This window comes from Xyrauchen texanus, chromosome 12 (genome assembly GCF_025860055.1).
Source record: "Xyrauchen texanus isolate HMW12.3.18 chromosome 12, RBS_HiC_50CHRs, whole genome shotgun sequence".
NCBI lineage: Eukaryota > Metazoa > Chordata > Actinopteri > Cypriniformes > Catostomidae > Xyrauchen > Xyrauchen texanus.
This window is the reverse complement of record NC_068287.1, coordinates 4,727,150-4,849,045: the sequence shown is the minus strand read 5'-3', so window position 1 is coordinate 4,849,045 and position 121,896 is coordinate 4,727,150. Positions and strand designations below refer to the sequence as shown.

Here is a 121,896-nt window from a genome sequence, read left to right as displayed (position 1 = left end):
GATGTGTTGGAAATTAAAATGTCATGACAAAAATCTACTGTGGTGCATACACTGTTTGACATTGTTACAAACAAATAATAATAATAATAATAATAATAATAATAATAATAATACATGAATGTGTGTGATAACTTCTATTACTGGCACCTATTTATTTATTAAAATGTATTATTATTATTATCATCATCATCATTTTCTTGTCTCTGCTTTTATTGTGTTATTGATGCTTTGGCAACATATGTAAATCAAGCCAAAAAAGTACTTAAATCTGAAAAAAATCATAAAATTAGAAATAATAATTGATATTCAACAAAGTGTGACATATGTGCCAACCAAGCCCGGTTTCCCCCAAACATGCTGTGAGTGTCATCGTTTGTATTAGGAGGAGTCTGTGCCCAGCCCAGAGATAGAGCAGCAGATCTGCGGCACATACAGAGACATCTCTCCGGCCGGACAGACTGCATGGGCTGGGCTGAAAAGAGCGGGTGGATTCTTTCATGTTTTTTGCTTTGATAGCCGCACGGAGAAACACATTCACTCTTCCTGCGGCAGGTTCAGTCAGTTGGAGATGGACGAGGAAAGCTGTGGTAGGACATGCGCTTGAATGTCTAATTCGTGTTTTCAAATGCGAAAGGCGGCATTGCGTGTCAAACTGCGAGGATGTGATTTACCTCACTGAGCAAATTCAGTCTCTTGCGTTGTTTCGCTGTACTGTGATTTTGTCTGTTAGACAGATGTATCATTTGCATGGTAACAGGTTTGATGTCTATGGATGTGGGTGTTTTAAGTTTTGAGAATGTCTCAAACAGGTCCTTTAGACTCACCGCGGACTCTTAATTATTGAAGAGCGCAAGCAGCGCCTCATTCTGCATCAAACTGGCGTACTGTACTGCAACAGTGGGGAGACCACATCTATTCAAGTCGATGTTATCCAGGAAATAACAAACGTTGACCCAGTGGGGCATGTTGTCACACTGTAAAAGCTGTCATAGTGCACTGCTGTTTATTGACACTGATTTGAGAAAAATACTTGAATTACAATCTAAAGTATAAATAATAATAATAATTTAAAAAAGTAATCATCTAATCTAAAACATTTTTTACTTGGTCTATTGAAGGCTATTTGATTTGAGAAATATTTAAACTGTAAACAATTATGAAATATAAAACAATTCATTAAAGACACCAAAAATTGTCTGATGACTTAAATAAAACATTCAAGGCAAAAAATATTCTTCACAAATATCTTTCATTTTGGAGTCATGAACTTTTATAAGGTTTTAGAATATGTAAAAATATATATTTATATATATATAAAAAAAACAAAGCTTCACACACAGTCATGAGGGTCTAAAGATGTCTGTTTTTTTTTTTTTGTCACATGACAACAGAGTATTGGTTACACCACCTGACTTAGATTTGATGGACTAAAGTTTTTTAAATATGCATATTTGGCTCATATAAAATGTATAATGTTTTTCTTCAGTTTTGTTCATGTCAGAGAATAGCATCTTACCCAACAAATGCATTTAGATCTTCACTTCTATCACTTTATAAATCTTTTTCTGATGTAAACACAAGTAAAATCCCAATGTAACTTTAACTAGCACACCAATGAAGTTACGCAGTTTACTATCACTGCAATCCAAATAGCAATGAGAACATTAATTCAGTTTGCCATAGTATGGGATTACATGATGGAATTCACCAGCTTTCAGTTTGTGTGTGCTGTTGTATGATGTTCATAACTTGATGAAATAGTCCTTTCAATTATTCATCGTTCAGTTTGCTGAGATCAGAATGCATCCTGAAATTGAATAGTGGTAGCAAAGAGGCCGGTTACAGGATACTGTTTGCGGTAGTCTCTTAAAGGATATTACATGGTTAATGGCATTAACTTGCATTTCTTTGATTGATAGTTCACGGAGATTTGTGCTTGAGTTGAGATCAAATTGGCTTTTTGTCGACAGTGGCTTTTTGCTGAGCTTAGCACTATTCGTCCCATACTGTTTATGCTACGGACATGAATGATACCAAAGTCTTTTTTAGCAAGTCAGTCTACTGGCGGCCATCTTTGGAATGCTCTCTGGCAGCTATTTTTCTATGTAAACAAACAGCATACAAGTGCAGTTCCTAAATGGGAAAAGACCGAAATCTCCAAAATGGGAACACAAGAACATATTTCAAATCAGCAGTAAAATCTGACAACACTGGTATCATAAATTGTGCTTCTTTGCCTCAGATTTTGCTATTTTCCCAGCTTTTATAGCTAATGCTCATGCGAGTTCTTGAGTTGATTGACAGGTGATGTCTGTATCTAAAAGGTAATTGGCTCTTTTACCTGTAAGGTGGGACTTTCTACATCCGTTGTACATCCCATTCATTTTAATAGAAGTGGCAAGTGTCTGCTAAAAAGTATCTAATGATACTTTTAAAAACATGCGGCTTGTTGAAGAAAGATGTGCTTTTACTTTTCTAAATTACCAGACTCACGATTTTTGCCTGGTTGATGATAAAACAGGTGAAAACAATCCCATAGGTTTACCTTGAAGGAGGGATTTGAGCCATATCTAGAGACTAGAATATTGTAGAGACTTGGGAGTCGGCTCTGTTGGCTTGGATCAGTAACCAACCTCTAGAATACCCAAGCAACTAGTGATGGGAAGATCGGATCATTTTACTCACTTGGATCTTTGAGTGTTGTTCAGCAAAATGAATTAATCTTTATTGAAGTAATTTCGTTTATTTCGTTCATTTGAGCAGAATAAAATGAAAATGTTGCATTTTCAATAGCCAAATCCCCCCAACACGTCTACTTATGCAAACTTTGATTATAGTCCCAATAAGGAAAAATTTTAATGCAGCAAAGGACAAATTATGAGAAACAGAAATCATTAGTTCGCCTCTGAAATTTCTTGTCTGAGCCATTCGTAATTTCTGTTTCCTGTGTGAGCAATGCATAGCGTATACGGCTGTCACGTGACAAAAGGAGGAATGACTCGGACCAAAAGAGTTGAAAGGTGAATTAACAATTACAGTTTCCGGTACAGCGCCTATGCGGTTTTCACATAACAAATGAATGGAGGTTGTGTAATGCACATTTAAAAGATGCTGTGTCAAGTTCACTCAGATGCCATTTGCTGCTACTGTCAAGCAATTATCACAATTGCTTGACAGCGCTACGCGCGTTCGTGGAGAGATTGACAGGCAGGAATTTGGTCAATAGTTGCTGCAAGCCTCTTATAATCGACCGATTGCTGTACAAGAAGGCGGGACTTACAAAGAGGGGTTAAAGCAATACAAATTTGTGCACACATACAATGAAGTATTAGACCAGATGCACATCATAATTCAACTAAAGCTGTTTCCCGGACATTTTTGCAAATTTAGAAATCCCCGCCGGATGCTTTTTTAAGGTCTGAAAAAGAGGACATATGGTCACCCTAGCCAACATAAACCATTCCTAACACAAAACTTGAAATATATCGCACAAGTTGTATGGACTACTTTTTGTGCTTTTTGTTATTGTTGGAGCTTTATATAACTCACCATTGACTTTTGCTGGAAAGCTCAAACATTCTCCCTAACATTTCCTTTTGTGTTCTACAGAAGCAAAAATGCAATATGGGTTTGGAACATAGAGTCTTTCGTCTGAAGTACTAGTCAAGTCTCGAGTTTTTCGTCATGAGTCCAAGTCGAGTCTCAAGTCACTAAAGGTTTCATCTTATGAATATATATATATATATATGTATATATATATATATATATATATATATATATATATATATATATATATATATATATATATATATATATATATATATATATATTTAAGCACTCTACTTAAAAATTATAAATGTATGATCTTTGAAAAATCTGGGATACTAATAGGATTCTACCTGACCATGTAAACATTTTATTTATTTATTTAATGATTTCACTTTTATTACTTATTAACTTATCCTGTTTTTTGTTTGTTTGTAATTGTCACAATTCACTGTTGTTTGCTATGTATTTCTCCCCTGTCATCTGTTGCTCCCGGACTACACTTCCCATAATTCCCTGCCCTCATCACTGCCAGCTGTCCTCGATTGTCCTCACCCGTGTTTCATTAACTCATTATCATTTGTTTATATAATGCCCTGATTTCTGTTCAGTCCTTGTGAGTTGATATGTTTATGCATGTGATTCTCTAGTTCATGGTCCGGTTTATTTCTTGTTTTTTTTAACATTTTGACCATACTTCCTGGTTCCCAGTTTTACCCTGTTTTGTATTTTGATTTATTCTTTTAGCATTAAAAACTTGCTGCACTTAGATCAAGCTCTCGTGACCTCATTTCAGACATTACATTAATAAAGGTGCCTTATTTTTTCTCATGGTCAGTTCAACAAGGCTCACAAGCAATGCAATATGACCTCTGCAATATGATTATCATTAGGTAGGGCTGGGCGATTTGGCCCAAAAAAACAATCGCAATATTTTTTTCAAATAGTTATATTTTGTACATTTAATATCATTAATGGGGCAGAACAGCATTCCACATGTTTGTTAGACCGCAAGAACGAATTAAACATAACTTGTTTGTTTACAAGTAAATTCCAGAGGGTAAGCTATATTTTAAGTACACTCAGTTTAGGATTTAAACCTACATGAGGTGTGTGACCTATTTTTCATGAAATTGAGCCAATTTCATAATCTTCAGCTGATGTTTGACTCCACTGAAAGACTTTATGACAATTCACTCAGTAGGTGGCGGTAATGCCCATAAACTGATTTGCCAACCGGCAATAAACAGCACCAGAGTAAAAATATGTAACAGTTAAATTGGCCTGGTTGTTTTAGAAGCAAGCTTCCAGTAGCTGGTCAACTAAATAAAGTGAAGCTTTCAAACAGAGTATAGAGTTAACGGAAAAAAACGTACCATCCTCCATCGTGGCTGAGTCTAGGGCACTCTCCCTCCCATTGCTCGCTGGTTTAGATAGCATCCATTTGGTTGAATCACTTCCACTTTTCCTTGATGTTTCTGTAGTCACTTTAATTTTTTTTTTTACTCTTCCTTACACTGTTGGTAGGTCCGGTGGTAGCCGTGTGCGGCCAACAGCAGAGACACTTCCTGAGAGACATTTTAGTTTCGCTAATCTCTAACGAGTGGACCGTCTGCACCTCGTTTATTGACCACAGCGTGGTTTTTCACACAGCCATTTCTTTTTTTCACAATTCGAAAGTCGCATGAACAAATGATACTGTTATCGCTGTTGCTAACTTTAAAACTAGCGGGTTGATGTCGCGTGTCAGAAATCCAGTGACGCTGGTATTGATGATTCTCCCTGACCAATCAGTGATCTGCAGGGTTTGACGTCACATTTAGTTCGGCTTGGCTTGCTTGGGTCCTCGACCGAGGTGGTACTAAAAAAGTATCAGGTACCAGGTACTATCCACAGTGGAAAAGCCCAAAGAGTTGAGTTGAGTCGAGTTGTACCGTGCAGTGGAAAAGCGTCATTACTTTGCTGAACTGGTTGTGTTTTTAGCGACATGTACCTGTTTCAATCAGCTACTCTAGATGTAGAACATAGGCTAAATATAAAAAATTACTCAAAAGTTTATCATTGATATCAAAACTTTTCCCCCCCGATAAATATCAATATCGTTTTATCGCCCAGCCATATCATTAGGTATAATTTTGACAAAAACATGCCAGCTGTTTTAAGTCTACAAATAACTGTACATGTGCTGATTGCAAGATGCTAATATACAGGACAAATCTCTCTCTCACACACACACACACACACACACACAGAGAGAGAGAAAGAGAGGGAGGGGCAACATATACACTACGAAATCATTGATAAAAGTGACAAATTGACGCAACCTCTGGTCAGCGACTGTTCGATCCTAATGAGCTATGTAGCTACTCTGCCCAATGTTTGCGACAGTTCAATATTAGCTAGCTTTGTGTGTTAATTAATGTGATTAACCTTTGAGAATGTGTTCTTCCTGAAGTTTCTGCTTCTGAGCGCACAACCAAATTTGAGCACAAATGGCACAACAGGCACCGTCAAGTTTAATGGGACTCTCATCAAATTTAGATTTTTTTGAGTCCTTTGTGTCGAGTCAAAGTCTATTAAAATGCGACTTGAGTCAGAGTCTCTAACTCTAGTCCCCATCTCTGGTTTAAAATGACTTGACTGAGAAAAATGATCATTTTATGAAGCCGTGGCCCAATGTGAGCTTGTATGCAGTAGTTTGAGCTGCTCTGTGTACGTTCACAGATCTGCTGTGAGGCGCGCAGGAAAATGCGTAGGAGGTTTTTCAGCACAGCATATTACACGTCTCTTCTTTCTGAGAAAGAATCTGTTTGTCTGCTAGTTGGGTGAATCTCATGAAGAAATGTATGGCTCGTTGCCTATTTCACCTACAGAAAGAGAACTCTCTCATTTTCATGACAATGAGTAGAGCTGGGTAAATATGTAGATTTCTCCAATTAATCAGTAGATTGATTCTTTAAAGTTGCACTCAGTAATTATTTCCTCATTAAAAGCTTTTTTGTTTTGTTTTATTCTACATGGTGAGGGTCCGCACATGGGGGCTGCCATTTTACAATCACATGTTTATTATTATGACAGTTAAATAAATAGTTAATGAACTGTAAAGCCCTATGTTGTAATATGTAGGTATTTTTTTTAAATAAATATTTTCATGATGTACCAAGTTAGAAGGTTCCTTGAATAATTAACAACATTAGATGAGAGGCAATTTCTTTCATATGTCAGGCAGGCACTGCTTATGCAAAAGGGCTTTCTATTCTCTTTTGAAGGGCTGTAATAACTTTTGCCACTCTGCAATTTATTCAACCTCACTGCTGAATAGAGTTACTGGATCACAGTCTTGCTCTTTCACTTTTGGGCCTGTATGAAAAGCTCTTAACTTAAAGTTTGGCTCACAAGTTTATCCAAGAAATCTACTGTGATTAATAATGAAAAAAGACCATCTAATAAATTTGTTTTTAATCTCTTCACATCTATTTAGGCAAAGTTCCTCAAGGCTTCGACAAATTGGCATTACAGTTCATGACCACTAAGGGGCTACATTGTAGCAAAGTTAAAGAGCCCTATGTTGCGGTTTAATAATGCAATTCAGTGTAAATTATGAGTTGTAATAAGGCTTTTTGGCAGTTGGAGCAGAGGGTTTTTCCACTGTGGACAATAATTTCGAATTTAAAGGATTTCTATTATTGCTTGATGCTTTTTGCTTTTGATAAAACTCCATAATAAAGTTTACAGACAGATAGGCTTCTCTATATTCAGGATTTTTAACCAGAGGGTTCCACGAAGACACCAAATATCTAGAATTAAAAAAAAACATTTTTACTTCTTAATATACACCAAATAACATTCATTAAATCGTAGACATTGGTTCCACACAATTAAAATGAGTTTCTTTGATATTAAATAAAAATGTAGGCTCTACTCATATACTTTGTGTAGAAAAAACCTAAATGGTTTGAGTAAACTTAACTTAAACTGGGCAATATTTTAGATGATATAAAAAAAATCCTGATTAGAGGTATGCATCCATTTGAACATTTCATAGCAATGTGACCATTTCACTTTTTAATGACTGTGTTGAATATCACTTGGACTTCACGCAATTGTAACCAGTTCCTACTTGACCCGCTCCGAGTGGGTTTTGAACCAACATCTCCAGCATGGTAGGCGGGTGTGCTAACGAGGATGCTAAAGGATACAGCCTCTAGAATGTCACTAGTGCACCTCTTGAGGCCAGGGGAGTGAGGTTTACACATACTGCATGGTACCATTACATAATATTTTTATATTCTCATCATCTCAAACATAAACGTATTAAGTTGATTAAACATGTATTGGTTTAGTATTTTCAGTAGAGCTGCTTTCCCTTTTTTCCAGTGTAGTTTTACATACACATATCATCACCCCATCTGATTCTAGCTCTCAGGAGACATCCCTTACATTCTCATTTTATTTCCCTTGTCTTTTGACCCTCTTTTACAGGCTTATGCTGAGGAATGAATAGCACATGAAAGGGAAGTGAACAGTTCAATGTGAAGCAAGCTGCTGAGTTGATAGAACTCTGATGTCATGTGACATGTTTGATGTGTAGCTGCAGCACTTTAATCCCCATGACTTTGCAGCTTACACAGAAGAAATGTGTCCCTCCACTTCCCTCTGTCCCTCTCTCTGTCCTATCTGTCGGACTCTTGTTCTATGTCCTTGTGGTGTTCTCACCCTTGTTGACTGTGATTGACAGACATACAATCACCATGCTTGGCCAACAAAAAGTCATTTGTCTGTCCACACTGAATGTGAAACTGAATAAAACAGCGCAGTCTTCCAATTGTTGTCAAGGTTTGCTGTAGGTTCACTATTACCATTGAAGAGCTGCAAACTTCTGACAAACATTTGCGGCGAATCACAAGCTCATTTGCATGTGAAAATGAGGCAAATTTGCAGCTAGTTTGCCAAAAATGTAATTTCAGCATTTTAGGCGTTTTCCCTAAAAATAAAAATGCTTTGCATGACTATAAAAAAAGGAAACAATACATGCCTAAAAATTATTATGAGTGCTGATTAGGGATGTCATAAAACATCGATATATCAGTTATTGATCGGCACGTTATTTTAATCAATATATTTTTGAGGCATCGAATATAAAAATTAGCCAACATTTCAATTAGAAGCCCAATTTGCATGCTTTCCAACTCACTCAGTGTCCCTCTGTTTATCAGTGTGGAGTAATAGCATTGGGAGACCGCAAGAGGGCGATATACCATTTACTGAAGCGCACGCACACACACACACACACACACACACACAGGACGAGCTTAAATGGCAAAGGAGATGGCAGTACAAAGTTTGGTACTTCTTCAAGACTGAACAAAGTGACATTGATGAGTTTGCTGGTCATTAAAACTGGTGTAACTTTGCAAATTGAACGATTAGAAATGGCGACATTTATTCAACAAGCTGTCAAACCACAAAACGACATACTTGGAATTGGAAAATACGTAGTGTAGGTTCTATGAAAAATACATATAAACAATATATCATCCAGTTATACTTGAGTAAATAATCTTTGTCCTTTGATAATGATTTGGGTCGAATTTAATAGAAAACTCTGTTGACGATGAGCATTGGAGGTGTGCATGTACCTTTTGTAGAAAATAAATAGTTGCTTTGAATTTAGAACATGCCATGTCGTTCACCAGATGTGTCCGGTGTGCGACCATCTTTAATTTACCCTATTTACAAAAGTTGTCTTGAGAAATATGTCTGAAGAGACTAATACTATTTTGAAACAAGCAGCCCTATTTACTGTAAATCTGAAAAAAATCGTGATATATATATATATATATATATATATATATATATATATATATATATATATATAGACGCCAGCTTTCACTTTAAACAAAATATCACATTCACGCTTTTGTCCCATGACACTTTTGCGTTAGTCTCCACTCACGTTTTGATGTTCAGCCATCTCTATCATGAGTGCATTGTTGTGCTTGACCCCCTCCTGCTCCTCCTTCCTACCCACTACCATCCCAACTTTTTACGTCTTTCACACCCTATTCATCAGCCTTTTTTAAGTCTGAGGTGTAAACGACATGCCTCCTCCTCTCCTTCAGTCGGTCAACAGATCCTGATACTCCCTACTTCATGAAGATGATGACTGATTCTTTCTGTTTAGATACAAATCACAGACTGTTCAGTGAAGTGACATATTCTTTCAGTGGGTCAAACCAATGATATTCCTCATTCACAGCCCGCATTTGAATGCTATTGGCTCTTTACAGACAAGAAACGTCAGCAAAGGAGTCTTGCACTGCAAACTAGCTCACAATGAGCGATCACATATTTGCGTGCTTATTGCAGTGTCACAGATTCTTTTTGGGGAGTCTCGTTATGCCTATTTTCACAGCTTTTGACAGAAAATGACATTTAAGGCAAAACTGTCCACTTCAATGATCCATTTGTTACAAAGTTGCTTGTTTCGTTTCAGCATGTGTTTATATGCAGATATGCAATAAGAGTTTTATTAACTAAAAGGGGTAGAATATTTATGGAAGTCAAATGTGAGAAAACTTATGCTGTATGCTTACGCCAAAGTGTCTGATTAAAAATAATGGATTCAAATAACAAATTAACCAAACAGCTTTACTGATTCCCACCCAGTACCACAGCAGTTGCCATGTGTTGCCAAGCAACAGTATCATTTTGATAGTATTCAGAGGTTTTAAAAGATCTCAAGTTGTGCAGATTTCTTTTGGAGAATATATTGGGGTGGGTGAGCGCCACAGTCATTATTTCTTATTATAACACAATATGTCATCTCAGTGTCAACAATGAACATGATGTAGGTGGACTACTTTCTGTAATTATAATTGTGGTTATGGATTACAAATAAATCTACAAAATTCCCAGATGGTGTAATATACTCAAAGCATTTCTAAGACAAATAGAAAAGAATATATAAACAGTATATTGTAGTTTTCACATATCAAACAGATGATGCAACAAATGATAGAACAGGATTAATGAATTCTGCACTGATATATATGAGACTCAACTGGCTGTCAAAAACATATTGAGCCACACACAACACAACACATTTCTCAGGCATGTATTGGGTCTAGACTCACATCTTTAGTAGTAGCCTCAAATGGCATTAGTCAAATCACATTGTTCATGTGTTGTACTTGCTATAGTTTACTTCTATGTTATTTCTTCATCAAACAGCAATGTCAAATGTAAATCAATTCAGTTAGTGAAACAACAGCGGCACTTTGAGAAACAAATAACATTTAGCATACTGATCATTCACAACCATTGCGCAGAAAACTGACATGGTACAGTAGTCACTTGTATTAATGTAGTATCCATTTGTTATGTAATAAAAAAGAAATAGATGTCCTGTGGTAGTAAACTTATATAGATATGAAAATATAATTTACGGAAGTCCAAATATATATTGTGGCACTATTACATATCTCGAGTCACAAATACGCATTTGGTAACCACGCAAGAAAAAACAATATAGAAAAACATATGTCTCTAAAGACTCAAGATATGCATTTAAGGGTTAAGCCGGGTTGGGAGAAAGTATTTTAACATTGGAAATATTTTACATTTAATTTTTAAAGTCAACATGAAACTTCATTTGAACTCATTTTACTTCCATAATATGACATACTTTAAAGTGAAATGAAGTAAAAAAAAAAAAAAAGAATGTTGTTTTGAGAGCAGAAGATGAGAGGGGAATAACACTGAAAAAACATTGAGTATTATTAGCAGTGAGAGGAGAGGAGAAGCATTGGACATTGGAAAGAGGAAACAAACACAAAACATCATTGTGAGGTATTGAGACAGAGTGTTAAAGAGAAGTTGTGGGTTTATCTGACAGCACAAATTTACACACTCACACATAAATGCGAGAACTTAAAGAGGAAGAGTCCTGCGCTCTGTACAAACGCTACGAGATTCTGTAAGAGGACCAGCATGCTGATGTTGCTAGATGTGGGCTCTGAAATTGGGGAATAAAAAGAAGAGGCAAAGACAGAGGAAAAAAATACATTTGGCTTGCAGTCATGGGGACAGTTACTGAACTGTGTGTGTCCAGTTTTCAGACTTTCTTGTGTCCGACGGTACGAAGCAGTCCACCAGGTAAGAGCTGCTTAATAATCTAGTTATCAAAAAACACACTATTATTCTCTGGGTATTTGTCTTGATCATCTGAAATACAGATGTAGTAGCACTTTTTGATTGAAGAATTGCAATGTAAGTGAATGGGGCCAATTTATAAACCTTAAAATACTCCCTGTTTCAAAGGTATAGTCACAAAATGTAACCATTATACTGTAAATGTTAACATGATTTTTGTGTGATAAAACACTTACTAACCTTATCTGTGTAAAGTTAAATTCAATAATACAATTCACTGGCATAAAGACACAATTCCAGTAAACCAATCATGTTACACCTATAATGTTTACGTTTTGTAGCTATACTTTTGAAAAAGTGTGTATTTAATTTTTTTTGTAATGTACTGGACCCCCTTCACATTTGAATGTGTCCATATGGGTGACAAGTCGAAAATCTTTTTTGTGGTAATCAACATTATGCTACATCTGCTGTTAGGCTACTTCCCCATTAATACTGAATACCGGATAAAACTGAAAATGACGTTTTCGTTTTCGAAACGCTCACCGTCCACACTACTATTTTCAAACATTTTTCAAAAGTTGCTTGTCCCAACTGAAAAAAGGCACGCATACCTTAGCATGGCGAAATTTCACAGGCGAAGATTACGTGGGCTGATGTTGAGCGCATGTGAAACCAGCAACAATATAATTGGCTGCACTTTAAACTCTGTGAGACTTAAAGGAGCTGTAAGTGATTTTGGCCATTCTACCTTCCACGAGACTGAGCCGTTGATTGAGCCATGCCCCCTCTTTCCAAAACATTGCACCGATACCGATATTGAAACTGACACAAAGACTGTTCACACGGTTGTCAAACACAACAGTAGAGAAATAGTGCCCTCAACTGACTAATTATGAATCAGAATATGGCATTAAGCCTCAATAATTCACTGCAACTACAACACTATGAGAACGGGCAAAATTATTGACAGACAGAAAACGTCAGAGGCCGCGGTCCGTGGACACATTTTTGTTTGCTGTTTACAAAGTCTAGATCGGTCATGGAGACCACTAGAGTGGTCCTTGTCCATTGTAAATATTCAGTGTATAGTAGATCTACAGTATACGAAGTACCACCCATAGAGAGGTCACTACCAAACCAAGCAGCTTCCTATTGGTCAACGCGGCAAAATTCACATATCAGCATTACCCTGCGTCATTTCCATGTGTAGTCTAAAACATAAGCGTTCTTGTGTTCTGCTGCCAGACAACAATTCTGAGTAAAATTTCCTTTGCCTTTGAAGGAATGCAATGTCAAGGTTGTATAAAGTAAAACATTTTTTTGATTATTTTCTCCCCAATTTGGAATGGCCAATTACCAATGCACTCCAAGTCCTCATGGTGGTGTAGTGACTCGCTTCAATCTGGGTGGCAGAGGACGAATCTCAGTTGCCTCCGTGTTGGAGACATCCGTGCATCTTGTCACATGGCTTGTTGAGGGCGTTATCACAGAAACATAGTGCGTGTGGAGGCTTCACGCTTTTCCCAGCTGCATCCATGCACAACTCACCAGGCGCCCCACCACATTATAGCAACCACGATGAGGTTACCCCATGTGACTCTACCCTCCCTAGCAACTGCGCCAATTTGGTTCCTTTGGAGACCTGGCTGGAGTCACTCAGCACGCCCTGTATTTGAACTCGCGACTCCAGGGGTGGTAGTCAGCGTCTTTACTCGCTGAGCTACCCAGGCCCCCTAAGTAACATTTATCTTTAACAATGCCATCGAATTGAATAACAGACACAACAACACTGCTACAACATGGGCCTCCATCTTGATTATTTTGGGTTGAATGGATCACATGACTGCATTCCTTACAATTTGAACTTGCATACCTTAAAAAAATATATGAATGGACTTTCATTGGGAATTGTTTGGACAAGCGTTGTTGTTTATTATTATTATTTTTTTATCATTCACAGGAATATCAGAAATGTGTAAATTAAATATGGCCAATTTCACTTAGCATGTGGCGTGTAACAATAGTTTATGCACTAGAATCAACAGTTCCTGGAACAGCAAGAAGAAGGACTGTAATAGAGGTAGCGTGTTTGTGCCGAATGAACTTGTAGTCTGTCAGTCAGCTTAAGGGATCTGTTTCAGGAGCTGATGAGAGAGGACATCAGATAATATCATTAAGGTCTGTAAGCACATGTAATCCTTCATGCTCAATGGTTCATTTCATGAGCGTCTTCACTCACAGTCACTTATAGCTATGCTAATGCTAATCAACAACCAAGTTTATGTCATAAAGGAACATGACAAACTCCAAAAACTCCAAAACATTTAACTGTTACATAAAAGCCATTTTAGAGTGTTAGTGTTTGTGTTTTGCACAGGGAGATTTCAGAGGGCTGAAATGGCCTTTGGGGTAATGTCCGGTTTGCACACTCAGTGAGCTGACAGACTGAGGAAGTGATTTGAGGATTTTGTCACCTTGCTGAGATGAGTTGAATCAGCAGAAGATTGCATCCAGGCAGAGGGTGTTTATGGGGTAAGGACAGGAATTTCTGAACCTGAATGTTCTGGTTTGAAGCAGCAGAACTAGAGCTGGTGTGATGCAAATGGACAGAGTGCCATAGGGGTTATGGTCCTGTCACAATGAGCAATGGAGTACAGTACAGTAGGGAGCAGCGTTAAGGCCAAGGGACGTTTGTTCGGAAATTCCACCATATGATGGTGTAAGTGCTGAGTTCACTTGAGTTCATGTTGCGTCTCCCTCAGATTCACTGAACACTGTCGGAGAGCTTGACTGTATGACTCATCTAATGGATAGATCACAATTTCATACTCTTAGTCATTGCTAAATTGCTGGTGTGTAACTGTTTAAAATAAAGTTACTTCTTATTGCTACAATGAGTAGTAAGGTACTACGGTCTTTTTAAATACTTTTTTAAATACTGTAACCAAATGATGTTCATGACTTTTGGTTTCATTAGCAGTACTCGCATTTTCCGCCAATGAGAGGGAGTACATCTAGGGGGCCGTGAAATGGCGAATACAATTTTCCTTGATGTTTAGTCATATAAGAGGTAACTGTACTATAAAAACTTTCTGTACATTTCAGAATTCAAAACATCCCCGGTCTAAATGAGCCTTTTATAGTTGTCACCCCGCTGAAAAATCTCGTTTTGAAATCTGTCTGTTGGTGATGTCACGAAAAAATGCTCATTTGTATTTTCAGATTCCACAACAAGCACCCTTGTCCCCGCCCACTCGCACACAGTTCAAGTCAAGATGGCAGGCCTTGTGTAGCTAACTATTCCTAACAGAACACCAAAGGGGACCCATCTGGACTATTTTGAATTATTTAGTACATAAACATGAACTACACAGACTCTTTGACCACTGCTATGTATTTTAAAAGATGCAGTGTCAAGTTACAACTCTGAAAGGGAGAAGCAATTCAATCATTAAGCTGCTGCCTCTGTCATGGATACATTCTTTAACCCATCTGCACCATTTATAATTGTTGATGTACACTGGCGGCCAAAAGTTTAGAACAGTTTTTGCTGTTTTCGGAAGGAAATTTGTTCTTTAATTCACCAAAGTGGCATTCAACTGATCACAAAGTATTGGTGAATAAAAGTACCAATTTCTTTCCATTAGAGGATAATCTGTAGTCCAACTGTAATCTGCATGTATGTAAATGCACTCAGTGTTTCCTGCGGTACTATTGAATCAGCAGTGCCAAACATTGTAGTCCGAATACTGAACGAATTACAAATGCCGGTTCTTTTGAATCTACAGCACGAAACACAGCGCAACCAGGGTAGAGTCGGTTCTTTGAATCAAACAGAACTCAGATGACTTAATATCTTCTGCGGAACACACGTGAAGATATTTTGATGGAGATGTGAATATATCCAGTCAATACATGTCAATGGGGTCCAACAATTTCAAGCTCCAAAAAGGACACAATCCAGATGGCTTCAGAAGACATGGCTTAAACCACTGGATGAATTGCCTTTATTTTTTTAATTTGAAGGTTTTGGACTCAATTGACTTCACATCATAGCTCCATCAAAATATCTTTGTTTTATATGGACACTGTTAAAAAAAAAAAGATCATCAGGGTATTGTAAGCACACAAAGACATGTGCGTAACATGCACAGCATACAAACTTTACACTGCAGAATTAGTGACAGTTGTATGATATTCTGAACATTCATTTAATCTCTCATCCAGCCCAATGGTGCTGCATTAATGTTCCCACAACAATCTTCAGCTCATTAAGCAAGTCCCTCAATAACATGTGCCCTCAAGCTCTATGTGCTGCTGACAATAATTAGGAGAGTAATATCACTCTAATTAAATCCTTGCATCTTTGTATGTCAGAGCAGGTGCGATGAAATTACAGCTGCTGTCAACTGAATGACATGGAAATTGTTCCTTACGGTAAGATTTGGTTGAAGACAGCTGGAGGCGGCAATGAGGGAACAGCTCAAGACAAGGGATCATTACTCCTCTGACCTCTGGAAAACAACAGGGGCATATGAAGTACATTGCAAAATATAATTTTAGAAGTATTTTTGTCTTATTTTCCTGTAATTATCTTAACATTCTTAAAACGTGATTTATTTCATTTACAAGCAAACTGGCTTGTAATTTACAAGCAAATTAGTTCTGAACCCAGGTGCAGGAGCTTTATTCGAAGAGTGCAGGACAACTGGGCAAACAGGATACAGTCTTTAGAATAGTTCAGAAGTTTAACATAAGCATGCCCACAGGAGATTCTCAAAAGGCAACTCAGCATTCATCCATTAAGGTAATTTCAGGAACCAGTGGGTGAAGACATAAACCAAAACTCATGACAGGTTAAGTATTCATTAGCGACTATCATCAACATCTCCTTGGATTATTACAGAACTCAGGACAGGTAAGGATCACTGGTAAGCATCAGATTTCTTCAGAAGCAGGGATAACAAAATCTCAAATGTGGAATGAAACTCAAACAGAAATGCAAACTCAGGCTATGTATAAACTCGGTCTCTTTGCCCACAACTGAAATGGAGAACTGAACATAACATAGATGAATAAACGTAGTAGTTCCAAATATATATTTCTAGGAAAATCTAGATAATATCCGTCAGGAATCAAAGAAGGAAAGTCTCTTTTTCAATATAAACAGCACTCTGAAGTCCAATCTGAGGCACAAATAACATCCGGGAAAACATAAGACGAAGAGTCCTTCCATGAGTGCACAGAGAATATTACAACATTCAAGGCCAGACAAAGACTGATTGTCACTGCAGTGTTTTAAAGCACACCAAACTCCACTAACGAGCATCTGGTGTGGCTCTTTAATGCTCTTGAGGCATGAGCAGGCAAAGGAGGTAGACGAATAAGCCTAAATGTTTCCAATTTATGCAAGGAATACAAATGCCCCAACATTTAGTGGATAGATATAGTAGAAAGATATATAGGGTGAGAAAATTACCCCTCAAAAAAGTCAGTAAGAAGCTTTCTCTTCCCGACAGTGAGTGGAAGTTTATTATTCTCCATTGTTTAGCTAAAGTTAGCTTCACCGGACCGACACTAAGCAAGCAGTCATGTCAACGATGTCATGCGCTTAGCGGTCTTTAGATGTGGGACGGGGCATTTACATTTGAAAGAGACATGACAACTAGCCTATGAACAAACTTAATATAAATTATCGTAAATAATTCAAGAAATTTCAGCCGTTCACCGTATCCACTGCATGAATTTAATCAGATTTGTCATTACTATTTTTACTAAAATATAAGTATCTTGGGGCTCCCCCTAAGTCTATTTTTTACTTCTTATTGGGGGTCCCTAATGGGTGGTATCATAAGGCGTAGGGTACCACTCCTATTTTATCCCAAGAAATTGCAAATAAATCTATTTAATAGAAGTATCGGTATCGACGATATTGGACTTGAAATTATCAAGTCCAATTTCAAAAAGAAAATAAGTGGTATCGCCCATCCCTAATTTAAAGACAGGCGTATGATACAGTCATTGGGGTAATACAAGAGGTGGTTATTCTAGATTTGATGGTATAATTCACCCCAAAAATTACAATTCTGTCATAATTTACTCACCTTGTATGACTTCTGTGAAAACCAAAGGGAGATTTTTGGAAGAATTTACAAGCCCTTCTTTTCCATATAGTAAAAAGCAATACTTCTCAAAAGTATTTAATGTCAACTACACTATTATACACTGGCGGCCAAATGTTTGGAATAATGTACAGATTTTGCTCTTATGGAAAGAAATTGGTACTTTTATTCAACAAAGTAGCATTCAACTGATCACAATGTATAGTCAGGACATTAATAACGTGAAAAATTACTATTTCAAATAGATTTTTTTTTTCAGAACTTCTTAAACAACTTCAAAGAGTTCTCATCAAAAGATCCTCCATGTGCAGCAATGACAGCTTTGCAGATCCTTGACATTCTAGCTGTCAGTTTGCCCAGATACTCAGGTGACCTTTCACCCCACACTTCCTGTAGCACTTGCCATAGATGTGACTGTCTTGTCGGGCACTTCTCACGCACCTTACAGTCTAGCTGATCCCACAAAAGCTCAATGGGGTTACGATCCATAACACTCTTTTCCAATTATCTGTTGTCCAATGTCTGTTTCTTTGCCCACTCTAACCATTTCTTTTTGTTTTTCTGTTTCAAACGTTTCTTTTTCTTTGCAATTCTTCCCATAAGGCCTGCACCCCTGAGTCTTCTCTTTACTGTTGTACATGAAACTGGTGTTGAGCGGGTAGAATTCAATGAAGCTGTCAGCTGAGGACATGTGAGGTGTCTATTTCTCAAACTAGAGACTCTGATGTACTTATACTCTTGTTTAGATGTACATCTGGACTTCCACGTCTCTTTCTGTCCTTGTTAGAGCCAGTTATCCTTTGTCTTTGAAGACTGTAGTGTAAACCTTTGTATGAAATTTTGACGAGGAGGAGGGCGTGGCCGGGCCATGATGGAGCACGGCCGGCGCTGAATCAGCTGATCAGCGGGGAGCGAGATAAAGGGCAGCCGGAGACTCCAGTTTGGGAGAGAGAGATACGCACCAGGGGCTGGAGGACTCACTGTTGTCCGCCAGGGGAGGAACGAGCGGGCATCCGCCAGTGGGCGTAGGAGTGGTTGTGGGCCGGGCAACCTGGCCCTCTGCCTACACCTCCCCTTGTCTCTCCCCATGGTTCGTAGGAGGCGGGGTGGACCACCGGCTGACAGAATGGCCGGAAGGGCAGCATCTCCCCTCCAGAGATGGGGAGAGTTTGTCAGACCGTTGGTGCCCCAGCCTGAATCAGCTGGCGGGGGTTGGGGATGAGGAAGAGGGCATGGCCAGGCCGTGATGGAGCACTGATCAGCGGGTGAGCGAGATAAAGGGCAGTTGGAACGTTTCATGTGTGTCTGTGTTTGTTTACATTTGTTTTAAGTTGAGTTTCTCATTAAAACTTTTGTTACAGTTCAGCTGATTCCAGTCTTGCCCGTCCTTTAACTGTTACAGTGGTGCTGAAAACCAATGAAATGCTGGTTTATTCTGGTTAGGTACTGGTCTAGCTGGTGTAGGTCATCCAGTATGGTGTTTCTTTTGTTATGCCAGTGAACCAGCTAGCCTTGTTAGAACAGTAGCACACCAGCTGTGTTGTTGACCAGCATTCAAAACACAACATATGCTGGCGACCAGCTATGATGTTTTTTTTTTCTCTGGCGGAGATGGTAAGGTTACTCTAAACAGGTAAAGTTCTAAAAGAGAGGCGGTGCATCATTTCATACTCGATATAAGCTTTGATTAGATAAGGTCAGAAATACAGGAAACTCTCTCGCCTATGAATCTGTAGCATGTGTGTGAGTGTGTGTGTGTGTGTGTGTGTGTGTGTGTGTGTGTGTGTGTGTGTGTGTGTGTGTGTGTGTGTGTGTGTGTGTGTGCTCATGGCAGAGCATTGGCATTTAACCCAGTATCTCTCTGCTCTGGGGCTCTTGCCAGGAATGCCTACTGCTCTAATCTCTTTAACAGAATCACAAACTGAGCAGAACCATCTGGAGAGCCAAATCCAAGACTAAATTGATTACTGAGACTCTAATGGCCTCAAAACAATCTTGATTCCAATTAATTCCAATAAATCAGCATCTAACATGAGCTATGAAATTGACATTATGTGAGTGAAATATGACTAAAATTGTCTTTGCTACATGTTCTCCTGTAATATGGTTTGTTAGATTTGGCTCGAGTCTGCATATTTGAGTCGCCTATTTGCTCAATTTCTATTGTCTCACCAGAAAAAAAAAGGTGTGTAGGTACATATTGTATCCATTAGTGTACTTCTAATTATTATTCCTTATAATAGCTGAGGCTTTTGGTGTATTAACATGAAACTTTATAGTAATTTTACCCATACCCTGACTGCCCCATATACATTTGGTGACAGCGCCACCTATTGGTCAAAAGTGCTTGTCCCCATATTGCTGCTTGAAGCTATATTTTACATGTGTTTATTTTTGCAAAAAGGAGGGAATGTTCTAAAACGCTTAGCAGGGCTTAATGTACTAAAACAAAACCCTATTATCTCACATGTCGCTTGTTATCTACTGCTAAAACAGCAACATTGTAATCCAAAGGGAAATATTTTTTTTGTGTTAAGCGGGTTATTATTTTATAACAGTTTTCTATAGGAAAAACCTTAAACTAGATCTTGACACGTTGTGTTTATATTATGGACACATCAGCTTGCCTATTAGGGATGGTAAGATTGACCAATTTGCATTGGTGCATCAGCATAAAAGTTAACGATGCGATGCATCGATTTAAAAAGTGTGCATCAGATTCAAGTTGGCATTTGTATCGCGATGCATCGTTTCTAAAATATTTGCATCGGTAAAAACAGATGTATTTATATATAATTCTTAGTAGCTGCGCTATACTTTTATTATTTAGAAAGTGACCAAATAATTTGTGACCAATATTATATATGTATAATATGTGCAATACCGCCCCCGCTGCCCCGATTCTCCGGCCAACCTCCCGCTCCATTGTCCCCTCACTCGTGAACAAGACCCCGAGGTACTTGAACTCCTTCACTTGGGGCAATACCCCCTTCCCTACCTGGAGAACGCACTCCATCGGTTTCCTGCTGAGATCCCTGGCCTCAGATTTAGAGGTGCTAATCCTCATCCCAGCCACTTCACAAATAAATAATGACATGGTAAATAATCCCTCATTGTACTGACAAAATAAGACCTGAGCTCTCTTTGACTTTTCTCTCTTTCCTTCACCTCACAGTGAATGCCCCCTCAAACTAGGCACTAGGTTTCTTGATCCAGCAGGTGACGCTCAAAGCATTTTATGGTGCTCCTTTTAAATGGGAGTTTACTTGTACGTTTTTGGTAGATATGCAAAACTGTTAGTCAGCTAAATATTGATCATATTAATTTCATTCATTTACAATGATATCCTTTTTGATGAAGATGAATAAAAAATTGATTTAATGTATAGAATTAGAAACATTCCTCATTCTCATCCTTTTCTATAGAGGCACATCTATTTACCTTTCTTCCTCTGAACTGAACAGGTATAGGGTTACTCTCTTATTGTATAATTATATAATACATATATCCTATCAGAAGAGGAGTGAATGGTGTCATGATCTTCTAAGGTAACACCACACTCCATTATACAGTGGAAACCAAAGCTCATATTTGATCACTTTCATAATGCATTCCTGACACTTCATCAGTAGAGCCTGTTTCGTTTAAACTCAACTCTCTTCTCTAATGTTGTTAGTTTGAAAGGCATATTATAGTTAAATACTGATTGTGATCTGAGGGGGTGTTCATGACAGCCAGTCCTCGTTCCCACAGCCACATTCCAGTGTTCCTGACACTGCACTGAGAAACAATACAAGGAAAAACAACATTCCACAAATAGCTGTGCTTGTACCAGTGCTGCCATGATAATAAACCAAAGAATACACTCAAAAAGCCATTTAGAGGATCTCAAGGCCTTTTCACGTAGAATCATGTGGAGGATATCAATTAGATAGCTATCATTTCATTTCCACAAGATAAAATGATCGTTCTCGAGGTCAACGGTGGAATTACTATTTAGTGAAAGTGCTTTTATGATATCAGTAATTAGGTTTGCGCTAGTATAGACATTTATTCTTGATTTCATAAATTTCATTACTCACAGAAGTGACCGTTCATGTCATTAAACAGGAGTGAATGACAGATTATTGTGGCATTTTATAAGTGAAAATGCAGCTACAGATATCAAAAATGGAATTTTAACCAGTAAAAGCTGTCATTTTTTATATCTGTAGCTGCATTTTCAAATTTAGTTGGATGAACCTAATTAAGTTGAGATAAAATATGCTACTATAGTACATTAGGTTGACAGAACATTTCTTATAATATCTGCAATTCAATTAAGTAGGGAAAATGCCATTTTTGTGTGATTTTAATGATATATCTGCAATTGTGATTTGAACAGGAGTGAATGACAGGCCATTATGAAATTCTACTAGTAAAAATGCAGTTACAGATATCAAATATAGCTGCAAGCAGCAATACTGGGGTCAAGACATTTATCAGCAACATAAGCAGCGAAAGAAGCATCACGACACATTTTAAGTTAGAATTCTGATGAATGGTGTAGGAATTAAAGATAAAAAAACAAACATCTATGGACATGTTTCTCAAAATATACTACTCTTCTATTTGCATTGTATTAGTTGCACATTAAAATCTCTATCATTGGCAGAACAAAAGTGCTTGTTCTTTTGGCTATTAGTGCATTGATAATGAGCATTTACTTGAGGTTGTGCAGAGGGTGTTATGTGCAACATTGAACACTATACAATGTTTTGTGCATTCTCAAGCACTTTGAAGGATTTTTTGGAAAAAGTGGAAAATGCAGTTTTTACAATGTCAAGTTTGTTGATGATTGGCCAATGGCTGCCATGTTTTTCCATATATGCAACTGTCCTCATGATCAATGATGGCAACTCCCACAAAGACACTGAATGCAAAGACACTGCATGTACATTTTTCCATTAATTGAACCAATGTTTCTATATTTAGAGCCACTTTCATATTGTTCCCTGTTATAGCGCCACCAAATGGCCAAACCCCACAACTCGTTCTCTGTGTTCTCAGGTTGAGCCCTTATGTAAGTGTGTCAAGTTTGGTAAAAATATCTCATTTCACTTAAGAGTTATATCAATTTACGTTAAAGCAGAGACCACTTTTAAAATTCATCTGCCTGTTTTTGGCATTTTACAAGCAAAAAGTGCACTCGGACATTTTTACTGAGTGCAACTCCTAAAGACATGAATTGTAATTTAGCAATTTTCACTTCCTCTTGCCAGAGAGGCAGACACAAATGTAAGATCTAAACATGATACATTTCCTGTATTCTAGTTCCTCTCCCATTGTTTAGGCAAACAAGTGTCTGATCTTCTGTAATATCTTCTACAAACCTTCCATTTGCATCTGTGACTATACTTCCCCATAATGTATAGTGTGCATTGATGTCTCCACACCATCTCTAGGCCTTTATAGAGCTACTAGAGCTAGAGTGAGACATGGATTATATATATTGTATCCTGTAATATGGTCAGAATGCCTATATACAGTATTTCTACTATTGTACACTTGATGTTATCTGAGATACCTATCTCCTGTAGAAAACTGTAACAAATGTGAGTACACCCCCGCCTCACACTTATTGTCAATCCTTTCTAACAACACTGTATCCAGATAATCATAGCCATGTTTCTCGCAAACAAATAATATCGGGTTTCTTGTTAAGCTCAGACACGTATTACTTTAATTCTTGTCCATTAGCGTATATACTCTTATTATTCCATTGCAAATTGGATAAAACCATTACTTTAATCAGTAGACAGAGACAGATCCTCATGTGTCGGTTGGGTAAGCAAGTCAGTCACACTACTAATATTCAAGAATTCTGCAGCTGTATCCACCACTGTTTTCAATCTATCTAAACGGCTCCTTTGAACCGACGTGTTCACCACTTTAACTATAAATGCGTGAAATTTTACTTTATCCACAGCCAATGTTTTTTTCAGATTATTCTCTACATCTATGTAAACATCTCTGTTATTCTTTGTCATAACTGACATCCCCACTAGAGGAAGGGTGTCCCCGTCGGGATTATTCACCGATCTCTACTTTTGGATTTTTTTTAAATATTTTTTTGCATGCTTTGACTGCATCACCTCACAGCTTCCACAGAACACTTCAAAATAAAAGCTCTGTCAAAATAAAAGCTCTGTCAAAATAAAAGCTAAATGTATATAAAAAAAGTATGACAGAAATTTTATATTCACTGTTTTAATACCACTACTACTACTACTACTACTACTAATAATAATAAATCAATAGTGATTGTAATATATTTAAGCAATAACGTACATCTGTGATGCTCTTTTATGCAGCACTTTATTTGATAAAATACAACTCCAATGTATTTTAGATTGTGCAGTGAGGTTCTGAATAAAAGCACTTCATTTGATAAAAAATAATACAATATTATGTTGAATATGAATTGTTATATACTTTTATTTAATTAAAGTTTTAATTAATGTATTTATTTAAACACAATTTTGATGATACAATAGAAATAAACTGTTGATATTCAGTTCATAAAAAAAAATTAAAAAAACAGGCAATGGACTCAAAAAAGAAATGGTATCGGGACATCCCTACATTATATAACACTTAATTTTAACATGTACTCTCTGTCAGGTGGTATGCAAAGCATGCTGGCAAAGTGCCCAATTTCAGTTCAATTTAAGTTCCTCAAAATTTAAAGACAAGTTCATTAAACTCAAACCAATAGAACAATTCAGGTTCATTTAAAGGTGTCAGTTTTGTGAACTCCAAAGAAAGTGACATTTCTAAATACTCATCAAGGTTCTTATTTTTATTTTTTTTTTACAAATTTTTCCCTCCTCAATACAATGAATTATTTGTGTTTACAGTGCAGCCTTGAACGCACACGTACGTCACCCAGGCATCTATTTGATATGTGTGTTTACATCTGGAAGACATATTATTAAGATTGTTTGCTCATCTGCAATATGTCTATAACGACAATTCCTCTCGGATGTCAATAAGACATTCAGCAGATGTCTTTAAGACGATTATGACTTAGAATGTTTGTAAATCGGATCTTTTTAAGATGTTTAGCAGATTTTAATTAGATTGTGATGCTTTCCAGATTAAATGCTCTTAAACAGAGATCTTGGAGATGGACGTGTGCTATCTTGGCAGCCTGGCCAAGCAAATCAGCTTATGCTGGTTTAAGCTGCTTTTTTTCAGCAGGGTTGTAATGGGGCATCAAATTTAAAACTAAGTGTTACAAATAAAATGGCCTAATTTAATCAGATTTATACTGCAACTGTCAACATTTTCAGATTTAGCTACCAAACCAGAATAATTGTGTCAGTTTTAATTACAAAATTTGCAAACTTTTCAAAACATTTCAAGTCACGTGGTCTCGGGTACAACTCAGGATTTTAAAGACCAAAGTATACTGTGGTTGTCCGCTTTGCTGATCGCTCTAAAAGAGTATCACAAAGCAGTCAGGGTGTGCATGCGTTGAAGTATTATTTCATAGTCAAAACAACAACAATACTCAAAAGAATGAAAACTATATACATGTTTAAATATAAATTATTAATTTTGTACATAAGTTTCTTTGTTTTGACCAAACATACATAATTTATTCAAGCGCAAGGTCTTTTGGGTATTCTACAGTGCTGCAATTTTGTACTTGATCATTTAATTGTATTCGAAGCCAGTTTACATATGTATTTGAGAAATGTGGCATTTCAAGTACTGTTTACTGTAATATGGACCACTTAAATGTTGTTATTAATGAACACTTTAGGATTTAAAGAGTAAGTCAACTTTATTAAAATGGTCACTTAATCGAAACTAGTAAGAACAGTCCAAACTTAAGCTTAACAGGAGCTGTTTGTTCTGTTGGGCTCGTGTTCACTTGGGTTTTGAGACACACCCGTGTGTAAGGAGCTTAAGTGTTTGTTCTGTTAGGCTCATGTTCACTTGGGTTTTGAGGCACGGCTCGTGTCTTGAGGAGCTGAAGCATTTGTTCTGTCGGGCGCATGTTCACTGGGGTTTTGAGGCACGGCCCGTGTCTTGAGGAGCTGAAGCGTTTGTTCTGTCGGGCTCATGTTCACTGGGGTTTTGAGGCACGGCCCGTGTCTTGAGGAGCTGAAGTGTTTGTTCTGTCGGGCGCGTCTTGACTGGGGTTTTGAGGCACGGCCCGTGTCTTGAGGAGCTGAAGGGTTTGTTCTGTCGGGCTCATGTTCACTGGGGTTTTGAGGCACTGCCCATGTCTTGAGGAGCTGAAGCGTTTGCTCTGTCGGGCGCATGTTCAGCTGGGTTTTGAGGCACGGCCCGTTCCTTGAGGAGCTGAGGTGTTTGGTCTGTCGGGCTCGTGTTCACTGGGGTTTTGAGGCACGGCCCGTGTCTTGAGGAGCTGAAGTGTTTACTCTGTCTGGCTCATGTTCACTGGGGTTTTGAGGCACGGCCCGTGTCTTGAGGAGCTGAAGTGTTTGGTCTGTCGGGCTCCTGTTCACTGGGGTTTTGAGGCACGGCCCGTGTCTTGAGGAGCTGAAGCATTTGTTCTGTCGGGCACGTGTTGGCTGGGGTTTTGAGGCACTGCCCGTGTCTTGAGGAGCTGAAGTGTTTGCTCTGTGGGGCTCATGTTCACTGGGATTTTGAGACACGACCCGTGTCTTGAGCAGTTGAACCGTTTGTTATGTCGGGCTCGTGTTCACTGGGTTTTGAGGCAAGTCCCGTGTCTTGAGGCACTGCTCGTGTCTTGAGGAGCTGAAGCATTTGTTCTGTCGGGCGCGTGTTGACTGGGGTTGAGTTGTGATTCCAAAATGTGACATTTCAAGTACTATTTACTGTAATATGGACCGCTTAAATGTTTTTATTAATGAACACTTTAGGATTTAAAGAGTAAGTCAACTTTATTAAAATGGTCACTTAATCGAAACTAGTAAGAACAGTCCAAACATAAGCTTAAGAGGAGCTGACGCGTTTGTTCTGTTGGGCTCGTGTTCACTGGGGTTTTGAGACACACCCGTGTGTAAGGAGCTTAAGTGTTTGTTCTGTCAGGCTCATGTTCCCTGGGTTTTCAGACACGGCCCGTGTCTTGAGGAGCTGAAGCGTTTGTTCTGTGGGGCTCATGTTCACTGGGTTTTGAGGCATGGCCTGTGTCTTGAGGAGCTGAAGCGTTTGTTCTGTGGGGCTCATGTTCCCTGGGTTTTGAGGCACGGCCTGTGACCTGAGGCGCTGAAGTGTTTGTTATGTTGGGCTGGTGTTCAACTGGGTTTTGAGACACAGCCAGTGTCTTGAGGAGCTGAAACGTTTGTTATGTTGGGCTCGTGTTCAACTGGTTTTTGAGACACAGCCAGTGTCTTGAGGAGCTGAAGCGTTTGTTCTGTCAGGCTCGTGTACAGCGCTCGCGATTGGCTCGTTACGATTTAAGACACTCCCTTGATTATAGATGTACACCATTCCTCAACTGCAAGGCTTCCGGTCTCGAGTAATATGTATAATACCTGTTCCTGATCTCCAACGTTGACGTTAAAGTTTAGTTGTCTCTGTAAATTGAGCCGTTTTGAACTTTTTGTTGATATACAGTATTATTAACTGACCGAAGAGCGCGCGCGATGGTGCTGAAATCTGAAGACGGCGTCGGTGAGTGATGATCGTCAACTGTTACTTTCAGTTTTTCTCCGTGAAAAACACACACATTCACGAATTCACCACATCGTGCGTCCATAGATTGTGTCATTTCAGATAAATAAACTTATGTTCAAATAAACTATTTGATATCTGAGTCGCTGTTCCGACTTGATAAAGTTTACAGGTTGTTGTATTCTCGTCAGAATGTAGTTATTCTTTACCTATCATATTGTTTTATTTCCACATTGTTTTCAATATCTCTTACAAAGTAAATCGTTTGAGTCGTGTTTCTACAGTGCTCATGCTTTCACAAAGTTAACAAAAATATGCTAAAACATTTAACTTCTCCAAGCCTGCTCGTGGTAAAACAGAAATGCATAAAAAACGTGTCTTTGAGGATAATCAGAAACTGCAGGGTGTTGTTTTATTCAAGATGAGTGTGTTAATACTGTCATATACTGTTAGAAATGGGTCTCTGTTGAACTGTCCATCATATCATCTTTATTGTTTACGCAGTAGTATTTTAAATGATTCATTATGAATAAAGGGTCTGGTTGGTTTTGATGGTGGATGAAAGTAGTTTTACGGTCTTCTAACTCATAAATGTGCAAATGTCTGAGCTAGATTCTATTCCTTTGCCAAAAACACAAACCAATCCATCAGAGGATTTTTGGCAGAGTTTGAAGGGATGGTGCAATAAATACGAGCTGCGCATTTCGCGTTTAAGTTGGGTTTGCTAAGATATTGCAGTACTTTTTGAATTTTCATGTGTTTTGAAACGGTTTGCTCTGCATTCAGGCTCACGTCAATGTAAAACACTTTTAGCCTTTTAGTTAACATAAGTTAAAAGGTAAAGTTAGAATAACTGACATGGATTGATCTTGTTGAGAGAACTCCATTATATAAGTTTTTGTTGGCTGAACTTGTAATAAATGATTGTACTAGTTTTTCTAAATTCAAGTCAAAAGAACCATGCTCGTTATCACGCTCGCGTATTTGGATTCCCAGCATGCACTCTGGCATGAATAAATTATGCAAATTGCAGTGTTACTGTATTACAGTTTGCTGCTTTTATGCTGTTGGTTGTGTTTGTTGTCACTTTCAGTTATTTGTCATGTAGCAATAATTCAGAACTTTTTATTTTATTTTTTATTTTTACACTGACGTACAAGTTGATACAACGTCAAATTTTAAGGTAGCACAAAGGTTGTTTTTTTTTTAAGTTGAAGCAACAAGATTTTATTTTTTATTTTTTTTTCAAACTGCGAGCTATGCTATATGTCTTTACGATATGGAGTTTTGTGAAGTCCTTATTTGTTGGGGCCACTTGTTTTTATACCATAAAATGTATAGTGTATATAGTAATGATAGACTAGAAGATAGTTCATGGGCTAAAGGCCATGTGTTTTGTCAAACAAATATGCCTTTACAGTTAACCTCAAAATCTAAATAAATCTGTTAAGTGGAAGTTCTACACTCAAAACAAGTGTTTGCACTTGTTGTGGAATTGCAATAGTTCACATAATACTCACCTTAATCTCTACTGATGGCCCAGGTTTACTTAGTTTTTGAGCATATCGGATCGCGCCTGGCCGACCGTGTTGCCTTTTCAAAGTATACCCTTCTGACCGTGAGCAAATACCAACACTTTCGACGCATGTGCACTACTGTTTGTTTTATACACTTTTTGTAAGTCAACGGCAGGTACATGCGCAGACAATGCACACAGACAAGGACTGTCCGCCTGTTGAGAATATCTGGGCCATGCACGGATTGTGCAGAGGATGAAATTTGCGTCACCCTATGCGTGGAATGATCACCAACACAGATAACCGAAGTATACTTTGGCCTTAATTCAAGAGTCTGTGCAGATTTACCTGCAGTTCCTCATTCTTGTGTTTGTGTTTTCAGTGAGCCTCAAACAAGCCGCAGCTTGTCCATACATACTAATATTTCTGAGCATACCTTTAGCATTATCCTCAACATTTTCCTTAGGAATCAGGCAGAAAGCCAGTGTGAACAGAGGTTCACGTTCAACCTATTATTTTAAAGCAACATGTTTCCTGTATCGCTACAAGCTGTAGTCATGTGTGTTTTTAACATTTGTGCCAACTGTGGTGTCTGATTGAGAGGAATATGACCCAGCTGTCTGTGTACTGTGTGTGGGGAGGGGATTAATGCTCATAGCTTAGATTTTATGTGTATCGTGTAGCCAGGCTTTTCAGTATTGGCAGTCTGGTTCAGATTAATGGAAAAGGATTAAAAACATGGTGCTCATGGCATAAGACACTGGTCCAAGATGCCAGACTCGAGCATGTTTACATAGAATATTGCATAATTTAAATATAGTACAGATGGACCCACAAACATGTCTGCTGTGAACAGCCCCTTAAGAGAACTGCTGCAGAAATCTGTCTTTTATACGTGTGCGACCCTGTGTCAACATGCTTGGATGTTGTATTTTGGCTTTGCTATACACAACGCATAATTTAAATTCATTTAAACGTGACAAAACAACACGGTGCCAACCACAGCGGAGTTTGTCTTTGGGAGAAGCGCAAAATTCTACATCTGGAAAAGAAACCTAATTAAGTTTTTAGTACATTGACTCCTGTTTGAGTAAAAAGATGAGAGTCTTTAGTTTCATCCAATTAGCCATTTAAGAAATTGGAGCGATTTTTATCACAAAACGATGCATTGCTAAACACAATGTACACCATAGTGGACCATAGCACTAGTATTTCATTAGAAATTCTATATTACTGTACATCATAACATTGAGAAAACAAATTGCTTTCAGAGGCATTATATGGAGTAACGATTACAATAAGGTGCATTTCGAAGTTTTCCGAGACAGACAGCACACTGAGGTTAAGTCATTCACTAATTAGGGAGCGAGGAGCATTAAATAGGTTTCCTATGCTGTCAAGTGCATTCACTCCTAACATCTGACCATAAGTTCAGTTTCAGTCTGTAGATGATGTTTGGACCACTTAACATGTTTGTCAGACATGGAACAGTGTAAAAGGTAAAAAACCAAAAAACATTTCTCGCACTAGTTTATTTAGGCCTAACTGGTCTACTGATAATCTCCAGCAATGTACAAGCATCACAGAAGATTTGTAATTTTTGTTAAGAAAATACTCCCCATAAGTGTAATTCCCATAAGTGTAATTTCCAGCACATCTCAAAATCTTTGTGTTTAATAGAATTCTGTGCTGGAAATGGATGAAAAATAAATTTCTTTTCATTTTTTTTAAATAAAATGTCCGAAACCTCAGGCTAATTTCATAGCTAACTTTTTATGTATCATAAATGCCCTAGGGATGCGCCAATTGTGAAATTGTGGGCCGATACCGATGTTTAAAATTACAATTTGGCCGATGCCGATTTAAAAAAAATCATAAAAATAGTAATTATTTAATCCCTTTTGTGCCAGTGAAACATAGAAATCTTTAAGTTTTCTCATTTTTAAGTCTTAGAGCCCTGCATCACACTATCTTTGAATGAGCACAAATTCAATCATACAAAGTTTAATGTAACCTTCTTTCAAATAACAAGGATTCTTTTTGTGAAAAATTACTTTTTAAGAGCCTTTTTAGCCTGCCATACAGCAAAATTTCTCACTAAATCACAGACCAGACAGTAAAATACTCCCACACCACCAACATTTTCTTGCACTTATTTGAAAACAAACCACACATGTGCACGGCATCCGTTGCCCTCTTACCTCATGCCAGAGTCGTGTCCAGTAGTGGCTGTGGGTGATATTATAGTACCACCTGATGGATCTTCTCCGAAACAGCAGCTGGGTAGGCAACTGTTGTTCAAGTCAACCGCAAATAACCAAGACATAAACAGATAAACATCGGCCACTGCATCGGTGAATGACATCGTATTTGCAGATAGGCCGATGTCAGTCAACAAGGCGAATATCGGCCGATGCAATGTTTGGCCGATACATCGGTGCATCCCTAAAATGCACACAATTAGGCAAATTTAAATCTTTTAGTTTTGATGAAAATCAACCCCTTGGACATGAAATGGCGAGTTAAAGAAACACCAATATGTTACAAGTGACACTATGAGTGGCATCCAATTACACTTGTTTTGTTTTCTTTCCTTATATAGGAAAACTTTCTGTAGGAAATGAAATCCTTGACTTGGGAGAATACGGTGGTGGATGGAGTAACCGGGCCCCCCCTACTTGGAGTTCAGCTTTAAGCCCAGCGAGCCTATGCATTAATACGTCCCTTCCTGCATCAGACAGATGCTTTTGGAGTGTATCACTTTGGTTGCGTCGCGTCATAAATGCAGTGTTTTTAGGCCACTGTGCTAAGTTAAAACGTAGTTTGAAATGTCTCGAGGCCCGAGTTGTGCTCTGTACAGCTGTTTGAGCTATCTGCTTTCAGTAAATGTGTTTTGCTGCCTGAAAAACTGGCGTTGCACTTACTGCCCCTTGCTGACTGAGATGCATAAAAACGTGAAGGTGGGACAGTACTTCAAGCTTAATTTGCTCTAGTGGAAGAAAGATTACTTATTATGGTCGTGGGGCATGATTAATTGAGTTATATTTCTTTAATATAATTAATCCCACTTATTAATAGACTTATATATTACAATAAGTATAATTACAAATTATATAATTTCATTCTTAACAGATCAACAGTCAATGTACATTTCAAATAGTTAGAAATGTCCAGAAACTGATTCACACAATTACCTTACATTACATAAATTCAAGGAACTGGGTTGGGTGTTAAAACGTAAATCTTGTTGTCTTTCCCATAGTAGTGGTGTAAACTCATTGACCTTCCCTCTGAGAAAGTAACTTAACAGGAAATGCTACCACCTTGCATTTAACCCCAGACAGGAAGAACTGTTCCCCTTACTGCCCTTTAAATCTTGCAACTATGAGAAACGGACTGCATTCTGACTTATCATAGCATGTGAACTGTTTGTTGAAGAGCTCTTGTGCAAAATAGGATGACATTGATTATTTTATTTCTCAGCACTGCTCAATTTCCTGTCTGTGCACACTGTTGATAATCTGTTGTGGCTACGGTGGTCATGTAACTTCCTGTCATGTATGCATAAGGCATCCTGTGCTTGTGTTTAACGGCTGAAAGGCATGTGGGATGATTACTTTAGGCCTGTATTCTCAATTTCAGTAAATGTCAAAATCCAGCACAGAAATGTTTTGCACAAATACTAAACAATATTTACACTAAAGCCTGACCGATATGCATTTTTTTTTTTGTTTTTTGTTTTTGACAATACCGATTTTAGAGTGAGAAAATTCATTGATTACCGATATGGTGGACGATAGAGTAAAATTTTCAGTCACTTTTCAGCCATCTGTAGGTGATAAGAAGACAAGAACATTTTATTTAAGCTGGGCATTTTTAAATGTAGAGATAGCAGTTCATTTTAACTGATCACATATTTTACATATTAAATATTGATCTGAATTTAACTAGTAACTATAGCTGTTAAAAAAATAAATGCAGTGGAAAAAGAACAATATTTCCCTCTGAATAGTGGATATAGAAAATGTATAAATTAATAGAAAATGCCATTGTAATACTCAAGTACAAGTATCTCTAAATTATTACTAAGCTTATCTAAACATCATCAGCAATATTTTGCTGTTAATGTATAACAAAACAGTCACAAACAATAACTCATGGTTTGCTGCTGCCGAGTCAAGAGATAAACAACAGCAGCAGTGGTGTTACACCGTATTCTGCTATACAAGTTCAGGGGAAACTTTAAATGGTGGAAAACCAGACTTTTAAACATTACACTGTAAATGTGTGTATTAACTGGAATTGTTCGGTTGAAGGGGTACCAAACCGTGAATCCTTAAAAAAACAGTTTGGTGAATGCATGTTTACACATGGGCTTCCACTCAGCTGACAAGGTATGAAAGTCATGGAGAGTAAAAGATGAACATTGTTTATTTACTTTCCAGCATTGCATCTCACCAACTAGGTAACAGTGTAGCGTGAAATCAACACTAGACAGACACAATCCACCACCGCACCACTGTCTGCTGATACCGATATATCTGAAATGATAATATCGGCTGACTGATAAATCGGTCGGGCACTAATTTATACCAACCAAACTAAATGTGTCATATTTGTGATTATCAATTAAATTAAAGCTTGTATCTTTACACTTCTATGGACTTAAGAATAAAAATTAGATGGTGTGATCAACTGTCTCAATCATGGGTATACATTTTGATTTATTCATGTGATTTTCTCTTTTTGAAACTGCAGGATATTTACTCTGCAGAGCTTCAGTATGTTTGCTCAGCACAGCGTGCTCCCCTCTCACTGATCCCACATCAGATCTGCAGTAAAATTACTCCAGTGCCTCATAAATCTTTAGTTAGATTAATGATAATAATAAAACGCATTGCATTGTGGACCTCAGACGCTTTATAGAGTTTGTAAATTGTTGTAGATGTTATTTTTGGCTCATTTAAATCTCGCTCCTATGATGTTGAAATGGTCTGCATGAAACAGAAACGTGTCATCTCCTCAGAGATCTGTCCTAGCTGAGGTAAGACCCTGTCAGGACACAATGGGAAGGTCTGTTTCCAGTAAGCACTAATAAATGAACCAGCTCGCGCTAATGATCTGCTCTGATCTCTGACGCGTGCGTGCAACAACCGGGATTCCCTCGATATTGCGGAGCGCAGACCTCAAAACTAAAGTGACCAAGTTCAATACTATTGAGACTTCTAGTTTAAAGCGTTGCAGAGAAAGTCAAGTCAAACCTCTCAAACAGTAGCTGCCCTGACATGCCAAACAGCACTGAAGAGGAAAAGAGCAACACTGTGCTATGGGCTAAATTTATTTTCATTAGATATCATCACCTTTACAAAATTGCTTCAAGATTTTACCTGATTAAAAGTAACTGTTATATTTTGACAATTTTATAGTTTCATATGAAATAATCTAAAGGTAGAATCTATCTAATAATGTCACTTGATGCATGTCCTTATACTTTAAAACCATGAACATAAATGGAAACTATGCAACATAAAAGGAAATGCGGCCCAGGATACATTAAGTACAGGTTACGGTTTTACTATTGTGGGTCGCCACTTGATGTTAAATCTGGTCCTGAAGCAAAACCAGTTGAGAAACACTGAGTTTAAGGTACAGACAGGAGCAGTATATATTAATTATTAATAATCATAGGATCATTTATTAGGTTTATTATTATAATTCTTTTGGCTTTCTTATTTATTCTATTTATTTTCAAAAGGGATACTTTTGTTTACACATACTTTCATAAAAAAAAAAAAAAACAGTTTTACGTTTCAATTATAATAAAGTGTTTGTTCAACCAAAATAAAATTAATAATTGTGTGATACCGTGATATTTTCGGAGACTTTTATTGTACCATGAACATCTCATACAACCCTGATGAGCTGTCACATTGATCGCTCTGCTGTTATAGCTTTATCTGCATAGATGAGTTCACATTGAAGATCTAGGATTCAAAATCTGATTTAAACCTGGAAAAAAGTGAAACCAAGAAATGTAAAATGATGTGTTGGGATTAACATGGATCAACAGGAGTACATTTAGCCATTAAAGCAAAATAAGGACTCCAAATAAAGAGTGATTCTCAAGAAACCTGTCAAGACCATTTAATTATAGATTTCTTTTTAACACTGTGACATTATTTTCATGACATTTATGTATCTCACCCTCAATTGTCATTACAACAATGTGAAAAATATCTATTAATTAAATTGTGAAGCATTTGTTGGGGCTGTAAAATTTAGCGCGTTCATTTCTGCGATTAAACAAAAAAATAAATGTGTTGTAAATTGCGGCAAAATTTGTTTTTTAAACTTCCTAAAACTTCACTGGGGTTTTTCCCCACTTCCTGTGATGAAAATGGGCATATATACATATATTGACGGGGGACATGCTCGACTGTACTACACATCCTAACATAGAAACTGAAGTGCATTAAAAACATGAGCGAATCTACTGTATGCAAACTACAACCGCAAGTGAAGAGCCAGGTGTGGGAGAGAAATGGGGAAGCTGCAGTATCTCTTCAAATTGCCTGAAAGCACTCACTCACTTTCATCATATGAAATGAATCTGCCCATTTGATCCTATTATTAAAAAAACTCCACATCAGTTCTTCAGAGCTGATGATTAGTATGTGCGTGCGCGTGTAAGTGATGACACTCTGACTCACTGGCCTGAGTCACGATTGATGCCCTCATCACTTGACCACACACACAAATAAGCGTACGCCACACCCATACGTGCTTGATCAGTGGACATTAATATGGAATTGGTCATCCCAATGCTGCTACAACAGCTTTCACTCTCCCAATAGCTGTTGGATTATGGTGGCTTTGGGCTCAGTTACTGATATAACTTGAGCCAGATCAATGAATCTATTTGTGGACAACAGATCTACTTGATCTACAAAAAATTGGGTGAACTGATTAGGACTAATGTCTGACAGAAGGATCGGAGAGTGACCACTAGATGGGGCTTCCTTGTTTGTGATGGCATGATCTCAGAGAGAGAGAGAGAGAGAGAGAGATGGAGTGAGTGTGGGATGGAGAGAGAGGACCGTCTCCAGATGGACTGCAGCAGAATGTGAAATGTCTCTTTCTGTCTCCTGATCTGTGGTAGCAGGAGTCTCTCTATCATACTGGACACTTAACTGCCACTTTTTGGCTGGACGAGCTGACTGGTGTGAGTTTACCTTCAGCTCTGGTCCAGATTGTGAGAAGAGGAAGAGTGAGTTTTGATGAGTAAACGGAAGTGGACGGATATCAGGAAGACCAGATACATTCCAGTAAAGACTGCAGAATCAGGTCAGTTTGATATAAACTTAAATGGTTGCTTGCTCTGCCAGTCTGTGACCGAGAATCTAAATTGAATGACATGCTTATCAAGACAGAACTGACTTGAAATACAGCTTTAATGCATAAAACATGACATAGCCCATGACTGTTGTGGCATTTTACGTAAACCGCATTACACTATATTCTGTTTAGAATATAAGCGTCTGTAATATGTTCTCTCTTATATTGAGTGGTTTGATTTGTAAACAGTCAGATTGTTTGTAGACTCTCAGCAGTGTTGAATGTTCACATCGCATGTGAGGCAAGTGTCACATGGCTTCTGACATCACACTGTCATTTGTTCCATTTCTGCAGTGTCTAGCAGCCACTGGCTGACCATTAACTTCATTTAATCCATCAGGAAGAATGGAGTTGCATGGACTATTACAGCTGTGAGTTTGTTGATCACTGGTTCATGTCGGCTGAAAAAGTTAAATAAGAAAACATTATGGCAATGTTTATTATTGGATGGGTTTTAGAGTGGATTTTTGAAGCAGTCCTCAGCCTCATAAAGAAAGGTATTGTCTCATTCATCTGGAGGATAGATGTATTGAGAGCTCAATAGAGGCCAATGATCTGTAATCTGCCCACTGTGTCTGTGTTCCTCTGCCATCAAGTCCCATACATCCCACTTGAAGAGCTGAACGTGGCCTTTTTGAGACCCCAGTCCATTAGAGTTTAGTGCTCCTGTGCAGACCTTTAGCAATGACACAATCCAGTGAGTGTGTTTCTCAGTGATTCAGTTATACGGTCAATGGTCAAGGTATCAGAGTTGAGTTATTTCTTGACGCCACCGCAGTAATCAACAGCAAGTCTGTTCGCTTTTTGGGAAAATTGTAAGAAAAAAGCTGTTGTATCTCAGATGGTCTTTTTAAGCTCTAGTCTAAGGCTGAAATCTGAAAAAATCACTATCACCTCATAAGAATCATTCGTTCGGGAATCACACTACACAGGTTGCACTAGATTAAAAAGAATCAGCTCAGAAGAGTCATTTGTTTGTGAATCGGACTAGACTGGTCGCGCTGTATGTTTTAGCCCTGTTGATTCAAGAGTAATTCATTTGGGAATTAGACAACACCGGTTGTACTGTCGATACAAAATAAATGACTCATAAGAATCTTTAGTTCTGGAATCAGACAACACCAGTTCCATTGTTGATTCAACAGAACCTGCTCAAAAGAGTGTTTAGTTCAGGAATCAGACTACACCGGTCACCCTGTAGATTCAAAAGAACCAACTAATTTGAATCATTCGTTCGGGAATCAGACCACACCGGTTGCATTGTTGATTCAACAGAACCTGCTCAGAAGAGTCATTTGTTTGTCAGTCAGACTAGACTAGTGGCTCTAAGTTTTTTTTTTTTTTGTTGCGCCCTATAGATTCAAAAAAGTAATTCATTCAGGAATCGGGCTACAGCGGTCACACTGTAGATTATGAGCGGATTCTTTTTAAGAGTAATTTGTTTGTGAATTGGAATAGACTGGTCATGCTGTATGTTTTAGCCCTGTAGCTTCAATAGAGTTATTCATTTGGGAGTCAACAGAACTTGTTCATAAGAGTCATTCGTTCGTGAATTGGATGACGCTGGTCGCGCTGTATGTTACGTGCTGTTAACTCAAAAGAACCAGCTCATTAGTGTTATGAATTGGATTTTCTGTGGCTGATTTAATGTTTTCAGGTTTGCACAATAGATGTCGCTTTTAAAGCAGAGAGATCTTCAGTCAGGGAGACAGCAGACAGCAAGGTCCTGCTGAAGACAATATGGTGGGACAAGGCTGTGTTTGAGAGATAAGATTGTGTGAGATACAGAAAAGTAGCAAATCAAACGGATGCAACCGAATGGTCCTTGCAGCAAGCAATGCGTAAGAGAATCTGGTCAATAAAAGATGTGAGTTGGGCAGAGTGTTCTCTCGTTCACTTTCTAAAAGAAGGTTACATGATGGATCTAATCTCACATAGACAGGCTTTTGATTATCAGCATAAAGTCAACATTGCTGCTTATTCTGGCCAAAAACCATCAACTTTGACAGGAATAGGGTGTATAAATGACATGTTGATAGCCACAAATCACTGTTAGTTTAGGTGTGCCATTTGAGGCTCAATAAACATAATGCCCACTGTTTACTAGTTGGTATAGTTTACAAAGTATACTGCTAAGTATTCAGTACTTTCCTAACTAAACCATGGTTTCAAGTTGATGTAGACAATATATCGGTTTTATCGATTAATCATTACTGATAGTTGCTTTTTGGAACTATCGGTTATTGACAAAAATCTATGCCGTTAGTTGTTTTGTTTTCTATTTTTGTATTCCTCATCAATAAACCTTATCTGATGTAATATACAGTATACATATCAACTCTTCATCTGGTGAACATATAGGTATAAAAAGTTTCATTTGGTAAATAGATGCATAAAGAGAATTGTAAGTCTGTTTTTTCAAACTAAGAGTCCCTGGTATATTTCAGACTTGTTTATAGTTCACAGTCAAGTGTAATGCACCAAATCTTATTTTTTTCTGGTTAATATTGAGATTTTAGTTTCTTGTAGCCTCAATGTCTGTTCATTAAAGGTGCCCTGACATGAAATTTTCACTTTCTGAGGTTTTTTAACATTAATATTAGTTCCCCTAGCCTGTATTTGGTCCCCTCGTGTCTAGAAATTTCAGTCGGTGTAAACCGAGTTTTGGCTATCTTTCTCTGCCTGTGAGAAAATGAGATCTCAGACGGGCTGATCTTGAATCTCCCCCTATATGACGTCATATAGGGGGAGGTTACCTCCCCCTTCTCTGCTTTGCCCGCCCAGAGAATTTGACCCGCCAATAAGAAAACGAGCTAGGAAGTACGAACGCGCGCTCGCGATTTTAGTTTATCCTCGAGAGATATCATGGCGTGTGACCGATCGAAGCACAAAAGTTGCTCAATAATTGAATGCACAAATGATCACATAAGAATTTTTTTTTACTTCCTTCATCCAATCCCCAGAAGGATCAATGGATATATTTCATTTACTCGGTCACAGTAGAGCGAAGTTGTGGAGGGCTTTCTCGGTTACCATGGATTTCTAAAAGCTATTGACTGCGTTCGCAGCTCTTTGACTGAACGTAGGCTATTTGTAAGAGAAATCCCACCACTTTGAAGGAAAACGACCATCGCGCGAAACATTGCTCTGACAGTTCTCATACGCACTGAATAACAGCTCACGCGCTGCGGTGTTCGCACTTCACGTACGAAATCACTACGGCAGCGACGCGAACAACTCCGAAAGGTAGGTAATTTTTCTTTCTTTTTTTAGGAGAGGTAAAGGTTTTACTGTTGATATTTCTTTAAAGATGTAGATATTAACACTTTAATATCGTCTTATGGTGTGAATGAGTGTGAAAAGATGCGTTAGCAACATCTGAACGACTGTGTGTCTAAGTGCCATTGCAATATTTCCAATGTAAACACCCACACTACACCTTGCCCCACCTTTCTCCTCCTCATTAGCATTTAAAACTACAGACACCGAAACGGCACGTCTGAAGGAAAGCTCATTATGGGTTGGCTTGTAGTGGCTATAATTCTGTACCAAGGCTGAATTTTGTAAAAGAGATTTCAGATACAGTACTAGGGACCACTAAGGCCTATATCAAAGCCTACAAAAAGAAGCATGTCAGGGGACCTTTAAGGAAAGACTATGACATTTTATTTTTATTCAATTTTATTGATTAATATTGGCTGATTAATCAGCCTTTTCCATCATCCTAGTTATCATATTGGCAAAATCCACAATCAGTCGAACTCTAGTTTCAAGGGCATGTTATATATCCCATGGTGCCTTGGTTTCCATGTTAGTACATGATGAACTAGGTTAGATCAGAGTGAGATGTTTTAATTTCCTGATTGTCAGAGGAAAGTTCTGCAGTGAATCTGGATTGAAAGTGTATGTCAAGCCTGCCAAGATGGAAATTGGGCTGGGTCTTCAAGGGCTTGTTTATGTCAAGAGCCTCTCAGTAATTGTGGTTTTCTTTACTGAGCCACAGTGCCTTGGCAATTAGGATGGGCACCACCCTTTCAACCAATCAGAGCAACTGTAGAGCTGCTCAGTTAATGACCAGAACAGCAACCACATTACCTGATGGCATACATAAGGATATTGGAAATGGATGATTAAAATCTCTTCTGTCAGCAGGGGAATTCAGAGCAGGGATGTGAGCGTGCTCACTAAATATGTCAGCAAAAAGCCCAGATCAAATGAGGTCAATGAATTAGCAGCACATTCTGAAAACATCTGAGCGCTCTTCACAAATCCTGAACCTAGTTGTGTGAGACTGGGCAATAATACAATCTTGATATTTAATAAAGAAAGCAATTGTGTTTAAAAGTTTCATCCAGTATGTTCTACATCTACACATTCAGGTACATGACACCTAAAATATAAGCAGTTCAGTGAAGTTTTACACAAATAGCTAACTGAATCACAGTCATGAAATCAGCCAGTTAAGATGTATTAGCTGGTTAGCGGCTAACTAGCCCTGCTATCATGTAAACCAGTAATGAGGCGAGGTTGCTAGCTATCTGGATATTATGTTGTCGCATATCGAACAAGACCGCACTGTCAATGTAACTCCACTATTGACTGAACAGAACCACTACACCGTTGCTTTTTTTATTTAACTACTATTTTGTAAAAATATTTCATGATCCATAGCACTATTACGTCCTAATTTTTTGACCCCGGCAAGGCAGTCTGTCAGTGGGTAAATTACTTTTAGGCTATGGCAATTATGTCATATTGTTTTAATATTGCTGGCCACATTGCCCAGCCCTAGTCTTGAGGTGTATCTTTGAGTCTTAAATTTCTGCCTACGATAGGATACGTGTAGGTTCTCTTTGAATTGGAACCTTTTCCACTGTTTTTATTCCAAGCACCATTTGAACATGCGAGAATAGTTTGACTGAAATTCAAGTGCTGGGAAAGCTTTTCAAGGCTAATTTAAAGTAGTTAACTTTAAACTACAGTCAACCTTAGCAAAAGTAGCTAGCAGCACCATAAGCTTCTAACAAAAAGCTAATAGTGGTCGACCGATTGCTGAAGCCGATAAATCGGACCATATTCTGGCTTTTTTAATCATATGCATCGGCCGATTTATCGGCTTCGACAATCGGGACAACCACTAGCTAATTTTGTTTTGAAGCTTTTAGTGCTGCTAGCTACTTTTGCTAAGGTTGACTGTAGTTTAAGATACATTTTCCTGTTTGGCCATTTTTCCTGTTTGTTTAGTTTTTCTTGAGGGCTCTGAGAATCGGCTGCTTGCATGTGAAGACTGAGACATGTAAACGACCAGTCACAGTTAGTTTTGTTGTTACGTGCATCGTGTTACTACAATAATAGACCAATGTACATCACAGTCTCATTCCGCATATCAGAGCCATGTCAGACACATTTGAGCTCATAATGTTAAAGTGCTCACCTGTTTAGTTCTCTCTCCTCAACAGTTCCCTGTAACTTGGCTATCTTGTCTAATAATAAAAAAGCAAATATCAATAAAAGTGTCATACCATCTGCAAATATGCACATGTCTAGTTTAAACAAATGTAATAAACCAACCTCACACAATTTCAACAGATCAACATCCTGTGGAGCGCCCATTTATTTACCTCTAAAGCACGTATTCAATCAGCCTCACCTCAGCAGTTCATTTTTAACTTTCTTTTCTAATGATTAAAGGCAAATAGCAATGAAACGTATATTATATACCATTTGCAAATGTGCCATTATCTCGTTTAAACATGTAATTCATTAACCTCACGAAAATCCAGCATTTTCTTCCCGTCTTTTACCTATAAGGTGGGAATTTCTATCTACATCCGTTGAACATTGGCTGCAGTTGGCCGTTCTAATTTCTCCCTTTCAGTTGAATAGAAGTGGCTCGTCTCTGGTGCAACTTCAAAGTAAAAGTGCTTCACGTGCACTATAAGTAAACGTCTTATTCAATATGCACTGTGTGTACAATTGGTTTGATTTGGTATTTGAGTAAATGCAATAGCTAACATGGACATGCCATCCATGGTTGCTGGACTACTGCGAGTACTGTTATTTCCTTAATATATTTACAATTTCTTCATGTACAAATTAAGTTTGATGACTAAACAGAAATCAGAAGAAACTGCTATCTACCATTTTAAAATACAATATTTTTTTATTAAGTAAAATTTTTATGTGACATTTTTTGTTTTGTTTTTTAGCAATTTTATGTTTGTTATTTACTATATTAAATTGTGTGATATATCGTTCACCCTGCTCTCTGGATATCGGCATCAGCCATTAAAAAAACACATATCGGTTTACCATTAGTAGCTAATAATGTTGAATCTTTTTAAGGGCACAATGCTTTTTAAATGTATTAAATATGTCAGATTACATAATTAGGTTAAAAAAGATGGCAGATTACGTAATTATGTAAAAACATTTCCCTAAAAATGCAAGCAGTTCGGCAAAGTTGTACACAACTATCTAACTGATTGCTAACAGCCTGTTAAGTATTAGCACGCAGCCCTGCTGTTATGGAAACCGGCAACAAGGCTCAGTAGCCTCTAGCTAGCAGCTAGCTATCCATCTAACATATCAGCGACTTGTACCGAACAAGACAGCACAAACAACGTAATACAGCTATCGACTGAACACCACAACAACTCCGACATCAACACCATTGCTGTTTATTTATGTACTATTTAGATATTCGTTTCTTTAATGACCCATAGCGCTGTCACAGGCAAGAAAGTGTTTCTTCTTCTTGAGATTTTATTGGCAGTCGGCAATCCATCTTATGGTGCATTACTGCCACCTACTGAGCTGGAGTGTCACAAAGTCTTTCAATGGAGTCAAACGTCAGCTGAAGATGATGAAATTGGCAAAATTTCATCGAAAACTGTCACACACCTTATGTAGGATTAACTCCTAAACTGAGTGTACTTTAAAAGTATTTTACCCTCTGGAGTTCATTGTAAATAAATAAGTTATGTTTAATTATTCTTGAGGTCTAATAAACATGTGGAATGCAGTTCTGCCCCATTAATGGTATGAAATGTATATCGTGATACATCGACATTGAAGGATAGGGATGTCCCGATACCACTTTTTCCACTTCCGATCCGATTCCGATATCGGAAATCTCAGTATTGGCCGATACCGATCCCGATCCAATACAGTATTGTTTTTTTACATAATCAGTTTATAATATCTTTACAGTATTGTGTGGAAATAATTGGGTGTACTCTTTAATAGGCTATGTAAAGAGTTAATGTGTTAACTACACATTATTTCAATATAAATGTATAGCTTAAGAAACACTTTATTATTAACTAGCATACTGGCACTCCCTGAGTTCTGATTACACGCACCTGCATATCATTAGTGGCTAATCAATGACTGCATAAATAAGTACCCCGCTTTCGCATGCGCTCACACACACACTCACTCTCTCTCTCTCTCTCACTCACTCTCTCTCACTCTCTCACACACACACACACACACACACGCACTCACTTTCTCACTCTGTGCCTGTTCTCATCGATAGTATTTCTGAGACTCCAGAACTTTCTACTATGTCAATCATGTGTCTTCATTATTGCCTGCATGTATCATAAAATTGTTTTGAGTTATCTCTTTCATCATATCTATACACTGTCTGGATATTACTTACCTGCTGTTTGCCACTCTGCTTAACTGAATTTACTCACAATATTTACATCACTGTTTCAATCCTCTGCTCAATAAACCCTGCTACTGAGTTCATATCTCTGCCTCTCCGTGAGTCTCCCGTGACAGCTTTAACTTTTAAACCCTCACCCTTTTTATTCACAGTTTAATTCGCTTCTTAATTAAATTCTGGTTAAATGCACCTCCATTGCTTAAGTCCATATTATAAGTGAACCAAACTGCTGAGCATCTACATCTGAGATGTTCGTTTGTAGCGCACAAATATTGTGCACGGGTGAAGGCTATAAATAGCAGTGCGCGTGTGTGCAAAAGCACCATTCACTACCGCGCTGAAGCTGCGCGTGCAAGAACTTATATGTTTACTTATTAAACACAGCCTATTGCAATTCACAAAGCTATCACGTGGCTTCAAGTGGCTTTGAATAAAATGCACTAGTCATATGAACCGCTTTAATGGTGTTTTAACAGTTCTTTTATGTCATTTTTTTAAGCTTGATAGTAACGAACATGACTAACACAGAGTATCGGATTTGGGTCGGGCTTGTCGTACCGATACCCGATCCGTCTAAAAACGTGAGTATCGATGCGATACCGATCTAGGTATCGGATCGGGACATCCCTATCGAAGGATATGAAATATATTTTTTTTTGCCATATCGTCCAGCCGTAATATAAACAATATTCTTTAAGATTACTGCAAAATATCCAGATATGAAGGTGGGCGGTCGCTGCAGAGCTCTTTTGGTGTGGTTTGTTCACCACGATTCTCTGATTGGTGGATCTTTCTCTTCAGGATTCACCTGGAATTCCGCTATTAAACATGATTTTGTTTTATGAATTTGAAATAATGTGGACTGTCCAATTAACAACATCAGAGCTCATGTCTGTGGAGAGAATAAATTGGATTTTTACTTGCGTAACCAGACTATTGCGCTCTATTAGGGCAGAAAGGGCAAGATGAGATTTCTTTTTTTTATGTATTATTCTTGTGCTGTATGTGTGATATGTAGGCTACCTCTCCATGTGGGGGATTTTGTTTGCCACCCACAGACTTACTGTAGCTATAAATGACTCAATTTCAGGCTTAACTAATCCTGGAAATTAGATGTTGAAACTAAATCGTTTATCAGTATTGTACAGCAGCAGATAGCTTATAAATGCACCGATCAGCTACAACATTAAAACCACCTGCCTAATATTTTGTAGGTCCCCCTCGGGCTGCCAAATCAGCACCAACCCTATTTTTTCTATTATGTTTAACAAGTTGACTTTTGGAGGTCTGTATTCATTTCTGAGTGTGGTATAAGTGGGCTTACTGAACTCTTAACTTTTTTTTTTGAGTGTGGTGTTGGCAATAGGGTTACAAAGTCCTTGTCATTTTGAGAAAACAGACTGGTTTTGAAGGAGTATCAATGCGCCAACCTGCATTTTCAGGAAAAGTTCTGATTCTGATCTTCATGTTTTAGCAACTTTTCAATTTAAAAGTATATTAGTAAATGGTCTTTTGAATGAATCTAGGAAATCTAGACTAAGTTAACTTCGACTGTGATTTTTTGGTTTTGTACCTTTTTATGGAGCTCCACAGAGGACTGGGTGGGTATTTATTTTCTGAAATCCTTTTGCGTTCCCTCGCAGTTTCTTTTTGGGTTACCTCACAATACCACCATGCCTTACGGACATTAATTATGGACTTACTACAGTATGCAGATGACTTATGGTATTGTAGTAAAACCATAGTAACCACAAAATGTACCATTTGTTTTTCTACAGTAAGCATATTTTAACCTTGATGTTAATAGTAAAACCTTGGAAAACCAAACTATAGTAATACAAATCAAAATAATTTGACCAAAAACACGGTTGGTTTTAAAATGGTAACACCATGGTTACTTTGTGGTACCATGTTGTTGTTTTTTTTAAGTTAGATGGTTACTGCAGGTTTACTATAGTGAAACTATGGTCAGTTTTTTTGGTGGAAACCATGGCTTTAGAAACCATACTTGCGCCAAAGATTTACGAAACTTTTGGCTCCAATGGTCTATACCATCAACTTAAGCTTTCAATGATTTGGGAAACGGTGTTGTTTATCAGGATGAGGCAAGTTGCTAAATACTGAATAGATGTTGATAATAAAAAGTAAATACAGGTGGTCATGTTATTGGCAGGAATTATCCTGTTTTCCATCACTTTAATGCAGCATGTGTGTGTACAGTTCAGAAGGAATATCTGCTGAGAAATGGGTGCTTAGGAGCATCTTGAATGGCAGTATCTCGGACACAGAGTTCTCGGCACACTCGCAGATGGATGAGAGAGAGTGATGGGTTGCCGTGGCTACAGGAGGATGCTGAGAGTGAGATTTGTCGGGGACATGGTGAATAAAAGTTTGTGAGATTCTGGCAAGAGAGCAGGAAGTCCATTTCTGTGATGCTGAAGAGATCATTCATCGGCTGTTGAACTTGCATCTAAAGGATGGGTTTATAAGTTAATTGATTTGGATCAGTTTGAGTGAAAAAAGCACAGCTGCAAATATTAACAAATGGATTGTTTTAAAAATGGCTCTTTGTTTTTATATATATATATATATATATATATATATATATATATATATATATATATATATATATATATATATATATATATATATATATATATATGGGCCAGTGGGATCTGATTTGAAGATAATTTTCATTGTTGTAGTTAGAGATGTCCAAAACTATTTATTTTCAAAATGTAATAGTCACTGGCTTGCCTGAACATCTAGGTGATCAGACTTAAGGAAGCCTTTTAAAATTAGGTTGGTTCAAGTTCACTTGACCCTGTTTGGATACGTTTCTTAGGGGGACGTTTACGTAAGATGTTTTCTTGCATTTGAAATCTGTTGCAGGTGTCTCGGTGTGTTTTTAAAGTTGGACAATTATTTTATTGGCTTAAAACACTCGTGGCAGAATGCTCAAAAACAGCTTGAGACGTGATGCAATGTCTGAATTCCTGAATGTGTAATGCTGTAGTAACAGGGCTTTAAAGGAGATGAATTTAAAGACAATTTTCTGAGGGTCTGCGACTATTTCAGATGTTCTAGAAGCATCTCTGGTTCACAGAAAATTTGAGTTGAGAAGATGCAACTTGCTCACTTGAATAACCATATGTTTTATTGTTGTTGTCTCCAGTGCCTGACGACCTCACGCCCGATGAGCAGAAAGAGCTGGAGAACATCCGGCGACGAAAGCAAGAACTGCTTGATGACATTCAGGTAATCAAAAATTATTTCCGGAACTAATGTGTGCAAAATGTTCGATTTTGCCCTATGATCACAATGTGTGAAACATGGACAGAATCACAGAATCCACAAACATTAGTGCACATTAGGGAAGAGTATGACGTTTTTCTTCAGGAATAGATTTAGAGGTGATGTGTCATTGGTTTCTGTAAATGAATATTGGGATTCATGTTTGTGCGTGTGATTTTTGTGTGTTTGATGTTGGATGTAGCCAAGCATCTCAACATATAGAAGCCTCCAAAAATGACAAAACATGGCATCCAATGGCAAGTTGAGTTTGGATTAGAGGAAAACACAAAGGGATGCGTGTCCAATCATACATTTCAATTAGGACTTCTCAAATTTGAAAATGTAAAGGAAAAGAGGAAAACATATTATAAATGTTTACCATTTGATTTTAAGTGGTGCATTTAGGCTCTGTGTGGAGCTCTTATACAGTGGCAATAAAAAGTATGTGGACCCTTAGGAATTAGCTGGTTTAATTTCTGCATTAATTGGTCAGAAAATGTGATCTCATTTTCATCAAAGTCACAAGTGTTGACAAACACAATGTGCTTAAGCTAACAACACACAAAAAATTATATTCTTTCATGTCTTTATTGAACCCATCCCATTAAACATTTTAGTTCAGTGGAAAAAGTAATTGAACCCTTTGATTTGATAACCGGTCAATCCTCCTTTGGCAGCAATAACCTCAACCAAGCATACCGGTAGCTGCAGATTAGACCTGCTCAACATTTAGAAGGAATTTTGTACTATTCTTCCATACAGAACTGCTTCAGCTCAGCCATATTCTTAGGATGTCTGGTGTGACCGGCTCTCTTGAGGTCATTCCACAGCATCTTAATGGGGTAAAGGTCTGGGCTCTGACTGGGCCACTCAAAAAGATTTAATTTTCTTTTTTTGAAGTCATTCTGTAGTGGATTTACTTAGATGTTTAGGGTCATTGTCCTTCTGCATCACCCAACTTCTACCGAGCAGCTGCTGCCACACAGCCACCCTGACATTATCCTGTAGGATATCTTTATAAACTTGAGAATGAATTTTCCCTCAGTGATGCCAAGCGGTCCAGGAAAAGCAGCCCCAAATTATAATGCTCCCTCCACCGTACTTCACCGTTGGGATGATGTTTTCATGTTGGTATGCGGTGTACTTTTTATACTATATGTAGTGCTGCGTGTTCTTCCCAAACAATTCAACCTTATTTTCACAAGTTCACAAACATTTTCCCAGTAGCGAGGTGGAGTGTTAAGGTGGTCTTTGGCAAACTTCAGGCAGGCAGAAATGTTTTAGTTGGAAAGCAGTGGCTTCTTTTGTGGTGTCCTGCCATGGACACCATGTCTGTGTAATGTTTTCCATGTAGTAGTCTCATGAACAGAGATGTTAACCAGTTTCAATGATTCCTTCAAGTCTTAAGCTGTCACTCTAGTGTTCTTCTTTTTTTCTTTTTTTTTATCTCATTGAGCGTTCTGCAGTGGGCCCTTTGAGTCATCCTGGCCGGATGGATCTTGGCCACAGTACTAAATCGTCTCCTATATATAAATCGTATTTATAGACCATTTGTCTAACTGTGGACAGACGAATATCTGACCTCTTCGAGATAACCCTTTCCAGCTTTATGCTGGGTGTTCTGATATCTCATTTTTGCGAGGCATGGTCCATATCAGCAGATGCTTGTCAAACTTAAAATGCTTGAGTGCTTTTTATAAGTCAAAATAGGTCTAACCCACACCTCCAATCTCGTTGAATTGGTTGCCAGGTTTGCCAACTCTTTACTCTAATTAGATTTTGTTGACATCTTTAAACTAGACAGTCTGCACTTCAATTACTGTCTGGTTTGGTTCAGCTACAAAATTGGATATTAGAAGACTACAAAGGACCGTTCCGACTGCTGAGTGGATTATTGGTTGCCCCCCCTGCCCTCCCTTTAAGAACTGTACACTTCCAGAGTGAGGAAAAGGGCTGGAAAAATCACTCTGTACCCCACTCACCCAGCCCACTACCTTTTTGAACGGTTGGTTGCCTTCTGGCCTACGCTAAACAGTTGAACAGTTAAAACTGCCTCCATTGCGAATCTCAGGAAAATAAATCTCACACATTTTAAAAGTGTGGCATAATGTAGTAACCTACTTTTGGCCAGTAATTCATATAGAATGAACAGAATTTATCCAAAAAGGAAATGACTCAAGCTGACAGGAACAGGGTGGAATAGTTTAGAAAGAGTCACTCGCACACGAGCCGAACGCTGATCACATTCAGCTTTCACTTCCATAAACTCTAATATACTACATACTTAATTCCTTTAGTTTTTCATGAGAATGCTTGTCCTGTCATATGCTATGGCATGCTCTATTTATATTAAGTAAACAAACGTAACTTTCTAGCTCTTCCCAGACTCGCTCACTCACACACGTTTCTCAAGGTCTTCTGTCACATATGCAATTGTTTAGTTGTTTTCCTTTGGCAAGACAAACGCCTGAGGAATGTGTGTTCTGTCAACGGCTTCATTTCTCATAAATGTTCTTTTCTAACTTACTAATTTACTTGCACTTCACATCATGCACTCACACGCAACTGAATGAATTTTCATAAGCTAGTGCCATCTCAAATGGAGCACCAATGTGTTTTTTTAAACTGAAAAAACTTTTATTTCAGAAGTATGTTCTCTTGTGTGGTCTTGCCACTAGCTTTAGCATGTTAGCTAACCTGTGTTGTTCAAAATGAGTGCCCGAAAATGACTTTTTACATACTTAAAGGAATCACACAATCATGGTAAAGCATTTAACATTTATAAAGTTGAGTAAACTGACTTTTCAGAAGTATGTCCTCTGATGTGGTGTTGCTGCTAGCTTTAGCATGTTAGTTAACCTGAGTGCCCAAAAATGACTTTTCCATACATGCATACAAAGAATCACACAATGATGGTAAAGCATTGCTACCTTTGCCATCATGACAGGACTTATCAGGCAAGAATTGTCTGCCACTATGTAGGGAAAGCTGTGGACCTACTTGTACTAAAAAAATGGCATAGAATAATGCAGAAACGGGACAGACCTATACAAACAGAAACCAGGGATGAACACTTCAGAGAATTTAACTGTACAACAGGTGTTAAAGTAGGATAAATGACAATGAGAGGTGAAAACTCTTCATCGTGTGACCTCAGGGCCAGCTGACTCCAGACGTCAATAAACTCTTGGCAGAAGAGACGGTCCTGTGTTCTAATCCCATTCATCTCTCCAAAGACACCAAAAAATAGTTCAGTTTTAATGTCTCTAGTCTTGACTCAGGGTCTTTCTCCAGTGGTCATCATATAATGAGCCATTATTGTCAGGACACATGCAGCCAGATCTAGATAACAGAAGCATGAAACTCTTTACGGCAACATGTTTTAATCATGCACAATGTGATAAGGCAACAATAAATCCATATATTTTCATTGCTAATCTGAGTTTGTGTGCTAACCAGTAGCAACAAGTGCTACTCAAAAGCCATGTATGTTTCTGAAATTTGGTTGATTTGACATTGAATAACCATATATGGTCATACTGCCAGTCATAGCGAAGTTGTTTCTGCAACACCCCACATTGTGTGTCTTTGTGTTTCATATTTTTATGCCATTTTTCAGCTGGAAAGCTGACGGTTGAGAACTCTGGAGTCTTGTCTGAAATGAATGTTCTCATGTCTTCTCACAGCGTCTGAAGGATGAGATAGCAGAAGTGACCAGTGAGATTGAGAACCTGGGTTCCACAGAGGAGAGGTAACTGAACGCCCACTCACCCACTGCTCTTACACATTGTATTTTCACTCAGTCTTTTCACTTACAAGCTGTGATACATGCATGAGGTGCCTGCTTGACTCTCAAATCTGGCTTGCATCTTAAAGTCAGTACGACATAAAAATTGACCCTATTTCACATTTCTGGTCTTATTAGCTGCTTTTCCACTATTGGGCCAGGGCTATCAACTGGCCAGTCAGGCCAGTAGCCTTGGACCTCAAGCCGCAAGACCAAAATCGATCTGCATTCCCACCATAGGGCCAATAACTCCGCATCGTTACCCAAAAACCCGCCCTTAATACACCGCTGTGGTGCCAATGCCATGCACCCTGAACATATATCGAATGAATGCAAACAGCAAGGTAAGTTAGCGTTTACAACTCTCCGACTGTAACTGCCTTGATGTCCCTAGTGGTCTCTCCACTAACAGTGGGTTGATGTCCAAGCTCACTATCTATGAAAGTTCAGAGAACCTTGGAAAGTAATTTCTTTGGGCACTGCTTTGTCCATTGGCCATTTTAATGGATTTGTACTGTGCCTGCATTTTTTTAATAAAATTTTTTCCAGAACATGTACTGTTGTGCTGTGCGCTGGATACACAACCTGGGAAGTTTGGCAAACTCTCTTTAATCTTCCGTTGGCCTTGTTTAGACCAAGGGTAATCGGTGGGCCCGAGAAAGCACCGTGGAGGCACAACGAAGCCCTGGAAGTGACCTTGGGAACGCAATGGCCCGCACTAGTATGCCCTCATTTGGCCCGATAGTGGAAATGCGGCTATTTTAAACTATCTGTGCTTGTTTTGTTTTTTTTGTCTCCGTATTGATACACTTTTTATATCTTATCAGTCAGAGGTTTTAGAAAGGCATCAACATTGCTGTATATGAAACTATCAGTGTCTAATGTTAAAGTTTAAGTTATAATTAGCATTAGAAATTGTAGAAAACTGTTTTGTTGTATATCTGCTATCTTTTTCCTACAGGAAAAATATGCAGAGGAACAAACAAGTGGCCATGGGCCGCAAGAAATTCAACATGGACCCCAAAAAGGTGATTTAAGGTGCCCATTGAAGCATGTTCCCGAAATGAATGAAATCATGAATTCACAGGATAAACATGTTGAATGTGTGTGTGTTTGCAGGGGATCCAGTTCCTTATTGAAAATGACCTTCTTAAGAATACCAGGGAAGACATTGCACGGTTCCTCTACAAGGGTGAAGGTCTTAACAAGACTGCCATAGGAGATTACCTAGGAGAAAGGTCAGTGTGTGATTACCAGTGATTCCTGTCTGTACCATAAAGGGGCGTTCACACTGATAGCTATTTGCAGCAAGAAACTGGTCTGAAGTTGTTTAATTTCAGTGAGAATTAGTGATTTGAGGCAACATAAGCAACAGTGATCAATGGTGCTGTAACAAAGTTGAGCAGAGTTTATTTGTGAGGCGAGACGTATGTAGACACCACAACCAAAGTGCCCAAAGTTGAATAAACACCCATATTCTAATCAATAATAAATTAATAAATTGCCCATCACTTCTATTTTAGTTCCATCCAAAATCACTTGAATGGACTTCACGCCATAATTACGACTTCCAAACTTATAAGAACAAACTTTCTTGGTGGACTTGAAGCAATAGACTGCTTCCACATCTCATATCTCCATCATCAGTTAGCTGTAGAGACATTAGCCTAGCCTGATATGTATGTCAAATGGCCTTTTGTGCAGGAATTCCTGGAAAACAGTCTTCTTCCCACTGTGGTTTGTACCGAGATGACAGGATAAAGTTAATTGCTCAATCTGTCTTTTATTACCCTTTTATTTTGACTAGGGCTTTGAACTTTAGTAAAGCTTTATATATAGCTACATAAAAGATGTAACACTGGGATGTTTCCTTTATAGATGCTCGACACATGTTTTGCTTCAGTGACGCGGGAGCTCCAACACTGCTTATTTCACAACAAGAGTACTTATTTTGTATTATTCCCTCATACTTTACGATCTACATCACCTGAAGCTGTTTGAAAAATTAGGAGTGCATCTGGAATGTGAGCTTTTTTTCTTCCTCTCCTCAGTCAGGTGCAAGCTGCAGTGCTGCTCTCGTGCAGCAACATTAGAGTTAAATGTGATCTCATGTTCCATTTTAAATGAGATCAAATGACTATAATTGTTGATAACGTCGACTAATCGTTTCAGCCCTAATAATGACACTTATCTCATTAAACGCTTCATATTTAAGGAAAGTTGACTCCGACTGGGTTGAAACTCTTGAATTTAAATTGTTATTCTAGAGAGTCTTTGGGCAACACCTAGTGACTTTATTGCATGTGCTTCAGAATTGTTTTTCTTTCCGTCTCCCCTTACTGCAAAAATTATTTTCTTACAATTTTTTTTTCTTTTTTCACAGGTAAAATATTAAAATATCTTTAAAACAAGACACATTTTACCCATGTTATTTTCCTTCTCAAGTAAATGCATCTTGTTTTAAGGATGTTTTGATATTTTTAGTGTAAAACAACAAAGATTGATTAAGAAAATGCTTGCAGTGCATCCTGGATTTCTTTCCTCTTTGTTTTCGCTTCCTCATTCTTGATGTGTCCGCTGGAACAGTCAGGAAATGGAGAGCAGACCTCTGTGAAAGATCAGATCAGATCAGTATCGCTAAGTGTTATAATTCATCTGTTAGGGAGGGGCTCTGCAGGGCTTTTTCCCATGAATAGACTGTCACCAGATCACCGGGGTGGGAGCAGAAGATCATCGTCAGTTCCACTGAGGGATATCACTTCCTCTGTTGGCTAAAGTCAAATGTGATATCATGCTTTTGATAAATGATACTGATACACTGGATGATCTGATGCATTTTGTCATGGTTTTTTTAGTGTTTGGACCAGTGGACGAATGACTGGACAACTAAACTGTGGATATTTAAGTCACACTAAAAATGTCGGTCTGTCAATATAAAATCAAGTGGCACATATTTAAGGAAAATTGCATAAGAATTTTTTTTTTTACAAAGACCAGTTTCTTTAAGTTTCAAATTATAAAACAAAAGATGTGCCCTTGAGCTCTTATCCTCAGGTTACAACACTAAGTTGCTTTGGATGAAAGTGTCTGCTAATGGCAATTTACTTACTACTTATTTAAATATTCAACAGGGATGACTTCAACATCGAGGTCCTTCATGCGTTTGTGGAGCTGCATGAGTTCACAGATCTGAACCTGGTCCAGGCCCTCAGGTAAAACTGTCAGACTACAGTAAAATGTCACTTCACAACACTGTTTGATCACTGTCAGGAGACTTGGGAAGTTTTTATACAATAATTTTTTTTTTAATTGTTTAATTTGCACACACTAATACACACTTAATTTGTGCTCTGGTTTAGTACATTATTATTTGTGTCTCCTCACAGACAGTTTCTCTGGAGCTTTAGACTTCCTGGTGAGGCGCAAAAGATCGACAGAATGATGGAGGCATTTGCTCAGCGCTACTGCCAGTGCAACCCCGGAGTCTTTCAGTCCACAGGTAACGCATTCATTAGTTTGCTTTAGATTGTTCCTACCAATACTTCTCTCCATATTAAAAAAAAGAAACACTGGCCATATGTTTTTCAATATTGCTTTCCACTGCAATAAACGCATTGTGATTTTTATGTGCCTATGCATGCGTACTTGTCAGAAGTGCTGCAATAGCAAGTAACATTAGGCGCTTTGACACAGGAGTGGAGTAAGGAGGAGTGTTAAAAAAATCTCTAAAAGACGAGATGTGTCACAGCGTTCTGGACCATCTACAGTGGCTTTATCACACTAGCTGAGAGGGCAGCCAGAAAGGTCCATGTTGTAAAGCAAAAACCTGCAAAACTGGGGTGGTTAATACGATGATCCCTGAAGAACACCAGATGTTAGCTGGTGTGACTTGGACACCTCTCCTCTCTAGGAGACCATGAAGGATGTCTTTTGATGTATGACTCAAACCAGCCAAGCACAGTTCCTTTTGATAACTAGATTAGAGGGGGAGGAAAAGAGGATCTGGTGGTGTGTTACTGTGTCAAATAAACACTGGAGGCACTACAACAACAATTACTTTTATTCCCTTTCACACAAATCAGAAGTAAACAAGTCAGTTCATAAACAATTGTGAAGCAGCTCAACTGATGGAGCATTTTAATTGCAATGCAAATAACCGATATACAAGTCCTGAAGAGCATGCAAATTTACACTTGAGACAAAAGTGTCATAGAAGCACCACAAAATGATGTGGTTACTTCAGCAATTACTTTTTTCATCTCACATTAGTTTTTTCTGAAATTATCAGTAAGGTTTAGGGTAGGGAGGCAGTTGATTTTAAAACTCAATAGAGCATTTCCCTTAACCTCATCTGTTTGGGAGAAAATTGTGCTTTTTGTGGGAGTAGTACAACTTGCCAGCATCTTAAGAGCTGCCAATACACAAAAATAGCTGCCGATACTGTGACCTCAGTTTCACATCATGGCAGTATGGTGTTCCGGTTCTTACTCACTCACTTTGAGCACTGGGATTGTCCATACAAGGATTGTCTTGGTGCCCTAGTCACCTTAAGCTTTTTCTTTTACCTTTTGTTTGCCCTCTGTGTTAGACTTGCTTCCCCTCCACAGTCTTGCTCCGAGGCATTAACTTTGATATTTAAATTTTTTTTATCATAATGATATTGATAGTGCAGGGTAAATGTGATTTTCACTTCTACAGTTTTATGTTAATGTGGATGGTTGTGATAAATTCTTTGCAGACACGTGCTACATCCTGTCTTTTGCCATCATCATGTTGAACACCAGCCTTCACAACCCAAACGTTAAAGACAAGCCCACAGTGGAGCGATTCATCTCTATGAACAGAGGCATTAATGATGGAGGAGACCTGCCAGAAGACCTGCTCAGGGTTTGTTCTTTTTCAATCATTGTTATGTCATTAAATGTATGTACATTGTTATGTCTGAGAGTTTATAAACTCTCTTGGATGGTGTTAATGTCCTGCGTGCCTCTGTCATTTCTTCTTTTTCTTATCCCGGACAAGCCCCCGATTTAAGCCCCTGCCTGATACTAAACTGGGGGACATAATGCTCCTTTTGAACTTTTTATCTCATTTGAATGCCTATTATCTCAAAAATATGTTCTCACCCTGTTTCAAACCTTTCTGTAATGACTCAGTCTTTTACCTTGACTCATGCAGAACTTGTACGATAGTATCAAGAATGAGCCCTTCAAAATCCCTGAGGATGATGGCAATGACTTAACTCACACTTTCTTCAATCCAGACAGAGAGGGTTGGCTGCTCAAACTGGGTAAGTGGAACTCAATTACCATTAATCCTCACTCCTGAATTTTTTTTTATACCCCTAATTCAGACCAAGACAGTACCCAAAAGATTGATTAACACCTGCTCAAAACGGAGTAGATCTCATTGCTATTTGCTTCAAACCGATGAGGTTCTGTCAAGGATGGTTCTAATGGTGGTTGATGATTCTTAACAACTAATGTACACTGAAGACACAAATTAGTAAAGGATAATGTACAGCCAGCCAATCATTATTGCAAATAAACCCCAACAGGGTGATCATAAAACATTCCTAGTAACAAATGACTTTAATCAGCAAGTATTATAACATTCACAGAAGTAACCTGATGTGGAAGCTAATGGCTATGTTTTTTTATGAGAGATGTCTCTGTTTGCTATAGCCTTCAAAAATTTGAGAGTAAGTTAAGATTTCAATGTAAAAGATCAGAATGCCCCAACGAAGATCATCATCTATGTTATTTTATTGATTCTTAACTCAATTTGTTTTGGTTGCATTAGCCCCATGAAATGGATGTTTAGTTTAATTTGTATTCTATCTGAATAAATGCAAATTTGAAGGTGAATAATCTGATTTGTGAGACCAGTTTTTAGCTGAGAAGTTTAAAACATGCACACACAGTAGCACGTGTTCCTTTTTTTCACAATCAAATGAAGATGATCCACCGCTGTAGATCTTCACAAATGCAATCATTCATCTACTACATGAGGTTTTGTTCTAGAAAAACTCATCGCTTCAATCCAGTGCAATGTGGAATTGTTTATCTAGATAATCGATCTATTTTAAAGGTATGTCCAGTAATGGGTAATATTATAATGTGTTGTAATTGTTAAAACATTTACTTACAAGAATGTACAAATGAAGTACAGTTTAAGCTGTAATAAGAATGCATTTTCATTGCCTTTGTTGTGCATTATGGAAGTTTTATAGAAATTTCACAATTGTTCATGTCAGCAATTTGTTTTTGTTACGAACAAATGGACCAAACCAAAAGGAAAATAAATCTGTGTTAAATTTATGAGTTGAATGTCTGTTGATTCTATCGTATATTTGTGCTTTTACCCCCTCGTTAATTCTTTGAGTGGTCCTCGTCAATCGATTAAGAAACAAATAATTCAAAGCAACAAGAGAGGCACAAGCACTTCCCGTGATCAGAGAGACAGTGTGTGTGTGGAGGGGGTGATTTCCTATTTAATTTAATTTAATTTTTTTGTTTCCTTTCTTCCTCATTTGTTTGTTTGTTCCCATGATTTTGGCTGTTCTTTCCCTCAGGAGGTATGTACACTGTTCTTCCGAAACACTCGCTCATCTCCGCGCTAAGGTGCTTTTGGTGATCAGCCTTGCTTTCTGTCCCCTTTATTTCTGTAATTAGCCACTGTAGGTTTATTTTTTTTACCATGGGGTTTGTCTTTCCATGACTTTGATTTAGTCTTTTTACATGTTTGTCCGATTTCATTGAATTGACTGAACCAGCGGTTCGTCCGTGTGGTGGCGGGGGCTTGATATTTGATTTTGTGAGCACTGTTGTGAAGAGTACCTTTCTCTGTTTGCTGTCATGTTTGAAATGTTTTCTTACGGTGTCATTTTTACTTTGGGAGCTGCAGTATTTTCAGCTAATGCTCAGTCTGAATGGAGCCCAGAAAACACCAATGAAAACCTACAGAAGGAAATATCCACAATATAAGAAGTTAAACAATATATTCAATATATTCAGTTAGAGTGGGCAGCATTTATGTGGTGTTTATTATGTGATTACACTGAAACAGAATACTGCATCTGGACCAAAGACGTGCTGTTCACTATGCTGTATGTAAAATATAGAATTGTGTGTGTGTGATTCTGGACTGCCGTGCTGATGGTGTATGTGTGTGTACACATTGGACTCACCATTAGGATACTGGGTGAGGGTGGGTTTTAATTGATATGACAGCATCTAAAATGTTTTATTTTAAGAGTTTGTCATTCTCTCCTAAAGCACACAACCTGTCAAGAGCATGTCCTGGTCATAATTTACCCTAAACTTCAAAAGAAAACCAAATAAGAAAATGAAGCAAATGAAGCCGGTTTTTAAATTGGGACATTTTCATTTACAATTGAGAACATTTCGTCCTCACATTCTCATTAATGTATTTTTTGGGTGGTTTACTTGGAATTATATATTCCCATTATTCTCAGTGGTGATCGTTATAACCAGCAGAAATGTCATTCAGTGCTGCAAATTCAGTTCAACAATTCAAGCTCATTTCAATTCAGTAATTACTGCAATGATGTTTAAATACTATTTAAATAATATTAACAAAAAATTCATTACACTAATGACTTTTTTTTATTATTATTATTATTATTGTAATGAGAACTGGGCAGAAGTATTACAATTTACATAATGTTACATTCCAAAAACATCTCGAAGACTATATACACAATTGTACAACAAATTCTATGATGTATAAATACATAATAATTAAAAATATTTATTTTTGCATTTGTGTAATTAGAATCTGGGGGAAAATATTACAATTCACAATGTTACAAAAATCTGGAAAAAAATCCAACAAATTACATACAAAATGTAAATTGTTTGTTAAAATCAGAAATAATTTATTGTTCAGTTCAACAAATTGTACCATGAGGTTTAAATACTTTACTGTACCGCAAAATAATCATCAGTAATTAATATAATTTATATGTACAATTTTTTTTTTTTGTACTACAGTACTTTGAATCAAATAAATAAACAAATATTTTCCTTAATGGGCTTCATTTTCTTTATGCAATGTATATTTTCTCTCACTCTTACTCTCAATTTTGGGTGAAATGTGACCCGGACGTATCTTCGCAAATTTTACCCGCCCATCCATCACCCAGCCCTGAATGAGTGTCTGTCAGTCACATGGTTTTCTGGGTGTCCATCTGCCTCCACTGCAGCCCAGCATGACCTCCGGCCTCTCCACAACTCTGTGTGTGTGGACGGGTCTTCTGTTTTGCAGCTGGACTGATCAATTATCACAGCCCATAACTCAGCCAATCAGCTTGCTCAGAAACCTCGCACCTGCCAAAGCGCTCTGATTTCTGTTTTATGTTTGTCGCTTATGCCAGTATTCAAATACGATCTACAGTGCAGGAAGATCATTTACTGTTCAAAGGCCTCAAAGTCCAGAAAAAGTGCTTTTAGTCTTTAAGATATATCTGAATTTTCAACCATGTGCAAGTCTCTCTGCTAGTCTGTTTCTTGTGTCTTTTCTGAGAGAATTATTATAGATTTTTTATTATTAATTAATGGGTAATTTACATAATGTTTTTTGATGTTCTGCAGTGTGACCTGCTCTACACCATTTAAAACTATTTAAGCAGCCTTTAAAAAACAATTTAAATAAAAGATATATATAGGGTGATCTGAGGGGGACCTACACAATATTAGGTGGTTTAAATGTGGCTGATCGGTGTATATTAGTGCTGTCAGTTGATTGAAATTTGTAATAGCTTAATTTTTCGTAGTTAATCGCTTGTCGCATTAAACGCAGATTTTAAGTGCTGAAATTCGACACTATATATATTCTTTTCCTGTCAAAATGCATTTATTCCCATCTTATGAAAGAAAACAAAACAATACTTTACAATATAATGCTTTATTAACATTTTCCAAACAAAGCCGTCCACAGTATAAAGATAGAAAAGCACTAAAATATCCCCAATTCAAGTAACATTACAAATTTCCCAAAGTCAAATTGGGAGTTTGACAAATCGAAAGAACTACCCCCCCATTGGTTGCATATTAATTGCAATGGGCATTCAATCTCTTAAACTCTCATCCTCCACAATATTAATCTGGCAGTAGACTGCGGCTATCCGCATTGTTACAGCAATCGTGAAGCTGCATTCATGACTCACGTCAGTGTCAAACGCCGCTTTGAACTCCACATGAAGAGTGCTTGCAGACAAAAACATCTCATTCTGCGTTTTGTTGATGGTCAAGACTTGACGTGCTTCTGTGGTAATTAAAATATACCTTACTTAAACTCTTATACCTTACTTCATCAACACATCAAAATGGTTCCACCCAGTGTTTATGCTGGTTTATGATGTATTAACGAAAAATACATTGTGATGAGCAAAAATTTAAGCGTTTTTTCTAATTAATCGTGTGCGTTAACGCGTTCATTTTGACAGCACTAATACAAAGTGTATATATAATTATTAATCATGCTGTTTTTATGCTGTTAAATATACATGTTAAATGCTGTTATATAGTTAAAATACTGCATAGAACTTTTTAGGAACCTTTTAAATGAACTAGTGAATGTAAAACGTTGATTAAAATGGTGACCAGTAACATGACCTAAAACATACATGTTCCCTTATAATTAATACATTTTTATTCATTTTTACCTTATTAAACAGTCTATTTTGATTATGAATAAAAATATTGATGATAAAGTCCATGGACATGTTAAGCATGAACTACCCTAATACACAATCAGTTAAAAGGAGTTTTCAGTGAACTAAACCCATAATCAACAGTCCTGGATTCCAATACTATTTATTGGGTGTGTATGATGCTGTCCCGGCTGTTTAATGTGCCATCAGTCACAGTGATCAGGTTTCATTCCAGAGGAAACCAGGCTGGCACAGTTCAGAGGTCAACCTCAGATCATAGAGCGCTGCGTTTACTCTACAATCCCTGTTGAGCAGGATGTGAGAGAACATAAATCTACAAGATCTGGAGCTTATCCTCAGCATCTTTTACTGCAGATCACTGAACTCTTAACCTGTTAGTCATTTGACTTCAACCTGTATTGAATTTCATTACCTGAGCTTTTATTGTTTTTGTTTTATGCTTTTCTAAGGCCAGAAACGTACTTGAAAAACTTGTATTTCTATAGATTTCACTGCTACAGTATACTACATCTTTAAAGCTAGTTGCATTGTAACTGTGATAGTGCTCAAACACATTTGACTTTGTGCTGGGCCTCCAAGAAGGACGTTTTCAGTCAGGTGAAGATGAATGGTAACTGTCGTGTGATGTGTGATAGTTGTGAGGTTCATCCGTGGAGTGTGACAGCGCTGGTTTGAGCATGGTGTGGTGCTGGTGAGGAATGCTGTGCTTGGGCCTCATTGAACATGGAGTCCTTGTAGAAGAGCTCTCATTGTCTGTCTGTTCATCTGTCTGTCTGCTCGTCTGCCGCTCGACTCTTCAACTGCACGCTGTTCTCAAATCTGATGTTTCCTCACACTGGGAGTTAATAAATTCATCTTTTATTTTTCAGGAGGACGTGTCAAAACCTGGAAAAGACGGTGGTTCATTCTCACTGATAACTGCCTTTACTACTTTGAGTACACTACTGTAAGTACTGAGAAACTAATTAGGTAAATAAAACCGTAAGTGGTGGGGAGTGTTTTCTAGAGATTAACCGATATATGATATGATCACAAAGAAACTCCTGAGTACTCGTGAACTAACATTAGATTTAAACAAATGTCACATACATGTGATTTTCTGTGTATGCTAATTAGGGTTGGGAACAGAGAACCAGTTCTTGTTTAAAACGGTTCCATATTTAAAAAAAAAAAAAAAAAGCTGTTTGATTTTCATGAATTTCGGTTCTGATAAAATAAAACGTGCACTCAGTCTTTAAAATGAATATATTAACATTTATATATAGTACACATGTAAAATGTGTAAGAAAAAAAAAAATATATATATATATATATATATATATATATATATATATATATATATATATATATTGGCTTTTGTAATTATAGTCCCACATGAAAATAAATATCAGGGTAGGTTTCTTGCTGGCATATGGTGTACACTACTAAGAACCATAGGTTAAACATGTATTTAAATCAATAGGTGTCATTAATGATCTTTAGGCTTCTGTGAAAATTGTTAATGCTTTATAATTACTGTACTCTAATAAACTAAATCATAATACGCAAAAAACTGTTAATCATTGTTGCTAATATGAGTGTAGTAATGTTCACGTTAACACGTTATCTTGTATTACCATGTGTAGCCTACATAAAAATTCATTGTTCTTTTATTTGTTAACTATAAAGCGCTTTTCTGTGTATAGTACTGTAAACAGTTTTCCTATTTAGAAATCTAAATTGAAATGATTTGATATCACGAGAAAAGGGCCCATCGACAGCAGTAAAAGGCAAAAAAAACAATGTAATTTTCAGCTGCACTGGAAAGGGCTTTGATGGCTTGCCGTTGGGCCTGGCCTCGGATTCCCATGTCCTTAAGCAGCCTGGTAGTTGACATGCCTACGAAGCCTCTGCAGCCAACTACCACTGGACAGACCTTAGCTTTCCAGCCATTTTGTTCAGCGACGGCTGCCAGCTCAGCATCCTTAAGGCTCTTCCGTTCATAGGCCTCGTCCACAGCATCTTCCCAGGGCACTGTAAGCTCTATGATGTATGTGGTGCGAATTGAGGTGGACCACAGCACGAGGTCCAGTCTGTGGTTGGTCGTGGCGATCTCAGCTGGCAAGCAGAGCCTCTGTTCCTGGTCCGCCAGTAGCTTCCAGTCCCGTGCCGCTCCCAGATGCCCGGTCTCTGGTTTTGAAGTGCCAGCCTTGGGTTCGCACTTTCCCGAACAAACTCTCTTGCTGATGCAGGATGGGATGACTGAGGAGGCTGGGCATTAATGGCTGTCCGTCTGCTCTCCAACATAGCTGATAGACACTTCAGTACTTGGTTGTGCCACCCAGGTATAGCGTCCTTGTTTAAGGCCTGTCTTGCAGCCAACGAGTATGTGCTTCATGTTTGCTGGGGATGGACAGAGTGGGCATGTAGGGTGGGTTTTTGGTTTTTGGGAGATGGCAGGACATCATATGTGGCTCGTATAATGAAGCTGGTTCGAAATGCTTCCATGTCCCACAACTCCTTCCAAGAGAACTTTCTATTTTCTAGAGTAAAAACGTAATATTAGAGGGGAAAATGCAACCTCCAAATTGCACTGATTATGCGACCCCTATTTCTAGTACCTTTTAGCTACTTTCTGCTGATGCAACGGCCTTCTTTTCACTCACAGATAAAGGTAAAAACATTGGAGCAGATGCAAAAATGTTTGCTAGGGGATGGTGCTTCTCAGTGAGTCGGCGTAATATGGCAGATCCTAGGGTACTGTAACTCTCGGAAACAACATACCGATTTCTCCATGTGATCCTGTTAGAAACATGTAGACTACAGTGTAGTCTGATTCCTGAACGAATGCCTCTAACGAGCTGGTTCTTTTTAGAGAATCCTAAACATACATTGTGACCAGTGTAGTCCGATTTACTTGACTCATGAGCCAGTAGTGTAATGTCATACAAAAATAATCGTTAATGGAACCTATAAGGAACCTCAATCATTAGATTCCACAAGATTCCCGTTGCCAATGCTAATTTCCATATTTGTTTTGCGCTGTCTTACTGTTAAGATTAAAATGCTGTTTCTTACTCTAGAATGAAACTAAAAAGATTTGTGCAAACAATACATTAAATTGACCTGTGAATACTGTTGTTACCTTTGAATACACAGTGGTGTAAAGGTGTTGTATGCTGGTTTTTAGAACCCAATAGTCCCATTTATAGGTTGACATGATTTTAAAGAATTAATAACTGGCCACGTTTACATGGACTTAAGCGGTTTATTCCAGGGTATTTGCAGAAAGCGGCATTCTGAAATGTCATGTAAATGAGAATACTGGTCTCCTTGCAATTCTTAAGGGGATTAAGAGAAAGAGTTTAACACACCTAAGGTTTCTCCCAGAGAACGTGGCTTAATGTGATCATGTAATCACATAAACGGCATTCTGAAGGATGTTTGAAGAGTGCACATGTGAATGAACAGACTAAATAACAAACGTCATAGGATCGAGCCCAACAGCAAGTCAACACAGCGGAAGGAATTCAACATTTCTCAGACTACAGTGGGAAAAGCACATACACTATAAACTATACCCATTTATACACACCAGTGTAAAATATTGAAGCATTTGCATATATGTGTTTGTACATTGAGGGAATCCCAGAGATTTATGAAAGAGGGAATCCCCACTATTGCAGCACAATGCTGCTGTTTGCAATCTAAAGTTAAGGAAACAAACACTGCTATGACTTAAGACTATCTGGAAATAAAGTGAAGCAACGGAGAATACAATAGTGAAGTCGGATGCCATGTTTGTTAAACAAGCATTGCGGGGAAAAGATTGCTGTGGAGAAAGCTGCTTACTGACCGAGCTGCATGTATACGGGAGTAAAGTGTACACCGCTATACAGTGCATGTAAACCAGAACGCTGCTTTCTCACAATAAGCCGCTTTCTGGTATCCATGTAAATTTAGTAACTGATTAAGTTGAAAAGGTTGAATTTCTGTAAAAAATAAATAAAAGTATCCATCAAACGTATTATCGGTCTGTCTCGATTGTTGTCACTGGATGTTCCTTGTCATGTGATTAGTCATATATTCTAGATGGATACAATTCACACTGATGTTTATCATGTGATCTATGGTGTATAATGATGAATGGAGACTATTGTGCCTCTTATGTAGGACAAAGAACCACGAGGCATCATCCCACTGGAGAACCTCAGCATCCGTGAAGTAGAGGACAAGAAACCGGTAAACTTTTTTTTACAACTGTTGGAATCATTTGTCATTGCAAAATACATATTTCTTCACATAAACTTAAAAAAATAGTAGGCAGCACAAAGTATTTATTGTGCAGTATGCCTCAAGCAGTACATTAGAAAAGATTTACAAACGTTGCACCAGACTTCACATATTAAGAGCTTTGGCTCCCCCTAGTGTTCAAAAATGGGGTCATGCAAATGTGTTTGTTCCACAGAACTGCTTTGAACTCTTCATTCCTGACAATAAAGATCAGGTGATCAAGGCCTGCAAGACAGAGGCGGACGGACGGGTCGTTGAAGGCAACCACACATTTTACCGCATCTCTGCTCCAACCATAGAGGAGAAAGACGTATGGATGAACAGCATTAAGTAAGTCTTGCTCCTCTAAACCCAAGAACCTTCATCACTTTTGGATAAAGAGAACATTTGAAAATCACACGTACATTTTTTAAAGTAATACACTTGCTATAAAAGCCAGGTCAGCAGGACGGCAAATAAACAATTAATAATATAGACTTCTACTGTAAAAGTATTACTGTAAAGCCTTTTTTTGTTTGTTTATTTTACAAACTGAGGCACAAGAATTACTATGAACACATTTTTGTTCAGTTTTACAAACTGGAGCATAAGATAAATGTATCAACAGCATGCAACCCAGAATATTACTTCATTCCACTCCTCTCTGAAATACTCAATAGAGTGCAGCAGTCTAGTTCCAGAAGTAAAAATATAGCCCTTTCAATTTCTCCATAGAGGGATTGATTTTTAACGCTAACTTTTAAACCATTAAAGACAGACTTTCCATGAGCTCAGAGGTTGTTCATTGAAGGTAAATGCATTAGTTGAAGCAATCAGACCGCATTATTTTAACTTCTTTTAAAACAAATCATTTTTAATAGCGCAATTCCTGGTGAGGAAATACACTAACCATGATCCTGAGGGGGAAATCCACCAATCATAGAATAGAACACAACAAGTTGTTTTCAGAAATAAAAATCCCATTAATTTATCCCATCAACGATAACTTATAAACCTTTAAAGACAGACTTACCATGAGCAATGTTGTTCATCGATGGTATATTCTTCCGTTGAAGCCATCCGTCTGCATTATTTCAACTTCATTGTTTAAAAATAGCGTTTAATGGCAGAATTCATGGTAAACAACTACATCACCCATGGTATATATAGAAATATCCACCAATCAGAGAAACAGCAAAACGTGGCTTGGTGTGACCGCGTGCTTCCATGACACACTGTAAATGAGTCGGCCTCCCTTCACCCTTAAACTACTTATATATTTGTACATATTGGGATATTTTGCAATAAACGTAAATTATTTTGTTTCTATACTTATAAACAACCTAAAATATTTTTATATATTTCCATAGTTTTATTTTCAATGACATCATTCACAATGCTTTATGGGATTGTAGTCCATGCCCTCATTAAAGACGGCAAGTACACAATCTTGTACCTTTGTCTTTGTCCGATTTTCAAATATGTTTTGTCTTACAATAAAGTTTGTGATGATGTGATTCACCTTGGAGCAGTTTGGTTTGGTCTCAACTCTTTAATGAAGAATTTTATTAAAAGTCAATGGAAATAATGAATGGGGGAAATACTTCCGGAACCCAGACAGCTGAAAAAGTAGGTGGTCACTGCTCTCTTGCGGCAAACAAAGCACGCCAAAAGAGTTCTGCAGCGACCGCCCATTCTCATGACACACTGTAAGTGATGCAAATGAGTTACAATCTACTTATACATTTGTATATGAATATTTTCCAATAAAGTTTAAGTGTATTGTTTTAATTCTTGCACCTTGGCGCTGGTTTGTTTATTTCATGGCTTATAACTCTTATGAAGAATTCTGTGAATTCCTAATTGAAGAAATTAATGGGAAAAATTATTCTGGAACTAATGGGGTTTTCCACTGTGGATAGTACCACATCGGTCGAGGTTCCAAGCGAGCCGATACTAAATATGACGTCAAAACACTGCAGATCACTGATTGGTCAGAGAGGATCATCACTACCAGCATCACTGGATTTGCAACCCGCTAGTTTTAAAGTTACAGCAGTATAATTTGTTCAAGTGACTTTCGAATTTTAAAAAGAAATAGCTGTGCTCAATACCACGGCGTGGTCAATAAACGATGTGCAGACGTTCCTCTCGTTAGCTGTGAACCAAACAACGTGAAACTAAAAAGTATTTTAAGTGTCTCAGCTGTTGGCCGCACACGGCTACCACCGGACCTACCAACAGTGTACAGAAAAGTTAAAAAAAACTAAACGGAAGTGACTACAGAACCATCAAGGTCCACAACAGCCGGAGTGGTTCAAACAGAAGAAAGTGGAAGTGGTTCGACCAAATGGACGTTATCTAGACCGGCGGGTAAGGGGAGGGAGAGTGTTATGGAGGATGGTGCGTTAACTCTATATTCTGCTTGAAAGCTTCACTTTCTTTAGTCGACCAGCTACTGGAGGCTTGCTTCTAAAACAACCAGGCCAAATTAACTGTTACACTTGTGTAAAATCACCATGCAACAACTGCTTTATGCAGCACAATGAGCTGGTAGCTAACAGCTAGTGGTCTTGTTATTGTTTATTGTTTTGTGTGATGTTTACGATGATTTCACGGCAGTAGAGGCGGCACAACTATGACGATCAGCCTATAATCCCACCCACATTTAGGCTGCACTAAACTGCAGTGGAAAAGCAAAGCAAGCAAGTAGAGTCGAGTCGAACCGTAACGTGCAGCAGAAAAGTGCCATGAAAAAGTGTGCGGGAAAAGTATGTAGTTTCTACATACTAGTTTATGGTTTAGTTCTTAACATTTAGTACAATTCTCTGATTTAGGGATGTCATAAAATATCTATATATCGATTATTGATTGCCATTTCTGTGGCATCAATATACAGTAATATCATCAGTTGACATTTAAATTAGAAGCCTTATTTGTGTGCTCTCCAATCATTGTCAGTTGCATTTCAATGTTGTCTGGCATAATAGCTTTGGGAGACCACAAGGGGGCAACATAACATTTACTGAAGCCAGATATCACACACACTCATTACAAGCTGATGGCAGTCCGAAGTACTTGAACAATGTGGTGAGAGTTTGCAGGCTAGTGTATGAAACTGGTATAACGACGCAAACTGAATGATTAAAAATGGTGGCGTTTATTATGCAGTTTCTCTAAGTTTAGCCTTAAATATGATTAGTTCAAGCTGTCAAACCACTAAAAGACATACTTGTAACTGACAATACATTGTGTAGGCTTTATTAAAGATACTTATACACATTATACACTGCCTAGCCAAAGTTGCGGTTTGGATTGAAATTAGCAGATACTTAAGAGCCTATGATTGGATCATTATTGCAGTGATTAATATGTTTCAGCTGGCAACAATTATTTCAACTGATGCAGTGTGTAGCTTCTCATTTCTTAAACAACCATGTTTGAAGACGTATCTCATGGTCGTGGAAAATGTTACTGAAGATGTTACTGTTTCAGAAGGGGCAAATTATTGGCCTGCATCAAGCATAGAAAACAACTAAGGAGATTGCTGAAATCACTGGAATTGGGTTAAGAACTGTCCAATGCATTATTAAAACCTGGAAGGATAGTGGTAAACATCAGCTTCACGGAAGAAATAGGATCAGAAAAAAATCTTGAAAGGTCTTGATCGGAGATCACTAAAATGCTTTGTGAAATCGCATTGTAAAAAATCGACAGTAGAACTCACGACTGTTTAATAGTGAAAGTAAGAGCAGTTCCACATGCACAATGCAATGAGAACTTTTATGTTTGGGAATAAACAGCTGTGTGGCCACAAGAAAGCCACTTTTAGTGAGGCTAATCGGGAAGAAATACAGCTTTATTTTGCTAGGGAGCATAAAGATTGTACTGAGTAATAGAAAAAGGTCATGTGGTCTGAATAGTCCAGATTTACCCTATACCAAAGTGATGGGCGCGTCAGGGTAAGAAGGGTGACCTTTGTTTTGGCCAGGCAGTGTATTATCTAATAATGACTTGTGTAAATAATCTTTTTCCTTTTTGATAATGATTTGGATCAAATTTTATGGAAAACTATTCGAGTTGAGATCTGTGACACTAGATTCTTTTAAAAGCCTCCAGAGATTGTGAGCCTGTGCTGTGTACGTACGAACCTTCACTTAAAATATATAATTGTTTCATTTTAGAACATGTCCGGTGTGCAACACATTTTTATTTAACCAGCCACTCACACTTTACTAAAGTTGTGTTGAGAAACATGTTTGAAAAGACAAAGACTTTAGTTTGCTAAACAAGCAAATTTATATCTTGAAAAAAAATAAAAAAAACAATCAACATTGGGAAAATCTTCTGATTATCGATACGTGAAAACAGCATGGATCCTAAGCCTAGTAACGGTCTTTCTAATGCCCTGTTTCCACCTGAATAGGTGTATGAATATGTGTTTTGGGTGATCCATCACATGTGGTCCGCCATAAATACAGGTCTAAAACTTTGTAATCAGATCATAGAAACCACGTACGAATGTGGTCAAAAACACATGAGATCACATCACATGTGAGGTGTAAATGCTAATCGTCCTGTAATCATCCTTGCAGCAGTAAAGCGAAGGCACCTCACCTGTCAATCAACCGCTGTGCTAAAACAAGAGTTTAAACCATAATAACTGTCTGATCAGAACATTTTAAAAAGCGGATACATAAACAATCACGAGAGCTAAACGGATCTTCTTTAGTGTGTCTGATATGAACACAGAAAAGAAGCAAGAACACTTAAAGCTCTTTTAATACAGGTAATCCACTAAAATAACAGATAATTCTGCTTGACATGTTGCTTTTGAGCTTTGATTCAATTCTTGATTTGATTCTTGCAGTAACACACTGACATAGTGACTGATGACTGGCATTTAAATGACCAGGTGTAAACAGCCATGTAATCACCGAGATGCATCGTAACACCAGGTTGAAACGGGGTCTTATGTATCCGTGGTCCTGAATACCAACTCAATTCAGGACCGGCACACTATTTGACTGCTTTCAAACGCTCATATAATGTGGTTTTCTCTCCAGGGCGGCCATCAGTCGAGATCCCTTCTATGAGATGCTGGCTGCTAGAAAGAAGAAAGTGTCATCTATGAAGAGACACTAAATCTGCTCAGGACGCTGGTGTTAGAGATTCAGGGCTGTGTGGAGCTGCTCCCCCTGCTGGAGAAGACTGAGCTATGCAGAGAGTCAAACACAAACTTACTGCACAAAGAAACCAGAGAAAATCATTTACCGGATATGTGAGATTAAGTCTCGCAAAGCTAGTCTCTGCCCCTGTCTTTTTAAATTTCTTCTCGCTCGGCTCAAGTGTGTGTGGGCATGTTTGTGGTTGAAGGAAGTCAGTGGGCTTTTTGCTTTCTGCAGCTTCCTTTAAACCCCCAAAGAATACATTTTCCACATGCTTAACCAAAATGCACTCTCTCTTTTGCTCTCTTGCTCTTTTCTGCCTCTATCTCTTGTCTTTTGCACATGTGCACACTTGCATTATCTGAAATCAGCAGGTCTGACAGAATGTGGAAAAAAGGCGGGAAAAGTTCCTACTTGCATTGGAAAAGGAAGATTTCCTTTTGTGCTTTGATATGTAACGGCATTAAGTGTATTTTTACATTTTTACTGTGCACAAGTCCTCAGAAGTTTGTGTATTTAACTGTTGACTTTTTTTTTTTGCCAAAGAGACTACTACAATTTGCAGTAAATTCAACTATTGTAGAGAGGGTCGAAAATCACTTTCGATGCAACCTTGATTTTCTCCTGAAAGTAAACCGATCCGTGGGCATTTACGATTATTTTGTAGGCAGATGTCAATGCATTTCTAAATGCGACATGCATATAATGTGTTCTAAATGTTTGTTAATGCTGCAGTGGTTTGAATGTTAATATCTTTGATTGCATTGTGCCATTATGCAGCCGTTCTGCACATTTAAAGCAAGGCTGTTTGGCAGCCAGCTAAAGATTATGGATAGCGTCATTACCAGGATATCTTATAATGGTACTACCACTCCAGGGCTCAACAATAAGGATTGCCGGTTGGCCTGGGGCCAGTTTGAGGGAGTTTGGGGCTAGTGCTAAACATGTGGTTTTCTTTAAGTTGAACATTGTTGTTGTGAATTCTAACCAATGGTAAATTCACCCAGCTCGCCAACACAGATTAGTTTTAGTCTAACACCTGTTACACACACATCTAAAAATATGTTGTTAAAATATTTATTATTTTTTGAAATGGGGCAAGTGCAAATGTTGGCAAGGCAAGTCCAGGTCAGCAGAAAAAATCCTTATTGTTGAGTTTTACTCTCAAACAGACAGTACTGTAATTTACAGACAGAAATGTTATTGTCTTTCTTTTAATCAGTCAATACAAAAGAGTTTGTGTGTTAACCGCCAAATAAAATGCTTTTTAAAAATTAATAAATATTCCTAACAACAGTTACAGTAAAACTGAGATCGAAGATTAATTTGAGCTTTTATGTCAATAACTACGTTTCTATCCAAGGGTTTTTTTTTTTCAAAAAGTGTAGTGCATACCGATATAGCTGATGAAATGCAAATTATCGCAACAATTTCACGAGTGTCGACATAATACTTTTCCGTTTAACTCTAGTGCATAACTCTGTTGTACTTCAAATGTCCCGAAAAACTGGTTTGTAAATGCTTTTTTGAGAAAATTGGCCTTAACGCAAAATGTAGTCACATGACAGAAAATTAGTTAGCATGTGTTAATCATGAAGACAAGGTATACATAATTGAAAGCCAGTTTATTGTACGTGAAGCTTTTCTTGCACTGTTATGGATTGGTCTTAATGGCTTACATGCACAGATCCAATGCTTCAAACACATCTGCATCACGACACTTCCAGGAGTGCCAACACAAATATCTCGTATCATGCACCTGTTATCGACAAGTACAAGGAGAACAAATGAAAGGCCGCTCTTTGTGATTTATTTAGTCGCGGTAGACAACTGTTTATTCAATATTTGCTTTTCCACATCATTCAAAATAATAGATGACAGTCATGGAATTAGCCCACAATACAAAAAACATAATGTCTGTGCACAAATATGTTTTAAATTAAAAAATTTAATAAAAACAAATGCACAATACTAGGAGAAAAGGTTCAATGTGCTTTTTTGGAACACTAACATATAAACCAATTCTATACCTAACCTAATCCTATACATTCTTGTTTAGGTTACTTAAAAGAAAATGCCATGCACATTCCCTGTATTTAAATTAAATTACCAAAATGAAAAAATTATATTGTTAGGCCTATATAATTACCTTTTCTTTACACAAACTTAAATTAGCTTTACCCTGTTCTGTAGACCAAAAAAGTCGGCTGAATGACATTCTCTGAATGTTCTACACTTTATTTCAAGATTATAAACTATCAGAACTATTTGTGCAAGGCTGAGTTCACATTCAGAAAATGAGCTTTTGAACATTTCATCATTTAACATATATTAAATCTAACACGCTTTACCTCAGATTGCATTTGCTGAGCTTTTTCAGAAAATGTAAATTACATTATGATTCTAAAATTAATTTTAGATGACAATCAAGTTCAGTTGGTTAAAAGTTGCTAGATAAATATGCGCAACATAATGCAGTTGTTATGGCGATGCTTTAGATTAGATGATTGTTCAAAATAGCCTGTTGAATATCGGAATGTATCATACATATGGAAACCCTGATATTACACCGCATCAGTTTTTCTTTAATAGCTGTGCACACCGCATATACACATCGATGGATGGCCCATATACTAAGCCAGAAAGTTTCTCCAATACTTTGTGCAGGTTGCCAGCTTGAACAGGGCAATGACGATCCACTTCCGGGTCTGTACCAGTGGCAACCTGCAATAAGCACAACATCAGGACCAATATTACAATCCTATCAGAAGGGCAACTTTTAATCCCTTTTAATCGCAATTCCTCCTCTTCTGATTCCATTTATTTGAGAAATTAAAATTACTGTAAAATGGCTAATTTCAATCAATTGTCTCCATAATCTCCCCATTTTACCAAAACTTTTGGGGGAATAAAAAAGGGGGACATCTGGGAGGTGAAAGGTACACAATTAGTGATATACACACATTTCTGTATGGAAACGGCATAAGGGCAGATTTCTTCATGTGAAAAATCAAAACTTATGACTGTGTTTTTTTTTAAGCATGACATCACGCACTCCATTTTTATCAATAAAAGGCCATTTGAATGGAATCAAGCAGAAGACGGCAAATTTCCCAGATATATATTTTGTGCATTTCCACTGTCGATAACAAAACGTGGATGGAAACTAGGTTAATGGCAGTTAAATCAGATGTTGTGTAGTTGCTCCAGTGCCTGCTCTCATATTTTCCACTCAATCCTCGAGTCTTTAATTTCTCTGGTTTCCATCTGTCTAGCAGTTAGTTTTAAAGCAAAATATCCAGTCTTAATCAGTATTGGTTTAATTTATCAAAGATGTACATACTTTATTGTATAGAGAATTTTGGTTTCTGTTTTATAAATGTGTGTATGTAGCAGTATTGTAATACTTCAGTGCCATTTTTTTTTTTCTTAATTTTCTTTTTTCTTTTTGTTGGAGGTTGATACCATTGCAATGGTTGCTAGACTACACTGAAATAAAGATGATATTATAGCAGCAGTTTGTTTGTTTTTCTTTAGTTCTTCTCACAAAGATTGACGATTGTAGTTGATCACTAAAGATAATGTGAAAACCTACATATTACTAAAAATACAACACTAAAGGTGCGTACACACTGCCAGCGACTTTATCGCTGCAGGTCACCAGTGGCTGGCGGTGAAGTAGCTAGTGGGTGTTCCCACTACTGGTTGCCTAGTAACGTTTATAAATGACATTCACGGATGTCATTCCATTGCTGTTGACAGCGAATCTCTTTTCTTGCCACTAAAAACAAACATTTTGGAGGGAAAAGACTAAATATAAATGGAATCAGTACATAAAATGCTTTATATCAAAGATGAATGAGAAACAAGTCGTGCTGTTTGCCAGAGTGGCTGTTTATCTGCGGCGAAAATGCAAATGCAGTTCTGTCTGGGTCCATAAAATCCCCGCGATCTCAGATACACCTTTCCACGCAGTATTTTTCTTAAAAATGTCCTTGTACGTGGGAAGAGACATATCATAGAGCACTGGAAAATTTCTAACAGCAAGAATTAGCCTTTCATTCATCTTTCCGTTACTGCAGGAGCTGAGAGAGAGAGAAAGGATCACGTGAGCTCTCCGTCGTCTCTCCTATTGGCTGTCGCTTCCGTTAGTCGCTCCAAAGTTGAACTTTTCTCAACTTTGTCGCGTCGCTGGACACGCCCACATCTAGCGCCAACGGTCGCGACAGCTCGTGTCGCCGGAAGTCGCTGTGCTCGCATTGAAAATGAATGGTATTGAGTCGCTGTCGCGCGCGATGTCGCTGGCAGTGTGAACGCACCTTAATGCGAAAAAAAGGCTAATTCTTGCTGTTAGAAATTTTCCAGTGCTCTATGATATGTCTCTTCCCACGTACAAGGACATTTTAAAGACAAATACTGCGTGGAAAGGTGTATCTGAGATCGCGGGGATTTTATGGACCCAGACAGACCGACATTTGCATTTTCGCCGCAGATAAACAGCCACTCTGGCAAACAGCACGACTTGTTTATCATTCATCTTTGATATAAAGCATTTTATGTACTGATTCCATTTATATTTAGTCTTTTCCCTCCAAAATGTTTGTTTTTAGTGGCAAGAAAAGAGATTCGCTGTCAACAGCAATGGAATGACATCCGTGAATGTCATTTATAAACGTTACTAGGCAACCAGTAGTGGGAACACCCACTAGCGACTTCACCGCCAGCCACTGGTGACCTGCAGCGATAAAGTCACTGGCAGTGTGTACGCAGCTTAAATGTCATGAATTCTGAATGGTCCTTATGCTATATCTGGTAAATAACATCTGTTTAATTATGGTTTAATGGCATCTTTTTGTATTCGTTTTCAAAAGATGAAGTTATTGGTGAATATCTGTACTGCTGGGATGTACTTTATACGTTTTTAATTTAATATATCATTCATGTTACGACCTAAATCCAAATGTTAAAAGAATGCAAGGCTCTGAGGTCGCAACATTGGTGCTTTGTTTAACAAACGTTTTGTATAAAGCCGGATTAGTACTGTGTAACACTCTTAAAGGGATAGTTCCCCCAAAAATGAAAATTTGTCATTTAATGAGCCTCATGCCATCCCAGATATGTTGGACCAGGAGCACTTGGGCATGCAGTTAAGGATGATGTGGGGCCTGGATGATTCCACTTTGAGAAGTGTAATAAGCAAGTGGTGTAACTACAGGCAGTGCAGCCCAATGGGAGATGAAAATGACCACGGGGGCCCACCATAACGGAAGGCGAAAATGACCGAGGGGCCCAACAGGTGCTTTGCACTAGGGCTTGTAAGATTCAAGGTACGGCACTGATCAAGGGTCTTTTTTTCCCTCTGTCTATGGGGACGTCTTGTCTTGCAGGATGATTGCAAAGAGAAAGGGTCAAAGGGATATGGATTCACCCTTTTATGTGTCCTTCAAAGCTGCCAAGAAGGCCATCAAGACCCTTGATGGCATGCTACTCAATGACTAGCTAGTATCCATTTCAAGACAGACGAGGAGCGTCAGGCTGAGCAAAACGTCAAAAGAGTCTGTACATGCAGAATCAACTGTTCAACTTGAGCTGCGACGAGCTCCACATGCTGTTCTCTTAATTCAGGACCGTAAACTGCAATTGTGATAAGACATTTGTTGACAATGAATGGCCATGTTGTCGGAAAAAGGTTGTAATCTATGAAATTGCACTGCCCGTCTTGGTGAGGATTTAATGTAAACGCAGTCATTTATATCTCAAATGAACTTAAACAGTGGGACAAAAAGCATATTTGCATCAAAATGTTGGACTTGAAGTGTACGTGTAACTGAATTCAGCACTGTTGAGTAGGCTATATATAATATAAAGGATATTATTCAAACACCATTAACAAGGAAATGAGAAAAACACACACTACTATTGGCTGAATAACTTTAGTAGCTTTAAAAGTATTATTGTAATAGAATACATTTAATAATAAAATTTTTTAATAATATTGTAAATGTTTTTAATAATACTTACCCCTGATGTAGAGTGTGTTAATTGGTATAATAAATTAATAGGAAAGTAAAGATGATAAAAAAATGTATAATAATGATTAGCCTTTATAAAGATTGAAAAGTATCAACATTTGCAGAGCAATACTTCAGCAGAATATTACACCAGTCACAAACTTCAGAACATTGTGCATCATGCATTACAATGAACATAACTATTTCTGGGCTTAAAAGATACAAGAATTAAATCAATGTGGAACATTGTATCTTTAAGGAGCTACTTAAAGAAATAATTCACACAAATGAAAATTCTCTCATCATTTACTCACCCTCATACCATCCCAGATGTGTATGACTTTCTTTCTTCAGCAGAACACAAATTAAGATTTTTAGAAGAATATTTCAGCTCTTTAGGTCCAATGTAAGTGAATGAAAATTGTAAATCACATAAAAGCAGCATAAATTAATACATCCAACTCCAGTGGTTTAATCCATGTCTTCAGAAGTGATATGACAGGTGTGGGTGAGAAACAGATCAATATTTAAGTCTTTTGTTGCTAGAAATTCTTCTCTCTGCCCAGTAGGTGGCGATATGCATGAAGAATGTGAATAAACAAAAAACACAAGAAGAAAGTTAAAGTAGAGATTCACGGAGCAGAGAGGAGAATTAATAGTAAAAAAGGAATTCAATATTGATCTGTTTCTCACCACATCTATCATATCACTTCTGAAGGCATGGATTAAACCACTGGAGTCACGTGGATTAGACTACTTTTATGCTGATTTATGTGATTTGTTGAGCTTCAATATTTTAGCACCGATTCACTTTCATTGTACGGACCAAAAGAGCTGAAATATTCTTCTAGAAATCTTCTGCTTTTCATTTCTGTTATGTCTCTATTTTTTGGAATCAGATTCATGTAGTGTTTATCATAGATAAGTGATGCATTTTAGAAGTTGGCGTACAGTGTTCATTATAATGGGGCATAGGTTTTGCAACTCAGTACTCAATACTCACTACTCATACTTTTAAATGAGCTACTCTTTAACTCTTACTTGAGAAGTTTTTAGGACCGCTACTTTTACTCTACTCACACTACATTTTTTGGGAAGTAACAGTACTTCTAATTGAGTATGATTTTTCAGTACACTTTCCACCCGTTTACATGTTTAGTAGCTATTAGCTAAGAACTTTCAACAAAAGACATTTAGAAATGTTGTCAACACTTTCCAAACGTAAGCTGCCATTTGAATCGCTAGCATTAAAATACCCTCAATTAAAGCTGTTACGCCAGTCAAATGACAATCCCCAGTGATTTATTAAAAACAAAATAACTGCAGTAAACCAAAGATGACAATCCAGAAGCATGGTTTTATTTTAAAGTGAAGTGTCATGAGTCATGACATGCCTAATTTTATTATTTTAATATTTTCCTTTTCACAAAAAACAGTCATATATTTGGATTTGATAGGCAGCGAAGGATACATCTATGCTGCCTTCAAAAATCAATCAGATGAAGGTATCTCAGTAGACAGGAAGTGACATGAACATTGGATTCAGACATGTCTTGATCCCTTCCTATCTCCGTATACAGCCTCCAGATGCAGCATATTCCTGATTTCAGATGAAGCCATTGCCATCTCACTTGCTCGCCACTACTGGGTGGGATACGGCAGTGATAAGGTAAAGTAGGTGTTGATGTACATGTGCTATCAGGGTATGTTTTTATAGTACAATGACATCCTGTATGTCAAAAATTTTATTCTTGTACCAATGTATCTTGTACCAATGTGTCAGAGTGTGTATTAAACTGGTCAAGTCATGTGATTTCAGTCTTCATTACATCATACGGTTTCAAAATGTTTTGAAAATTTGGTAAACTAAAAAGAAACCAAAAAATGGCCTGATGTTAAGGGTTATTTACATAGATGAGAACTTTGGCAATTCAGTGTTTTGGTTTTTTTGCACACCATTTGTTAGCAATCTTGTAAAGTGCATGATTTGTGACCAACAGATGTCAAATCACAATAATATAATCCTTGATGTTGTGACACCTGCGCTCCAGCAACCATAATGTTTTATCTGATGGCATACATCTGTTGAATCTGGAACTGCTGGTGCACATAGACAAGACATTTTGATACATTTAATATTTGACACTACATTTTCTAGGTGTCTAAAAGCCTAAAACTATACACATTAAGAAGAGAAGTTTTAAAACTTCACACAGTATACAGTGTAAGAAGTTATGATTTCAGTCGTTTTTCACCGGAATGGCAAAACAACATTGATGATTCTTTAGTGGATATGACGAAGTATTCCCAGTTTCAGTGGTGGAGGATGAGGGATTCAAGGCATTTTCAAGAAGCATGACACAACATATCTGCTTCCTACAAGGCATGGCCTGATGGACAACTAAATGAAAATGTAAAAGGACACTGTGACCAGGACAATGCAAGACAAAAGCAGTCAAATCATTTCCATTACCGACACAGGCCTTATAAAGTTTAATGCAAAACGCTTAAAACTTTAAGGTCTTACATTTTTTACCTGGAAAAAATTGAAATACTACTTCAAATAAAAAAAGATATAGAAGCAAATTTATCAAAAACAAATTAATTGTCACTAGGCTACTATTTTTTCCCTCAATACCGTTTCTAACACTGCCGTTTTCACTTTGGCTGCAAGTTTATATATATATATATATATATATATATATATATATATATATATATATATTATCATTATTATTTTAATTTTTTTCAATGACAAACGTGTGTATAATGAGAAAATTAGAGTGATAGTTAATTGTCTCTAATTTGGCCTGATTAGCCAAGGCTTCCCCAAAATACACAAAACAAGAAGTTCAAAATAATAAAAGAAAACATGATTCAAACACTTGTACACTTGGTTTAATGGTATTTAATGATTTGTAAATTACACTTAACAGATTACACTTTCATGGAAACATTTGCAGTTGGTTTGTACAAAGCGTCATCCATAGGAGTCACAAGAGTACGGTAAGGCGGAAATGCGTCATCACAGCCTCATAGTGGGTGCGGCAGACTACCCAATAAATATTATGAGAGCTATTAAGGAAAAACAAAAGTTATATCCTTTTTAATACGATATAATGAGGGTTTTCTTGACCCATGACTTTATAAAGTATATTTTTTTATTTTAATACATTTTAGCTTGTTTTTATTTGTATATGTATTTATTTTTATTTTAATGTTCTTTTGTTTATTGAACATTTATATTGTTATAATTGCTTTTCAATAAAATAAAAATAGCTGTGGCCATCTATCCATCCTTGTCTTTACATGTTGGCAATTTTATAAATACCCAGATTCGTTATTGTAGTCATTTTTAGAAAATGTTCTCATATTACAATTTGGTTTAAGCTATTCGGATAATGCAAAAAAATATATTCTTTATTATGTTTACAAAGAAATAACACTATTGTTTCTTTTTGAAGGATACAAATGGAGTATAAAGTGTACTTAAATGAAGAGGCACCTGTTCCAGCAGCTACAAAAAGGCGATGGACACAGAATATAATAGGTTGCTGAATTCAGAATAATATGCAAATAACTGTAATTTCAGCAATTGTTTTCTTATTGTAGAATTACATATTGACATTAATCAAATAAGCAAGAATTCTGCTCTTCTTCTTCAGGTGCAAAAAAGAGAAGATCATACAAGACATGGCTTATTCCTGATATAGTTGAAGTAATTCAGGTTTTGATGTTGGCCTAAAAACATTTTCAGTGATAAATACATGGCCATTTGTTGTAGTCAAGAAGTCTAACTAGCTCCTGTATGTTTATAATTTCATACTTATAGGAAAACATTTCCAATGATGACAGTGGTGACAATATCAGCAAATCTAACAGGAACTCCCCTGATGCTCATGTGAGAATAGTTTTTTTTTTTTTTCAAAGTTAATCTTCTTTAGAATTGCGCTTCTTTATTGTCATAAGGTTGGCAATTCTTTGTTCCTTTTCAGCCAGTACATATAAAAATGTAAAAGTATAGTACATGCATAAAACTAGTGGTCCAATAGCTGTACATGTCTCACAGGGAAACGTTTCTACTGATGATGAGAATGAGGTCGATCAGCGATGCTGATGGGAACTTTTCAGATGCTGATGTGAGAAGAATTTCTGATCTTTTCTTTTTATCCAATGTTTTTGCATACATTTGTAAATATCTGTGTTCATATCTTTTGTTTTAATGTGTAATAAATGCACAATTTCTGACAGGAAAGCTTTTCTGCTGATGATGAGGATGATGTTTTTAGCACAGCTTATGAGAACTTTCCACAGACTCATGTGAAAATAAAGTTTAGAATATGTACTAGTCTATAGCCTCACACTTTTTTTTCTTCTTTATGTGTCAGCTTGTAATAAGTGCAATATTTACTTTCTAGATTGTCAGAAACCACAGTGCAGTTTGTGAGGGAAGCACAGAAGAAAGAGAGGAGTGGTGTGCCAGTGAGGAAAAGATATATCCAAATGCCAAAATCACTAATGAAGAATCTCTCCTGTCTATACTTGCCTACAGCCTCAGGCATACAACATCCAAAGTGGCTTTGAGTGACTTGTTAGATCTTATCAATCTCCACTGTCCTGATTCAACCAATGGTGTTCCAGATAGCTTATACAAGTTCATGAAATCCTTTCAATGTGACACTTTTGAAGTCCAGTATATTTGCCCATCCTGCCAATATTTCTTTGGTAATGAAATCCCCACCCACTGTGCTTCATGCAATGGTGCCCCAGGGGACATGGAAAACCTAATCAAATCTGGCTCTGTCTTTATCAAGTTATCTATTGCAGATCAATTAAGAGGTAAATTTCAGAATACAGATTTTTGTCAGTCTTTGAATTACAAATGGTCAAGGACAAAGCGCAACTCACAAAACGTTGAAGACATATTTGATGGCACTATGTACAAATCTATTGATGCACTAAATGACCCAAATTTGGTGAATATTTCAGTGTCATGGAATGTTGATGGTGTTCCAATTTTCAAATCTTCTCCTTTTCATATCTGGCCACTTCAAGTTACAATCAACAAGCTCCCCCCTAATCTGAGGGCAAAGCATGTCATTCTTGGCGGTTTGTGGTTTGGGCCAAGAAAGCCAGAAATGAACTCGTTTCTGCAATCATTTGTTAATGAATTGCGAAGTCTTGAAAACCAAGGGTTACCTTGTCAGTGGAAAGGTGAAAAATCAGTAGTCCATGTTTACAGTTTGCTTTGCATTTGTGATTCAGTGGCTCGTTGTGCTGTACAGAACGTCAAGCAATTTAATGGAGAGCATGGTTGTAACTGGTGTTATCAAAAGGGTGAAGTTGTAGAAAAGGGTAATGGGTTTACAAGGGTGTATCCTTTGCTGTCAACGGAGCCAGAGCTAAGATCACACAAAAAACACACTAAAGATGCTCAGCAAGCTGTGGATTCGGAAACATGCATAAATGGTGTAAAAGGTCCATCTCCTCTAATGCTGCTGATGTTTTTTAACATGGTTACTGGATTTGGATATGATTACATGCATGGCATATTACTTGGTGTTTGCCGCCAGCTGACTACCCTATGGTTTGACTCCAAATACCATACAGAGTCTTGGTACATTGGAAGAGAAGTCGAGCAAATTGAAAGAAGGTTACTTGCCATTAAACCACCTGCAAGTATAACAAGACCACCCCGTTCAATTTCTTTGCGTAAATATTGGAAAGCTTCGAATACAGACACTTTTTCTTATTTTACAGCCTTCCCTGTTTGTTCGGCATTTTACCCAGAAAATATCTTGACCATTTACTACTTCTAGTACAGGCCACATACATTCTCCTTCAAGATTCAATTCCCCCATGACATTGACAAAGCTGATGGCCTTTTAAAATCATTTGTGGGCCGCTTTGAGTCTCTGTATGGAAAGTGTCATGTGTCTTATAATGTCCACATACTTGTACATGCAGCAGCATCTGTAAAAAATTGGGGTCCTTTATGGAGTCACAGTGCATTCTTATATGAGTCCCAGAATGGACACCTTCAGAAACTCTTTCATGGCACACAAGCTGTAGCAGAGCAAATTGTTAACATGTTTAACCTTTACCAGCATGTTCCACGACTCATTGCTGCTGTAATCAATGATGAACAAACACAACACAGCAAAAGCTTTGTTGAAAAAATGTTGGGAGGCACCTAGATTGTGACAAAGTGTATTGGTAGTTCTAGCGTGATGTTTCTTGGATGCCCACATGTACGACAGCCAACCCCAAGAGAGTCTTATCTCCTTCAAGAGTCAGGTTTTAGTGCAAATAAAGCTTTCAGTTTTTATTCTAGGGCTGTGGTATATGGCAAGCGAATTCATTCAAAAGGAGCAAAATCTTTATCTAAAAGAATCAACCATGCAGTTCAAACCAAACATGGGTCTGTAGCATTAATACGATCATTTATAAATGTAGGTAATGCGCAAGGAGAGGGTCATGCCTTCATTGATGTTATGAAAACAACAAGTAATGACATCAGCAAAGACAGAGAATCAGGGATAACAGCAACAAGCATTTTAAAAGAAAGAGGGATAGACTCAGTTGAACTAATCAAATGCACAGACATACATTCAACCTGTGTCTATCTCAAGGACCTGCCAGGTCTTGCAAATAATTTTTTTGCATCCAACCAAATAGATGGGAGTTGGATTAAAAATAAATTGCTGGTTTTGATCTTAATGTTATAAAATGTAAAAGTGTACAGTACACAGACTCATATCTCTTAAATGTTGAAATGTCTTGGATGTTTGCATAAATGCATAATTTTGAAATGATTTAGAGTAATGGTTAATTTTTTATTTTTGCCTATATCTATTCTTACTCTTAATTGTATTTATTTATTTGTTAAGACTCATTGTTTCTATTGCTGCCAACAGAGCATAATATATCAAAAATAGTTCAATGAAATGTACTTGAATCTAATTAAATAAAAATTGTATAACTAAAACTACAGCAACTATCACAGTTTTATTCTCTAGTCATTATATAGTCTATCCTGAATCCAAAACCTGTAGGGTTTTTTTATATTTATTTTTCATTTTGTATTTAATTATTTTTCATTTACAGGAAAAAACTCCTGTAAGAAACATTTTGTTTCTGCAGGAATTATAAAATCCTGCAGGATTTTTCACTTGTGCTGATTTTTTTTTTTTAAATCCTGTAGGATTTTAAACTTCCTGCAGGACTGCTGTGCAGCACAAGAGAAAAATCCTGCAGGATTTTATCATTCCTGCAGGATACCTGCAGAAAAAAAGAAAATCTTGCAGGATTCCTGTAGGTTATTTTTGTAAGGGAACAAAACATCTAATAAAGAAATTATTAGAATATTCCATGTTTTTAATTTAAAAAAATAAATAGCACACACTGAAAACTGTGATACATTATAATTATTAATTTTCAAACTCAGAAATTGCAGCATCTCATGCCAAGGAAGTTGAACAGGAACATTCAAAAAATAAATGGACAATAGCAGTATGACTACAGATATAGGTGGGTCAGATCTTGTGTAATCACTGGTTTTGTGTTTGTTTTCTTCCTGACATAATGTGTGGTGTCCCTGCATTATTCCACCACAAGGGAGCACCAAAAGAACATAATAATAATAATAATAATGTTTTAACTCACATTAGAGGTGCTGCAAGCGATACATTTTTTTCATGGAAAGGTATGCAAAAAATGTCCTACTCTCTGAAAGATATTAATGAAATAAATGTCCTGAGATATCTCTGTGACAGGACTAGACTTTGTAAACAGCTAACAAAAATGTGTCCGCGGTCTCTCACGCTTTCTGCCTGTCAATCATGTTTGCGTCCTCGTAGTATTTTAATTGCTGCGAATTATTGAGGCTTAATTCCATTTTTATGTCATGTTCCTCTTTGAGGTTGTCATTTGAGGGTGCTATTTTGCTGCTGTTGTTTTTAGCAACCGTTTATGCTCATGTCGGTCTCTTATTTGGCATGTTTGGAGTGTGGGGTTTTGGGAAGGGGGCGTGGCTAATCCAACAGCTCAATTTGTGGTAATTCTAGAACATCAAAAATCGCTTACAGAACCTATAAATGTCATGTTGTAAATAGGTTAGCAGTAGAAAGGTTTCAGATCACATACACCTAGTACGCCCCTTGCAAAATAATGAAAAAAGCACATTTACATGACATTTTATTCAGGTCAGTGCAACCAAGAGCCAAGGCCTTTTCACATACAGCTCATATGTCTTAGTTGTCACATCCCTTACGAAAATGGAGAGTTTGCATATTCGCCACTGATCATTTTGACATGCAAAGGAGCTTTGTGGCAAATTTAGGGCAAATGGTCCATTGTTGCCAAAGGTTTTTACCAAAGAGCTGCAAACATCTGGCCAGCATTTGCAGCGAATCTAAAGCTCATTTGCTTGTGAAAATAATGAGTGGCAAATTTGCGGGAAATGTTAGAGACATTACAAACTATTTTTATGTCTGGCTTGTCAGGACCAAATTGTTTGATGGCCAGTTTGTCTTCAGTTTGCAATAGAAATGACATGCCGTTACACACAAGTTTATTGATATCACTTACCATGTTCACAATCTGTCAAACTGCTGCCACGCACTAATACTAAAGTAAATCATTCAGACTGATTCATGAACTGATTCAGAACATTATCCTAAGCCGTTTGATCAATTTGTTGTAAGAAACTGACTCAAAAGAGTGATTCATTTGCCAGTCGGACTTCGAGTTTGATTCAAAACATCTGATAGAAAATACGGTTTGCCAGACATCACACATGCATCTCCGAGATTTCTGTTTAAGAGCGTTTCATCTGGAAAGCATCACATTCTAATTAACATCTGCTGAACATCTTAAAAAGATCAGATTTACAAACATTCTAAATGATAAACACCTCAAAGACATCTACTGAATGTCTACAACTCAGTGTCCAACTTTTGGTTGGTTTCTATGTAAAATCCCAGGCCGATTTCTCTTCCCAGTCCGCCCTTGCCACTGAGGCCACTTGGATATCTCTGGACATGTTATTTTTTTTACATTGTATTGTGCATTAATGTGTTTTCTTTCTAAAATAATATAATAAAACATTAATACTCTAACTGAATTCACTATGAAGTTTAAAGGCTATATTGTGACCCTTCTCTTTAGTCACTTAATAGACACCTAATAGACTTTATTCACGCTTGTGCCATCTTTGATTTTGAAGTTTCAGTCTTAGCATTTAAGTGTCTTTGTATATGTCCAGAGCCCGACGATTTTGACTTCTTTGCCATGCTGACTTCAAAGAACAAATATGTAGCAGGATGTGTTGAATCTCACTGGTTTATGACACAAAAATAATCAAAAACCAGCAAAGTGCGTAGAGCTCGTCGTTTACATGTCCGACCCTCGCATGGCGCCACGTGACTCCCATATGAAACACACTTAACAGTCATACAAATATACTACATTGCTTATATGATGACCAGCAGTAATACCAGACATATAACCTGATACTTTCAGGGAAATTATAACCTTGCAACATGATGGAATGTAAGCTATTTATCATATCCTGCCAAACTGGCTAAGTAGTTGGTGAATGTTAATTTCACACCCCGGATGTACCCGATTATTCATGAAAAATAGCACTCACAAATGCCATCCGGGAAGGAAGCTGCAACACATTTCCTTGTCCTATTTTATTTCCTGGCCACATCAGTCTCAAAAAAGTATTGCAACACAATTTACTGAAAACTGTCAAAACTGGAATCTGTGTTAAAGCAGCACTGTGTATTTTTATTGACTACTATTGACTACTGAACTTTCATTCAGTCAGCTGGCATTCAGAATTTCCTCATGACACTCTATTATTGTAAACACACACACACACACACACACACACACACACACACAAACACAACATTTTGAGTACATCCCCTTGGAGAACAGAGGGGAGTTTCATGTGCTTTGTTGAAATAGGACATTTTTGAGAAACCGGGAAAGAATAGAGAACAAGTGAGATATAGGGTTGAATAGGGTTGTTTGGGGAAGGACAGTGTGTTTTGAGTAAAGGCTTCAGTAGAGCACCCAATCATTCTTCTATTGTTTTATAACTGGCTGTCTATCAGTATTCTTTTATATTTTAAAGAAGAATCTGTGTGTGATGACGGCAAATGGCAGAATTGTTCCGTCTTAATGTTCATGTCAACTGAAATACGATTAAGCAATATCACACGAACAAGTGTGCTGTTGTTGTGTATATCAGCATGGCTGTAATTTGGGTGCAGGTAATCAAAGCCATGCTGTTATTCAGAAAAATTGTGGTATAGCTTTTATTCAACCAAGTCTACAAACAAGTAAATAGTAAGCGTGTTTGCATGCACGCCAAAACACTGATAACTATGAAAATCTGCTTATTCATTAGTTTAATTTCATTTATCAGCATAGAAACATAACAATCATTGTACACAGCTTATAAAATTGTCTTTTCAATAAATAAACTGAATATTAACAACAACAACATTATGTGAAGCAGGGGTAACCTTCACCCCATTCAAGTTCAATCGACAATTGTGTCATAATTATAAAAAAATCACAAAATCTTTCCTTTTCTTTAAAAAAAAGCATAAATCAAGGTTATGGTGAGGCACTTACAATGGAAGTCAATGGGGCCAACCGTAAATGTTAAAATACTCACTGTTTCAAAATTATAGCCACAGTATGTGTGTTAACATGATCTTACTGTGAGAAAATCACTTACTAACCTTTTCCGTGTAAAGTTTATATCTAATTTGACGTCCTAAAACTAAAACAACCACAAAAATTATTTAAATAACATTATAGTTCAAACAATACATGACCTTTAACATAATAAACGTCACATTTTTGCCTTTTAACCCTGTAAAAAACTGGCCCATTTACTTCCATTGTAAGTGCCTCGCTGTAACCTCCATTTTTGCATTTGTAAAGAAAAGTAAGGACGAGTCGAATTGTTTTTGTGGTAATCAACATTATGCCACAAATGCTGTCGATTGAGCTTGTATTGAATCTGGAATATTCCTTTGATACAACATTAAAATCAAACTATTAAAAATGCAAAATAGCATTCACATTTATTTTCGATGCAGGGTGCAAATACAAACATCTCAGCATTTAGTTCTGCTTTCATTTCAAAAATGTATTTAAAACAAAAACGAAATGCCTTGTGTGGATTTATGGATTGTATTGTGAGCGTTCAATGTGCTGTTTTTGATTTTGTTACATGCACAAATGGCTAAATGATACATAGATTCATTATGAAAGGGGTCATGATATGAGGAAGCACTTTTTCCTTGATCTTTTGACATATAAATTATCATTGTACAATGAAAACACACTGTAAGTTTCAGAACTCAAAACTTCCTCCTCACGGCAAAAAGAGGATTTGTTGAAATCAAGCCAACAAAACGACTCGTTCTCTTCTTCCTCCACACTGATGTCACTTCTGCATCAGACCGCCTCTCCTGTATTGCACCCAGTAATGGTGAGCCGTGAGATGGCAATGAGAGAGAGCCAATCGGAACAGTGGGTGTTTAATGTCAAGTCTTAAAGGAGATTCAGTGCTATAAAAATGTAATCATGTATTTAATAGAAAAGTAACTGTAATCTGATTGTGTGATTTTTAAATGCAATGTAATCTAATTATAAGAATTTGATATTGTAATCTGATTATGTAATCCATATTACATGTAATTCATTAGTACCCAACATTGTGAGCAATACTAATAGTGAGGAAAAATCTGAATACTAATGCAAAGGAAGTTTGAAATACTGTGGGTGATTTATATGCTGTGTTTTGCTTGCTTTATTTTGCATCGTGAGTCCCAGAACTCAGTGTGAATGAGTGAGTGTGTCCTTGTTCAAGAATGGGAAACAGAACGGCAGCAGTCACATGTAATTCCTGCCAACAGACTGGAATTGCCCAGCAGTTGATGTGCACTTGGCAGCTGCTGCTGAGAAGAAGCCATTAGTTTCATGTCTCGTGCTTGAGTGAGGACAGATATGTGAACATGAGGGATTCCTCGTTTCCATTTTTAAATAGATCCATGTGTGAAATCTCAGGCTCCAAATCTACTCCAGCCTGTTTCCCAGAAGAGAAGCGCTTCTCATGGCCTCTCACACACTCCTGCCTGATTCAGCACACACACACACACACACACACACACACACACACACACACACACACACACACACACACACACACACACACACACACACACACACACACACACACCAACCAATCTTTACTGCTATAGAGATATTATTGTAGGAAAGCAGAAGAGTGCCAATGTTTTGCTCTACACTGGAGGCATTGTGAGAATAACAATAAATTCCCATTGTTTGGGAATGGTTTGAGGAACATGATGAAGGGTTCAAGGTGTTGCCCTGGCCTCACAATTGGCCAGATCTCAATCCGATTGATCATCTGTGGGATGTGCTGGACCAACATGTCCGATCTAAGACAGCTCCACCTCACAACTTACAGGACTTGAAGGATCTGTTGCTAATGTCTTGGTGCCAGATACCACAGGACACCTTCAGGGGTTTTATAGAGTCCATGCCTCAATTATATGTTAAAATGTGTATGATATATCAAACAGTGACAACAGCTTGTAGGGTTATTATAAATGCAATTTCATCATATACATTTATTTTTTTAAATCAGTTAAAAAAAGCTCAAATGTGATAAAATTATGGAAAGTGAAGGTATGAAATAAATTATACACTTACATTCTATATTAAAGGCTCGGAGGATCATCAGAGACTCCAGCCACCCGAGTCATGGGCTGTTCTCACTGCTACCATCAGGCAGGCGGTATCGCAGCATCAGGACCCGCACCAGCCGACTACATGACAGCTTTTGAACACTTGATCTCTCACGTTACATATATCACCACTGCACTTTATATATCTTATTATCTTATATCTCACACTAGACAGTCATAAATTATATTCTCTCTTAACAATACTGGCAACTGACTATCAACTGAATGTCAATACAGTACAATACATCCTACTGTATGTGTTATATATACTATTTTTATTTTATACTGTGTATTATTGTGTTTATGTGTATTCTATATTGTGTCTATTGTATATTGTATACTGTACATTGTATATTATTTATTGTATATTGTGTTGTGTGTAATTATGTGTATATTAGATATATAAATTGTGTAAATCTGTGTCACGAACCCCGCTCCCTCGTTCCGCCCCCTCGAGCTCGCACGCTCTTTTTGCTCGCTCAAGCCCTCATGCCCACTTTGCTCCTACTCGCTCACATGCTCGTAGGCAATCTCCCTTCCTCGAGTTTCTCACGCGTTTCCAATCCCCCAGAACATTATGACCACCTGCACTCGCGTCATCTGCACTCCTGCACATTAGTTTCACCTGCACTCGTCTCATCACCTGTCATGGTTTACACCTGCACTCGCCCCTATATATATCACTACCCTTTCGTCTCACGGTTGTTGGTTATTGTATTTAGTTTCCCGTGTCTTTGCCCCCGCTAGTCTCGTCTAGTTTTGATCCCCTCTTGAACTCCTCTTGATTACCCCCTTAGCTTGCCAGCTCCTCGTTCCCCTAGTACCCCTGTCTAGTCCCTTTGTTAGTTTACCCGCCTCTCGATCCTGTTTACCCCGGCTTTGACCCTCGCTCTCATTGACCACTCTCTCCTGGATTTGCCCCTTTACCCTCTCTTTGATTCCCCGGCTTTTGACCCTATGCTTCCCTCGACAACTCTTCACTGGATTTGCCCATTTGTACTTTTGCCTGCTTTTATTGTTAACAATAAAAGCAGTTTTTGACTTACATTGTGACTGTCTCATCTTGTGTGTGTGTGTCCGGGTTACAGAATAACCAACCTCACCGAAGACAGTCACAATGCATCACGCGGAGAATTCGCGCAGCTCACTAGAGCGGATGTTTTCAGCGCACTCTGCCACAGGATCTACCGGTGGGAGTCATGATCGCGCGCTCACAGCCCAGGGACAGCAGGTACGTGCGATTTTTGATTTTTGTCACCCTGCTTCACCTGTGTCTGCCCCTGAGCCCGTTTATGCTTCCCATGCATATTTGAGCGCCGTGAACTCTCCACCCCCGGAGAGGTTTTTTGGCTCTTCGGACGCTGACCAAGGGGTTTTTATGCGAGGCAGCGGTTGTGTAACTCATAAGCCCGCCCTCGACATTAAGGAGCCAGCGGCCCGACTCTTGGGGTTGCGTCAGGGGAGTCAAGCCTTGGAGGTTTTTGTTATGGATTTTTGTGCCCTGGCGTACCAGGTGAATTTTGATGAGGTGGCTTTGAAAGACATTTTTCAATGTGGACTGAATGAGCCAACCTCATCATTCATGCCAGGTGGTCGCTGCTCTCTCAACCTGGCTCAGTTTATTGACCTCGCCCTACTGTACGCTGGTTCCTCGTTTACTGTGGGGGAGGCAGAAACTGAACCAGCGTTCCATACCACGGCCCCCGTCTTGAAGCCTACCACGGCCCTAGCCCCGAAGCCTTACACGGCCCCAGTCCCGAGGCCTGTCACGGCCCCAGTCCCGAGGCCTGTCACGGCCCCAGTCCCGAAGCCTGTCACGGCCCCAGTCCCGAGGCCTGACACGGCCCCAGTCCCGAGGCCTGTCACGGCCCCAGTCCCGAAGCCTGTCACAGCCCCAGCCTCGAAGCCTGTCACGGCCAGCGAGTCATCGCCCATGCCTGCCACGGCCAGAGAGTCAGCGCCCATGCCTGCTACGGCCAAGGAGCCAGCGCCCATGCCCGCCACGGCCAACGAGCCAGCGCCCATGCCCGCCACGGCCAACGAGCCAGCGCCCATGCCCGCCACGGTTGGCGAGCCAGCGCCTGTAGCCTCGACCGTCCCCATGGCCATGTCCCCTGTTGGCCGAGGACGCAAGAGAAGGAAGAGGGCCCCTTCTCCCCAGTCTCGTCTTGTGCTCAAGACCGCAGAGGTTCCCTCAGAGTCTTCCACAGGTCTACCGACCTCTGCTCCGCCCCCAGAGTCTTCCACGGCTGTGCCGGGTTCTGCTCCGCCCCCAGAGTCTTCCACGGCTCTGCCGGGTTCTGCTCCGCCCCCAGAGCCTTCCACGGCTCTGCCGGGTTCTGCTCCGCCCCCAGAGTCTTCCACGGCTCTGCCAGCCTCTGCTCGCCCCTCAGAGCCCTCGCGGCCTCCACCTCTCGAGTCTCCCAAGGCTCCTCCTCCCAAGCCTCCCAGGGCTCCTCTCAAGCCTCCCAGGGCTCTTCCTCTCGAGCCTCCTAAGGCTCCTCCTCTCGAGCCTCCCAGAGCTCTACCTCCCAAGTCCCCCAGGGTTCTGCCTTTCAAGTCTCTCGAGCCTCCCAGAGCGCCACCTCTCAGGGCTTCTCCTCCCAAGTCTTTCAAGGCTCCTCCTCCCAAGCCTCCCAGGGCTCCTCTTCTCGAGCCTTCCAAGGCTCCTCCTCCCAAGCCTCCCAGGGCTCCTCCTCTCGAGCCTCTCAGGGCTTCTCCTCTCGAGTCTTTCAGGGCTCCCCCTCCCAAGCCTCTCAGGGCTTCTCCTCTCGAGTCTTTCAGGGCTCCACCCCTCAAGCCTCTCACGGCTTCGCCTCTCGAGTCTCTCAGGGCTCCTCCCCCCCTCAAGCCTCTCAGGGCTCCGTCCCTCGAGTCTTTCATGGCTCCACCCCTCAAGCCTCTCACGGCTTCGCCTCTCGAGTCTCTCAGGGCTCCTCCCCTCTCAAGCCTCTCAGGGCTTCCCCTCTCGAGTCTCTCAGGGCTGTACACAGTTACACCTGATGCTCAGTGGCACCTTTCTTATCAAGTCAAGTCAAGCACGTTGGAACGACGGCGCTGCTCTGAGAGATGTTGAAGATGTCGGTAAGAACATCTGCTAGCTGGTCTGCACATCCTCTGAGCACTCTGCCAGGAATGTTGTCTGGTCATCAGAAAATATGTTTTCTATTGATGATAAGAAATGTTAGATCATTGCAAAGGGGAGGATTTCTAATGACATCTATATTGAGCTTCTAGTCCATTCAGAGGCCGAGATATTCAATGAAACAATGAAGGTGCTTGAGCTGAAAATTAGACTGAATGTCTATGTACGAACACATCTGTGAGGGCTAAAATGTGTTAAAGCGCCACATACATTTCAGATCTGTATATAGTGATGGAATGTGATAGAGAAAACATATTTTTTCTAGTTCATTCTGCCACCTAGTAGAATAAAATGAGACTTTTCAAAGTGAGGTGGAGTGAACGGAACCAGAATTACATGTTTACAAAGTTAGGACAACAACTACAACAACAAAAAATATATAATCATAAGATTATAAACATATACAGAATAATTTATGAATAATTTTAGTCTTTTTATTTTATTGGGGTGGTTCTCTAAAAAATTTGACACATTTTTTGCAACTAGTCCACAGTATGTGCGAATGGTGAGCTTTTAAATTTGAGTGAGTTTTAGGGATTAATCGAACACTGACTTATTAACGTAACAAAATGACACATTTCAAATTGTAGTATATCAAATTATTCTATCCAGTTTTGCCACTGCACTGCAAGGTTTCTTGGGAAATTTGATTTAGCTAGTGTTGTATGTATGTGTTACATACATACAACACTAGCTAATACACACAAGGAAACAAAACACTCACAATGGAGAAAACAACTGGAGAGAAAAACAACAATGACAAACCAGACTGGAGTCTGAGCAAACAAAACAGAGACTGAACATGGGGAACAAAAGATTTGACAAACACAAGAGGAAAGGGAGCACAGTATGTACAGGTAAGGCACAAGAGGAATAGGTGAGGACAATGAATATAACAAGGACAAGACTAGGGGTGAGGCCAGAGGAAATGAGGGGTGGAGTTGTGACAGACTCAGCCACATGAACAAACACACACCGAAAACAGACAAGGACCACGGGGCAAACCGTGTGCTTAAACGGAAACGTATAACATTTAATAACATGAATGAAATGAATAATGTATGTTATAATTACTTTGTTTATTCTAAATGTAATGCACCATCAGGTGTTTTTGATCCTAGTAATGCTGCTGTGTTTAGTCCCACGTTGCTCCATGTAAAAGTTGCTATACAGACAGTTCATCAGGTGATCGTTCATCACATCAGGTGAAACTGGTCCGGGTATCGTTCATTCATTTGTTTTTGCTTTCATATATAAAAACGAAAAAACGAGAAAACCACTGTGACAACTTCAATGCGTGAACATGTTTACATTTAGGCTATTTCAATAGATTTTTTCAGTCAGTGAAGCCAAATAATTGGGTGACAAATAGCATGCATATAGACTATTAATTTTACAGGCTAACAAATACAGTGTTTGGAAAACTCTTAATTTGAAAAACAATGAATGCATATCCTGCCAATCAGATTTAGCCCCACCCACAGGGGAAAATCGGAATATCAAGTCGTTTTTCTGATTTCCGTGCAAGAACGGGAAAACCAAAAATCAAGTCATAATTTAGTTTTTTCGTTTTTCAGAAAAAACTAAAAAACGAAAAAAGGAGTTGTTTTCTCGTTTTTTCGTTTTTATATATGAAAGCAAAAACAAATGAACGAACGATACACGGACCGAAACTGACCAACTTTACTGGATTTACAGAGGTCATGATGGCATGAGTTGAAAAGTTGGATTTAATTTAGCACAGACTAAAGTAGTTAGTAGGCACTATTATCACACAGCAGAAGTTACTGCCCCTGAGCAATGATGGCAGAACTCAAATAAAATACTTAATTCCAGGGAGTAACTTGCTATCTCTATATCTGAACACCAACAATGTTCACAGGGAGTAGAATGTGTCCTCAAACAGCGCCACAGGGCTGAAAAGATTGTTTTGAGTTGGTACTGTTTAGACAGATTGTTCTCGTTCTCTGAAAGCCTTGAGACTGAGAGACTTGGAGTGCTTCCAGAGGAGTTTCCTCATGGCAGGAAGCCTGTTTCTTATGAAAGGAGTAACAAGGAAATGCCACAGATAACAGGCCTCAGCCTGCTTCAACTCCCTCATATCAGAGGTCAAGAGATGTTCATTGAAACCAAAGAGCTGCGTACTAATGCCAGGCAGGGAATATGTTCCTTACGAGCACAGATGTCTGATTCCTTGTTGAACACTGCTTAATTGTTCTCACTGACCTAAAAACAGAAGTTTGGAGCAAGTACAGGCAGCTGCCAGACACCAGGATGGGAGCAGGATCAGAGAGTGCAGACGAGGAACTGTCACACCTCTGAAAAACCACAGAGAGTTTCAGACCACCAGGGCAGAGCAGAATATTGGCTCTGTTCCAAAACCATGTGAGATTTTTTTTTTTTTTTATAGTTGTCCTTTAAAACATAAAAGCAATCTCAAAAAGCAAGGTGCCAGCAGCTTTTAGCCATTATGCCTCAAAAATCTGGAACTTTCTATTAATTAAAATTAGACCAGCTCCAAGTATTTTACATTTATCTATAGACAATACACTAACTCAATAAAGTGCCCGGCATGTCATTCTACTGTTGTAGCCCATCTGCCGCAAGGTTTGATGTGTTGTGCATGATTCTGTGATTCTGCTCACTACAATTGAGTGGTTATCCGAGTTACCGTAGACTTTCTGTCAGTTCAAACCAGTCTGGTCATTCTCTGTTGACCTCTCTCATCAACAAGGCATTTCTGTCCACAGGACTGCCGCTCCTGGATGTTTTTTGTTTTTGGCACCATTCGGAGTAAACTCTAGAGACTGTTGTGCATGTAAATCCCAGGAGATCAGCAGTTACAGAAATAATCAAACCAGTCCATCTGACACCAACAATCATGCTACAGTCCAAATAACTGAAAATCAATTTTTTTTTCCCCATTCTGATGGTTGATGTGAACATTACCTGAAGCTCCTAACCCGTATCTGCATGATTCTATGCATTGCACTGCTGCCACATGATTGGCTGATTAGATAATCACATGAATAAGTAGGTGTACAGATGTTCCTAATAAAGTGCTCAGAGAGTGTATATATATTTTTATATTTTGATTTGATTAATATGCATATGCATATATACCATAAGTGAATAATACATATTCGTCTTTTTATTGTACATTTATTATTATTTATTCTCTATAATTTTTATAATTATTATTATTTGACACTTTATTAATTTTATCATTACTATTATTCTATTTATAGTTTATTTATATTTATTATTTATTCTCCATCATTTGATCTTTTTTATTGCAATTAATAATTTTTCTTCTTCTAATTTGTATTATTTAGTTTATTATTTATTATCCATAATTTGTACTTTCCTTTTTTATTGTTATCAGTATTTAACACATTAATATAATTTTTTTATTTTATATGTTTATTATTTATTTACATGTTTAATCTTGCTATTATCATTTGACACTTTATTATTATGTATTCTGTTGTATTATATATGATTTATTCTGTATTTCTTTTACTTTCCTTTTTATTTGGAGTAGTATTTAACACATTATTATTAATTGTTTATGTTATATGAGTATTGTTATTGTTATTATATGTATTATTTATTTACATTTAAAATTAACATATACATTAATATTTTACTTTTCTTTTAATTGCTATTATCATTTAACACTTCATTATTTTGTATGTATTTATATATGTATTAATATTTATTTAATTGTGCTATTTATGTTTATATTTAATCTTCATAATTTTTTACTTCCTTTTTTATTATAGTATTTAAAACTTTATTACTAATTATAATAATATTTTATATTATTATTATTGTTTTTACATTTATTATTTATTTATATTCATTATTAATTGACACTTTTATTCTTTTCTTATTTGCTTTTCATTTTTTGATTTGTTTTAATGCAATTTGTTTTTTCTAGAGAAACATTTTGAGCGGCATCTGCTGAATGAAAGTTACTATAAATAAAATATTATAATTTTGTAATTATGTATATATATAATGTAATAAATAATGTAATTGTTTTTTATCTATATTTTTCAATACTAAATAAAACTTATATTAATATAATAGACATTCTGCTGGCTTCATCTGCTATATTGGATTGATTTTTGAGCTTGTTGCAATGCATTCTGGGATTGCCCTCTCCATTAAGGATTCATGTGAAGGTGTTTCCTTCACTTCCATTCATACACTTTCCAACAATTTTGACTGGAAATGCAAGCTTATGCAAAGAAAATTTCAAGTTCGGTGAACTCTGACCTGTGAATTCAGACGGCCAGAGACATGAAATATATATTTAATCTGCATGGATTGCATAGTAGCAGGAAATTGGAGTAGAGAGTGTATTTTAACATTGGAATATATTTTTAGTTATTTGTCCTTTTCCCCTAGAGCATGACATTGTATCGTTCGTTGCAGTCGTTGTAAGTGTGTGTGTGTGTGTGTGTGTGTGTTTCTTCCATGTCTTTTAATTATGCTGTTTTAATTTCCTCAAAACTATCATCAACAGGCACTGTTGATTTTGCATTGATCATTTATTATTTATGCATTATAGTTGATATTTTCCTTTCTTTTTTGAAGGTTGATGCCAAAGCAGCATTTTTAGAAGGAAATGAATAACATAATAGATTTCCATTGAGCTTACTTCCTTACAGTAACGACACCAATTATAATGCCCAAATAATATGTTGCCAATTATGACACAATTACACGAGCTCTTGTATGGGTGTGTTTTCTTTTCCGTTGCAGGTGTCTGCCGTGGTATGAGCTGAAAAAAAGTGCAGCCACATGCTCTTCCTGTTGAATTCAACAATATGTCTGACTAACAGCGCTGTATCATCAGAAATCACATGAGTAATCTGAAACAGGCTTTTAATGTGAAGCTTAAATCCCAACCAGCAGACTTAACAGCTCTGTCAGAAGGGTTTTCCCCGATCTGATCCAAGGTAAAGTCAATAATAATGATGAGACAGATGGTGTGTAGAAGATATCAGCTTATCAGGAGAGAAATCAAAAATGCTAATCAAGTTCCTTTTTAAAACATTTTCCTAAAGATGATTATGAGATAAATCATGTTGTGATAGTGAAGTGGAATAGTGTTAACAGTGTACACTGCTCAAGGAAGCTCGTTGTGGGAATTCTTGTTTGCCTGTTAGCCATTCTACTGTACACTTTTAAAACAAGGAAATAAGTGACTTTAATTGATCCAAATGAAATTCAATATGCTGTAATATAAATATTATATTACAGGTTCCGTTCTTGTATGTCAGTATTGCAGTTAAATGCACACAGTGTTTTAATAGTTGTGGGAAGCAATAATCATCATGCAGCTGTATACGTGTAATTAGTGAATGTTGTAGATGTTTCACCTGGTAATGGTTAGCTGTAAAGGTTTCGTCTAATATCTAAAAGGCTGCAGATTAAATTCCACTGTGCTGAAGTGTTACTAAGATGAGAGTAAACCCAGTCACTGTTGTGAAGTAGGTGATATTGTGGCGTCTTGTAACACAGAACATATCATCAAAATCTGCGATTAATCGCAATTAACTACAACAATTATATGATTAATCATAATTAAACATTTTAATAGACTGATAAAACTAATTATAACTCATTGATATGCAGTTATAACAGCATGAATAACAAAGGCAACTTTCACGTAATACTTGCAATACATATACTGAGCATTTTAACTTACATGTTATAAATGCTTAATAAATACACTGATTTATATTCATATTAATACAAAATATAAAATTTCCTAATTTATGATTTTTGTCACAGAAAAAAGTTTTCCAGTAACATAGAGAGCAACGATGATCTTTGTTTTTTGCGGTGCATTGTGGGACTCTTTAGGGAGCAAACGTTTCAGTGCTCTGGTGTGTTTAGCTTTCTTTTCCAAGAAGGAATACATTTTTACAGGAAAAGAAGTATAAATCGAGTAAAATGTAAGCATTTTCAAAATCTGCGATTAATCGTGATTAACTTATGATAAATCATGATGATTTTAATCGACTGAATTAGGTAAGCAGTAGGTAAAATTAAGCATTTATTATTTTTATTTATTTATTTTTTTCTCCCCTTTTTCTCCCCAATTTGGAATGCCCAATTCCCAATGCGCTCAAAGTCTTCGTGGTGTTGTAGCGACTCACCTTAATCGGAGTGGCGGAGGAGGAATCTCAGTTGCCTCCGTGTCTGAGACATCAATTCATGCAACTTATCACGTGGCTTGATGAGCGCGTTACCGTGGAGACATGGTGCTTGAGGAGGCTTCATGCTATTGTCTGCGGCATCCACGCACAACTCACCATGTGTCCCACTGAGAGTGAACCACATTATAGCAACCACGAGGAGGTTACCCCATGTGACTCTACCCTCCCCATCAACCGGGCCAATTTGGTTGCTTAGGAGACGTGGCTAGAGTAACTCAGCACGCCCTGGATTCGAACTCGCGACTCCAGTGGTGGTAGCCAGCATCTACACACGCTGAGCTACACAGGCCCCCTCAAAAACTTTTTGGCAGGTATTGCATGAAAATCACCCTTTTAATGCATGTTGTTATAAATGCACATCAGTGAATTATAATGCATTTGTATATAAATTATTAGTCATTAACGAACACCTTTATAAACCATTAAGAAAGGGAACATTAAAGGAATAGTTCACCCAAAATGAAAAATCGCTAATCATTTACTCAGCCTGTGCCATCGCAGATGTGTATGACTTTCTTTCTTCTGCAGAACTCAAATGAAGATTTTTAGAAGAATATTTCAACTCTGTTGGTCTATACAATGCAGGTGAATGGTGGCCTGAACTTTGAAGCACCAAAATTCACATTTAGGAAACATAAAAGTAATCCATGAGCAGGGATGGGAGGGTAACAGTGTATTCCACTACAGATTACAGAATACATGATTTAAAATGTAATTTGTAACATATTCTGTTAGATTAATCAAGGTATATAAATATATTTACAGGAAAACCAAAAAAAAACAATTATCATCAAGAACAAGATTTTTGCAGTATATCTTTGTGCTAATATCAAAGGTCTTACTAGAGAAATATATAAACAGGTATATACACAAAACTTTTGAAACACTTGACTGAAATGATTCTCATGATCTTAGAAATGTTTTGATTTGAATGCATTTGTTTAAATGTTTTAAATTAATTTTGTAGACAAAAATATTATTGTGCCACCATATTAATTTATTTAATTATAAAACTAACATTTAATAAAAACATAATTTTTTTTAAATTGATGACTTGGACCAAATAATAAAGAAAAGAAGCCAATGAGTTCCCAACATAGATGAGAACTCCTTCACAGGGTGATAACTCAAGAAGTTGGTGGAGAAAATGTCAAGAGTACATGTCTGCAAAATCTAGGTAAAGGGTCACTCTGAGCTGACCGCCATGCTTGCCAGGGCCGCAGCAAGCATCGGGTTGGACTGAAACCCTCCACCCACCCCTCACCACTCGCAGCTTGATGATTGGTTCCTGGGTTCGGGAAGCCACTCACAGACACGGAGGTGCATGACGAACTGACGAGGTCATGGAGGGCACCTTTCGCTGCCCGAAACAGATTTCTGGGTTCAACCGCTCTCACTACCCTCGAAGCTATGCCATGGCCATTCTGCAGGTAAACCAGGGCAAGACACTAAAAGAACTACACGTGAGTATTCCTGATCCCGATGTGCTGCAGAATCTGCACTCGGCAACGGACCTCGCCCTTCAGGCGACGGAGGTCACAGCGTGAGCACTCGGGGAGGCGATGTCCACCTTGGTGGTTCAGGAACGCCACCTGTGGCTGAATCTGGTCGAGATGAGGGACACCAACAAAGCCTGCTTTCTCAACGTGCCCCAGACCTGACTTTTCCCAACACCGTTGAGGACTTCGCACAGTTGTTCTCGGCAGTGAAGAAGCAGAGGGAGGCCATTCAGCACATCTTGCCCTGGCTCGGCTCAAGATCCCGCACCCCATCTGCTCGCCGAGGGCATCCCCTGCGGCGGCGAAATTCCAGACGGCTCCGCCACAACTCGAGCCGAGATCTCTGCCCCAGCATAGAGCCCCCCCCCCCAAAGGAAGCTGAGGCCCTGTCTCTCGGGCTGGCACAAGGACCTGAAAGGCTTCTAAGCGCCTCTGAGACAGACGACCCAGGGAACGTGACGTCGGCTACGGAGCTGGTATCCAGACCAATCCATCCCCCGCTGGAGGGCCTGGAGGTAAATCCTATGTTTCCTTTTTCTTTTGCTCGCCCTCCTCCTCAGTCACTAACCCGCCATATGCCGGTTTCGCAGAGCAATGTAAGTGCTTTGAGCTCCCCCTCAGCACAGCCGCCTTGGGTCAAAGCAACACTCCCAAATGCGATGCCACCTGCTCTCCACCACTGTGAGGCCCCACCCCCAGGTACAAGAATGCTGGCAACCTGCGTGCAGAGATCACGACTCTTTTCGCAAGGGCGCGATAGAACCTGTAACTCCAGCTGAGATGGGGAAAGGGTTCTACAGCCCTTACTTCCTCATTCCAAAGAAAGGCGGTGGGTTGCGGCCAATCTTGGACCTGCGTGTTCTAAACCGGGCCTTACACAGACTCCCGTTCAAGATGCTGACGCAGAAACACATTTTTACGTGTGTCCGGCATCACGATTGGTTTGCGGCGGTAGACCTGAAGGATGCATACTTTCAAGACACAGACCCTTCCTACGGTTTGCCTTCGACGACCAGCTGTATCAGTACAAGGTCCTCCCCGCCGGCCTGTCCCTGTCCCCTCACATCTTCTCGAAAGTTGCAGAGGCAGCTCTTGCCCCATAAAGGGAAGTGGGAATCCGCATACTTAACTACATCGACGACTGGCTGATTCTAGCACACTCTCGAGAGTTGCTGTGTGCGCACAGGTATTTGGTGCTCAGGCACCTCAGCCGTCTAGGGCTTCAGATCAACTGGGAAAAGAGCAAGCTCTCCCCGGTTCAGAGCATCTCTTTTCTCGGCATGGAGTTAGACTCGGTCTCAATGATAGCGCACCTCACAAGCGAGTGAACACAGTTCTGAACTGCCTGAAGTCATTCAAACAAAGAGTTTCAGAGGCTCCTGGGGCATATGGCTTCCTCAGCGGCAGCCACGCCGCTCGGGTTGATGCATATGAGACCGCTTCAGCACTGGCTTCAGACTTGAGTCCCGAGATGGGCATGGCACTACGGCACACATTGCGTAGCTATCACACCACTCTGCCGGCACTTATTCAGACCTTGGACAGACTGTTTCTACAGGCAGGAGTTCCCCTACAGCAAGTGTCCAGACGTGTTGTGGTCACCACAGACGCATCCAAACTGGGCTGGGGCGTCATGTGCAATGGACACGCAGCCGCCGGTTCCTGGTCAGGACCGCAACTGGGTTGGCACATTAACTGCCTAGAGTTGCTGGCTGTACTACTAGCCCTGTGGAAGCTATTGCCGTTAATCTAGGACAAGCATGTGTTTGTCCGGACTGACAACATAGCGACAGTAGCATATATAAAGCACCAAGGCAGCGTACGCTCTCGTCGTATGTCATAACTCGCCCGCCATCTCCTCCTCTGGAGTTAGCAGCGGCTGAGGTCACCACTCTTATCCCGGGCAGCCTCAATTCCACAGCGGATGCACTTTTGTGGCAGGTAACGCTCAGTGGAAAGTGAAGAATCCACCCCCAGCTGCAAAGCACAGGTAGGCCTGTTCGCTTCCCGAGAATCCTCCCACTGCTCGATCTGGTATTCCCTGATGGGAGCCCCCCTCGGGACAGACGCGCTGGCACACAGCTGGCCTCGGGGTTGCGCAAATACGCATTACCCCCAGTGAGCCTTCTTGCACAGACCCTGTGCAAAGTCAGGGAGAACGAGGAACAAATCACCCTCGTGGCCCCATACTGACTCACCCAGACTTGATTCTCGGACCTCATGCTCCTCGCGACAGCACCTCCCTGGCAGATTCCTCTGAGGAAGAACCTTCTTTCTCAGTAATGAGGCACAATCTGGCACCCGCACCCAGACCTCTGGAACCTCCAATTCTGGCCCTTGGACGGGACATGGAAGATCTAAGTGGCCTACCACCAGAAGTCATAGACATGATCACTCAAGCCAGAGCTACCTCTACCAGGCAGCTTTACGCCCTGAAGTGGCGTTTGTTCATGAATTGGTGTTCTTTCCGAGCCAAAGACCCCCAGAGATGCGCAGTTGGGTCAGTGTTTACACAAGTTTAACTATATATGCTGCTCCAAATTTGTGTACACAACCACATCTTTTTCCTCAATGACGTCATATCCACCTTGAAACATTCTTAGAAAGGCTGTCTCAATGTCCGTTTTCAATGTCTTTTTGCGTTCTTATGTTCTGTGGACTTGTTTGATGTAATCACCCACCTACAAAAAAGAAAACAGCTAAGAGGTTGTTGAATCTACATATTGCAGCCATGGACTAAAAACGGTTCAAGGAACGAAAATGAAATCTGAAAATGAATTCATTTATTTGCAGAACATGGAAATGCATGAAAACTGGAACAAAGTGATTTTCTAGTGAAAACTTTATTCTTAAATGCTTGTAACCGGTTATAACAGGTTCTAACAGGTTCATTTTGTTCCAATAATTTTTTTCATGAAAGAACTTTTTAACAACTTTGTATAAATACCACATATACTGTACATAGATACAAGGAAAACATTATTAGAGGTAAAAAGACTTCACTAGTCTTCACTGAATTATTGTCAGATTTGATGCATTAATACAGATTTGCTGGGTTTTGATTCAGAAGCAGCTCTGTAATAAAAATTATACTTAACTGTTAATTAACTGTATGCTTGTTATGATTTCTATGCTGATGAATCCACCACACTGGAAATAATTTAATTGCTTTTTCTTCCCAGTGTATTTTGGGCTTGTTTTTCCAGATAGGTCACTTGTTTCACTTGTGAGTTCTGGCAACACTGCAATTTGATGCAATTTAACTCACTCATTAGTACTCATTAGCACAGAGTACTGTCATTTTAAAAAGAACGTTATAAACTGGTAACCATTTGGAAAGGATGATGCTGAACTTTTGAACTGGAAGGGACAAATAAAGTTTTTGCGCAGAATGAACCGAAATGAAAAACATTTCATTTTAGTCCCTGATTGCAGCACATCTCAAAACTCGCATAGATGCGTTTAATGTTCTCATGTATTCTGAGTTCGCTCTTTCAAGCTAGTTAGGCAAGACTGATTTTTACAAGAACACATGAACAAGAATGTGTTAAATGCATCAAAAAACAAAAATCAAAAATTACATTTGAATTTTTGACAGATAGGGTTTGGAGTAATGAGCATTCCGATGGCCATTTTAACATTCTGTCAATGTAAAGTCAATGGAAATATATAATGGTTTTGATATCTGATCACATGTTGCGCAAAAAACATTTTTCCGATCAATTTGAAAAGGTATAGCAAACATGAGTCAGAACAGTCTGAAGGTTTGTGCCAGATTTAGTGGATGTAGCTTGAAAGCTGTAGGAGGAGTTACAATTGCTCATTTTGGTCTTATATATTAGGAATTTAGGAAAAACCCAATACAAAGTTAATAGATGAAATTACTCTGATGTCACACAATTTAAACAATTTAATAATGTTTGCTCATGTTAATAAAAGTCATTAAAAAAGGGATATCTATAGTCTACAGAGAAGAAATGTTGTAGGTAGGTTGTTTGTGAATTATTGGACAGTTTTGACTTGATTCAATAAGACTGCATGATTCTGTCAGACATATAACAGGTTGATGAATACACACTCTTAACAACACTTACAAATTACATTTCTGGCATTTTCGCTTGACAAATTGTTACTGCATTTAAAACAAATGCAAATATGTAATTTTAGTAATTGACATGACTTTATTTATATTTGCATATCCTTTCACGAACAGTACCTACCTGCGATGGAGAAGATGGGATCCCGTTCTTCCTATTAGATCTTCCATGGGTTTTGTTCATATAAGATCATTGTAAGGTCACATTTGGCCTCATATCTGTCACAGCGGCTGCACTTTGGAAATTAAAAAGAGCATTTTGTGATCAGAGTTCACGTGATTCCTTTGTGAAAAGTTCAACTCTACCAATAGCAGCTGTGGGGTAAGTGGGTCTAATAGAGTAGACGAAACCATGACGGTTATCTGTGAAGTATCATAAAATTGGTCAAATCCTGATGAAAATTTAAAGCAGCACAAATCTCCAATAATCTTTTGGAAATGTATGGTTTCAATCCCACAAACTAAATGTTTGGGCATTTTCAGCTCAATTTGAGTAAAGCGCCCGTAGACAGACGGGCACCTGGAAGTGCCAGAGCAGAATGTTTCTTTGTAAACATATATTCATTATATATACACATCAAGTGCATTTCTTTAATTCCATCTAGTACGTAAACCAGGGTTGCACTAAAATCTTCATGTGTTTTTATTGGTAAAAGTGACATTAAAAGAGGGAGCAACCGCAACATATTTTTATTTTAAAATGCAGATTTAACATGAACAAGGAAGCAGCACTTGTGCAAATATGAAATATGACTTATATACAGAGTACACAAAGACTGGAAGGGAAGAGGATGACACTGCAGCTGCCAGCTGGAATATTCCAAACGGTGGAGATGCATTTGTCATTGTTTAAATACATGAGTGAGATTGTGGAGGCATCGGTTGAATCATTCCCAAGCAATGAAATACGTTTAGTTAATGGAATATGTCGGGTTCAATACACGTTAAGCTCTATCAGCAGCATTTGTGACTATGTTGATTAACACAAAAATAAAATGTTCGACCTGTCCATCCTTTCTTTAAAATCTGGGTTACAGTGAGGCATTTACAATGGAAGTCAATGGGGCCAATTTTTAAAGGGGTTAAAAGCAGAAATATGAAGCTTAAAATTGTATAAAATCCCTTGCATTAATTCTTCTGTTAAAAATCATGCATTGTTTGAGCTGTAAAGTTGTTTAAAATCATACTTTTTATAATCCTTTTAGGGTTTTAGAGTTAGACAATATATCGTCATGGTAACAAAATTGTACAAAATTGGCTATAACTTAACACAGAAAAGGTTATTAAATGATTTTATCCTACTAAAATATTTTTTACACGCATATTGTTTACATCTTGTGGCTATACTTTTGAAACGGTGAGTATTTTAATGTTTACAGATTGGCCCCATTGACTTCCATTGTAAGTGCCTCACTGTAACCAACATTTTTGCCTTTTAAAGAAAATAATGGACAAGTCAAAATTCATTTTTGCGGTATTCAACATTATGCCACAAATGCTGTCGATTGAGCTTCACTTGTATTGAACCTGAACTATTCCTTTAATTTTTCATAATTTTTTTAAACTGTAAAACAAGATTTTGATAAGATTGTGCTGTTTTGGCAACAAAGCTGTAAAAGAAATGTGCACTTCCACAGCATGTGAAATATCACCTCTCTTGTGAAATTAGGGGAGGAATGTTGATAGCAGAACAGAAAATTCCTAAGTATCGCAGAGCTCAATATTTCTGCCTCAGTGCATCACAGAATTCCTTGTAATGGCCAAATAATTTCATGCGAATTTTGAATGTTTTGTGCTCATCAGCATTATTCACTGACCAGCAAAGACTATTTTCATTCCAAAATGTCATCTTTCCTGTCCTACATCTCCTTTACCGAACAAAAGACTGAGTCATTTTACAAGATGCCCTTGATAAGGGGCTGCGCTTCCCTGAATGGACGTCCACACGAGATTTACATGAAACCCTCCTGTTAATGTAAACTGTCTTGTTTAAATATGATAAAACCCCCTTCCTGGATTCTTTATGGCAGTTATCAACTCTTCAAGTTTGCCCTGAGCAAATGTAAAGTCTGAGAAATGGTGTCTGTGACTTGCCACAACTAATTATTAACGTATTATTCCTGCATTAGTCACTTGTACTATGATGAGCTGTTATTGAAATGTGTCATTAGAGGATGCAGCCAAGAAGACAGTTTGTTGATGGTTTAATATGTATGCAAGTGGGTTACCAGGAAAAGGGAATGCAGATGTAACTGAATAATGAGGATGATACATTTGATCATTGGGCAGTTATTCTGTTGTTTTCTACAAAGTTATTTAAAAATGATTCAAATTAAAATGCATAATGTGTTGATAAGATTTCCAAATTGTCACAATCAGTTAGTGGTGCTACACTATTATTCATACTTAGGGTAAGGGACATGAACAAATCCCTAAAACAAGTATTAAAGTTCAATAATCCAGTTTTATCGTAATTGTCTGCTTGACAATGGTCTGGAAAGTCCACAGTAAGTTTCAGTGAGTGGGTGAAAGAAATTCTGACCAAAAGAAAACACAGAACACAACTATTTTGTCCAGTTTCTAATGAGAGACATTGGATTTCTCTCTGTTCCCTTTTCTCGGGCTGTCGGACTGCCCATGTTTTAATGGTAATTTCAGTTATCAATTCTGCCCGAAGACATCATGAGAAATAAATGACCCGCACCATTCACATACCGTTCCGGGCTGTTGTCTCTCCACTATTGACTATATCTGTTTTGTCAAATGGATTAGTCTGCATGATTTATTTACAATAGGAGTATTCACTTGCTCATCGCTTGATACATGCCACTAAAAAAGTTGGCAACTGCCCAATAACTTTTCATGAAATACTATATTTCACAAAAGTTGGGACACTGTATTTCCAGATTATTATTAGCTGGAGTTCTGTTATCAGTATTATATTAAAATACTAATAATACTAAGTTTATATATAACATTATATTTTAAATTAAATTTTTTAATAATTGAATACCCTTGTATTTTTTATAATAGGTACAATGACGCAAAAAGGCACCTCTTAAGGATTCTTTTAGTTTATCAGGATACATTCATTTTTATTGAGTATTAATGAAGTAACATAATTTATGTGAAGGTAAGAAGGTAAATAATATCGGAAGGTTGAAGGGTGATTAAAATTCGTTAAAAAACTACTTTTTTTAGCCACACTTGGTATAAAAGCCCACGGCAAAATATGTCAATGCAACACTTTTGAGACATTAAAATGTGTGTGTGTGTGTGTGTGTGTGTGTGTGTTTAAAAACAAATTATGATTATGCTTATTCAAAATAACCACTTAAGACAAGTGTGAACCATTTCCTGTTCATTTAAATCACATTTGAAATGTAATAATATCTCAATTATTCTATGAACAAATACATTTCTATTGTGACTTTGAGGATTTTTCATAACATATAAAACCCTCCCCCCTTATTAAACGCTCATTGTACCCTATAAGTATATATAATTATAATATAATTATTAAAAGAGTACTGTAGAAACACTTGTGAAGGTTCTTAACAGTAGTCGGTAACATTAGCGCCGTCTTGTGGACAGATCCGGGTATTACCACAACTCATATGAACATTATCCTGTATGTACTTACGATCTCTGTACGGTAATAAATGTAACATATTTACGCTCTTTGTTACAAACATGGGAACATATTTCCTAATTATAGAAAACACTACATTAACTAAAGTGGCAAGGGGTCTAAACCTCTTTTTAGAGAGATTATTATCCTGACTTCACTCATGGCGCTCATTTGTGCCTGAAGATCCGCATAAAATCCGTAAAAAGAATTATCACGCTGTTGATTGGCAACGCTATCTGTTCATCGACAATGATGAGGTGATGTAGTAAGAAATACGTTTACAGTAAGAAGACAGATCTGGAAGAGCACAGAGGGGGAGGGGAAGAGCATTTGTAGTACCAGGAATAGTATTACTGAGAGCCTACCCTTACTGGAAAAGTCCTACTGAGGGAGGAGTCAAACTAAAACATATGAGCACACAAGTACAAATAACAGTACTTTCAGCACAAGAACAATGAAGAAACACTAACTTCTCTTAAGAGTACAAGCTCACTACATTGGATATATTAAGAAAGTTCTCGTCTACCAACAGAAACATTAAGGTAAGAGAGACTCTAAGATTACTTATACATTTTATGTAGTTTATGGCAAGTGACTAAGTGGCAACAGAGTGCTGAAAGTTCTTAATTTTTCTTGAATGAGTCCCTACTTTAAATATAATTTGAATGTGTATATAAATATCTTGTATATTAGAGTGTAAGAAATATTTTTTTCTAAAAACTTTTGGTCACTGATCATAAACTTCAAACGAAAGAAGAACGTTTAATTTTAATTTTAGCCTGAAACAAAGGAATATTTTGGGGGTATCTTTAATTGTACTTTAATGGCTTTAAACTTTAAGCTTGGTTTTATACAGATCTAACATTTTCTCTAGTCTTGACCCCTAAGAACAATCAAATGCCTGTCTTATTGAAACTTATTTCTTGTAGTATACTAATCTTATATCTTCCTTTTCAGGTTCCTGTAACCGGCTTTAAGAGACTCACACTTCCTCTGTAACCCATTTCAACAGAGCTCCATATACAGCGTGGTACAGGCAGCCTAAGGTTTGTGCACAGCGCCATGGTAACCCACAGCAAGTTTGACAGCGCAATGAGCAGCAGCCTGTTTGACGCAAACATGCGGCTGCCGTCTCACCGTTACAAGACCTTCAGCTCCAAACTGCAATATCAGATGGTGCAACACGCTGTCCGGAATCTTCAAGAGAGCGGCTTCTATTGGGGCCCCATCAGTGGCAAAGATGCCAATCACATGTTAAACTCAGAGCCCAGTGGGACCTTTCTGGTCCGAGACAGCTCGGACAACCAGCACTTCTTCACACTCAGCGTCAAGACCGAGCTGGGCACCAAGAACTTGCGAGTCCAGTGTGATAGCAAGTGCTTTTTCCTTCAGACGGACTCCAAGAGCATCCAGTCCGTTCCTCGCTTCGAGTGTGTGCTCAAACTCGTCCATCACTACATGCCATTGTCCAGGAGTCCACTGTCGATAGGAAACTCACAAAGTGCTTACTACATTTACTCAGGAGGTGATAAAATCCCCCTGGAGCTCTTGAGACCGCTACAGTGCACCATGTCCTCTCTGCAGCATCTGTGCAGGAAGACGGTGAACGGACATATAGACGTTTCCAGCAAAAGAGACCAGCTGCCTCAACAACTTAAAGACTTCCTACAGGAGTATGACGCTCCTATCTAAATCGATAGAGTGGTGGAACATAGATGTGGCTATTTTGAATGAAGAAACAAGAAGCAATGAGGTCGTTGAAGCAAGTGTGGCAGATGCTAAAGGCCTCTTGGTGCTTGATGGGCTGAGTTTATGAGAAGTATTGAGCTCTTCATGATGATTTTGAGTGCTTTCATTACTGAAAGACCAGCTTAGCATGGCCGGGTCTAATGGGGGGCTAGAGGGGGCATGGCACCCCTAGATTGTGCTCCCATCCAACAAAGAGACAACCAGTTGCCAACCCGAAAGATCAAACTGCTCCCCATAAAAGATCACATCCTAGTGCCGCCAAAGGCTTAGATCATACATTTCTTTCTGGTCTTTCTGGAGAAGGGGGTTATGAAGCCTGGTGGGGACACCTGCATCCAAAACACAACATATGCCGGTGACTGTCAATGCTAGTCTTTTCAACTGGGGGTATTCTTATGTGACTGATGTTCAAGTGCCATTTGTACTGTATTTATGCCTGTACCAGTGCCAGTATCACCAATCGCAGCCTCTGCACTTCCCCCGAATCAGCAAGCCTTTTAACAGGAACCAGCCTCCGCCTTCTTCCAAGTAAATATTTGTGCCTTTCAAGGGAAAAGGGAAGAAGTGAGTTACTGCACACCACTGAGGCAAAGCGAACATGCTGTTAAGAAATTTCTTCTAGAAGGGAACAAACGAGTCAAAGAAATGTATAACTTGACACTGAGAATGACACATATATATATATATATAAATATGGGGGTGATTCTTACAAAACATGTCAAGAAAATGTGTTACTAGTTTCTTTTTATTTTGGATTAAAATAGGACAAGGTCATTTTCTTGACACGTTTTGTGAGAATCACCCATCATGGACAAATGTCAGAATTCTGTTTATACTTGAAAGAGTGACAACTTTGGAGAAAAAGTTTTTGGAGTTTGAGGAGGGTTAGATCCAAAGTTGAGTTTGACAGGAAATGTGGTTGTGTTTAATGCCAGGAGCAGTTTAAAAGAGATTGCTTGTTATTGAATGTATTAACACACACACACTCACACAGGTGTTGTCTGTCTAAAAAATACCCATGTTTCACCTTGTCATACAAGATATTTTTTACATACTGTATATGATGATACATTCAGATCACTTATCTTTTGTAAAGATATATGGAACATTTGTCTCGATAATGCATATTTATATTTATACAACATTTCAATAATTTATTAAAGAGCACTATTTTTGTACAAACAAACTCCATGTTTGGTTATTCATTTTTATGGCCTATCTTTTGGAGTACATTACCACAAGAACAGAATACAATACTTTGTGAAATTTCATTTGCGTATGAATCATAGGTATGACTGTCGTTTATGATTCACATTCCAGATTCAAAGTGGATTCAAAGATATTCATGTTAGGGAGCGGGAATGTTCCTCCCCTCTTGGTCTGACAAGGCTGTTCCAGTAAGACTTTGATATGAGGAAGCTCAGGATTACAGTCAATGCTTTACACAGTATTTAAGGGAACAACCTTGGATAACATAAGCAAATTATCACAAGCAAGAAATTACATAAAAAAATGGTTCTAGGGCATAATGTGTTGGTTTCAACTGAAAAGTAATATCTATAAAATTACATTTTCTCCTAGTGTACATAATTAATGCCATCTGATTCTATTTACTTGATTTTAAAGACATTTTTAAACCCAACCTAAGTTGTTACCTAACGTAATTGTTAATTATGAACTGTTGTCTCTGGCCACTTGTTGGCTGCGATCAAACTCGTTGATTAAAAAAAGTGTTGAATTATTCTTTAAATAATTTCATATATAGGCACAATTCATATTCATATATTAGTCTACAAAAAAACTTTCAAGTATACTGTATAAGCATAATCCATAATCCATAAGTTTTTAAAGTTCAAGAGAAACAAATTCAGTCAAAAGTATTCAAACATTTGACTGGTACTCTGTGTACACGGACAGCTGATCTTCCTTCGTCAAAAAGCTTTTGGTAACTCAGTTTGTTTGCTTTACATGGTAGAGACTGTAATAATGGGGAAGAGGTGTGACGGTTGCAACTTTTGAACTCCTTTGAACTCAGTCTGCTGGGAAACCAGTCAGGTTTCTGAAGTCACGCAGTGTTGTGGTGTACCCAACAGCAATGGAATGCATGTACTTAAACAGCTGGGGAGTGTGTATGAGGGTTTGTCTGAGAGTGTGTGGGGGACATTGAGTGTATTTGTGTGAGTAAGACAATATGTTAGTACATATGACTGGATCTATATACATCGCCACATATATCATCACAATATTAAAAATGCATCTGTATGAGTTCATCTCTTCATTAAACTGTGTCATTGATACTTGACATTTGCAGACATTTCATTTCAACGCAATGCACACTACATCCATGGAGTTAAAAGGAGTAAAATACTTCGCTTAAGGCATGATTGTAATTAATAAAACTACTCTATTTCTGACATTAAAATCTGATCAGATGAGCTACATATGAATCCCTTGTAAAAAGGTACACGATTTGTCCCGTATTTAAGCTGGTCTGATGGCGTCATGGCAAAATTGTTAATTTAACCTTGATATTCATTGAAAATGTTGCTTACGGTGGGGATGGGACCATCTGAAAAGTCCACACATTGTGCAAACACGCTAAAACTGTGGAAGGTGTGGTAAGAGACTATCTGAAAACGTCAGTCAGCACCGGCAACCCAAACCACCCCACCAATCCCAGAGAGAGTGTCCCGTATTTTACAACTTCAACAGTGGTAACCCTACCGCTAACCCTAAACCTAAACCTAACCCTAACTAAACCATACCAAAAACCATAACTCTAGCCCTAAAGCCCTAGGTATACTTAAATTTTGACACACGGTCAACGTCTGCATACAGTCGAATGCAATCCTGTGAAAATATACTCCATATAACTGCGTGCATACAAAGGTGGTATCTTGACGTACACATCCACTGTTGTTGTTTTCTTCTTTCTTCTAGTGCTTCTTTGTGGCAGCAACAGCTCAAAATATGAGTGTTGCCAACTTGAGGACCCAATAATAAGTGCAAATAATGTTTACATATTTTTTTTAAATACCTTTACCTTTTTATTATTGAGTTTTGCAATAAAATGTTTGTAGACCAATACAGTTTTATTTTATTTTTATGTTGAATACTGAGTGGGAGAAAAACGTTTCTAACCACTAAGAAATAATGTGCTGCTGATAAATAGTAACGATTCTTACAACCCCTTTGTCTGTTTCTTCTTCCTGCTACACTGGCATTTACAGTAAACCGAAAAAACGTACCTGTGTCACAGCACATGAAAACTACAGGAGCCATAACACCCGGAAACACTTTCATACCAGCCACATCAAGGCTCACAACCATCTGTGCTGCTGTATATGCAACATGTGCGCAAACCAACTCAACTTGCTGCATTTACCAGAATTCAAACTGGTAGTCAGTTGTATGTTTGTAAACCCTCACAACTCTTTCAAAAACCGCATGTGTTTTTAACAATAATTTTCTGCTCCTGCCTCATTCGTAAACTATATTTAAACCTTAATGCTAACTATGAGCAATAGCAAGTACCACTGATAATTGTTTTTAACTTTAAATTGCTTTGTCAAACAGATAAAATATAAAAACACTTTCAAGACATCTGGCCAGGTCAGAGTTATTTTCAAATTGTAACCAGGAAGCAAGAGATTTCCAGAGTACTCCATAATCAAATGTGAAATTCTCTTGTAGCTAATCGAATGAACAAGTGATTCAACAGAATTTCTTTGTAATTACACAATGGCATGATGGCACTACGTCATGGCTTCTCTCACTCTCTCTTGCACTCTCCTTCATAAGGTGTGTGATGCTCTGCTTTGTCTGTCAGAGGCACAACAGACCCTGCTTTTTTAAAGAAATACGGAAGTTCTACATGTACACTAAAACCTCAAGTGAAAATCAGAAACCACATGAGAAAAACAAGGGTTTATATATTAATTGGTGCAAGTTGAAATAAAAAGAATTATTAAAAAAAGAAAAGAAAAGGTCATTCTGACTTTACATCTGACAACTCTTGTCTTGTATTTCTTGCAATTGCGACCAGGGCCATTTCTGAACATTTTAGTGCCCTAGACGAAACTGCTAGATCGTGCGGTGACCTCGTTATTGGTGCTTCTGTCTGCCAGAACAATCTCATCGTTGGTGATCCCGTTGATGGGTTGGGGGTTGTGGGGACTTATGTGTTGGTGTCCGCCCAGCTGGTGGCGCCCTAGGTGACCGCATACTTGACTAATGCCTAGAAACGGCCTAGATGGCGACGTAGCAACACTTTTCTCATAAATACAGTTGCAATTGGTTGATTTAAAATTGCAATTGTTTATAATTATTTCATGATTTCGAATTTAGATCCCACAATTGAAAGTTTAAGTCTCCCAATTGGGACTTTATATCCCTCTTTTATTTTTTTTATTCTGTGGCAGGATAAGCCACTCTTTGGAATGAATACAGTTAAACATATAACTGTATTCATTCCATGTTCGCAAACCAACTCAACTTGCTGCATTTACCAGAATTGCATACTGGTGGTCAGTTCTATGTTTGTAAACCCTCACAACATTTTCAAAAACCGCATGTGTTTTTAACAATAGTTTTCTGCTCCTGCCTCATTCATAAACAATAGTTAAACCTTAATGCTAACTATGAGCAATAGCAAGTACCACTGATAATTGTTTTTAACTTTAAATTGCTTTTTCAAGAGATAAAATATAAAAACACTTTCAAGACATTTGAGTTATTTTCAAATTGAAACTGTTAAGCAAGAGATTTCCACAGTACTCCATAATCAAATGTGAAATTATCTAGTAGCTAATGGTGGAACCCCACCCCACCAACGGGATCACCAATGATGAGATTGTTCTGGCAGACAGAAGCACCAATAACAAGGTCACCGCAAAATCTAGCAATTTCGCCTAGGGCACTAAAATGTTCAGAAATGGCCCTGGTCGCAATTGCAATAAATACAAGACAAGAGTTGGATGGGCTACAACAGCAGAAGACCAAGGATCGTAATGTTCCTAATAAAGTGCTCAGTGAGTGTATATTCCATATATAAGCTATATAATAATTCATATATAAGCTACTGTAAAATTATTTATTAATACTATTGTAGTTCAATTTTAAGGAATTTACCAAGAACTACCATGAAAAGAAAGAACTGCCAAAAATAACTTGGTACATTTATATATATATATATATATATATATATATATATATATATATATATATATTTAATCAACTCCCAACCAAGCTTTACAGCAGATGTCATATAATTTCCCAGAACTCTATCACAGATGTCTATGTAAATTTATTTTGTGTGTTTATAGATGCTTGAGATGACACATGCTTACGAAATGAAATGCCAAACTTAAAGGTTGTTGATTATAGTTAAAAGGACTTCCCCTTTCAAGCACCTCGTTGTCATTTTTGTCATTTGCTGCTGTGTGGCTGCGCTCTTCCCATATGGTGAAGGGGAAATTATGTAATCTCTGAGAAGCGAACAGGCTTTAAAAAAGTCTTCACAGACATTTCACAGGTCTTGTGCTCTGTGTGTTAACTGTGGTGCCTAGTTACTTCCCAAAAGCTTACAATTTGTACGCAACTTTTCCAAACAGACTCAATGTGTTCATAAATCTCTGTTTGGCATGTTTCCATTATACAGCTCAGTCGATAAATATGTCGAGTGAGTCAGTCAGAGTACATCTCACTCCCACTCACACATACAAACACTATAGGCACGAATATAAACACAACTACATATACATCATGCCCATAGTGCTTGGACGCCACTACACTACCTGTGTGAGGAGACATTCCACTATCACTATCACTGCCTGAACTCTCCATTTCATGAATAAAATTGTGTAATGTCTCCTTGATTTTCTTAAAAGGTAACATGGGCAAATTTAATTAAAAAAGAAAGACTAGATTTGCGCCTGCCACAATTCTAGAGGGTTCTGGGTCATTGTCAATGTGTTGCTATGCAGTTGCCAGGTTGTTTTTAACTCATGGGTGGTTGCTAGGGCATTGCCATATTGTCATGAGTGGTTCTTAGCACATTGCTTCTCAATTTCTAGGATATTCTGGGTGGTTGCTATGTGTTTCCTAGGATATTCTGGGTGGTTGTTAGGGTTTTGCTAGGGTGTTCTTTGTGATTTCTAGGGGGTTCTAGATCATTGCCAGTGTGTTGCTATGTGGTTGCTCTGTCCTGCTGCATGATTGCTAGTTTGTTGCCAGAGTTTTCTCTGGAGTTGCTATGAGGTTGCTAATGTGTTCTAGGCGGTTGGTAGGGCTTTTTTAACGTATGTTGCTTTAATGGTGTTTTTTTTTAGCACATTGCTACTAAGGTTCAAGAGTGTTCTGTGTGGTTATATGTAGTTGCTAGGGTGTTGCTATTTAGTTGTCATGGATTTCTCAGTGGTTCTTTGTACATTGCTACGAAGTTTCAAGAATAATCTGTGTGATGTACTTTGTGGTTTTGTGGCTGCTGAAGTGTTTCTAAAGCATTTTCCTAGGGTGCTCTGAACTTCTGGATGGTTGCCAGGTTTTTGCTATGTGGTGTTTTGGGATGTTTCTAGGGTGTTCTTATGTGGTTGTAATTGAGTTATAAGTGTCTCTTAGCGCATTGCTACTTGTTTCTAGGATGTTTTCTGTGGTCACTATGTGGTTGCTAGGGTGTTCATGGATGTTGCTAGAGTTTTGAGAGTGTACTTTGTGGTTTTGTGGCTGCTATGGTGTTTCTAAAGTGTTCTGAACTCTTAGCTGATTGTAAAGGCCCTGATTCTTCATTCAGGGTAAAAAGAAGTTCTAAACAGCAGAGCAACGGTATACTGTTTGCAAACATTCAGACACCAGCAACACCACTGTGGGAGGTGTTTAGAGGAGCATTTAAATATGAGGATGCTACATGTAAAACCTTAAACATAAACATAACATAACATAACATAACATAACATAACATAACATAACATAAACATAGTAGTAGGAGGAGATACCAAGTTCATACCAACCGATGATGTGGACCAATGGCAGTAAGGGGTTTAGCGCCCTGAAGTTTGCCCAGGTGTGCTTTTCAGAACTACCAAAATGAACACTAAAACACCTTCTTTTTGGCCCGATTTTGTTGAAAATTACGTAATAGCCATATGTTCTTAGATTTCAAATGAAGTATATCTGGGCCTTATCTGTGTTGCCAGAGAGTTCTCAGGGGTTGCCAAGTTGTTGCTATGTCATTGCTATGGTGTTCTGGATGATTGCTAGGGTGTTGCGTTGTGGTTGTCATGGCGTACTAAGTATTTCTTAGCACATTGCTACTCAGTCTTTAGAATGTTCTGTCTGGTTGCTATGACATTTTCTAAGGTTCTCTGGGTGGTTGCTAGGGTTTTGAGAGTGTACTTTATAGTTTTGTGGTTGCTATAGTGTTTCTAAAGTGATAGAATATATAGATTGTACAGTATAAAATACATTATGGCTATGGAGAGTCCACATAAACCACAAATACCAACATGTGTGTGTGTGTGTGTGTGTGTGTGTGTGTGTGTGTGTGTGTGTGTGTCCAGTGCTGGGCAGATTGCTTGCAAATTGTAAGCAGATACTGATTATAAATTCCATGACATAATAATGCAATCAGTTATGTAATCTTTTAGATTATATTGTTGGGGGTAAACAAATATGATTACTTTTGGATTACTTCCAATACATGCATTTGATGATAACCTTGTATCATTTTAACATAAAAGTACAATAAGAGAGAAAATGTATTCCATTCTTTATTACAAACAAAAAGAGCCTTACAAAATAGAGCTCCTTATGACATTTTTAAAAAGTACATTAAACATTACCTGAATAAGAATACAGTAAACATTAAATCTAACATCAGTGACAGTGCATGACTACATTTATCATTCAAAACACTGAGACATCAAGGTCATTTAAAATGCATAAAACAATAGAAACATAAAATCGTAAAATCAACATAAAATGAACAAAAATTATATTTCAGTTTATCAAGTATATGTGTCACGATTCCCTTGTTGTCTGCCCTGTGTTTCACTAGTTTTTGTCACAAACTACAATTCCCATGATTCCCGGCCCTCATCACTGCCAGCCCTGTGTCATTGTTCTCACCTGATTGTCGTTTGTCATCATCATGTCTCCTGTGTATTTAAACCCTGCTATTTCTCCATTCCCCTGTCGATTGTTGATGAATTTGGATATTTGGATGTAGCTGTCTTGATATGTTTACACAGTTTGTCTAGTTTACCTTTGTCCACCGTGGATGTTTCTTCAGCCTGTGTTCCCTTTGGATGTTTTCGTGTTTTGTTTTGTATTCCCATCGTAGACGTTTCCTTTATTCCAGTCTTGTTTGTTTTCACTTTGTTTTCAATAAAACCTGCACTTGGATCCTCACCCCTCGTCTGCCTCCTCCTGCCTTTCGTTACAATATGAGTGGTATGCTGATTTAGAATGAAAAATGCAAAAGATTGAAAAAAAGAGAATGATTACGGTGATCAATAAATTATTAACAATTTACTGCCGTTGCCTTCTTAATATGTAATAATATAATCCATAAAAAGTAACTGTAGTCAAATTATGGATATTATACAATTTTATTTAATCAATTACAAGTACTTGATTTTTGAAATCTGATTACAAATTACAGATTGCACGTTCTGTAACACAACTGAGAAAAGTTGAGCTTTAAGGATGCATCTATGTCATGTGTAAATGTAATAAATGTGTATGCGTAATATTGTGGATAAACCCTTTTCTTCCCTTAATCTGGCAACGTATCTCAGGGGATACACACACTTCAAAATGTGCTAAATAACAGCATAAACAACATATGATTTAATTTTCTTCTTCTACAATTGAAGACAATGTTCTCAATTAATATTAGCAGTTGTTTTGTTTGTTTTTTTACAGAAGTAAGATTAATATATAATTAATCATTACCAAGACAGCATGTCCTGCACCATGGGCAGCCATGTTGTTTTTAGGTTAGGCTGATTTAATGATCACAGTAAATTTAAACTAAGTCATGTGACCCACATACTCAAAACAGCTCTCATATCCCCTATATGAAACTAAAGAGGCTGTATCTTGTGGTGCACATTGCCTATTTTAGGGCTGAATAAGAAACAATTTTCATAACTAAAACTGGGGAAAACTATTAATACTTTAGAACAGGACAGAAATGCATGCTGTACTTCTACAGGTGTCATGTGCTTTATTGGAGACAATATTCCATGAATGTTTCAGTGGAGTTTTGATGTAAATGAAAGTTTATTGGACATTGGAATCCCAAAGTTTCCACGGTATTTCCCCTCTAAAGGCCCTGTAATGTTCTGTCTACTTCAGATGAAATTCACAGAAAATGATAGTAAAAATACCAGATAAACCGGTCAGAAAACCTGAAGTGCATTAGTTCTTCTATAGAGTTCTGCTTCGGTTTAAACATAATGGCTTGCAGAAATTCCCTGCACTACCATGATTCCTTCCTCATATGAGTGAATATTTATATGCACAACACAAGAACTAATAATAGTTGGGGTCAAACAAGCGCATTAATCATTTTGGATGTACATGTAATAGTTCATGTTAACTATTGTGTTAAATAATGTATACAGATTTTGTAGAAGTGTTACTGTAGGTTTATTTTTTAGCATGTTGCTATATTAAATTATATGAGCAGGCATGACAGAATTAGCTGTGATGACATTCAAAAACATAATTAGTACTGATTCATGCACTGTAACACACCTCAAATTTATTGTTTGTTTACATGGTTCACGAGTCTTAATCGTTTGACACATTTATACATATTGACTGTCTGCCGTGTTTTGTTTAGTTTTGTCTTTCTGTGTCCTTGTTCCTTGTCCACCACAACATTAAATCAAAAGTGGCACTATTTGCTATCACTTTCATGGTTTTTGGCGAACTATTCAGTTGCTCTGACTCTGAAATTACTTTCCTTTTTGGCTTACTTTTCAAACCCTCCAACCGGTTCCATTCTGGTACGGTCAGGGTTCCCACTCTTTTCAAGGCACCATTTTCCAGGACATTTTATTTGGCCAACGAGTGTAATATTGAAGTGAAAAACACTGAGGATACACAGAATTATAATCATGGTTATTGAATGGTTCTTTTTTCTGAATGTATTACACACATTCATTTTAAAGCACGCAGCTTTTATTAGATTACATATTTGTTTGATTAAATGGCATCCTTTAGCAGTCCCACTCATTACCATGTTTTTGTACATGTAACAAAACCATGTTAGCCACACTCAAACAGTTTTATATTTAAATAAATAAATATTTTCTAGGACATTTAGGGATTTATCTCATTTTCCATTAAATTTCAATGACTGGAAAACTACATTAGAAAATTCCAGATTCCCCTTCTGTCACTCACTCAACGTTTGTCGATGTAGTGACACTAGGTGTCACCTTTGGGAGCCCCACACACCTCTGATCTTTTGAGAAAAGAATTTGCATGCCACTCCCCTGGACATGCAAGCACTCATTCAGATTTCTTCTTCAGATCTGAGTGGTTGTGTTCAGCGAGCTGAATTACTCTGCCGATCCATTCACCTCTGAGACTCTGTGAAGCTGTTGGATTTTACGACGCATTACAGAGGTTCTCCCCCTTCTTGCACCGACGCTGTGCAGAGAACGCCCCATGGTGCTTCAGCAGCAAAAGTGCATATTTTCTTCATTTAAGAAGAATATATTTCCTTCTAAAGAGTAACACCTACGGAAGCATCTTTTTCTGTTTGTAGAACTCCTTCCCACCCGGGTAGGACCTACCACGGGACTTCGCCACATGAGATGCGTCCAACAAGGTTTGGTAAGTCTATGTGACACATTTCCACTCAAATGCCACCCCCCGCCCCCCTCCCCTGAGTGGGGTGTGGTCTCTGTAGTGTACCTTAGTGACACCCCCCGACGCGGACCTTATATGGCCCCCAGCTGAACTATTTAGTTCCTTTTGGGGAGAAAAAAAGAGTAGAGGCCGTGGCTGGGTCAGACTATCCTTATTTTTTGGCAGTTGACTTGTCCCCGAGGTGCAGGGGACTGTTTGACACTGTGAGAGCATTGGGGGAGGTTACGTGATGGTCTGGTGCGCTGACCACGAGGCACTCAGAGGGCTGCCCGTCTCGCACCGCCAGTCCACGTAACACAGTTCAGTTAGTCGTGGCGTTTTGTATAGGGATCCCAAGTGTCACTACATTGACACAACGTCGAGTGAGCGACAGAATGGGAATGTCTCGGTTACTGTCGTAACCTAATGGAGGGAATGAGACATTGTGTCCCTCCTGCATAACACTGAACTACCCACTGAAAAGTCCGGGACCTTGTCTCGGCTCCTGAATGATTGCTTGCATTTCAGCTCCATTTATACCCGTATGTCTGGGAGAGTGTCATGCAAATTCCACTCGTCAATTCTCATTGGCCTTTTCTCAAAGATCAGAGGTGTGTGTGGCTCCCAAGGGCGACCCCTAGTGTCACTACATCAACACAACGTCTCGTTCCCTCCATCAGGGACAGTACGACAGTAACCAAGATGTTTTCCTGCTTTTTCAGGATGTGTGGGAATCCTGATATGTAACCCCCACTTTTCTTTGCCAATTTGATAGTTATCTCTTGTCTAGCAGTTTTCATGAAATGTACATTTATGTAACTTAATGAGACTTTTTCAGTCAAATTGTCATGTTTTGTCAAGTGATTGTGGATCTAATCAATCTCACGCACACAGTGAAACGAGGAAAACAAAGAAAAGGTCAAAATACTTCATGTCAGTTGTTTCATTTTCAAGACAGGCAGAAGAGTTTTAGCTTACCGTAAATGAGCTTGAAGAAAAACAAAGTGGTTCAAGTAAAAAGTGAAAAAGGAAAGAGTAGTAAAAAGGTGATTCATGACTATGCTCACAGATCACAGCTTTATCAAAGATCTTGTGTTTTGTATGATAATTGCCTGGGTGCTGTTTCCCATGCAATGGTTGCATAGTGTGAGAACTATTGCATAATGCAAGCACTTTAACTTAATTTGCATGGCTCACTGAAAAAAGAAACGAAATAATTAAACAGCCTGCCAGGTTTGTCGGGAAATATTCATTAATATTTGTTTTTGGTTATGTATTGTATGTACATTGGGGTCCAAAAGAATAAGACCACCAGTAAAAATGTTTTACATTTTACCATTATTAAACTTTCACAGCCCTATAAAAACATTTTAGAATAAACTGTTTTTCTTCTTTTTCTCAGATTTTCCACAGACCCCCTAGGGACGGCAGTTTGAAAACCCCTGGGCTAATAGACAATTTATTTTTTCTGATGGCTGCATGTTTAGATTGACTGATGTGCCCAAGAATAAAACACAGCTGACTCAAGGAAACAGCTTTTCCTGGCTTCTACTCACACATACACATAAACACACTAGACACTCATTTTTTAGTGTTGACG

The 121,896-nt window shown here is 38.1% G+C and overlaps 2 protein-coding genes across 4 annotated transcripts; both read left to right on the top strand.

The window, feature by feature from the left end:
- Positions 1–473: 473 nt before the first annotated feature.
- On the top strand, positions 474–73,773 carry cyth1a (cytohesin 1a). 3 transcript variants are annotated; one of them, XM_052139342.1, is made up of 13 exons: positions 474–587; positions 47,242–47,324; positions 51,047–51,111; positions 52,109–52,175; positions 52,267–52,385; positions 54,279–54,359; positions 54,534–54,646; positions 55,886–56,034; positions 56,326–56,438; positions 61,712–61,790; positions 64,997–65,065; positions 65,292–65,446; positions 70,162–73,773. In XM_052139342.1, the coding sequence occupies exons 1-13, from the start codon at positions 569–571 to the stop codon at positions 70,238–70,240; spliced, it is 1,191 nt and encodes a 396-aa protein (XP_051995302.1). In that variant the 5' UTR covers positions 474–568; the 3' UTR covers positions 70,241–73,773. The 3 variants fall into 3 exon arrangements, with proteins under 3 accessions (XP_051995302.1, XP_051995300.1, XP_051995301.1); XM_052139340.1 differs by lacking the exon at positions 474–587 and adding an exon at positions 11,483–11,703 and having other exon boundaries at positions 56,326–56,437; positions 61,714–61,790; XM_052139341.1 differs by lacking the exon at positions 474–587 and adding an exon at positions 27,305–27,479.
- A 34,326-nt stretch (positions 73,774–108,099) lies between these two features.
- socs3a (suppressor of cytokine signaling 3a) lies at positions 108,100–111,697 on the top strand. Its single transcript, XM_052139350.1, has 2 exons — positions 108,100–108,226; positions 108,642–111,697. The coding sequence occupies exon 2, from the start codon at positions 108,747–108,749 to the stop codon at positions 109,374–109,376; it is 630 nt and encodes a 209-aa protein (XP_051995310.1). The 5' UTR covers positions 108,100–108,226; positions 108,642–108,746; the 3' UTR covers positions 109,377–111,697.
- The last annotated feature ends 10,199 nt before the right edge of the window (positions 111,698–121,896 follow it).

What these genes read in the sequence shown, in the direction of transcription:
- cyth1a (XM_052139340.1), top strand. Translation starts at nt 11,628, where the DNA reads ATGGGGACAGTTACTGAACTGTGTGTGTCCAGTTTTCAGACTTTCTTG. An exon ending in AACCTGGTCCAGGCCCTCAG is followed by an intron (nt 54,360 to 54,533) that starts GTAAAACTGTCA and finishes GTCTCCTCACAG; the next exon opens with ACAGTTTCTCTGGAGCTTTA. An exon ending in GTATGGATGAACAGCATTAA is followed by an intron (nt 65,447 to 70,161) that starts GTAAGTCTTGCT and finishes TTTTCTCTCCAG; the next exon opens with GGCGGCCATCAGTCGAGATC.
- socs3a (XM_052139350.1), top strand. Translation starts at nt 108,747, where the DNA reads ATGGTAACCCACAGCAAGTTTGACAGCGCAATGAGCAGCAGCCTGTTT.